This window comes from Phyllobates terribilis, unplaced genomic scaffold (genome assembly GCF_046119375.1).
Source record: "Phyllobates terribilis strain yellow unplaced genomic scaffold, ASM4611937v1 Scaffold_4__5_contigs__length_816908805, whole genome shotgun sequence".
Lineage (NCBI taxonomy): Eukaryota > Metazoa > Chordata > Amphibia > Anura > Dendrobatidae > Phyllobates > Phyllobates terribilis.
In genome coordinates this window covers 792,248,417-792,392,595 of record NW_027362764.1, presented here as the reverse complement: position 1 = coordinate 792,392,595, position 144,179 = coordinate 792,248,417, and the positions used below count along the sequence as shown (strand labels likewise).

Below are 144,179 nucleotides of genomic sequence, written 5' to 3'. Positions count from 1 at the left end.
AGCAGACCGACGGTACTCCCACTTAGAAATGTGCAGGTACGACCGAGTCTGTTCCTGGCTGGAGTGGGAGGGGGGTGGAACATCCCAAGTAGTGTAGGGGCAGATAGGGGGAGCAGCCTGGGTAAAGATAGGAGCTCATTGGGTGCTGGTCACCTGAGCTCACACATAGAGGGTGTATATAAGGTGGGCACCAACTAAGAACAGGGTCAGTTGCAGAGAGAAAGTCAGCGAGCGGAGGAGAAGAGAGACCCAGAGTGAGAGAGGAGAGAGAGAGACCCAGAGGGGGAACCAGAAGAAAAGGACTCCAAGAACCCAACTTAAATCCCCGGGTGAAGAGTCGGCACAGGGTACCGGAACCCAAGCTGGTGGGGGCAAAAACACTCCCCAGCCAGAGACCGGAGACCGTGGGCAGCGTTTGTCACGGTCACCCACCACATCCACCACGAAGGCATACCACGAAGAGGGTCAGGGAACCCCAGGCCAAGGGTCTCCCCACAGAAGGCCCGAGGGAGCTGGACCTGGGTGGATCAATAGTGGGGACGGCCAGAGAAAGGACAGAAGGAGAGCTCAGGGTCACGCTCCGGACTTATTTGGGAGTTGGCTGGATCGAGAACCTGGTGGACGCAGCACGGCTCGGGAGGTCACTCGAAGCTGGAGTGACCAGAACATCAGCAGTGAGTAAACATCCTAAACTGCATAACCCGACTCTGTCTCTGATTGCCGTCTACACTGCATCACCACAACTCCCATCCTCTGCACCTGATCCCCCTGAGGCTATACCCCACCCGTTGGGGGCTATACCATCACAAGCTGCACCTATACCATCAGCCTCAGCGGACCCTGCTGCAGCGGCGGCCATAGTGACCGCAATACAACGGGTGGCGTAGTCGACAATAAAGAACTTATAACATCTGTAGGACTGCCACATACAACTCAGTTTGACACCCTGGGCACGGACCGGGTCACAGCCACTCGGAAGACTACAACCCCCATCTGATCCGGCTCCGGATATTCCCACTAAAGAATATGGCCCAGGGGGCGCGTCAACTTTGGCGTAGTCGGCAGGATTACGTGCCCGCAACACCCGGGTACTGCGTGCCTGAAGAAAAGAACGAGTTTACCTCAAAAAGAAGTCTCCTGCCGGTTCCGGAGGGTCCCCGCCATCGGACCCCATCATCAGTCGATTCCAGCCGGTTGTCCGCCATTAACAGCGTTTTCCCGCCATCTGCAGAGTTTCCCGCCACTGGGAAGCGATTCCCGCCATTTCCGAAGGTTTCCCGCCTTGGAAGAGCGGACGCCATTATGGGCGTGCCAGAGGGTGGTGAGAGGCCGCCTCCCATCGTGGGCCAGGACCGAAAATGGCGCCAAAAGTGGAAACCGCCCCCACCAACAGAGACTGTGATGCTAGAGGTGTCTGTCAGCGTGAAAGAACCGCCCCTGGAGCTGACAATCACCAAGTGGCCCCGGGACCGCCCTCGGGGGGGGGAGGAGACGAAAGGAGAGAACAAAGATGGGTGCCGCCTGGAGCAGTCTAGAGCGAGCGCACCCGGAGGCAAGAAGCCTGGAGAGGAGTAGCAGAGAAGCTCACCCGGAGATGGCCAGAGAGCAGAGCAGCACCGGCCCGTTGGCCAGGAGCCTGCTGGAAGAAGAGCAGAGCAGCACCGACCCGTTGGTCAGGAGCCTGCTGGAAACCACGACCCCACTAGGCCTAGTGGAGGTCCTCGCACAGCTCCCCCGAGACCGGGAGTGTGCACAGACTGCCCTGGAGGGCCTCGCACGGAGGATGGCCCGGGTACAGCGAGAGACATTGGCGGAGTGGAGCCGAGAGATGGCCCAGCAAACCAAGACCCGAAGCACGCCAGCCAAGATGAGGAGACAGACCGCCTCTGAGGATGGCGCGGGAGGACCCAAGGCCGGAGACGGCGCCGAGAAGGGAGCCGAACGCATGGAGGCAGGTAAAGGGGACGTCTATATCCCAAACCGGGACACCGCTTGCCTGCCCCAGCTCCCCGTCGCAGAGCCCGAAAGTCCCCCTGCTGTGCCCGAAAACGCCATGTCACCGACGCAGACTAGGCCCCAACCGGAAGCCGCCGCCGCGACCCCTGTGACGCCATGCGCACCGACCCCGAGCGTGGCAAAACAGGAAGTAACACCAGCCTGGTCGCAGGGCCTAGAATTCCCGGGCGTCGCATCACCAACAGCGCCCACTACCTCCGCGGAGCCTCCGGCCTGGCCGCAAGGCCAGGTAGCCCAGGGCGCCGCTGTCCTGACGGTGCCCTTCACCTTCCAGGTGCCCCAGGCCTGGCCGCAAGGCCTGGGCAACCCGGGCGCCACCACCACCGCGCCCGCACCCGTAAAACCAAGGGTGCCGCGTCTGGGAGAGGACTTGTTTGCCCAGCACACGTGGCCGGACGGGCAGCCTTTCATCTGGCCCCAGAAATATTATGAACTGGAGCACCAGAGGAGAGTTGGGGCCATGTGTGCACCCCTGATTCCGGCTCCGAAGCCCGTGATAAGGATCTCGCCCCCGCTTGAAGAGACCCAATTTGAGTGGGACCCCACCGGAGAAGACCTAATGGGGTTCACTCAAGAAACCAGGGCAGCTGCAGCGGAGCGTGCTGCGTGCTGCCGACAGCAGCTCGAGGAGTTTGCGAGGGAGCGGAGAGAGAGACGGGTCCGGGAACAACAGGCCCAAATAAGGAGCGCCGATCAGAAGAGCCGAACCAGGAGGGACCCCCGTGCAGCGCACAGTCCCCGCACCACCGGGACTGTAATTAAGTTCAACATGCAGCATGGGTGGGGCTTCATCAGAGACCACAACACCCCCGGCGACGTCTTTGTCACGCGCAGAGATGTGGAGTCCCATCTGCCGGAGGGGCACAGAGGTCGTGACCTTTATATCGGGGACGAGGTCACCTTTACCCGGCACAAGTGTGCCAAAGGACCTTACGCCCTCCATGTGCATCGCCTGACAGAGGAGGAGCTGCGATGTGAGGAGGAAGAGCAAGAGGATCCGGACGGGTCTGAAGCTGAGATCCCCAAAGAAGGAGCAGGAGGAAGACGTTGTTGAGTACAGCGGAGTAGGTGCTGTAAATAGTTACCCGATCGGGGTATAAAGAAACTGTTACTGCAAATATAGTCCCCGTTGGGACCAGCTGAGTGAACTGTTTACCCGTTTACCCTTAATCCAACAGGCTGAGGACTGTGAGCAGCCATTCCCTTTCCCTCCTTACCTGGCCGAGGACTGAGAGCGGCCATATCCTTGTATATAGTTGCGCGTCCTAAAGCGCCCCCTACCGGTTTTATAGGAAAACCAGTTTTCCAGAGAGACTGTCGCACTTTACCCGGTCACACGTTGCACAGTGACCGGAGGAGGAGCCAGAGGCGACGAGAATGTTTTATATATATATATAATGTTGTTTTATATGTTTTATGTCGTTTATGAAAAAAATTTTGTATGTTTTGGTGTTTTGTCTTACAGCCCGAGGACGTGCTGTGATTTACCAGGGGGGAATGTAGCACCCTGAGGATTCGGCTGCTGCAGGGGTATTGCACCTCAATCCAGAGGTGTGATATTCCACTCCCGGGTAAGGATGGAGTGTGGATCTGAGCTCGGTAGGTTGCATGCACTACACACATCCCATTTCCGAGGAGCAGACCGACGGTACTCCCACTTAGAAATGTGCAGGTACGACCGAGTCTGTTCCTGGCTGGAGTGGGAGGGGGGTGGAACATCCCAAGTAGTGTAGGGGCAGATAGGGGGAGCAGCCTGGGTAAAGATAGGAGCTCATTGGGTGCTGGTCACCTGAGCTCACACATAGAGGGTGTATATAAGGTGGGCACCAACTAAGAACAGGGTCAGTTGCAGAGAGAAAGTCAGCGAGCGGAGGAGAAGAGAGACCCAGAGTGAGAGAGGAGAGAGAGAGACCCAGAGGGGGAACCAGAAGAAAAGGACTCCAAGAACCCAACTTAAATCCCCGGGTGAAGAGTCGGCACAGGGTACCGGAACCCAAGCTGGTGGGGGCAAAAACACTCCCCAGCCAGAGACCGGAGACCGTGGGCAGCGTTTGTCACGGTCATCCACCACGAAGGCATACCACGAGGAGGGTCAGGGAACCCCAGGCCAAGGGTCTCCCCACAGAAGGCCCGAGGGAGCTGGACCTGGGTGGATCAATAGTGGGGACGGCCAGAGAAAGGACAGAAGGAGAGCTCAGGGTCACGCTCCGGACTTATTTGGGAGTTGGCTGGATCGAGAACCTGGTGGACGCAGCACGGCTCGGGAGGTCACTCGAAGCTGGAGTGACCAGAACATCAGCAGTGAGTAAACATCCTAAACTGCATAACCCGACTCTGTCTCTGATTGCCGTCTACACTGCATCACCACAACTCCCATCCTCTGCACCTGATCCCCCTGAGGCTATACCCCACCCGTTGGGGGCTATACCATCACAAGCTGCACCTATACCATCAGCCTCAGCGGACCCTGCTGCAGCGGCGGCCATAGTGACCGCAATACAACGGGTGGCGTAGTCGACAATAAAGAACTTATAACATCTGTAGGACTGCCACATACAACTCAGTTTGACACCCTGGGCACGGACCGGGTCACAGCCACTCGGAAGACTACAACCCCCATCTGATCCGGCTCCGGATATTCCCACTAAAGAATATGGCCCAGGGGGCGCGTCACATGCTCCTGATGAGGCTGAGTATTGTGTGTGGCCTCCACGTGCCTGTATGACCTCCCTACAACGCCTGGGCATGCTCCTGATGAGGCTGAGTATTGTGCGTGGCCTCCACGTGCCTGTATGACCTCCATACAACGCCTGGGCATGCTCCTGATGAGGCTGAGTATTGTGTGTGGCCTCCACGTGCCTGTATGACCTCTCTACAACGCCTGGGCATGCTCCTGATGAGGCTGAGTATTGTGTGTGGCCTCCACGTGCCTGTATGGCCTCCCTACAACGCCTGGGCATGCTCCTGATGAGGCTGAGTATTGTGTTTGGCCTCCACTTGCCTGTATGACCCCCCTACAACGCCTGGGCATGCTCCTGATGAGGCTCAGTATTGTGCGTGGCCTCCACGTGCCTGTATGACCTCCCTACAACGCCTGGGCATGCTCCTGATGAGGCTGAGTATTGTGTGTGGCCTCCACGTGCCTGGATGTCCTCGCTACATTGCCTGGGCATGCTCCTGATGAGGCTGAGTATTGTGTGTGGCCTCCACGTGCCTGTATGACCTCCCTACAACGCCTGGGAATGCTCCTGATGAGGCCGAGTATTGTGTGTGGCCTCCACGTGCCTGTATGACCTCCCTTCAACGCCTGGGCATGCTCCTGATGAGGCTGAGTATTGTGTGTGGCCTCCACGTGCCTGTATGACCTCCCTACAACGCCTGGGCATGCTCCTGATGAGGCTCAGTATTGTGTGTGGCCTTCACGTGCCTGCATGACCTCCCTACAACGCCTGGGCATGCTCCTGATGAGGCTGAGTATTGTGTGTGGCCTCCACGTGCCTGTATGACCTCCCTACAACGCATGGGCATGCTCCTGATGAGGCTCAGTATTGTGTGTGGCCTCCTCGTGCCTGTATGACCTCCCTACAACGCCTGGGCATGCTCCTGAAGAGGCTGAGCATTGTGTGTGGCCTCCACGTGCCTGTATGACCTCCCTACAACGCCTGGGCATGCTCCTGATGAGGCTGAATATTGTGTGTGGCCTCCACGTGCTGGTATGGCCCCCCTACAACGCCTGGGCATGCTCCTGATGAGGCTGAGTATTGTGTGTGGCCTCCACGTGCCTGTATGACCCCCCTACAACGCCTGGGCATGCTCCTGATGAGGCTGCGTATTGTGTGTGTCCTCCACGTGCCTGTTTGACCTCCCTACAACGCCTGGGCATACTCCTGATGAGGCTGAGTATTGTGTGTGGCCTCCACGTGCCTGTATGACCTTCCTACAACACCTGGGCATGCTCCTGATGAGTCTCAGTATTGTGTGTGGCCTCCACGTGCCTGTATGACCTCCCTACAGCGCCTGGGCATGCTCCTGATGAGGCAGAGTATTGTGTGTGGCCTCCACGTGCCTGCATGACCTCCCTACAACGCCTGGGCATGCTCCTGATGAGGCTGAGTATTGTGTGTGGCCTCCACGTGCCTGTATGACCTCCCTACAACGCATGGGCATGCTCCTGATGAGGCTCAGTATTGTGTGTGGCCTCCTCGTGCCTGTATGACCTCCCTACAACGCCTGGGCATGCTCCTGAAGAGCCTGAGCATTGTGTGTGGCCTCCACGTGCCTGTATGACCTCCCTACAACGCCTGGGCATGCTCCTGATGAGGCTGAATATTGTGTGTGGCCTCCACGTGCTGGTATGGCCCCCCTACACCGCCTGGGCATGCTCCTGATGAGGCTGAGTATTGTGTGTGGCCTCCACGTGCCTGTATGACCCCCCCTACAACGCCTGGGCATGCTCCTGATGAGGTTGCGTATTGTGTGTGGCCTCCACGTGCCTGTTTGACCTCCCTACAACGCCTGGGCATGCTCCTGATGAGGCTGAGTATTGTGTGTGGCCTCCACGTGCCTGTATGACCTCCCTACAACGCCCGGGCATGCTCCTGATGAGGCAGAGTATTTTGTGTGGCCTCCACGTGCCTGTATGACCTCCCTACAACGCCTGAGCATGCTCCTGATGAGGCTGAGTATTGTGTGTGGCCTCCACGTGCCTGTATGACCTCCCTACAACACCTGGGCATGCTCCTGATGAGGCTGAGTAATGTGTGTGGCCTCCACGTGCCTGTATGACCTCCCTACAACGCCTGGGCATGCTCCTGATGAGGCTCAGTATCGTGTGTGGCCTCCACGTGCCTGTATGACCTCCCTACAACGCCTGGGCATGCTCCTGATGAGGCTCAGTATCGTGTGTGGCCTCCACGTGCCTGTATGACCTCCCTACAACGCCTGGGCATGCTCCTGATGAGGCTGAGTATTGTTTGTGGCCTCCACGTGCCTGTATGACCTCCCTACAACGCCTGGGCATGCTCCTGATGAGGCTGAGTAATGTGTGTGGCCTCCACGTGCCTGTATGACCTCCCTACACTGCCTGGGCATGCTCCTGATGAGGCTGAGTATTGTTTGTGGCCTCCACGTGCCTGTATGACCTCCCTACAACGCCTGGGCATGCTCCTGATGAGGCTGAGTAATGTGTGTGGCCTCCACGTGCCTGTATGACCTCCCTACAATGCCTGGGCATGCTCCTGATGAGGCTGAGTATTGTTTGTGGCCTCCACGTGCCTGTATGACCTCCCTACAACGCCTGGGCATGCTCATGATGAGACTGAACATTGTGTGTGGCCTCCATGTGCCTGTATGACCTCCCTACAACTCCTGGGCATGCTCCTGATGAGGCTGAGTATTGTGTGTGACCTCCACGTGCTTGTATGACCTCCCTACATCGCCTGGGCATGCTCCTGATGAGGCTGAGTATTGTGTGTGGCCTCCACGTGCCTGTATGACCTCCCTACAACGCCTGGGCATACTCCTGATGAGGCTGAGTATTGTGCGTGGCCTCCACGTGCCTGTATGACCTCCATACAACGCCTGGGCATGCTCCTGATGAGGCAGAGTATTGTGTGTGGCCTCCACGTGCCTGTATGACCTCCCTACAACGCCTGGGCATGCTCCTGATGAGGCTGAGCATTGTGTGTGGCCTCCACGTGCCTGTATGACCTCCCTACAATGCCTGGGCATGCTCCTGATGAGGCTGAGCATTGTGTGTGGCCTCCACGTGCCTTTATGACCTTCCTACAACGCCTGGGCATGCTCCTGATGAGGCTGAGTATTGTGTGTGGCCTCCACGTGCCTGTATGACCTCCCTACAACACCTGGGCATGCTCCTGATGAGGCTCACTATTGTGTGTGGCCTCCACGTGCCTGTATGACCTCCCTACAATGCCTGGGCATGCTCCTGATGAGGCTGAGTATTGTGTGTGGCCTCCACGTGCCTGTATGACCTCCCTACAACGCATGGGCATGCTCCTGATGAGGCTCAGTATTGTGTGTGGCTTCCACGTGCCTGAATGACCTCCCTACAACGCCTGGGCATGCTCCTGATGAGGCTGAGTATTGTGTGTGGCCTCCCCGTGCCTGTATGACCTCCCTACAACGCCTGGGCATGCTCCTGATGAGGCTGAGTATTGTGTGTGGCCTCCACGTGCCTGTATGACCTCCCTACAACGCCTGGGCATGCTCCTGATGAGGCTGAGTATTGTGTGTGGCCTCCACGTGCCTCTATGACCTCCATACAACGCCTGGGCATGCTCCTGATGAGGCTGAGTATTCTGTGTGGTCTCCACGTGCCTGTATGACCTCCCTACAACGCATGGGCATGCTCCTGATGAGGCTCAGTATTGTGTGTGGCCTCCTCGTGCCTGTATGACCTCCCTACAATGCCTGGGCATGCTCCTGATGAGGCTGAGTATTGTGTGTGGCCTCCACGTGCCTCTATGGCCCCCCTATAACGCCTGGGCATGCTCCTGATGAGGCTGAGTATTGTGTGTGGCCTCCATGTGCCTGTATGACCTCCCTACAATGCCTGGGCATGCTCCTGATGAGAGTCAGTATTGTGTGTGGCCTCCTCGTGCCTGTATGACCTCCCTACAACGCCTGGGCATGCTCCTGATGAGGCTGAGTATTGTGTGTGGCCTCCACTTGCCTGTATGACCTCCCTACAATGCCTGGGCATGCTCCTGATGAGGCTGAGCATTGTGTGTGGCCTCCACGTGCCTGTATGACCTCCCTTCAACGCCTGGGCATGCTCCTGATGAGGCTGAGTATTGTGTGTGGCCTCCACGTGCCTGTATGACCTCCCTACAACGCCTGGGCATGCTCCTGATGAGGCTGAGTATTGTGTGTGGCCTCCACGTGCCTGTATGACCTCCCTACAACGCCTGGGCATGCTCCTGAAGAGGCTGAGCATTTTGTGTGGCCTCCACGTGCCTGTATGACCTCCCTACAACGCCTGGGCATGCTCCTGATGAGGCTGAGTATTGTGTGTGGCCTCCACGTGCCGGTATGGCCCCCCTACACCGCCTGGGCATGCTCCTGATGAGGCTGAGTATTGTGTGTGGCCTCCACGTGCCTGTATGACCTCCCTACAACACCTGGGCATGCTCCTGATGAGGCTGAGTATTGTGTGTGGCCTCCACGTGCCTGTATGACCCCCCTACAACGCCTGGGCATGCTCCTGATGAGGCTGAGTATTGTGTGTGGCCTCCACGTGCCGGTATGGCCCCCCTACACCGCCTGGGCATGCTCCTGATGAGGCTGAGTATTGTGTGTGGCCTCCACGTGCCTGTATGACCTCCCTACAACGCCTGGGCATGCTCCTGATGAGGCTGAGTATTGTGTGTGGCCTCCACGTGCCTCTATGACCTCCCTACAACGCCTGGGCATGCTCCTGATGAGGCTGAGTATTGTGTGTGGCCTCCACGTGCCTGTATGACCTGCCTACAACGCCTGGGCATGCTCCTGATGAGGCTGAGTATTGTGTGTGGCCTCCACGTGCCTGTATGACCTTCCTACAACACCTGGGCATGCTCCTGATGAGGCTCAGTATTGTGTGTGGCCTCCACGTGCCTGTATGACCTCCCTACAACGCCTGGGCATGCTCCTGATGAGGCTGAGTATTGTGTGTAGCCTCCTCGTGTCTGTATGACCTCCCTACAACGCCTGGGCATGCTCCTGATGAGGCTGAGTATTGTGTGTGGCCTCCACGTGCCTGTATGACCTCCCTACAACGCCTGGGCATGCTCCTGATGAGGCTGAGTAATGTGTGTGGCCTCCACGTGCCTGTATGACCTCCCTACAATGCCTGGGCATGCTCCTGATGAGGCTGAGTATTGTGTGTGGCCTCCACGTGCCTGTATGACCTCCCTACAACGCCTGGGCATGCTTCTGATGAGGCTGAGTATTGTGTGTGGCCTCCACGTGCCTGTATGACCTCCCTACAACGCCTGGGCATGCTCCTGATGAGGCTGAGTAATGTGTGTGGCCTCCACGTGCCTGTATGACCTCCCTACAATGCCTGGGCATGCTCCTGATGAGGCTGAGTATTGTGTGTGGCCTCCACGTGCCTGTATGACCTCCCTACAACGCCTGGGCATGCTCCTGATGAGGCTGAGTATTGTGTGTGGCCTCCACGTGCCTGTATGACCTTCCTACAAAACCTGGGCATGCTCCTGATGAGGCTCAGTATTGTGTGTGGCCTCCACGTGCCTGTATGACCTCCCTACAACGTGTGGGCATGCTCCTGATGAGGCTGAGTATTGTGTGTGGTCTCCACGTGCCTGTATGACCTCCCTACAACGCCTGGGCAAGCTCCTGATGAGGCAGAGTATTGTGTGTGGCCTCCACGTGCCTGTATCACCTTCCTACAACACCTGGGCATGCTCATGATGAGGCTCAGTATTGTGTGTGGCCTCCACGTGCCTGTATGACCTCCCTACAACGCCTGGGCATGCTCCTGATGAGGCTCAGTATTGTGTGTGGCCTCCACGTGCCTGTATGACCTCCCTACAACGCCTGGGCACGCTCGTGATGAGGCTGAGTATTGTGTGTGGCCTCCACGTGCCTGTATGACCTCCCTACAACGCCCAGGCATGCTCCTGATGAGGCAGAGTATTGTGCGTGGCCTCCACGTGCCTGTATGACCTCCCTACAACGCCCGGGCATGCTCCTGATGAGGCTGAGTATTGTGTGTGGCCTCCACGTGCCTGTATGACCTTCCTACAACACCTGGGCATGCTCCTGATGAGGCTCAGTATTGTGTGTGGCCTCCACGTGCCTGTATGACCTCCCTACAACGCCTGAGCATGCTCCTGATGAGGCTGAGTATTGTGTGTGGCCTCCACGTGCCTGTATGACCTCCCTACAACGCCGGGCATGCTCCTGATGAGGCTGAGTATTGTGTGTAGCCTCCTCGTGTCTGTATGACCTCCCTACAACGCCTGGGCATGCTCCTGATGAGGCTGAGTATTGTGTGTGGCCTCCACGTGCCTGTATGACCTCCCTACAACGCCTGGGCATGCTCCTGATGAGGCTGAGTAATGTGTGTGGCCTCCACGTGCCTGTATGACCTCCCTACAATGCCTGGGCATGCTCCTGATGAGGCTGAGTATTGTGTGTGGCCTCCACGTGCCTGTATGACCTCCCTACAACGCCTGGGCATGCTTCTGATGAGGCTGAGTATTGTGTGTGGCCTCCACGTGCCTGTATGACCTCCCTACAACGCCTGGGCATGCTCCTGATGAGGCTGAGTATTGTGTGTGGCCTCCACGTGCCTGTATGACCTCCCTACAACGCCTGGGCATGCTCCTGATGAGGCTGAGTATTGTGTGCGGCCTCCACGTGCCTGTATGACCTCCCTACTACGCCTGGGCATGCTCCTGATGAGGCTGAGTATTGTGTGTGGCCTCCACGTGCCTGTATGACCTCCCTACTACGCCTGGGCATGCTCCTGATGAGGCTGAGTATTGTGTGTGGCCTCCACGTGCCTGTATGGCCTCCCTTCAACGCCTGGGCATGCTCCTGATGAGGCTGAGTATTGTGTGTGGCCTCCACGTGCCTTTATGACCTTCCTACAACGCCTGGGCATGCTCCTGATGAGTCTCAGTATTGTGTGTGGCCTCCACGTGCCTGTATGACCTCCCTACAGCGCCTGGGCATGCTCCTGATGAGGCTGAGCATTGTGTGTGGCCTCCACGTGCCTGTATGACCTCCCTACAACGCCTGGGCATGCTCCTGATGAGGCTGAGTAATGTGTGTGGCCTCCACGTGCCTGTGTGACCTCCCTACAACGCCTGGGCATGCTCCTGATGAGGCTGAGTATTGTGTGTGGCCTCCACGTGCCTGTATGACCTCCCTACAGCGCCTGGGCATGCTCCTGATGAGGCTGAGTATTGTGTGTGGCCTCCACGTGCCTGTATGACCTCCCTACAGCGCCTGGGCATGCTCCTGATGAGGCAGAGTATTGTGTGTGGCCTCCACGTGCCTGCATGACCTCCCTACAACGCCTGGGCATGCTCCTGATGAGGCTGAGTATTGTGTGTGGCCTCCACGTGCCTGTATGACCTCCCTACAACGCATGGGCATTCTCCTGATGAGGCTCAGTATTGTGTGTGGCCTCCTCGTGCCTGTATGACCTCCCTACAATGCCTGGGCATGCTCCTGAAGAGGCTGAGCATTGTGTGTGGCCTCCACGTGCCTGTATGACCTCCCTACAACGCCTGGGCATGCTCCTGATGAGGCTGAATATTGTGTGTGGCCTCCACGTGCTGGTATGGCCCCCCTACACCGCCTGGGCATGCTCCTGATGAGGCTGAGTATTGTGTGTGGCCTCCACGTGCCTGTATGACCCACCTACAACGCCTGGGCATGCTCCTGATGAGGCTGCGTATTGTGTGTGGCCTCCACGTGCCTGTTTGACCTCCCTACAACGCCTGGGCATGCTCCTGATGAGGCTGAGTATTGTGTGTGGCCTCCACGTGCCTGTATGACCTCCCTACAACGCCCGGGCATGCTCCTGATGAGGCAGAGTATTGTGTGTGGCCTCCACGTGCCTGTATGACCTCCCTACAACGCCTGAGCATGCTCCTGATGAGGCTGAGTATTGTGTGTGGCCTCCACGTGCCTGTATGACCTCCCTACAACGCCTGGGCATGCTCCTGATGAGGCTGAGTAATGTGTGTGGCCTCCACGTGCCTGTATGACCTCCCTACAACGCCTGGGCATGCTCCTGATGAGGACGAGTAATGTGTGTGGCCTCCACGTGCCTGTATGACCTCCCTACAATGCCTGGGCATGCTCCTGATGAGGCTGAGTATTGTTTGTGGCCTCCACGTGCCTGTATGACCTCCCTACAACGCCTGGGCATGCTCATGATGAGACTGAGCATTGTGTGTGGCCTCCATATGCCTGTATGACCTCCCTACAACGCCTGGGCATGCTCCTGATGAGGCTGAGTATTGTGTGTGACCTCCACGTGCTTGTATGACCTCCCTACATCGCCTGGGCATGCTCCTGATGAGGCTGAGTATTGTGTGTGGCCTCCACGTGCCTGTATGACCTCCCTACAACGCCTGGGCATACTCCTGATGAGGCTGAGTATTGTGCGTGGCCTACACGTGCCTGTATGACCTCCCTACAACGCCTGGGCATGCTCCTGATGAGGCCGAGTATTGTGTGTGTGACGCGCCCCCTGGGACATATTCCTTTTTGAGGGGAATACCCGGCACCGGATCAGATGGGGGGTTGTAGTCTCCGAGCGGCTGTGACCCGGCCCCGTGCCCAGGGCGTCAAGCTCAGTGTTATGTGGCAGTCCTACAGATGTTATTAAGAGTTCTTTTGTGTCGACTACGCCACCCGTTGTGATGCGGTCACTGTGGCCGCCGCTGCAGCAGGGTCCGCTGAGGCTGATGGTGCAGGTGCAGCTTGTGATGATAACCCCCAACGGGAGGGGTATAGCCTCAGGGGGAACAGGTGCAGAGGATGGGGGTTGTGGTGGTGCAGTGCAGACGGCAGTGAAGACAGAGTCGGGTTATGCAGTTAAGGGTGTTTACTTACTGCAGATGTTGTACTGGTCACTCCAGCTCCGAGTGACCACCCGAGCCGTGCTGCGTCCACCAGGTCCTGGATCCAGCCAACCCCCAAACAAGTCCGGAGCGTGGCCCTGAGCTCTCCTTCTGTCCCGTTCTCTGGCCGTCCCCACCAGTGATCCACCTAGGTCCAGCTCCCTCGGGCCTTCTGTTGGGACACCCTTGGCCTTGGGTTCCCTGACCCTTCATGTGGTGTGCCTTCGGGGTGGATGTAGTGGGTGACCGTGGCAAACGCTGCCCACGGTCTCCGGTCTCTGGCTGGGGAATGTTTTTACCCCCACTAGCTTGGGTTCCGGTACCCTGATGCCGACTCTTCACCCGGGGTTTTAATTTGGGATCTTAGAGTCCTGTTCTTCTGTGCCTCTGGGTCTCTCTCTCTCCTCTCTCACTCTGGGTCTTTCCTTCTCCTCTGCTCCTGACTTGTTCTCTGCATCTGACCCTGTTCTTAGTTGGTGCCCACCTTATATACACCCTCTATGTGTGAGCTCAGGTGGCCAGCACCCAATGAGCTCCTATCTTTACTCAGGCTGCTCCCCCTATCTGCCCCTACACTACTTGGGATGCTCCACCCCCCTCCCACTCCAGCCAGGAACAGACTCGGTCGTACCTGCACATTTCTAAGTGGGAGTACCGTCGGTCTGCTCCTCGGAAATGGGATGTGTGTAGTGCATGCAGCCTACCGAGCTCAGATCCACACTCCATCCTTACCCGGGAGTGGAATATCACACCTCTGGGTTGAGGTGCAATACCCCTGTAGCAGCCGAATCCTCAGGGTGCTACATTCCCCCCTGGTAAATCACAGCACGTCCTCGGGCTGTAAGACAAAAACAACACCAAAACATACAAATTTTTTTCCATAAACATATAAAACATATAAAACATTATATATATATAAAACTTTTCATATAACATTCTCGTCGTCTCTTGTTTCTGGTTCCTCCTCCGGACACTGTGCGACGTGTGTCCGGGAAAAGTGCGACAGTCTCTTAGAAAAACTGGTTTTCCTATAAAACCGGTAGGGGGCGCTTTAGGACGCGCAACTATTTACAGGGGATAGTGGCCGCTCTCAGTCCTCGGCCAGTAAAGGAGGGAAAGGGGAATGGCTGCTCACAGTCCTCAGCCTGTGGGATTAAGGGTAAACGGGTAAACAGTTCACTCAGCTGGTCCCAACGGGGACTATATATATGTAGCAACAGTTTCAGTTTCATTATACCCCGATTGGGTAACTTATTTACAGCACCTGCTCTGCCGCACTCAACGGCGTCTTCCTCCTGCTCTTTGCTTATAGCTGGTGGTAACTTCAGACCCGTCCGGGTCCTCTTGCTCCTCCTCCTCGCACCGCAACTCCTCCTCCGTCAGGCGGTGTACGTGGAGGGCGTAAGGTCCTTTGGCACACTTGTGCCGGGTAAAGGTGACCTCGTCCCCGATATAAAGGTCACGACCTCTGTGCCCCTCCGGCAGATGGGACTCAACGTCTCTGCGCGTTACAAAAACGTCGCCGGGGGTGTTGTGGTCTCTGATGAAGCCCCACCCATGCTGCATGTTGAACTTAATCACTGTCCCGATGGTGCGGGGACAATGCGCTGCACGGGGGTCTCTCCTGGCCCGGCTCTTCTGCTCCGCGCTCCTTACTTGAGCTTGCTGTTCCCGGACCCGCCTCTCTCTCCGCTCCCTCTCGAAGTCCTCGAGCTGTTGGCGGCAGCACTCAGCACGCTCCGCTGCAGCTGCCCGAGTCTCTTGAGTGAACCCCATGAGATCTTCTCCGGTGGGGTCCCACTCGAACTGCGCTTCCGCTAGCGGGGGCGAGATCCTCTTTACGGGCTTCGGAGCCGGGATCAGGGGTTCATCCAGGGGTCTCTCTCTCCGGAGTCGGGGATGGTGGAACTCCGGTGGCCATATAAATGGCTGCCCATCCGGGCACGTATGCTGGGCGTACAGGTCCTCTCCCAGATGCGGCACTTTAGGTCTTATGGGCGCGGTGGTGGCGGCGCCCGGGTTGCCCAGGCCTTGCGGCCAGGCCTGGGGCACCTGGAAGGTGAAGGGCACCGTTAATACGGCGGCGCCCTGGGCTACCTGGCCTTGCGGCCAGGCCGGAGGCTCCGCGGAGGTAGGGGGCGCTGTTGGTATTGCGGCGCCCGGGGGTACTAGGCCTTGCGACCAGGCTGGTGGTACTTCCTGCTTGGTCACGCTCGGGGTCGAGGCGTGTGACGTCACAGGGGTCGCGGCGGCGGCTTCCGGTTGGGGCCTAGTCTGCGTCGGTGACATGGCGTTTTCGGGCACAGCAGGGGGACTTTCGGGCTCTGCGACGGGGAGCTGGGGCAGGTAAGCGGTGTCCCGGCTTGGGGTGTAGACGTCCCCTTTACCTGCCTCCATGCGTTCGGCTCCCTTCTCGGCGCCGTCTCCGGCCTTTGGTCCTCCCGCGCCATCCTCAGAGGCAGTCTGTTTCCTCATCTTGGCTGGCGTGCTCCGGGTCTTGGTTTCAGCTTGCTGGGCCATCTCCCGGCTCCATTCTGCCAATATCTCTCGCTGTACCCGGGCCATCCTCCGTGCGAGGCCCTCCAGGGCAGTTTGTGCACACTCCCGGTCTCGGGGGAGCTGTGCAAGGACCTCCACTAGGCCTAGCGGGGTCGTGGTGTCTAGCAGGCTCCTGACCAACGGGTCGGTGCTGCTCTGCTCTTCTTCCAGCAGGCTCCTGGCCAGCGGGCCGGTGCTGCTCTGCTCTCTGGACATCTCCGGGTGAGCTTCTTTGCTGCTCCTCTCCAGGCTTCCTGCCTGCGGGTGTGCTCGCTCCAGACTGCTCCAGGCGACACCCATCTTTGCTCTCTCCTTTCGTCTCCTCCCACTTCGAGGGCGGTCCCGGGGCAACTCGGTGACTGTCAGCTCCAGGGGTAGTTCTTTCACGCTGACAGACACCTCCAGCATCACAGTCTCTGTTGGTGGGGGCGGTTTCCACTTTTGGCGCCATTTTCTGTCCCGGCCCACGATGGGAGGCAGCCTCTTGCCCTCCTTTGGCACGCCCATAATGGCGTCCGCTGCTCTTCCAAGGCGGGAAATCTTCGGATTTGGCGGGAAGCGTCGCCCAGTGGCGGGAAACTCTGCAGATGGCGGGAACAAGCTGGAAATGGCGGACAATCGGCGGGACACGACCTGTGATGGGGTCCGATGGTGTGGACCCTCCGGAACCGGCGGGAGACTTCTTTCTGAGGTAAACTTGCACTTTTCTTCAGGCACGCAGTACCCGGGTGTTGCGGGCACGTAATCCTGCCGACTACGCCAAAGTTGACGCGCCCCCTGGGACATATTCCTTTTTGAGGGGAATACCCGGCACCGGATCAGATGGGGGGTTGTAGTCTCCGAGCGGCTGTGACCCGGCCCCGTGCCCAGGGCGTCAAGCTCAGTGTTATGTGGCAGTCCTACGGATGTTATTAAGAGTTCTTTTGTGTCGACTACGCCACCCGTTGTGATGTGGTCACTGTGGCCGCCGCTGCAGCAGGGTCCGCTGAGGCTGATGATGCAGGTGCAGCTTGTGATGATAACCCCCAACGGGAGGGGTATAGCCTCAGGGGGGACAGGTGCAGAGGATGGGGGTTGTGGTGGTGCAGTGCAGACGGCAGTGAAGACAGAGTCGGGTTATGCAGTTAAGGGTGTTTACTTACTGCAGATGTTGTACTGGTCACTCCAGCTCCGAGTGACCACCCGAGCCGTGCTGCGTCCACCAGGTCCTGGATCCAGCCAACCCCCAAACAAGTCCGGAGCGTGGCCCTGAGCTCTCCTTCTGTCCCGTTCTCTGGCCGTCCCCACCAGTGATCCACCTAGGTCCAGCTCCCTCGGGCCTTCTGTTGGGACACCCTTGGCCTTGGGTTCCCTGACCCTTCATGTGGTGTGCCTTCGGGGTGGATGTAGTGGGTGACTGTGGCAAACGCTGCCCACGGTCTCCGGTCTCTGGCTGGGGAATGTTTTTACCCCCACCAGCTTGGGTTCCGGTACCCTGATGCCGACTCTTCACCCGGGGTTTTAATTTGGGATCTTAGAGTCCTGTTCTTCTGTGCCTCTGGGTCTCTCTCTCTCCTCTCTCACTCTGGGTCTTTCCTTCTCCTCTGCTCCTGACTTGTTCTCTGCATCTGACCCTGTTCTTAGTTGGTGCCCACCTTATATACACCCTCTATGTGTGAGCTCAGGTGGCCAGCACCCAATGAGCTCCTATCTTTACCCAGGCTGCTCCCCCTATCTGCCCCTACACTACTTGGGATGCTCCACCCCCCTCCCACTCCAGCCAGGAACAGACTCGGTCGTACCTGCACATTTCTAAGTGGGAGTACCGTCGGTCTGCTCCTCGGAAATGGGATGTGTGTAGTGCATGCAGCCTACCGAGCTCAGATCCACACTCCATCCTTACCCGGGAGTGGAATATCACACCTCTGGGTTGAGGTGCAATACCCCTGTAGCAGCCGAATCCTCAGGGTGCTACATGTGGCCTCCACGTGCCTGTATGACCTCCCTATAACGCCTGGGCATGCTCCTTATGAGGCTGAGCATTGTGTGTGGCCTCCACGTGCCTGTATGACCTCCCTACAATGCCTGGGCATGCTCCTGATGAGGCTGAGCATTGTGTGTGTGACGCGCCCCCTGGGCCAGTGCTGTTTGGGGATACCCGGAACCGGATCAGATGGGGGTTGTAGTCTCCGAGTGGCGGCGACCCGGTCCGTGCCCAGGGTGTCAAACTCAGTGTGTGGCAGTCTTTACAGATGTTGTTAAATGTTCTTTAGTGTCGACTACGCCACCCGTTGATTTGCGGTCAAAAGGCCGCCGCTGCAGAAGGGTCCGCTGCGGCTGGTGGTATGTGTGCAGCTGTGGTAGTATAACCCCCAACGGGAGGGGTATAGCCTCAGGGGGTCAGATGTAGAGGATGGTGGTTGTGAAGGCGCAGGAGAGCTAAGCAAGAAGACTCAGAGTCGGGCTGTGCAGTTCAGGGGTTTTTACTTACGGGTGTTCTTATGGTCACTCTGGCCTGAAGCGACCACCCGAGCCGTGCTGCGTCCACCAGGTCCTGGACTCGGCCAACCCCCAAGCAATTCTGGAGCGTGGTCCTGAGCTCCTGTCTGACTTTCCCTCTCTTCTGGCCGTTCTCACTAGGGATCCACTTCTGTCCGGCTCCATCGGGTCTCTGGGTGGGTACAACTCTTCTGGGTTCCCTGACCCTATACTTGGTATGCTTTCCTAGTGGATTTAGTGAGGGTCGTGGCAGATCCTGCCCACGACCTCCGGTTCCTGGCTAAGGTGTGCTTTTCTCTCTGCCAGCTTGGGATCCGGTACCCTGGGTGCCAACCCTTCACCCTGCTGTTTGTATTCTGGGGTCTTGGGGTTCCTTCTTCTTCTCTCTGGGTCCTTCTGACTCCTCTCTCTCTCTCAGACTTGGCCTTGGAGCTGGGCCCAGCCGGAACCACAACTCCCTGTCAGCCCTTCTGGCTGAGCCTCTCCGCTCTGCTCCTCTGACTAAACTCTGACAGACTGACCCTGATCTAAGATGGTGCCCACCTTATATACTCCCTCTATGTGTGAGCTCAGGTGACCAGCACCCAATGAGCTCCTAGCCTTACCCAGACTGCTCCCCCTATCTGCCCCTACACTACTGGGATGTTCCACCCCCCTCCCACTCCAGCCAGGGACAGACTCTATCGTACCTGCACATATATTGGTGGGAGTACCGTCGATTTGTCCCCCGGAAATGGGATGTATGTAGTGTACGCAGCTATCTGAGCTCAGTTCCACACTCCATCCTTACCCGGGAGTGGAATACCACACCTCTGGCTTGAGGTGTAATACCCCTGTAGCAGCCGAGTCCTCAGGGTGCTACATTCCCCCCTGGTAAATCACAGCACGTCCTCGGGCTGTAAGAGAACAAAAACATCCACAAACATACATTTTTTTTTCATAAAACATAAACATATAAAACATCATATATTATCAGCATAAACTTTTCATATAAAGCTTTTCATAAATAACACTCTTGTTCCTCCGGCCACGGTGCAACTTGTGACCGGGTAAAGTGCGACAGTCTCTTGTAGTAAAAACAACAGTTTCCTATAAGACCGGTAGGGGGCGCCTTAGAAAGCGCAACTATATACAAGGGAAGGTGGCCGCTCTCAGTCCTCGACCAGTGGGGAAAAGGGATGGCTGCTCACAGTCCTCAGCCTGTGGGGAGATGGGACACACTGGAACAGTTCACACTTGTCCCAACGGGGACCTTATTTTAAGTTAGCAGCATGGCATATACCCTGACGGGTAACTATGTACAGTCTCTTTACCGTACTTTAATGACGGCGTACTCCTGCTCCTCCTTCAGACCCGTCCGGATCCTCTTGCTCCTCTTCACACCGTAGCTCCTCCTCCGTCAGCCGGTGTACATGGAGAGCGTAGGGTCCTTTGGCACACTTGTGCCGGGTGAACGTGACCTCGTCCCCTACATATAGGTCACGACCTCTGTGTCCCTCCGGCAGATGGGACTCCACGTCTCTGCGGGTGACAAAGACGTCGCCGGGGGTGTGATGATCCCTGATGAAACCCCAACCGTGCTGCAGTTGGAATTTAATTACAGTCCCGGTGGCACGGGGACCGTGGGCTGCACGGGGGTTCCTCCTGGTCCGGCTCTTCTGCTCTGCACTCTGTTCCTGCAGCCGCTGCTCTCGGACCCGCCTCTCTCTTCGCTCGCGGTCAAAGACCTCTAACTGCTGCCGGCAGCACTCCGCACGCTCAGCTGCGGCTGTCCGAGTCTCTTGGGTGAATCCCATGAGGTCTCCTCCGGTGGGGTCCCACGCAAACTGCGCTTCCTCCAACGAGAGTGGGGTGATCTTAACGGGCTTCGGAACCGGAATCAGGGGCTCATCTAGGGGTCTTTCTTTCCGGAGTCGGGGATGGTGGAACTCCGGTGGCCACACAAAGGGCTGCCCATCCGGGCACGTGTGCTGGGCAAACAAGTCTTCACCCAGGTGCGGCACGGTAGACGTTGAGGGCGCGGTGGTGGTAGCGGCGCCCGGGTTCACTAGGCCTTGCGACCAGGCTTGGGGCACCCTGAAGGTAAAGGGCACCGTGAAGACGGCGGCGCCCGGGGTTACTTGGCCCAGCGTCCAGGCCGGTGACTCAGCAGAGGTAGAGGGCGCTGTTGGTACTGCGGCGCCCGGGGGTACTAGACCTTGCGACCAGGCCGGTGGTGTTTCCTGCTTTGTCGCGCTCAGGGTTGAGGCGCGTGACGTCACAGGGGTCGCGGCCGCGGCTTCTGCTTGAGGCCTTGTCTGGAGCGGTGACGATGCAGCGAAGGGCACGGCAGGGGGAATTTCGGGCTCTGCGACGGGGAGCTGGGGCAGGCACGCGGTTTCTCGGCTCGGGGTTGTGACGTCCCCTTTACCTGCCTCCATCTGTCCAGCTCCCTTCTCGGCGCCGTCTCCGGCCTTCACTCCTCCTGCACCATCCTCAGAGGCGGTCTGTCTCCTCGTCTCGGGTGGCGTGCTTCGCTGGCGGGTTCCAGCCTGCTGGGCCATCTCTCTGCTCCATGCAGCCAGTACGTCCCGCTGCACTCGGGCCATCCTCTGAGCCAAGCCCTCCAGTGCGGTCTGTGCACGCTCCCGGTCTCGGGGGAGCTGTGCCAGGATCTCTACCAGGCCTTCTGGGGTTGTCGCTTGCAACAGGCTCCTGACCACTGGGTCGGTGCTGCCTGCCTCTCCCTCCATCTCCGGGTACGGCTCCTCCGGAGTCCTCTCCAGACTTCTTGTCTCCGGGTGCGCTCTCTCCAGACTCCTCCAGGCTGCACCCATCTTCGCTCTCTTGTTCTGTCTCCGCCCACATTGAAGGTGGTCCCGGGGCAACTTTGTGATTGTCAGTTCCAGGGGCAGTTCTCTCACGCTGATGGACATCTCCAGCATCACAGTCTCTGTTGGTGGGGGCGGTTTCCGCTTTTGGCGCCATTCCTTGACCTGGCCCACGATGGGAGGTGACCTCTTGCCACCCTCTGGCACGCCCATAATGGCGTCCGCTCTTCCAAGGCGGGAAATCTTCTGGAAATGGCGGGAATCGTTTCCCAGTGGCGGGAAACTCCGTGGATGGCGGGAAAAAGCTGCAGATGGCGGGCAACCGGCGGGAAACGATCCATGATGGCGTCCCATGGCGGGAACCCTCTGGAACCGGCGGGAGACTTCTTCTTAAGGTAAATTTGAACTTCTCTTCAGGCACGCAGTACCCGGTGGTTGTGGGCACGAAATTCTGCCGACTACGCCAAAGTTGACGCGCCCCCTGGGCCAGTGCTGTTTGGGGATACCCGGAACCGGATCAGATGGGGGTTGTAGTCTCCGAGTGGCGGCGACCCGGTCCGTGCCCAGGGTGTCAAACTCAGTGTGTGGCAGTCTTTACAGATGTTGTTAAATGTTCTTTAGTGTCGACTACGCCACCCGTTGATTTGCGGTCAAAAGGCCGCCGCTGCAGAAGGGTCCGCTGAGGCTGGTGGTATGTGTGCAGCTGTGGTAGTATAACCCCCAACGGGAGGGGTATAGCCTCAGGGGGTCAGATGTAGAGGATGGTGGTTGTGAAGGCGCAGGAGAGCTAAGCAAGAAGACTCAGAGTCGGGCTGTGCAGTTCAGGGGTTTTTACTTACGGGTGTTCTTATGGTCACTCTGGCCTGAAGCGACCACCCGAGCCGTGCTGCGTCCACCAGGTCCTGGACTCGGCCAACCCCCAAGCAATTCTGGAGCGTGGTCCTGAGCTCCTGTCTGACTTTCCCTCTCTTCTGGCCGTTCTCACTAGGGATCCACTTATGTCCGGCTCCCTCGGGTCTCTTGGTGGGTACACCTCTTCTGGGTTCCCTGACCCTATACTTGGTATGCTTTCCTAGTGGATTTAGTGAGGGTCGTGGCAGATCCTGCCCACGACCTCCGGTTCCTGGCTAAGGTGTGCTTTTCTCTCTGCCAGCTTGGGATCCGGTACCCTGGGTGCCAACCCTTCACCCTGCTGTTTGTATTCTGGGGTCTTGGGGTTCCTTCTTCTTCTCTCTGGGTCCTTCTGACTCCTCTCTCTCTCTCAGACTTGGCCTTGGAGCTGGGCCCAGCCGGAACCACAACTCCCTGTCAGCCCTTCTGGCTGAGCCTCTCCGCTCTGCTCCTCTGACTAAACTCTGACAGACTGACCCTGATCTAAGATGGTGCCCACCTTATATACTCCCTCTATGTGTGAGCTCAGGTGACCAGCACCCAATGAGCTCCTAGCCTTACCCAGACTGCTCCCCCTATCTGCCCCTACACTACTGGGATGTTCCACCCCCCTCCCACTCCAGCCAGGGACAGACTCTATCGTACCTGCACATATATTGGTGGGAGTACCGTCGATCTGTCCCCCGGAAATGGGATGTATGTAGTGTACGCAGCTATCTGAGCTCAGTTCCACACTCCATCCTTACCCGGGAGTGGAATACCACACCTCTGGCTTGAGGTGTAATACCCCTGTAGCAGCCGAGTCCTCAGGGTGCTACATGTGGCCTCCACGTGCCTTTATGACCTCCCTACAACGCCTGGGCATGCTCCTGATGAGGCTGAGTATTGTGTGTGGCCTCCACGTGCCTGTATGACCTCCCTACAACGCCTGGGCATGCTCCTGATGAGGGTCAGTATTGTGTGTGGCCTCCTCGTGTCTGTATGACCTCCCTACAATGCCTGGGCATGCTCCTGATGAGGCTGAGTATTGTGTGTGGCCTCCACTTGCCTGTATGACCTCCCTACAATGCCTGGGCATGCTCCTGATGAGGCTGAGCATTGTGTGTGGCCTCCACGTGCCTGTATGACCTCCCTTCCACGCCTGGGCATGCTCCTGATGAGGCTGAGTATTGTGTGTGGCCTCCACGTGCCTGTATGACCTCCCTACAAAGCCTGGGCATGCTCCTGATGAGGCTGAGTATTGTGTGTGGCCTCCACGTGCCTGTATGACCTCCCTACAACGCCTGGGCATGCTCCTGAAGAGGCTGAGCATTTTGTGTGGTCTCCACGTGCCTGTATGACCTCCCTACAACGCCTGGGCATGCTCCTGATGAGGCTGAGTATTGTGTGTGGCCTCCACGTGCCGGTATGACCTCCCTACAGCGCCTGGGCATGCTCCTGATGAGGCTGAGTATTGTGTGTGGCCTCCACGTGCCTGTATGACCTCCCTACAACACCTGGGCATGCTCCTGATGAGGCTCAGTATTGTGTGTGGCCTCCACGTGCCTGTATGACCTCCCTACAACGCCTGGGCATGCTCCTGATGAGGCTGAGTATTGTGTGTGGTCTCCACGTGCCTGTATGACCTCCCTACAACGCATGGGCATGCTCCTGATGAGGCTCAGTATTGTGTGTGGCCTCCTCGTGCCTGTATGACCTCCCTACAATGCCTGTGCATGCTCCTGATGAGGCTGAGTATTGTGTGTGGCCTCCACGTGCCTGTATGGCCCCCCTACAACGCCTGGGCATGCTCCTGATGAGGCTGAGTATTGTGTGTGGCCTCCACGTGCCTGTATGACCTCCCTACAACGCCTGGGCATGCTCCTGATGAGGGTCAGTATTGTGTGTGGCCTCCTCGTGTCTGTATGACCTCCCTACAATGCCTGGGCATGCTCCTGATGAGGCTGAGTATTGTGTGTGGCCTCCACTTGCCTGTATGACCTCCCTACAATGCCTGGGCATGCTCCTGATGAGGCTGAGCATTGTGTGTGGCCTCCACGTGCCTGTATGACCTCCCTTCCACGCCTGGGCATGCTCCTGATGAGGCTGAGTATTGTGTGTGGCCTCCACGTGCCTGTATGACCTCCCTACAACGCCTGGGCATGCTCCTGATGAGGCTGAGTATTGTGTGTGGCCTCCACGTGCCTGTATGACCTCCCTACAACGCCTGGGCATGCTCCTGAAGAGGCTGAGCATTTTGTGTGGTCTCCACGTGCCTGTATGACCTCCCTACAACGCCTGGGCATGCTACTGATGAGGCTGAGTATTGTGTGTGGCCTCCACGTGCCGGTATGACCTCCCTACAGCGCCTGGGCATGCTCCTGATGAGGCTGAGTATTGTGTGTGGCCTCCACGTGCCGGTATGGCCCCCCTACACCGCCTGGGCATGCTCCTAATGAGGCTGAGTATTGTGTGTGGCCTCCACGTGCCTGTATGACCTCCCTACAACGCCTGGGCATGCTCCTGATGAGGCTGAGTATTGTGTGTGGCCTCCACGTGCCGGTATGACCCCCCTACAACGCCTGGGCATGCTCCTGATGAGGCTGAGTATTGTGTGTGGCCTCCACGTGCCTGTATGAGCTGCCTACAACGCCTGGGCATGCTCCTGATGAGGCTGAGTATTGTGTGTGGCCTCCACGTGCCTGTATGACCTTCCTACAACACCTGGGCATGCTCCTGATGAGGTTGAGTATTGTGTGTGGCCTCCACGTGCCTGTATGACCTCCCTACAACGCCTGGGCATGCTCCTGATGAGGCTGAGTATTGTTTGTGGCCTCCACGTGCCTGTATGACCTCCCTACAACGCCTGGGCATGCTCCTGATGAGGCTGAGTATTGTGTGTGGCCTCCACGTGCCTGTATGACCTCCCTACAACGCCTGGGCACGCTCCTGATGAGTCTCAGTATTGTGTGTGGCCTCCACGTGCCTGTATGACCTCCCTACAACGCCCAGGCATGCTCCTGATGAGGCAGAGTATTGTGTGTGGCCTCCACGTGCCTGTATGACCTCCCTACAACGCCTGAGCATGCTCCTGATGAGGCTGAGTATTGTGTGTGGCCTCCACGTGCCTGTATGACCTCCCTACAACGCCTGGGCATGCTCCTGATGAGGCTGAGTATTGTGTGTAGCCTCATCGTGTCTGTATGACCTCCCTACAATGCCTGGGCATGCTCCTGATGAGGCTGAGTATTGTGTGTGGCCTCCACGTGCCTGTATGACCTCCCTACAACGCCTGGGCATGCTCCTGATGAGGCTGAGTAATGTTTGTGGCCTCCACGTGCTTGTATGACCTCCCTACAATGCCTGGGCATGCTCCTGATGAGGCTGAGTATTGTGTGTGGCCTCCACGTGCCTGTATGACCTCCCTACAACGCCTGGGCATGCTTCTGATGAGGCTGAGTATTGTGTGTGGCCTCCACGTGCCTGTATGACCTCCCTACAACGCCTGGGCATGCTCCTGATGAGGCTGAGTATTGTGTGTGGCCTCCACGTGCCTGTATGACCTCCCTACAACGTGTGGGCATGCTCCTGATGAGGCTGAGTATTGTGTGTGGTCTCCACGTGCCTGTATGACCTCCCTACAACGCCTGGGCATGCTCCTGATGAGGCAGAGTATTGTGTGTGGCCTCCACGTGCCTGTATGACCTTCCTACAACACCTGGGCATGCTCCTGATGAGGCTCAGTATTGTGTGTGACCTCCACATGCCTGTATGACCTCCCTACAACGCCTGGGCACGCTCCTGATGAGGCTGAGTATTGTGTGTGACCTCCACGTGCCTGTATGACCTCCCTACAACGCCCGGGCATGCTCCTGATGAGTCTCAGTATTGTGTGTGGCCTCCACGTGCCTGTATGACCTCCCTACAACGCCCGGGCATGCTCCTGATAAGGCAGAGTATTGTGTGTGGCCTCCACATGCCTGTATGACCTCCCTACAACGCCTGGGCATGCTCCTGATAAGGCTGAGTAATGTGTGTGGCCTCCACGTGCCTGTATGACCTCCCTACAATGCCTGGGCATGCTCCTGATGAGGCTGAGTATTGTGTGTGGCCTCCACGTGCCTGTATGACCTCCCTACAACGCCTGGGCATGCTCCTGATGAGGCTGAGTATTGTGTGTGGCCTCCACGTGCCTGTATGACCTCCCTACAACTCCTGGGTATGCTCCTGATGAGGCTGAGTATTGTGTGTGGCCTCCACGTGCCTGTATGACCTCCCTACAACGCCTGGGTATGCTCATGATGAGGCTGAGTATTGTGTGTGGCCTCCACGTGCCTGTATGACCTCCCTACAACGCCTGGGCATGCTCCTGATGAGGCTGAGTATTGTGTGTGGCCTCCACGTGCCTGTATGACCTCCCTACAACGCCTGGGCATGCTCCTGTTGAGGCTGAGTATTGTGTGTGGCCTCCACGTGCCTGTATGACCTCCCTACAACGCCTGGGCATGCTCCTGTTGAGGCTGAGTATTGTGTGTGGCCTCCACGTGCCTGTATGACCTCCCTACAACGCCTGGGCATGCTCCTGATGAGGCTGAGTATTGTGTGTGGCCTCCACGTGCCTGTATGACCTCCCTACAACGCCTGGGCATGCTCCTGATGAGGCTGAGTACTGTGTGTGGCCTCCACGTGCCTGTATGACCTCCCTACAACGCCTGGGCATGCTCCTGTTGAGGCTGAGTATTGTGTGTGGCCTCCACGTGCCTGTATGACCTCCCTACAACGCCTGGGCATGCTCCTGATGAGGCTGAGTATTGTGTGTGGCCTCCACGTGCCTGTATGACCTCCCTACAACGCCTGGGCATGCTCCTGATGAGGTTGCGGGTGGTCTCCTGTGGGATCTCCTCCCAGACCTGCACTAAAGCATCCGCCAACTCCTGGACAGTCTGTGATGCAACGTGGATGGAGCGAGACATGAGGTCCCAGATGTGCTCAATCGGATTCAGGTCTGGGAAACGGGCGGGCCAGTCCATAACTTCAATGCCTTCATCTTGCAGGAACTGCTGACACACTCCAGCCACATGAGGTCTGGCATTGTCCTGCATTAGGAGGAACCCAGGGCCAACCGCACCAGCATATGGTCTCACAAGGGGTCTGAGGGTCTCATCTCGGTACCTAATGGCAGTCAGGCTAGCTCTGGTGAGCACATGGAGGGCTGTTCCTCCTTGAACAAAGGCGGAGGTAGCGGTCCTGCTGCTTGTTTGTTGCCCTCCTACGGCTCCCTCCACGTCTCCTGGTATCTGCTCCAAGCTATGACAGACACAGCTACCCTTCTTGCCACAGCTCGCACTGATGCGCCATCCTGGATGAACTGCACTACCTGAGCAACTTCTGTGGGTTGTACTGTAGACACCGCCTCATGCTACTGTACCACTAGGGGTGAGAGCAATGGCAAAATGAAAAAGTGACCAAAACAACAGCCAAAAAGGATGGGAGCAGATAAATGGTCTGTGGTCACCACCTGTAGAACCGCTCCTTTATAGGGGGTATCTTGCTAATCGCCGATCATTTCTACCGGTTGTCTGTTCCATTTGCACAACAGCAGGAGAAATGGATTCACAATCAGTGTCGCTTCATAACTGGACAGGTGGATTTCACATTAGTGTTATTGACTTGGGAGTTACATTGTGTTGTTTAAGTGTTCCCTTTATCTTTTGGAGCAGTGTATAAGGACTGGCGGTCCTCAGCTATGTCTGTGCCCTTGTATACTAACGTCTGCAAGTGTCCAAGTGACGGTCATGAGCGCCTTTGACGCGATGATGTGCAGCAGGCCAGTGAACGTGCTCTTCTTGACACTTCGAGCTGTGTGTCCTGATGGGCAGAGCCAGACTGGTAATGGGTGATCCGTGGAGAAATCGCTAAATAGAAGAACAAAAAGCGTAAACGCCGGACGCGGCACAAAGGGTGACAAGTCCAGGCCATCATCTTAAAGAAAGCTCGACACAGGATGATCTGAAGCAATCCCTTTACTGTAAATAATTCAGAATATAAATTACATTTATACATTCAAAAACATTAGATTTATTTATCCATTAGAGAAGAACTCCACTTCTGAAAATTGTTCCAGGAAATCGGAAGAGATGCATCAAAAGAGGAGCGGTCCCGGAAATCTGAGGAATAGATGAGAGCAGAAGCCCAGGCAATACAACGAGGAAGAGACACCACGAGTAGAAGCCACGAAAAGTGGTGGAGGAAGAGACGAGAAGGAAATCCAAGCTGAAGAGGAAGAGACACCACAAGTAGACGCCGAGAAAAGTGGTGGAGGAAGAGACGAGAAGGAAATCCAAGCTGAAGAGGAAGAGACATCACAAGTAGACGCCGAGAAAAGTGGTGGAGGAAGAGACGAGAAGGAAATCCAAGCTGAAGAGGAAGAAACACCACGAGTAGACGCCGAGAAAAGTGGTGGAGGAAGAGACGAGAAGGAAATCCAAGCTGAAGAGGAAGAGACACCACAAGTAGACGCCGAGAAAAGTGGTGGAGGAAGAGACGAGAAGGAAATCCAAGCTGAAGAGGAAGAGACACCACAAGTAGATGCCGAGAAAAGTGGTGGAGGAAGAGACGAGAAGGAAATCCAAGCTGAAGAGGAAGAAACACCACAAGTAGATGCCGAGAAAAGTGGTGGAGGAAGAGACGAGAAGGAAATCCAAGCTGAAGAGGAAGAGACACCACAAGTAGATGCCGAGAAAAGTGGTGGAGGAAGAGACGAGAAGGAAATCCAAGCTGAAGAGGAAGAGACACCACGAGTAGACGCCGAGGAAAGTGGTGGAGGAAGAGACGAGAAGGAAATCCAAGCTGAAGAGGAAGAAACACCACGAGTAGACGCCGAGAAAAGTGGTGGAGGGAGAGACGAGAAGGAAATCCAAGCTGAAGAGGAAAAGACAAAAGACACCACAAGTAGACGCCGAGAAAAGCGGTGGAGGAAGAGACGAGAAGGAAATCCAAGCTGAAGAGGAAGAGACACCACGAGTAGACACCGAGAAAAGTGGTGGAGGAAGAGACGAGAAGGAAATCCAAGCTGAAGAGGAAAAGACACCACCAGTAGACGCCGAGAAAAGAGTTGGAGGGAGAGACGAGAAGGAAATCCAAGCTGAAGAGGAAGAAACACCACAAGTAGACGCCGAGAAAAGTGGTGGAGGAAGAGACGAGAAGGAAATCCAGGAGGAAAAGACAATACTTCGAGGAGAGGCCTAGGAAACTAGTGGAGGGAGAGAAGAGCTGAAGAAAAAAAGACCCCATCAAGCAGGAAGGTCTAGGAGATGAGTAGTAAAAGACACGGAGGCGAGAGCCCAGCAAAATCGGTGGATAAAGAAACGAGAGGTGAAGTCCAGGAACTTGAAGAGATGCCACCAAGAGAAGAGGCCTCTAATCAGTAGAGGAAGAAATGATCCTGAAAATTGGGGGGGGGGGGGGGGGGGGGATGAGATATACTACTGTGAGGAGAAGACTAGGAAATCGGGGAAGGACGAAATGAGAGGGGAAGTCCCGGAAATCTGAAATGGCAGTCACCACTTAAAGGATAGGTGTGAGAAATCAATGGAGTCAGAGACAATTCTGAGACTAGATTTCTAGGAATTCAGTGAGGAAGAAATGAAAAAGGGAAAGTCTAGGAAATCTGAAAGGTATAAGAAATAGATGGAGGATGAGATGACGACAGTAAGTCGAAGGAAACCTGACGACAAAGAGATGCTACTAGGAGAAGAGGTCCAGAATCCAGTGGAGGAAGAGAGGCCTCGAGGAGATGTCCAGAGATGAGAGGAGACGTCCAAGACACCACCGAGACAAGAGATCTAGGAAAGAAAGAAGAGACATCACGGCAAGGGAAGGTTTAGGAGATCAGAGAGGGGAGAAATACTACAAGAAAAGTCTACAAAAAATGAGGGTAGATTCAGTAAATCAGAGGAATGGAGGCGGCCGTCACAAGGCAGAATCATTGTATCATCTGCGGACAGCGATGACATCCGCAGCATTAAAGGGTCCTCAATCCAGAGGATTAACGACTGATCCACGTCCGATCATCGTCTCACTTTCTCTACATCCTTTTCCTTATGTTTTATCCTACAGTCATCACCAGAGCTGCAGTAAAATCTGGTCTAATGCTCTGGTCACAGCCAGAGCTACAGTAGAATCTGGTCAAATGCTCGGGTCACAGCCAGAGCTGCAGTAAAATCTGGTCTAATGCTCCCGTCACAGCCAGAGCTGCAGTAAAATCTGGTCTAATGCTCCCGTCACAGCCAGAGCTGTAGTAGAATCTGGTCTAATGCTCCGGTCACAGCCAGAGCTGCAGTAGAATCTGGTCTAATGCCCCGGTCACAGCCAGAGCTGCAGTAAAATCTGGTCTAATGCTCCGGTTACAGCCAGAGCTGCAGTAAAATCTGATCTAATGGTCCGGTCACTGCCAGAGCTGCAGTAAAATCTGGTGTAATGCCCCGGTCACAGCCAGAGCTGCAGTAAAATCTGGTGTAATGCTCTGGTCTGAGCTTGTTATAAAATCCTGTGTTGTGTGTCATGCACGCTTCCGCTGCCTTGCTATTAGCTCGCAGGCTGCTGCTCTTACCTCTTTATTAGTGATGAGCGAGCACTAAAATGCTCGGGTGCTTGATGCTCGGGTCGAGCACATTGGAATACTCGGGAGCTCGACCCGAGCAACAAGCCCAATGTAAGTCTATGGGAAACTCCAGCATTTTTCCGGCGGTCTGCAGAGGCCTAAAAATTGCCCAAATCGATGGGAACAGTGCTCAATTAAACGTCAGGCAGGCAGAATATATAGGCAGAGAGGCAGGCAGGGTATATAGCAGTGTGCATGGAAAACATAGCAGAGCACTTGGAACACACTAGTGCCCTCCGATTTTCATGCACCGTCTCTTTAAAAAAGCCGGCCGGCAATTCAGCATCGGTACCCGACAATTTATAACAGAAAGAATAGAGCATCACACATAGATTAGATAGATAGAAACATGTCAGTCACATATATATGAAGTACAGTGATAGTGTTGGTTACTGTACTTGTCATTTAGTATTAAAATAAAGGATTTATTATTAAAAAAATTGGCGTGGGGTTCCCCTTAATTTTAGGCTCTAGCGGAGGTTAAGCAGACAGCTGGGGCAGATGTTTGAAGCCTGGGAAGGGGGTAATACCCACGGAGCTTCCCAGGCTACTAATATCAGCCCCCAGCTGAATACATAGCCTTTACTAGCTATTAAAATGGGGGAACCCCCCAAAAAAAATGACGTGGGGTCCCCCCTATTTTAATAGCTAGCAAAGGCTAGGCAGACAGCTGGGGGCTGATATTAATAGCCCAGGAAGGGAGCCATGAATATTGGCCCCCTCCCAGGCTAGAAACACCAGCCGTCAGCCGCCCCAGAAATGGCGCATTCATAGGATGCGCCAATTCTGGCACTTAGCCTCGCTCTTCCACGTTGCCCTCTAGCGGTGGCAGTGGGGTAATAGGGCTGGGGTTGATGTCAGCTTATAATGCCAGCTGACATCAAGCCCAGGTTAGTAATGGAGAGGCGTCTATAAGACACCCCCATTACTAACCCCATAGTCAAAGTTAAAGAAAAACACAAACACCCAGAATAAAGTCCTTTAATTGAAATAAAGACACAATCCTTTATTGTTCTAAATTAAACCATACTTACCATCACGCCCATTCCAGCTGAAGCCAACGATCTCCTGCAATAAAAGAAAAATAATAAACCAACCTCATCCTTACCTTTCCATGGTTCCCAGGACGGCTCCAGCTCTGCTACATCGAGATGACAGGCTGGACCGCAGCAGAACGCTGCCATCCAGCCTGTCAACCCGCAGACACTGAGAAGCGCAGGCATGCTTGTGCTCCTCAGTGTCTCTGAAAAATGACAAGCTGCATGGCAGTGCTCAGCTGTGATCCAGCCTGTCATCTCAATGCCATCCCAACGTGGGAGAATTCTCCTGCTGAAGCACTGAGTGCAGGAGAATTTTCCCACGCCGTCAGTGACGTGCATGAGGTGAGCGGAGTTCATTGGACATGAACTCGGCTCATCTTTATGCCTTCACAGCGAGACACTGAGGAGCGCAAGCATGCCTGAGCTTCTCAGTTTCTGCGGGGTGACAGGCTGGATGGCAGCGTTCTGCTGCGATCCAGCCTGTCATGTCAATGTAGCAGAGCTGGAGCCGTCCTGGGAACCATGGGAAGGTAAGGATGATGTTGGTTTATTATTTAACTTTTATTGCAGGGGATCGTTGGCTTCAGCTGGAATGGGTGTGATGGTAAGTATGGTTTAATTTACAACAATAAAGAATTGTGTGTTTATTTCAATTAAAGGACTTTATTCTGGGTGTTTGTGTTTTTTGTAACTTTGACTATGGGGTTAGTAATGGGGGTGTCTTATAGACGCCTCTCCATTACTAACATGGGCTTGATGTCAGCTGGCATTATAAGCAGACATCAACCCCAACCTTATTATCCCACTGCCACCGCTACAGGGCAGCGTGGAAGAGCGAGGCTAAGTGCCAGAATTGGCGCATCCTATGGATGCGCCATTTCTGGGGCGGCTGACGACTGGTGTTTCTAGCCTGGGAGGGGGCCAATATTCATGGCACCCTTCCTGGGCTATTAATATCAGCCCCCAGCTGTCTGCCTAGCCTTTGCTAGCTATTAAAATAGGGGGGGCCCCACGTCATTTTTTTGGGGGGGTTCCCCATTTTAATAGCTAGTAAAGGCTAGGTATTCAGCTGGGGGCTGATATTAGTAGCCTGGGAAGCTCCGTGGGTATTACCCCCTTCCCAGGCTTCAAACATCTGCCCCAGCCGTCTGCTTAACCTCCACTAGAGACTAGAATTAAGGGGAACCCCACGTCAATTTTTTTTTTTTTTAATAAATCCTTTATTTAAACACTAAATGACAAGTACAGTAATCAACACTGTCACTGTACTTCTTATATATGTGACTGACATGTTTCTATCTATCTAATCTATGTGTGATGCTCTATTCTTTCTGTTATAAATTGTCGGGTACCAGTGTATGCCGCTGATGAATTGCCGGCCTTTCATGTTTCACTGTTGGCACTGTTCCCATCGATTTGGGAAATCACTGTAATGCCACAACCACCATGGCTGTGACATTACAGTGAGTGGCAGACAATCCCTGCATGATTGGTGCTCTAAATAGCGCCAGACATGTAGGACAGGGACCCGAGCTCCCGCCCGAGCATCGCGCAAGTACTCGGCGAGCTCCGAGCAGTGGCGAGCATGCTCGCTCATCACTATTCTTTATGCTTGGACCCGGTGGATCAATGGTTGCCACATCACAAAAGAAAAGTAAACGGCTGTAGAAGCAGATTTATTGCGGCCGTGGCAGTGAGGTTACACTCCATCCGTGAGATAGAACAGTAGTCAGCTGGGAGGGGGAGGAAGCACTCGCTCCTTCGGTTGGCTTCGCGTTTCTGGGCCAATAAATTAAATGAATGGACCAAACCTGAGTCCGGGGATGTCGACTGCCTGTAGTGTTCCATAGATTGTCTAATGCAGGGGGGATTCACCTTAATCTAGTACTGGGGAGGGGGCGACACCTCGTGTAAACAGGGAAGTATCGAGGCCTTTTCGGTCGAGGGTTATGTTCCAGTCTCTAGGACACTCACTGATTAAACCTCCATCTATAACTAAAGTGGGGTTCCCCTTTAAAAAATATATATATACACAAAAAAAAAATATATGAAGTTTTGTACAATAAAGAACAGGAATCTGAAATACAAGACTATTAATCACAAGTGAGTGGCGCCCCCTGTGGTGGTGAGGAGTTATTGCACCTTTCTGCATAGGTTGCGGATGGCATCTCATTGTCCTTCTCTTCCCTCCCCATCTGTCCATGGTGGTTTCGGCCATGATGAGAGACGCTATCATTAGCGCTATGTGCAGGGGTCTCGGAGCAGTGAGGCACGGCGCGGACCATGCTTGCATATAATGGATGGGCAGCAGCCGGGGACTTTCTAATGATCAGTGGCAGTTCTGACATCTGGGATCACATTTCCTTCCGTTCACATTGCACTGACATCCACCGGATGTGTCCCCTGGACCCTGTGCACACAGGAGAAAAGTAACTATCAGCAAACAAGATGGCGGCTCACAGCGTACACGGTCCGGGGTCATTCATCTTTGGTCTCAGGATGTGATGACCCCGGACAGGAGTCGCACTGTCACCGCTCTGTTTTACCCCCCCCCCACCACCACCTCACAGCAGCCTCTAATTTACCTGTGGCCCCCAGCGAGGGCCCTTAGTGACCCAGCATATCTCAGTCTGACACATGGTACAGCGGATCCAGTCGCAGCCGTCCTTCTTCTGGACGATAATCTCACATGCCGGACAGTACATGGCCTCCCCCGTCTGCACCAGCGTCTGAGGACAGAGCAGATTCACATCACATGTCCGCCGCTCACTGTCGCCCCCTACATTCAGTGTAAGGGCAGGAGAGGGGGGTCACTAACCCCAAAACACACATGTAGACGCCAGCAGACACCGGCACACCTATACAGTCATGGCCGAAAGTGTTAGGGTCGTTTAAATTCTTCCTGAAAATGGTTGCAATTACCCATGTTTTGTGATACACATGTTTATTTCCTTTGTGTTTATTTGAGCATCACAAAAATTGTTGTCACCTTTCCAAAATTGTGGGTAAACAACTTTGTTTCAAGCATGTGACGCTCGTTCACACTCACCTGTAGAATGTAACAGGTGTGGGCAACATGGAAGTCACACCTGAGACCAGATAAATAGGGGAGAAGTTGACTCAGTCTTTGCATTGTGTGTCTGTGTGTGCCACACTAAGCATGAAGAACAGAAAGAGGAGAAGAGAACGGTCTGAGGACTTGAGAACCAAAATTGTTGAACAATATCAACAATCTCAAGGCTACAAGTCCATCTCCAGAGATCTTGATGTTCCTTTGTCCACGGTGCGCAACATAATCAAGAAGTTTACAACCCATAGTGCTGCAGCTAATCTCCCTGGACGTGGACGGCGGAAAGAAACTGATGAAAGGTTGTAACGCAGGATCGTCCGCATGGTGCATAAGCCCCAGTCAAGGTCCAAAGAAATTCCAGCTGTCCTGCAGGCTCAGGGGGCATCAATGTCTGCATAAACTACCCGTCCACATGTGAATGAAATAAAACGCTATGGCAGAAGACCCCGGAGGATCCAACTGCTGACACAGAGACACAAAAAAGCACGACTGCAGTTTGAGAAAAATGTACACGAGTAAGCCAAAATCCATCTGGGAAAGCATCTTGTGGACAGTGCAGACCAAGAGCTTTTTGGTAAAGCACATCATTCTACTGTTTACAGAAAGCGGAATGAGGCCTACAAAGAAAAGAACACAGTACCTACAGTCAAATATGGTGGAGGTTCACAGATGTTTTGGGGTTGTTTTGCTGCCTCTGGCACTGGGTGTCTTGACTGTGTGCAAGGCATCATGAAATCTGAAGATTACCAAAGGATTTTGGGTTGCAATGTAGTGTCCAATGTCAGAAAGCTGGGTGTGCGTCCTAGGTCATGGGTCTTCTAGCTGGACAATGACCCCAAACATACTTCAAGAAGCCCCCAGAAATGGATGGAACCAAAACACTGGAGAGTCCTGAAGTGGCAGCAATGAGTCCGGATGTATATCCCATTGACACCTGTGGAGAGATCTTACAATGTCTGTTGGGAGAAGACGTCTTCACATATGAGACCTGGAGATGATTGTAAGGCTATGTGCCCAAGATGCAGAAATGCTCCGGATTTTTTCCTGAGCGTTTCTGCATCTCCCCTGGCAGAAAAAACGCATGCGGATTGTACGTGCGGATTGCGCATGCGGATTGCACATGCGGATTGTACATGCGGATTGCGCATGCGGATTGTACATGCGGATTGTACATGCGGATTGTACATGCGGATTGCACGTGCGGATTGTACATGCGGATTGTACGTGCGTTTTTCCTGCCAGGGACATGCGGATGTGAAGCGTTCTTCACTTGCATTTCTGCATGCGGGTTATCAAGCGATTTTAGCATCACCTGGAAAGTGCTTGACAACTTGGTCACACTATATAAATCCATGCAACCGGCATATATAGTGTGACCGTAAAGAATGGTAAAAAATATATACTTACCTTCTGATGGCCCCCGGTGTCTTTATCCGATGCGTCCTGGCTTGCCGGCAGCTCGCGGTATACTAAAGGACCTGCCGACGTCAGCGTCGTGTGACCCGTCACATGACTAAATGACATCAGTGCAGGTCCTTCAGTCCACCGCGAGCTGCCGGCAAGCCAGGACGCATCGGATAAAGACACCGGGGGCCATCAGAAGGTAAGTATAATATTTATTTTTTATTTTATGCTTTTTTTTACAGGTTCTACGGTACCCGGGTCCGGAGGAGAGTCTCCTGTCCTCCACACCCGGGTACCATCTGCACATTGAAACGCATGGATTCTGCATGTACAGATGCAGGGATGCGGATTCCATGCGGTCCAATGCAAGTCAATGGCGGCGAAAACGCAAAATAATTGGTAGTGCTGTGGATTTTTCCGCAATGATAATCCGCAGTGGAAGTTTCCGCAGCATGTGCACAGCACAGCGGATTATCATTGGGGGACATGGCAGACCTTCTACCAAGCGATTTATAAGCGTTTCTGCAGCGGAATTGCCGCTGCGGAAAGGCTTAAACGCATCGTGGGCACACCGCCTTAGAAGAGTCCAAGATCCCGGCTGAAGAGTAAGAAGCTGATGGTTATAGGAAGCGACTGATTGCAGATATTTATTCCACGGGGTGGAACAGTTTTCTCCGGCTCATTCTTGGGGTTGTGTGTGAAATTATGTCCAATTTGCCATTTTTTCCTGTTTTTTTTTTTTTGCATTGTTACAATACACACAAAGGACATAAACCTGTGTACAAATACATGTGTGATTGTAATAATTGTGTGGGAGAAATACTTCCTTTTCTGGAACATTTCGAGGATGCCAACATGTTCAGCCATGACTGTATATACAGCAGTAGACACAACCAGCACACACCTGTAGGTGTCGCTATACACATACTATCGCCTTATCCGTCTGTCCAATGTATTCCGGCCTGCTGTGGATTGCCCCTGATGATGCAGGTGGGCCGTCACGCGGTCCTTACCTTCAGCATGTCGCTGGTCTGTCTGGCGGCTGCGTCGTTCTGAGCACGGATGCGGAGGTCGTCCTGGTATTCTTTGCAGTTCATCCCATTGTGTATGGCCTGGAGGATGGAGATAAATCAATGATGGGTCACAGGAAGACCCAATATAAGCCACAGCCGTCCCTCCGAGCACGGGGACATGCTGGACGGCCCCTTACATTAGGACTCCCCGGCCGCACATGCCGATGCTCCCCGGCCGCACATGCCGATGCTCCCCGGCCGCACATGCCGCCCTGTCATCCATGGGCAGTGTACCTTGCAGATCAGGCAGTTCTGAGCCAGACATATAGGACAGATGAACTCATTGACAGAGTCTTCGTAGATGCACCATCCCTTACAGTCCGCCGTCCGACAGTGGTAGCTGTTCCGGCTTCGGCTCTCCGCCACCACCAGCCCGTGATCCAGGAAGCGCGAATACTCGTCCGCTGATACCAACTGCGAGGAGAGAGAAGACGCGCGTACAGGATGGGAGCAAAACGTGGACTGTCTGTAGAGTGGAGTGTGGTGATGGGGAGGAGGAGAGGAAGAGGAGAAAGGAGAGCATAAAAATGAGGGGAAGAGCAGGGGAGGAGAAAGAAAAGAAGAGGAGATCAAGGGGAAAAAATAGAGGGAAGGTAGAAAAGCGAAAAAAGGAAAATAGAAGACTGGAGAAGAAGAGAAAAATAAAGAGGAAGCGCAGGGAACTTACATGGGAAAAGAGGACGGGAAGAGTAGAGGGAGAAGACAGGATGGACGAAGGTGGAAAAAAAAAAAAGAATAGAGGAAGAAATGAGGATAAAGGAGGAGAACAGGTCATAGAGGGAAGACCGACGAAGAGCAGAAAAGCAGATGACGAGGAGAGGAAAAAGACAAGAAGAGATGAAGAACAGGACATGATGACAGCGGAAAAGGAGAACAGAGCAGAGGAAGACAGCAGGGGAAAAGGAAGAAGAGGAAAAGGAATGCAGAGAGGTAAAAGAAGAAAATATATAAAGAACAAGGGAGACAATAAGAGGAGAAAGAAAGTTAAAGAGGACATACAAGATGAGAAGTGAGGAAGGTAGAGAGCAAATAGAGGGTAATGGTGATAAGAAGGAAGAGCGCCCAGGAGGAAGAGCAGGGTGTGGAGAGTGCAGCACGAATGACTGCTCTCCGCAGGCTTCCTGAGCGCCCCTCTTTTCCTCAGTGTTACCAATGACCCCTAGTGTGGCAGATATGGGGGTACCAGAGGCAGGAGGGGCACATTTCTCATTGGGTTTGATCCCATCTCTTGAGGGAGACTTTGTGATGAATCTCCCATCCCCCCACAGCTGTGCTTGTCAGGACTGTCATCCCAGCTGGGGACGGGTGCGTGGACTACTCACCGCTCGGACCTCCCTCTGCTGCAGCTTCCGGTCACAGGCGTACATATCATCCCGATAAGGACAGGACACCTCAGGGTCCTCGCAGCAGTTCACGACTTGCCTCAGGCATTCCCTGCGGAGGAGACAACACAAAACCTGAGCACCGCAGCTCTCGTCACAGGAGCTCACAATCTAAGGGCGATGGGGGATAAGCAACTCAAAGCAGAAGATTCTGCACACTGAGCATGGGCCAGGTCCACACGGAGGCTGTGACGGGACGGTGACGGGGTACTGCAGGATGAGGAGTGTAATAGTACAACCATATATACCAAGCAGCCAAAACGCTGACATAACACCGATCACCTGATGACAATGGCACCTGGCGGGGGATATATACGCGACAAACTAAAAATTGATGTGGGACAGAATGTGACATCTCTCGAGGGACGTTGCTGGAACGCGGCGGCTCTCGAGGGACGTTGCTGGAACGTGGCAGCTCTCAAAGGGGCGGGGGGTGTTGCTGGAACGCGGCGGCTCTCGAGGGACGTTGCCGGAACGCGGCGGCCCTCGTGAGCTGGTTCCAGTATACTACAGGTCTCATGGGTTGGTGCCGAGCAGTGGTGGGTTTTGATGGGTGTTTTCGGTGTACGGCAGGCCTTGTGGGTGGTTCCCAGCATATGGTGGGTCTTGCGGCGGGGCTCCCAGTATGACGATAGAAAGTTATGAAAAGAGTTCTAGGAATTCGGAGACAAGTCATCGCCCCGATCTCCATCTGATCCATCATCTGGAGCTAGAAAATTAAGTCCTATTCCCAGAGGCTGCACCGAGAAACCGATCTGCTGCCAGCTACCACCGGACCCTGGCAGCAAAAGAACGGAGTCCAGACCTCGCCGGGCCGGGGAAGAGGCGCTATATCAGGCAGGTGGTTGTAACGTTACGGCCGATCGGTGATTGCTGTGCCGCCACCTACCTACAAAAGCTATGCAGACACTCCCGCAGCAGGACCCCGGCCCCTGCAGGGACCTCCATGTAGCAGATCCGGCACTCAATAAGCTCCTGGTTGGGGATCAGAACCTCGTTGTCCAGTTCCAGAAGATGCTTAAAGTTCTGCTGCCGCTCCTTCTCCAAAGCCTGGAAAGAGAAGGACGGACCATGACGTGTGAGGAGCAGCGGCGGCGGGGCAGACGCAGCGGCGGCGGGGCAGACGCAGCGGCGGCGGGGCAGACGCAGCGGCGGCGGGGCAGACGCAGCGGCGGCGGGGCAGACGCAGCGGCGGCGGGGCAGACGCACCGGCGGCTTCACATTTCTTACAATTTTATTGCTCCAAATGAAATAAAAAAAAATAGAAAGTGAAGCAAATTTGCTAAGAGTCAATCAAACCATCTCCGGATTTGTGTTTTCAGCTCCGCTGCAGACTTATGTCCTACAGACTTATAGCCTACAGATAAGATTCCACAGTAACATTACTGCAAATGAAGCATCTGTGACTGCAGCTCTGGGTGTGACAGGAGTAACACAGAAAAAAAAAAAGCCAAGGATTTAGTTACTGCACCTCAATGATGCAGCTCCGGATGTGACTGGAACATAAAATAAAATCAGAAGAAAAAAAGATTTAAGCTACTTGGCATCATAATGATAACATGTAGACTTTCGAATGCAGCTTTGGATGTGACTAGAGCATATTAATACTTTGACCTGTCCGTTGCCATAATTATGTCTTTCTTTTGCTCCGGCGCCGCTCCGTTCCCGAGATACGGCCTCCTCTTCCTGGTGTAGAATTCAAATTTTTTTTCTAAGCCAAGTAGGAGTGGCCCTCACAAAGGCACACAGAAAAGATCTGACCACACCCACTTGGCTATAGAAGAAAAAAAAAGAAAAAAGACTAGGCTGATATATAGGGAAGAAGAGACCATAACTCAGGAAGGGAGAGGAGCAGAAACTAAAGAAAAGCATCACCGGATTCAGGAGAAGAGCGGCGTTCACACCAGGGGAAAATTACATACAGCAAGTGACAGGTCCCCGAAACAATGAACACAGGAGCATAAGATGAAAGAATTTACAGCTGCTCTAAATCATAGGGGTCATTTACTGACTTATACAGCTGCACTAAGGGACTGGAGTATAAAGTAACTCCTAAACAGAAAAATAAAAGGTGTTGCAGCTCTGAATGTGACTGGAGTAAAATAGGACTCCAAATCAAACCAAAAGATGAAAAGAACGGATAATGAATTCTAACAACTAATGCAGCTCTGGGTGTGACTAGAGTTGATCGACAACATAACATCATTAATTGACTTAATGCAGCTCTGGGTGTGACTAGAGCATAATGTAAAAATCAATATAGGAAAAAAAATAATAATAATATGCAACCAACGCTTTATGTATACTACTGACTTTTAGTGCAGCTCTGGGTGTGACAGGAGCCTGGGGTAAGTCATAAATCACACAAGAGCAAAATGAAAGGATTTCATAAGTCCCTGAAGTGGACAGGGCAAGGAGCGGCGCTCAGTGTCAGGCAGCCACCATGAAAGCCAGAGTAACGGTGAAAAGAAAGATAGCGAGATTGTGGGGACAGACGCCGTGCAGGACAGGAAGACGGACACAGGCGACATCCTGCAGGCGGCATCTTGTGGCCGCACAATTCTCAGAAAGACAAGACGAGGAAGAGTCAAAAGTAAAGAGGCAAAGAAGAGAGAAGAAAGGAGGAGGGGGGGTCGGGGGCGAGACAAGAAGAAAGGAGGAGGAGGAGGGGGGGTAGGGGGCGAGACAAGAAGAAAGGAGGAGGGGGGGTCGGGGGCGAGACAAGAAGAAAGGAGGAGGGGGGGTCGGGGGCGAGACAAGAAGAAAGGAGGAGGAGGAGGGGGGGTAGGGGGCGAGACAAGAAGAAAGGAGGAGGAGGGGGTCGGGGGCGAGACAAGAAGAAAGGAGGAGGGGGGGTCGGGGGCGAGACAAGAAGAAAGGAGGAGGAGGGGGTCGGGGGCGAGACAAGAAGAAAGGAGGAGGAGGAGGGGGGGTAGGGGGCGAGACAAGAAGAAAGGAGGAGGGGGGGTCGGGGGCGAGACAAGAAGAAAGGAGGAGGAGGAGGGGGGGTCGGGGGCGAGACAAGAAGAAAGGAAGAGGGGGGGTCGGGGGCGAGACAAGAAGAAAGGAGGAGGGGGGGTCGGGGGCGAGACAAGAAGAAAGGAAGAGGGGGGGTCGGGGGCGAGACAAGAAGAAAGGAAGAGGGGGGGTCGGGGGCGAGACAAGAAGAAAGGAAGAGGGGGGGTCGGGGGCGAGACAAGAAGAAAGGAGGAGGGGGGGTCGGGGGCGAGACAAGAAGAAAGGAAGAGGGGGGGTCGGGGGCGAGACAAGAAGAAAGGAGGAGGGGGGGTCGGGGGCGAGACAAGAAGAAAGGAGGAGGGGGGGGTCGGGGGCGAGACAAGAAGAAAGGAGGAGGGGGGGGGGTCGGGGGCGAGACAAGAAGAAAGGAGGAGGGGGGGGTCGGGGGCGAGACAAGAAGAAAGGAGGAGGGGGGGGTCGGGGGCGAGACAAGAAGAAAGGAGGAGGAGGAGGGGGGGTCGGGGGCGAGACAAGAAGAAAGGAAGAGGGGGGGTCGGGGGCGAGACAAGAAGAAAGGAGGAGGGGGGGTCGGGGGCGAGACAAGAAGAAAGGAAGAGGGGGGGTCGGGGGCGAGACAAGAAGAAAGGAAGAGGGGGGGTCGGGGGCGAGACAAGAAGAAAGGAAGAGGGGGGGTCGGGGGCGAGACAAGAAGAAAGGAGGAGGGGGGGTCGGGGGCGAGACAAGAAGAAAGGAAGAGGGGGGGTCGGGGGCGAGACAAGAAGAAAGGAAGAGGGGGGGTCGGGGGCGAGACAAGAAGAAAGGAGGAGGGGGGGTCGGGGGCGAGACAAGAAGAAAGGAAGAGGGGGGGTCGGGGGCGAGACAAGAAGAAAGGAGGAGGGGGGGGTCGGGGGCGAGACAAGAAGAAAGGAAGAGGGGGGGGTCGGGGGCGAGACAAGAAGAAAGGAAGAGGGGGCGTCGGGGGCGAGACAAGAAGAAAGGAGGAGGGGGGGGTCGGGGGCGAGACAAGAAGAAAGGAAGAGGGGGGGTAGGGGGCGAGACAAGAAGAAAGGAGGAGGGGGGGGTCGGGGGCGAGACAAGAAGAAAGGAAGAGGGGGCGTCGGGGGCGAGACAAGAAGAAAGGAAGAACGGGGGTCGGGGGCGAGACAAGAAGAAAGGAGGAGGGGGGGGTCGGGGGCGAGACAAGAAGAAAGGAAGAGGGGGGGTCGGGGGCGAGACAAGAAGAAAGGAGGAGGGGGGGGTCGGGGGCGAGACAAGAAGAAAGGAAGAACGGGGGTCGGGGGCGAGACAAGAAGAAAGGAGGAGGGGGGGGTCGGGGGCGAGACAAGAAGAAAGGAAGAGGGGGGGTCGGGGGCGAGACAAGAAGAAAGGAAGAGGGGGGGGTCGGGGGCGAGACAAGAAGAAAGGAAGAGGGGGGGTCGGGGGCGAGACAAGAAGAAAGGAGGAGGGGGGGGTCGGGGGCGAGACAAGAAGAAAGGAGGAGGGGGGGGTCGGGGGCGAGACAAGAAGAAAGGAGGGGGGGTCGGGGGCGAGACAAGAAGAAGAAAGGAGGGGGGGGTCGGGGGCGAGACAAGAAGAAAAAAGGAGGGGGGGTCGGGGGCGAGACAAGAAGAAGAAAGGAGGGGGGGGTCGGGGGCGAGACAAGAAGAAAGGAGGAGGGGGGGGTCGGGGGCGAGACAAGAAGAAAAAAGGAGGGGGGGTCGGGGGCGAGACAAGAAGAAGAAAGGAGGGGGGGGTCGGGGGCGAGACAAGAAGAAAGGAGGAGGGGGGGTCGGGGGCGAGACAAGAAGAAAAAAGGAGGGGGGGTCGGGGGCGAGACAAGAAGAAGAAAGGAGGGGGGGTCGGGGGCGAGAAGAAGAAAGGAGGAGGGGGGGTCGGGGGCGAGACAAGAAGAAAGGAGGAGGGGGGGTCGGGGGCGAGACAAGAAGAAGAAAGGAGGGGGGGTCGGGGGCGAGAAGAAGAAAGGAGGAGGGGGGGTCGGAGGCGAGACAAGAAGAAAGGAGGAGGGGGGGGGTCGGGGGCGAGACAAGAAGAAGAAAGGAGGGGGGGGTCGGGGGCGAGACAAGAAGAAGAAAGGAGGGGGGGTCGGGGGCGAGACAAGAAGAAGAAAGGAGGGGGGGGTCGGGGGCGAGACAAGAAGAAGAAAGGAGGGGGGGGTCGGGGGCGAGACAAGAAGAAGAAAGGAGGGGGGGGTCGGGGGCGAGACAAGAAGAAGAAAGGAGGGGGGGTCGGGGGCGAGACAAGAAGAAGAAAGGAGGGGGGGCGAGAAAGGAGGGGGGGCGAGAAAGGAGGGGGGGCGAGAAAGGAGGGGGGGGCGAGAAAGGAGGGGGGGGCGAGAAAGGAGGGGGGGGCGAGAAAGGAGGGGGGGCGAGAAAGGAGGGGGGGCGAGAAAGGAGGGGGGGCGAGAAAGGAGGGGGGGCGAGAAAGGAGGGGGGGCGAGAAAGGAGGGGGGGGCGAGAAAGGAGGGGGGGGCGAGAAAGGAGGGGGGGGCGAGAAAGGAGGGGGGGCGAGAAAGGAGGGGGGGGCGAGAAAGGAGGGGGGGGCGAGAAAGGAGGGGGGGCGAGAAAGGAGGGGGGGGCGAGAAAGGAGGGGGGGGCGAGAAAGGAGGGGGGGGCGAGAAAGGAGGGGGGGGCGAGAAAGGAGGGGGGGCGAGAAAGGAGGGGGGGGCGAGAAAGGAGGGGGGGGCGAGAAAGGAGGGGGGGGCGAGAAAGGAGGGGGGGGCGAGAAAGGAGGGGGGGGCGAGAAAGGAGGGGGGGGCGAGAAAGGAGGGGGGGGCGAGAAAGGAGGGGGGGCGAGAAAGGAGGGGGGGACGAGAAAGGAGGGGGGGACGAGAAAGGAGGGGGGGGACGAGAAAGGAGGGGGGCGAGAAAAGAGGGGGGCGAGAAAAGAGGGGGGCGAGAAAAGGGGGGGGCGAGAAAAGGGGGGGGCGAGAAAAGGGGGGGGCGAGAAAAGGGGGGGGCGAGAAAAGGGGGGGGCGAGAAAAGGGGGGGGCGAGAAAAGGGGGGGGCGAGAAAAGGGGGGGGCGAGAAAAGGGGGGGGCGAGAAAAGAGGGGGGCGAGAAAAGAGGGGGGGCGAGAAAAGAGGGGGGGCGAGAAAAGAGGGGGGGCGAGAAAAGAGGGGGGGCGAGAAAAGAGGGGGGGCGAGAAAAGAGGGGGGGCGAGAAAAGAGGGGGGGCGAGAAAAGAGGGGGGGCGAGAAAAGAGGAGGGGCGAGAAAAGAGGGGGGGCGAGAAAAGAGGGGGGGCGAGAAAAGAGGGGGGCGCGAGAAAAGAGGGGGGGCGAGAAAAGAGGGGGGGCGAGGGCGAGAGAAGAAGAAAGGAGGGGGGGGGCAAGAAGAGAGAAGAAAGGAGGAGGGGGAGGGTAAGAAGAGAAGAAAGGGGGGGGGCGAGAAGAAAAGAAGGGAAGCGGGGAAAGGGGGCAAGAAGAGAGAAGTGGGGAAAGGGGGCGAGAAGAGAGAAGTGGGGAAAGGGGGCGAGAAGAGAGAAGTGGGGAAAGGGGGCGAGAAGAGAGAAGCGTAGGGGGTGAGAAGAAGAGAAGAGGGGAGGGGGGGGGCAGAGCAGAAACTATAGATCCTAAAATACAATATGCTGCGCGCACACAGAGCTCCACATCGCGCCGCACTCTCAGCTCCACATCTCACTGCACTCAGCTCCACATGACGCCGCACACACAGCTCCACATCTCGCTGCACTCTCAGCTCCACATGACGCCGCACACACAGCTCCACATCTCACTGCACTCTCAGCTCCACATGACGCCGCACACACAGCTCCACATCTCGCTGCACTCTCAGCTCCACATGACGCCGCACACACAGCTCCACATCGCACTGCACTCTCAGCTCCACATGACGCCGCACACACAGCTCCACATCGCACTGCACTCTCAGCTCCACATGACGCCGCACACACAGCTCCACATCGCACTGCACTCAGCTCCACATGACGCCGCACACACAGCTCCACAGCACGTCCCTGGCTGGATTCTCCATCAGCTCTTACACACAGCGGCCGATCCCCAGGACAGTGTCATCCACTACCCCTCCTCCTCCTCCTCTCCATGGCGGGCGTGTGTGTGCCTGCAGAGAACGCCTGTGTGCCTGCAGAGAACGCCTGTGTGCCTGCAGAGAACGCCTGTGTGCCTGCAGAGAACGCCTGTGTGCCTGCAGAGAACGCCTGTGTGCCTGCAGTACTGGACTGAGTCAATGAGCAGAACACCGTCAGCAGAAACCGCTTTATTCAATGATGCAGATAATACCTGAGAGTCGCCTCCATCTGCAGAGACGAAGCGTCACCGCACCCCCGGACACAGACATGTAAAGTGCATGAAGCCTGGAGCAGCCGCCGCCTCCTATCAGTGTTCATCCTCTTAGTATATTGCAGCCATCATGTTATGGAGCTGCAGTCACTATTCTGCGGTTACATCGTGTCTTATCCTCCAGTCACCTCCAGAGCTGCACTCACTATTCTGCTGTTACATCATGTCCTATCCTCCAGTCACCTCCAGAGCTGCAGTCACTATTCTGCTGTTCCATCGTGTCTTATCCTCCAGTCACCTCCAGAGCTGCAGTCACTATTCTGCTGTTACATCATGTCTTATCCTCCAGAGCTGCACTCACTATTCTGCTGTTCCATCGTCTTATCCTCCAGTCCCCTCCAGAGCTGCAGTCACTATTCTGCTGTTACATCGTGTCTCATCCTCCAGTCCCCTCCAGAGCTGCAGTCGCTATTCTGCTGTTAGTGTCTTATCCTCCAGTCACCTCCAGAGCTGCAGTCACTATTCTGCTGTTACATTGTGTCTTATCCTCCAGTCCCCTCCAGAGCTGCAGGCACTATTCTGCTGTTACATCGTGTCTTATCCTCCAGAGCTGTAGTCGCTATTCTGCTGTTAGTGTCTTATCCTCCAGTCACCTCCAGAGCTGCAGTCACTATTCTGCTGTTGCATAGTGTCTTATCCTCCAGAGCTGCAGTCACTATTCTGCTGTTACATTGTCTTATCCTCCAGTCTCCTCCAGAGCTGCAGTCACTATTCTGCTCTTTCATCATATCTTATCCTCCAGTCACCTCCAGAGCTGCAGTCACTATTCTGCTGTTACATTGCGTCTTATCCTTCAGTCACCTCCAGAGCTGCACTCACTATTCTGCCATACCATCATGTCTTATCCTTCAGTCCCCTCCAGAGCTGCAGTCACTATTCTGCTGTTACATCATGTCTTATCCTCCAGAGCTGTACTCATTCTGCTGTACCATCATGTCTTATCCTCCTGTCACATCTAGAGCTGCACTCACTATTCTGCTGTTGTACTCTAGTCACCTACAGAGCAGATCATCAGGCAGCAGTGCATTGTGGGACTTCAGATAGCACATCAGACAAAACTTTATATTAGTCTGTTTCCAATGAAGACCAGCAGAACTGTGAATGCTGCTCTGGATGTGTATAAAGCATACAGATTGAGAAATGTTGGTAACTTTGGGGTCGCACTTTAATAGCAATGACAGGTAGGGTGAATAGTACGGACCCCGGGCCCAGGAAAAGCCTGATTAATATGGCCGCTGAGTCGTGGACCCTCGTAGCCGCCTGCGGAGCGGCTCTGCAGCCTCCGTAGCCTTATTAAGTAGAATTTTAGGTGGAGTGTTCCTTTAAAACATATCAGAACACGTCTTTACCTAACTCCACAGAGCCGGCTTCATCGCGTCCTACGCTCTAGTCGTATCCAATGCTGCATTCACAATACTGCTGCCCCTTTAGGTACTGTACTCCGGTCGCACCTTACAACCGAACGTCGAGTGCAGCTCTGGAAGGTACTGGAGTATAATCATTAGGTGACGGTAGTTCTGTCAGTAGCAGCTTCGGTTGTGACTAGAGGTTGAATCTCATGATTTGACCTGAATATTGGAGCTCTGAGCCGACACCATAATGCAGGAGTCCGGGCGAGCGGTGAGGGGATAGCCGGCAGCAAAGGCCGCCATCGTATACTCCCCGTGACCCCGCCCCCTGTGACCCCGCCCCCTGCGCTAACAACAACCGCTAAAAAGGGTTAAAAAAATAACGAATCTGGAAACAGTGATGGAAACAGTTATCTTGTGACTGCGCCGTCCTCCTATGGACCAGCCGCTACGTGGCCACGGGCATGAGGGGAACTGTACCTACCCCGCCCCCCCCCTTCATTCATGCCCCGGGGTAAATGGCGACATCCTGCCAGCACCAATAGAGTCCAGAAATGTAGCATCGCAGCACGAGGGATGGATTCAGCACCCCCTATTGCATTGCCCCTTTAAGAGATGGAGCAGGTGACAGCAGCCAATCCTCCGCGGGCGCCGGCAGCCAATCTTCCGCGGGCGCCTCAACCTTCTGATCATCAATCCAATTAAAAACAAGACGCTAATTAATAATCCGATTGATTGTTGCTTTGCCCTCGTGGCAGCCATGATAGATGACGACACCATTAAAGGGGCGAGGAACATGCCGGTCCTGGACGCCGGCGCGGCTCCTCCCCCCGCGGCCATCACTGTAACAGGGTAAAATCGTCCAGGGAGTCGCCGGCCGGCGTCTGCTGGGGAGGGGGCGCCGCTTCTCTTCTTCCTTTTTCCTGGAGAAAGAAAGAAGAGAAGGTTTCCGTCATAAAAGGGGTCACTGCCCGGACAGTAAAGGGGTCTCCCTGTCTCAGCGCATGCAGAAGTATATAGCGAAGCTTTTATTATACCAAGCAAAGCAAATAATGGGTTTCAACATCTCCGCTTACTGTCACAGCTGCAGAGCTCGTTACAGTCTCACCCCAAGAACAGAACAACATCACAGCCCGCAGATCCGCGCAGCCGCGGAGGGAGAAGGAGAGGAGCCCGCGGATCGCCGCAGCCCAGGAGGGAGAAGGAGAGGAGCCCGCGGATCGGCGCAGCCCAGGAGGGAGAGGGAGAGGAGCCCGCGGATCGCCGCAGCCCAGGAGGGAGAGGGAGAGGAGCCCGCGGATCCCCGCAGCCCAGGAGGGAGAGGGAGAGGAGCCCGCGGATCGCCGCAGCCCAGGAGGGAGAGGGAGAGGAGCCCGCGGATCGCCGCAGCCCAGGAGGGAGAAGGAGAGGAGCCCGCGGATCGCCGCAGCCCAGGAGGGAGAAGGAGAGGAGCCCGCGGATCGCCGCAGCCCAGGAGGGAGAAGGAGAGGAGCCCGCGGATCGCCGCAGCCCAGGAGGGAGAAGGAGAGGAGCCCGCGGATCGCCGCAGCCCAGGAGGGAGAAGGAGAGGAGCCCGCGGATCGCCGCAGCCCAGGAGGGAGAAGGAGAGGAGCCCGCGGATCCCCGCAGCATAGGAGGGAGAAGGAGAGGAGCCCGCGGATCCCCGCAGCCCAGGAGGGAGAAGGAGAGGAGCCCGCGGATCCCCGCAGTCCAGGAGGGAGAAGGAGAGGAGCCCGCGGATCCCCGCAGCCCCGGAGGGAGAAGGAGAGGAGCCCGCGGATCCCCGCAGCCCCGGAGGGAGAAGGAGAGGAGCCCGCGGATCCCCGCAGCCCCGGAGGGAGAAGGAGAGGAGCCCGCGGATCCCCGCAGCCCCGGAGGGAGAAGGAGAGGAGCCCGCGGATCCCCGCAGCCCCGGAGGGAGAAGGAGAGGAGCCCGCGGATCCCCGCAGCCCCGGAGGGAGAAGGAGAGGAGCCCGCGGATCCCCGCAGCCCCGGAGGGAGAAGGAGAGGAGCCCGCGGATCCCCGCAGCCCCGGAGGGAGAAGGAGAGGAGCCCGCGGATCCCCGCAGCCCCGGAGGGAGAAGGAGAGGAGCCCGCGGATCCCCGCAGCCCAGGAAGGAGAAGGAGAGGAGCCCGCGGATCCCCGCAGCCCAGGAGGGAGAAGGAGAGGAGCCCGCGGATCCCCGCAGCCCAGGAGGGAGGAGAGGAGCCCGCGGATCCCCGCAGCCCAGGAGGGAGAAGGAGAGGAGCCCGCGGATCCCCGCAGCCCAGGAGAGGATCAGCCATTCACTGAGAATGCATGTATACGGAAAAGTCAGGAGGAGCAATGTCCCATCTACTGCACGCTCACAATATATGGTATGGGGGGTTGGGAGAGGATGGAGATGGAGCTGCATTTATTATTCCAACGCCCCCAGTCACCCCCGGACCTGCATTTTCTATTCCAATGCCTCGATCACCCCCGAAGCTGCATTTACTATTCCAATGTTCCAGTCACCCCCGAAGCTGCATTTACTATTCCAATGCTCCAGTCACCCCCGAAGCTGCATTTTCTATTCCAATGCCCCGATCACCCCTGAAGCTGCATTTACTATTCCAATGCTCCAGTCACCCTTGGAGCTGCATTTACTATTCCAATGCTCCAGTCACCCCCGGAGCTGCATTTACTATTCCAATGCCCCAATCACCCCCAAAGCTGCATTTACTATTCCAATGCTCCAGTCATCCCCGGAGCAGCATTTACTATTCCAATGCTCCAGGTCCCCTCCTTTACCTTTTTGTACTGCTGGTAGCTGTCCTTCTCCAGCTGCAGCCTTCGCCGCTCCGTCTCGTCTGGTTTGTATTCCTCCGGCACGACGTAGTCGGTGGGGCGAGCGGCGCTGCACATCTCACAGCCGGGACGGGTAGGTTTATTGATGTAGGTGCACTGGGGACACGACCAGCCGGGCTGCAGAAGGCAAAACAGAGCATGAGAGGGCAGCGCAGCAAGGGGGCGCTCTGCGGAGAATGGCCAGTGCCTGCCATCGCCTCTGACCGACACAGCTGCTGTGCTTGCTACAATGTGTCAGAGCTTTCAGCCGAGATTCCCTCACAGCAGAGAGAGCGGAGCTGCTGCTGGGTAAAGGGTTAATCATCAACTTTACAAAAGTCCGGACGCCCTTTCTGCTGTCGTCGCCATCATCATCATCATCATCATCATCATCATCATCATCCCACCGCACCCAATATTTGTTATTACACTTTGATTTTTTCCTGGTGGGAAAAGACAGTAGCCACGGGGGTCTATATCAAACCAACTGGCTCCCCACAATCCCCCCACAGACTGAAAAGGTGACCTGAAGGTGGAAGGGGTTAAGGCTGGGACCTACCTGTGCGGGGGATGGGGGCGCAGCAGGGACCTGGTGCTTGTGCATTAGGTTTAAGGACTTGAAGTCCAGGTGTAAGTTGTGCGGCGCCGGTGGCTGCTCCATTTTCTCCGGCCGAAGATTGTGTGAAACTAGAAGAAAAAACCCTGACGTCAGTAACAGAAGAAACCTTAGAAATATGGCCGCTCCCTGATGTGGAATTATATACTTACCAAAAAAGTGTGAAACAACTGAAAATATGTCTTATATTCTAGGGTCTTCACAGTAGCCACCTTTTGCTTTGATGACTGCTTTGCACACTCTTGGCATTCTCTTGATGAGCTTCAAGAGGTAGTCACCGGAAATGGTCTTCACTTCACAGGTGTGCCCTGTCAGGTTTAATAAGTGGGATTTCTTGCCTTATAAATGGGGTTGGGACCATCAGTTGTGTTGTGCAGAAGTCTGGTGGATACACAGCTGATAGTCCTACTGAATAGACTGTTAGAATTTGTATTATGGCAAGAAAAAAGCAGCTAAGTAAAGAAAAACGAGTGGCCATCATTACTTCAAGAAATGAAGGTCAGTCAGTCCGAAAAATTGGGAAAACTTTGCAAGTGTCCCCAAGTGCAGTTGCAAAAACCATCAAGAGCTACAAAGAAACTGGCTCACATGAGGACCGCCCCAGGAAAGGAAGACCAAGAGTCACCTCTGCTTCTGAGGATAAGTTTATCCGAGTGACCAGCCTCAGAAATCGCAGGTTAACAGCAGCTCAGATTAGAGACCAGGTCAATGCCACACAGAGTTCTAGCAGCAGACACATCTCTACAACAACTGTTAAGAGGAGACTTTGTGCAGCAGGCCTTCATGGTAAAATAGCTGCTAGGAAACCACTGCTAAGGACAGGCAACAAGCAGAAGAGACTTGTTTGGGCTAAAGAACACAAGGAATGGACATTAGACCAGTGGAAATCTGTGCTTTGGTCTGATGAGTCCAAATTTGAGATCTTTGTTTCCAACCACCGTGTCTTTGTGCGACGCAGAAAAGGTGAACGGATAGACTCTACATGCCTGGTCCCCACCGTGAAGCATGGAGGAGGTGTGATGGTGTGGGGGGGCTTTGCTGGTGACACTGTTGGGGATTTATTCAAAATTGAAGGCATACTGAACCAGCATGGCTACCACAGCATCTTGCAGCGGCATGCTATCCCATCCGGTTTGCGTTTAGTTGGACCATCATTTATTTTTCAACAGGACAATGACCCCAAACACACCTCCAGGCTGTGTAAGGGCTATTTGACCAAGAAGGAGAGTGATGGGGGGCTACGCCAGATGACCTGGCCTCCACAGTCACCAGACCTGAACCCAATCGAGATGGTTTGGGGTGAGCTGGACCGCAGAGTGAAGGCAAAAGGGCCAACAAGTGCTAAGCATCTCTGGGAACTCCTTCAAGATTGTTGGAAGACCATTTCCGGTGACTACCTCTTGAAGCTCATCAAGAGAATGCCAAGAGTGTGCAAAGCAGTCATCAAAGCAAAAGGTGGCTACTGTGAAGAACCTAGAATATAAGACATATTTTCAGTTGTTTCACACTTTTTTGTTAAGTATATAATTCCACATGTGGTAATTCATAGTTTTGATGCCTTCAGTGTGAATGTACAATTTTCATAGTCAAGAAAATACAGAAAAATCTTTAAATGAGAAGGTGTGTCCAAACTTTTGGTCTGTACTGTAATTATATATAAACTGCTCAAAAAAATAAAGGGAACACTTAAACAACAGAATATAACTCCAAGTGAGTCAAACTTCTGTGAAATCAAACTGTCCACTTGGAAGCAACACTGATTGACAATCAATCTCACATGCTGTTGTGCAAATGGAATAGACAATAGATGGAAATTATTGGCAATTATCAAGACACCCTCAATAAAGGAGTGGTTCTGCAGGTGGGGACCACAGACCACATCTCAGTACCAATGCTTTCTGGGTGATGTTTTGGTCACTTTTGAATGTTGGTTGTGCTTTCACACTCACGGTAGCATGAGATAGACTCTACAACCCACAGAAGTTGCTCAGGTAGTGCAGCTCATCCAGGATGGCACATCAATGTGAGCTGTGGCAAGAAGGTTTGCTATGTCTGTCAGCGTAGTGTCAGAGGCTGGAGGCGCTACCAGGAGACAGGCCAGTACACCAGGAGACGTGGAGGGAGCCGTAGGAGGGCAACAACCCAGCAGCAGGACCGCTACCTCCACCTTTGTGCAAGGAGGAACAGGAGGAGCACTGCCAGAGCCCTGCAAAATGACCTCCAGCAGGCCACAAATGTGCATGCGTCTGCAAACGGTTAGAAACCGACTCCATGAGGGTGGTATGAGGGCCCGACGTCCACAGATGGGGGTTGTGCTCACAGCCCAACACCGTGCAGGACTCTTGGCATTTGCCACAGAACACCAGGATTGGCAAAGTCACCATTGACGCCCCGTGCTCTTCACAGATGAAAGCAGGTTCACACTGAGCACATGTGACAGACGTGACAGAGTCTGGAGACGCCGTGGAGAGCGATCTGCTGCCTGCAACATCCTTTAGCATGACCGGTTTGGCAGTGGGTCAGTAATGGTGTGGGGTGGCATTTCTTTGGAGGGCCGCACAGCCCTCCATGTGCTCGCCAGAGGTAGCCTGACTGCCATTAGGTACCGAGATGAGACCCTCAGACCCCTTGTGAGACCATATGCTGGTGCGGTTGGCCCTGGGTTCCTCCTAATGCAGGACAATGCCAGACCTCATGTGGCTGGAGTGTGTCAGCAGTTCCTGCAAGATGAAGGCATTGAAGCCATGGACTGGCCGCCCGTTCCCCAGACCTAAATCCGATTGAGCACATCTGGGACATCATGTCTCGCTCCATCCACCAATGTCACGTTGCACCACAGACTGTCCAGGAGTTGGCAGATGCTTTAGTCCAGGTCTGGGAGGAGATCCCACAGGAGACCAACCGCAACCTCAACCTCATCAGGAGCATGCCCAGGCGTTGTAGGGAGGTCATACAGGCACGTGGAGGCCACACACAATACTCAGCCTCATCAGGAGCATGCCCAGGCGCTGTAGGGAGGTCATACAGGCACGTGGAGGCCACACACAATACTCAGCCTCATCAGGAGCATGCCCAGGCGTTGTAGGGAGGTCATACAGGCACGTGGAGGCCACACACAATACTCAGCCTCATCAGGAGCATGCCCAGACGTTGTAGGGAGGTCATACAGGCACGTGGAGGCCACACACAATACTCAGCCTCATCAGGAGCATGCCCAGGCGTTGTAGGGAGGTCATACAGGCACGTGGAGGCCACACACAATACTCAGCCTCATCAGGAGCATGCCCAGGCGCTGTAGGGAGGTCATACAGGCACGTGGAGGCCACACACAATACTCAGCCTCATCAGGAGCATTCCCATGCGTTGTAGGGAGGTCATACAGGCACGTGGAGGCCACACACAATACTCAGCCTCATCAGGAGCATGCCCAGGCGTTGTATGGAGGTCATACAGGCACGTGGAGGCCACACACAATACTCAGCCTCATCAGGAGCATGCCCAGGCGCTGTAGGGAGGTCATACAGGCACGTGGAGGCCACACACAATACTCAGCCTCATCAATAGCATGCCCAGGCGTTGTAGGGAGGTCATACAGGCACGTGGAGCCCACACACAATGCTCAGCCTCATCAGGAGCATGCCCAGGCGTTGTAGGGAGGTCATACAGGCACATGGAGGCCACACACAATACTCAGCCTCATCAGGAGCATGCCCAGGCGTTGTAGGGAGGTCATACAGGCACGTGGAGGCCACACACAATACTCAGCCTCATCAATAGCATGCCCAGGCGTTGTAGGGAGGTCATACAGGCACGTGGAGCCCACACACAATGCTCAGCCTCATCAGGAGCATGCCCAGGCGTTGTAGGGAGGTCATACAGGCACGTGGAGCCCACACACAATACTCAGCCTCATCAGGAGCATGCCCAGGCGTTGTAGGGAGGTCATACAGGCACGTGGAGGCCACACACGATACTCAGCCTCATCAGGAGCATGCCCAGGCATTGTAGGGAGGTCATACAGGCACGTGGAGGCCACACACAATACTCAGCCTCATCAGGAGCATGCCCAGGCGCTGTAGGGAGGTCATACAGGCACGTGGAGGCCACACACAATACTCAGCCTCATCAGGAGCATGCCCAGGCGTTGTACGGAGGTCATACAGGCACGTGGAGGCCACACACAATACTCAGCCTCATCAGGAGCATGCCCAGGCGTTGTAGGGAGGTCATACAGGCACGTGGAGGCCACACACGATACTCAGCCTCATCAGGAGCATGCCCAGGCGTTGTAGGGAGGCCATACAGGCACGTGGAGGCCACACACAATACTCAGCCTCATCAGGAGCATGCCCAGGCGTTGTAGGGAGGTCATACAGGCACGTGGAGACCACACACAATACTCAGCCTCATCAGGAGCATGCCCAGGCGTTGTAGGGAGGTCATACAGGCACGTGGAGCCCACACACAATGCTCAGCCTCATCAGGAGCATGCCCAGGCGTTGTAGGGAGGTCATACAGGCACGTGGAGGCCACACACAATACTCAGCCTCATCAGGAGCATGCCCAGGCGTTGTAGGGAGGTCATACAGGCACGTGGAGGCCACACACAATACTCAGCCTCATCAGGAGCATGCCCAGGCGTTGTAGGGAGGTCATACAGGCACGTGGAGGCCACACACAATACTCAGCCTCATCAGGAGCATGCCCAGGCGTTGTAGGGAGGTCATACAGGCACGTGGAGGCCACACACAATACTCCCCCTCATCAGGAGCATGCCCAGGCGTTGTAGGGAGGTCATACAGGCACGTGGAGGCCACACACAATACTCAGCCTCATCAGGAGCATGCCCAGGCGTTGTAGGGAGGTCATACAGGCACGTGGAGGCCACACACAATACTCAGCCTCATCAGGAGCATGCCCAGACGTTGTAGGGAGGTCATACAGGCACGTGGAGGCCACACACAATACTCAGCCTCATCAGGAGCATGCCCAGGCGTTGTAGGGAGGTCATACAGGCACGTGGAGGCCACACACAATACTCAGCCTCATCAGGAGCATGCCCAGGCGCTGTAGGGAGGTCATACAGGCACGTGGAGGCCACACACAATACTCAGCCTCATCAGGAGCATTCCCATGCGTTGTAGGGAGGTCATACAGGCACGTGGAGGCCACACACAATACTCAGCCTCATCAGGAGCATGCCCAGGCGTTGTAGGGAGGTCATACAGGCACGTGGAGGCCACACACAATACTCAGCCTCATCAGGAGCATGCCCAGGCGTTGTAGGGAGGTCATACAGGCACGTGGAGACCACACACAATACTCAGCCTCATCAGGAGCATGCCCAGGCGTTGTATGGAGGTCATACAGGCACGTGGAGGCCACACACAATACTCAGCCTCATCAGGAGCATGCCCAGGCGCTGTAGGGAGGTCATACAGGCACGTGGAGGCCACACACAATACTCAGCCTCATCAATAGCATGCCCAGGCGTTGTAGGGAGGTCATACAGGCACGTGGAGCCCACACACAATGCTCAGCCTCATCAGGAGCATGCCCAGGCGTTGTAGGGAGGTCATACAGGCACATGGAGGCCACACACAATACTCAGCCTCATCAGGAGCATGCCCAGGCGTTGTAGGGAGGTCATACAGGCACGTGGAGGCCACACACAATACTCAGCCTCATCAATAGCATGCCCAGGCGTTGTAGGGAGGTCATACAGGCAAGTGGAGCCCACACACAATACTCAGCCTCATCAGGAGCATGCCCAGGCGTTGTAGGGAGGTCATACAGGCACGTGGAGGCCACACACAATACTCAGCCTCATCAGGAGCATGCCCAGGCGTTGTAGGGAGGTCATACAGGCACGTGGAGGCCACACACGATACTCAGCCTCATCAGGAGCATGCCCAGGCGTTGTAGGGAGGTCATACAGGCACGTGGAGGCCACACACAATACTCAGCCTCATCAGGAGCATGCCCAGGCGCTGTAGGGAGGTCATACAGGCACGTGGAGGCCACACACAATACTCAGCCTCATCAGGAGCATGCCCAGGCGTTGTAGGGAGGTCATACAGGCACGTGGAGGCCACACACAATACTCAGCCTCATCAGGAGCATGCCCAGGCGTTGTAGGGAGGTCATACAGGCACGTGGAGGCCACACACGATACTCAGCCTCATCAGGAGCATGCCCAGGCGTTGTAGGGAGGCCATACAGGCACGTGGAGGCCACACACAATACTCAGCCTCATCAGGAGCATGCCCAGGCGTTGTAGGGAGGTCATACAGGCACGTGGAGACCACACACAATACTCAGCCTCATCAGGAGCATGCCCAGGCGTTGTAGGGAGGTCATACAGGCACGTGGAGCCCACACACAATGCTCAGCCTCATCAGGAGCATGCCCAGGCGTTGTAGGGAGGTCATACAGGCACGTGGAGGCCACACACAATACTCAGCCTCATCAGGAGCATGCCCAGGCGTTGTAGGGAGGTCATACAGGCACGTGGAGGCCACACACAATACTCAGCCTCATCAGGAGCATGCCCAGGCGTTGTAGGGAGGTCATACAGGCACGTGGAGGCCACACACAATACTCAGCCTCATCAGGAGCATGCCCAGGCGTTGTAGGGAGGTCATACAGGCACGTGGAGGCCACACACAATACTCAGCCTCATCAGGAGCATGCCCAGGCGTTGTAGGGAGGTCATACAGGCACGTGGAGGCCACACACAATACTCCCCCTCATCAGGAGCATGCCCAGGCGTTGTAGGGAGGTCATACAGGCACGTGGAGACCACACACAATACTCAGCCTCATCAGGAGCATGCCCAGGTGTTGTAGGGAGGTCATACAGGCACGTGGAGGCCACACACAATACTCAGCCTCATCAGGAGCATGCCCAGGCGTTGTAGGGAGGTCATACAGGCACGTGGAGGCCACACACAATACTCAGACTCATCAGGAGGATGCCCAGGCGTTGTAGGGAGGTCATACAGGCACGTGGAGGCCACACACACAATACTCTGCCTCATCAGGAGCATGCCCAGGCGTTGTAGGGAGGTCATACAGGCACGTGGAGGCCACACACAATACTCAGCCTCATCAGGAGCATGCCCAGGCATTGTAGGGAGGTCATACAGGCACGTGGAGGCCACACACAATACTCAGCCTCATTGTGACTTGTTTTAAGGACATTACATCACAGTTGGATCAGCCTGTAGTGGGTTTTTCCACTTTAATTTTGGGGGTGACTCCACATCCAGGCCTCCATTGGTTAATAAATGTGATTTCCATTGATGATTTTTGTGTGATTTTGTTGTCAGCACATTCAGCTTTCTACAGAACAAAGTATTCAATGAGAAGATTTCATTCATTCAGATCTAGGAGGGGGGATTTCAGTGCTCCCTTTATTTTTTTGAGCAGTGTATATATTATACACACACATATATGATTCGATGTTAAGAGATTATATAAATTAACCCAATTTCACTATTCCGAAAATAAAAAAATTAAATGAGCACAGCCTCCACCTTATCTACAGCGTATAAAGTTCCTAAACTGAGCACAGCCTCCACCTTATCTACAGCGTATAAAGTTACTAAACTGAGCACAGCCTCCACCTTATCTACAGCGTATAAAGTTCCTAAACTAAGCACAGCCTCCACCTTATCTACAGAGTATAAAGTTACTAAACTGAGCACCGCCTCCACCTTATCTACAGCGTATAAAGTTCTTAAACTGAGCACAGCCTCCACCTTATCTACAGAGTATAAAGTTACTAAACTGAGCACAGCCTCCTCCGTATCTACAGCGTATGAAGATAGCACAACTGCCAGAGGGATAACTTAATCAGACATGCTCAGAATCGTGCGGCAACTCACCACCATTTTTTGTACTGGATCTGGTTGGCACGGTGTTGAACTTGTTGCGCTCATCCCAGCCAGAGGCGGGCAGCAGGGGGAAGGGCTGGTAGATGTTGCTTGTGTATGGATCTTGCGTATTCAGTTTCGCCTGTTTCGCCCCCAGCAGGTAGAGGAAAGCGGTGTCTCCATCTTTCCTGATCCCATAAGAGGCGACGGTGCGGTCGTCCGAGCAGAGACACTGGCCGATAATCCAGCGCTGGATATTGGGGAGGAACTGATACTCGTTGAAAATCTGTGGAGTAAATGTCCATGGATTCCTTTAGTCACATCCAAAGCTGCAAGAAACGTCATGCAGCCTGGGAGCTAACAAGAAAGGTACAGAAACGAGGCTGCAGCTCTGACTGTGACTGGAGCTTATGACTAGAAGATGTTATAGGGGCCAAATAGCCGTCCACACGACAGTCCACATCCTCAGTGCTGCACTCACCTGCTGCTTCAGAGCTGCGATCGTAGTGTGAGCGCTCACGTGCATGGAGATGTTAACAGACGCCGTGGCGTCCTCCACACCGACCTTCATGCTGCGGAGGGAAAGAGTCGTCAGTCCGGGCCCCGATCACACAGCGAAACGGTCAGCGAGCGGCCGACACTCACCAGATCTCACTCTTAGGATAACACACTGGATTCAGCTGGATCTGGAGAGGAATCTTCTGCCGAGCGAGATCCGTGGCGTATAGAGCCGCCATCTTCTGATCTCCGGCCTCTATGGATCTGCTGAGCCGCACCGCCAAGTCCTCTGTAATAAGAGACCCCGGGTCATCGGTGGTCTTACATGGGACTGCAGGTGACATCTACTACATTATCAGTACTCAGAGAGTTATCACTGTGTTATCGGTGGTGTTACATAGGACTGCAGGTGACATTATCTACCCCCTCGGACACCGCTCACCTTTTGTGCACAGGTTCGTCAGCGGCTCGCCCTCTGCAGACGGTGATTTAGCGGCAGCCGTGTCCGGGGGGTTTCGGGGCTTTAACCCCGTGCCTTCTGCCTTTGACAGCGCAACTAAATAGAAAGAAGGTTAAGTTGCGGTGCAGCCGCTGGCCGTGGGGCGGCTCCCTGGGAGCGGTCTGCCGATCATCACTCCACCATAACTGGACTCGGCTACACTTATCTCTACCCCATCCACAAACTGCCAAGAGAGCCGTGACTGACGGACAAGGGGGAGGAGCATCACCAGATCCCGGCCAATCACTGCCGGCTATGGCTCACCTCTCCGGGCCTCTCGCAGCGAGCTGCTCACCACCGTCCACCATCGCTGCGCCTCCTGCTCATCATCAAACTGGAAGGTGAGGACGCGGCCGGGCATCTCCAGGGTGGAGAGCTCGTGGCACCGCGACGTCTTCATATCGTACGAGACGTCTCTGAGCTGAAAGTCCCCGAGGATCTGGGGTACAGAGGAGACATCAGTCATGGGGGGCAATGACACAACGGAGGAGTGGGTAAGAAAGGGGGCCGGCGACGAGAGGCGGTTGAGAAAGGGGGCCGGCGACGAGAGGCGGTTGAGAAAGGGGGCCGGCGACGAGAGGCGGTTGAGAAAGGGGGCCGGCGACGAGAGGCGGTTGAGAAAGGGGGCCGGCGACGAGAGGCGGTTGAGAAAGGGGGTGTTAGAACCTTGCTGTTAGGTTTTTTTTTTCCTTTGCTGGTCACATGACCTTGTTGGCCTATTTAATCCTGCTCCGCCCTTCTGGCTTTGCTAGACTTCATTGTATATCTACTTTCTAGCTAGCCTGTGCTCTGTATCTAACTCTGTTAGTTTGCTTGGTCTACTGACCTCTATGTTCTATATATTTTGTTTGTTCGTCTGTCTGCTACTATTTCTGTTAGGAGGTGTCCCATATTCCTCCCAGTCCTTAGTACTTGTAGGGATTCCCTCCCCACATCTATAGGTCTCCGTACAGACTAGCTTAGGACTTTAGCAGGTCTGATCGCAGGATCAGGTCCCCTGTTACATCGTAGGGATTAAGCTGAGTTCTATCGTAGGGACAGATCTCCTCTCTTTCCTTAGCTCTGGTAGCAGAACATAACAGTAAGTCCAGCCAGCAAATTCTCTAAGGAAAGATTTTTCTGTTCCATCATGGTGTCGGTTCAGGATTTGGTTCATCGCCTGCAGGGACTCTCTCTGGAGGTGGCCGAGCTCCGTCAGCACGTGAGTAACTGTCCTGGAGCACATTTCTTGGAGCCTAAGGTATGTTTGCCGGATTTATTTTTTGGTGAACACCGAGAATTTTTTTCATTTAAAAAATGCTTGCTTATTGTATTTTCGTTTGAGACCTAAGTCCTCTGGGGATGAATCCCAGCGCGTAGGGTTCATAATGTCACTTTTGCGCAAAGAGCCTCAGGAGTGGGCCTTTTCTTTGCAACCTAGTGATTCATGCTTCAGATCAGTGGATAGTTTTTTTTCTGCTTTGGGACTATTATATGATGATCCTGACCGTGTCGCATCAGCTGAGACCGAGTTGAGACGTTTAAAGCAAGGATCAGGTAATGTGGAAAAATATTGTACTCATTTTCGTCGTTGGTCGACTCAAACAGGGTGGAACGATTCTGCTCTGAAAAGTCTATTTCTTGCTGGGCTCAGTGAAAGGGTTAAAGACCTGCTAATTGCTTATCCTACACCTGAGGATTTGCAACAGGCTATGCAATTAGCTATACGGGTGGATAGAAGACTGCGTGCTAGGGTTAATGAGAGCAAATCCTCTGCTATGTCAGTTTCTGGTTATGATAATGTGTGTACCAACAGTAGTGAACCGATGGAGATTGGATCGGTGGCACCTCGCTCTCAAGAAAAAGACCGTCGTTTTTCGGAAGGCTTGTGTTTCTATTGCGGAAAATCTGGTCATTTGATTAAAGGCTGTGAGCTTCGTATGAAGAAAGAAAAAAAAATGGTCAGTCACGCCCGTATTGCCTGTTTAAATTCCAAGGGTATATTTTTAGCTGCTTCCACGATTGCTCAGGAAAAATTAATGGAATTTCGGGTGTTTGTTGATTGCGGGTCTACTCTGAATGTAATTGATGGGGGATTCGTGGAAAAACTCAATTTAAAACCTGAACCTTTATCATCCCCCATTGCTGTGGTTTCTGTGGATGGTTCCCCTTTGAAGAATATTACTCTCAAGGTCAGTGAATTTCCTCTCACTATTAATGGTGTTCACCATGAGAAATTGGATTTGGTAGTGTTGAATAACTTGCCTTCTCCAGTAATATTGGGTTTGCCCTGGTTAAAATTTCACAATCCTGTACTGGATTGGTCTACCAGTGAAATTAAATCCTGGAGCCATAAATGTTATGACAAGTGTTGTAACGGGCGTATTGCAGCTTTGGATAGGGGAGAATTGCCTGTTCCTATTCAGGATTTTTGGAGAGTTTTTTTCTGAGAAGGAATCGCAGGTTTTGCCTCCCCATAGAGACTATGATTGTTCTATTGAATTTGTCCCTGGAGCGATTCTTCCTAAAAGTCGTTTATTTAACCTTACTATTCCTGAGAGGAAGGCTTTGGAGGAATACATACAGACAAGCTTGGCCGCCGGTCACATTAGGCCCTCAGTCTCCTGTGGCGGTTGGATTATTTTTTGTAAAAAAAAAGGACGGCGGTTTACGTCCTTGTCTGGATTTTCGTGAGATTAACAAAATTACGGTACGCAATCCTTACCCACTGCCATTGATTCCTGATCTGTTTAACCAGTTATTGGGGGCCAAGTGGTTCTCTAAAATTGATCTCTGGGGGGCATACAATCTGTTGCGCATGAAGGAGGGTGATGAATGGAAGACTGCTTTTAACACTCCTGTGGGTCATTTTGAGAATCTGGTGATGCCTTTTGGTCTTACTAATGCTCCTGCATTTTTTCAGAATCTGATTAATGACATCCTTAGACCTTTGATCGGTAAAAATGTGGTTGTGTATTTGGATGACATTTTGATTTATTCGCCAGATCTGGAGTCTCATTGGCGGAGCGTGCATGAGGTATTACAGTTATTAATGGACAATTCGCTTTTTGCTAAGCTGGAGAAATGTGAGTTCGCTGTACAGAGAATTAGTTTTTTGGGCTACATTATCTCCAGTGAAGGTTTTGAGATGGATCCGGTTAAGGTTCAGGCTGTGCAGGAATGGCCTAGGCCTATTGGTTTGAAATCGATACAGAGGTTTTTGGGTTTCGCCAATTACTATAGAAAATTCATAAAAAATTTTTCTAGTATTGTCAAACCTCTGACTGATCTCACCAGGAAAGGTGCTGATGCGGTTCAGTGGTCTTCTGAGGCCATTGAAGCTTTTGTGTATCTCAAGGAGAGGTTCACCTCTGCTCCCATCCTTATGCAGCCTGATGTGACTAGGCCGTTTTTGGTTGAGGTTGATGCTTCCTCTGTGGGGGTTGGCGCAGTATTGTCTCAGGATAACGGGGATGGATTACATCCCTGTGCCTTTTTTTCAAAAAAATTTTCGGAGACTGAATTGAATTACGATATTGGTAATCGGGAATTATTGGCTATTAAACTCGCATTTGAACACTGGCGCCACTTCTTGGAAGGTGCGGAATTTCCCGTTCAGGTTCTTACGGATCATAAAAATCTGATATATCTTGATGCTGCCAAGCGCCTGAATGCCCGTCAGGCTAGGTGGGCACTGTTTTTCTCGCGGTTTAATTTCTCCGTTACTTACATCCCTGGTACTAAGAATGTTAAGGCGGATGCCTTGTCTCGCAGTTTTTCTCCCATAGTCGGTGCTGAGAAAGAGGAAAACATTTTACAAGAAGGTGTTGTGATAGCTGCTTTAGACTCCGTTTTGGAAGATGAGATTCTTAAAGCTCAGGAGAATGCCCCATCTAACACTCCTCATGGGAGGTTGTTTGTGCCTGGGACCTTTAGGAGAGATTTGTTTGTTGAGTGTCACGAGTCTCGGTTGGCAGGTCATCCCGGAATCTCTGAGACCAAGAGACTGGTGGGTCGCAGTTTTTGGTGGCCTGGATGGCAGAAGGAAGTCATTAAGTGGGTGCGTCAATGTACTATATGTGCTAGATCTAAGTCCTCACATACTCCTGCTGCGGGGTTGCTTTGTCCTTTGGAGGTCCCCAGTGCTCCTTGGACACATTTGGCTATGGACTTTATAACTGACCTTCCCCCCTCTGAGGGTTTTACTGTCATCTGGGTGGTCGTGGACCGTTTTAGCAAGATGTGTCACTTGGTTCCCTTCGTCAAACTGCCCTGCGCTAAAACTCTCGCTAAGGCCTTTGTCAAGGAAATTGTCAGACTTCATGGCGTTCCTACTGACATTGTTTCTGATAGGGGTCCTCAGTTCGTGGCTCGTTTTTGGCGTGCCTTTTGTGACAGGTTGGGAATTCATTTGTCGTTTTCGTCCGGATATCATCCTGAATCTAATGGCCAGACAGAAAGGAAAAACCAGGATGTTGAGCAGTTCTTGCGTTGTTTTGTGGCAGACAATCAAGAGGGGTGGTCTGAGTTTCTGCCACTTGCTGAATTTGCTCTGAACAATCATGCATCTTCTTCTGCTGGTTGTTCGCCTTTTTTTTGTTGTTCTGGGAGACATCCGTCGTTTGGGTCGTTCTCCAAGTTGGGATCTGCCGTGCCTGAGGAGGAGAATTTTTCCGGTGATTTGGAGAGAGTTTGGACGGATGTGCGTGGTAATCTTCAGGAGGCCAACAGAAAATCTAAAGACTACTTTGATAGGAAACGACAGGAGGTTTTGTTCGCTGTTGGTGACATGGTTTGGTTGTCCTCTAGGAATCTGCGGTTGAGGATTCCTTCTAAGAAATTGGGTCCCAAGTTTGTAGGACCCTTTAAGGTGCTTCAGGTTGTCAACCAATCTGCTGTTAGGTTGGAGGTTCCTACCTCCTGGAGAATTAATCCGGTATTTCATGTCTCTCTGTTAAAAAAAGCTGTTGTGTCGGATGGTGACGCCTCTGCCTCTGTTCCTCCGGTGGTGGAGGACGGGGAATATGAAATTTCTCGCATCCTTGACTCTAGACGGTATAGAGGTAGTTTGCAGTATCTTGTGGCCTGGAAAGGTTTCGGACCCGAGGATAACTCTTGGGTGAGGTCAGATGATGTTTCCGCGTCCAGACTTATCAGAGCGTTTCACAGGAGATTTCCTGATAAGCCTGGTCCTAGGGGATCCGGAGGATCCTCTTAGAAGGGGGGGTACTGTTAGAACCTTGCTGTTAGGTTTTTTCCTTTGCTGGTCACATGACCTTGTTGGCCTATTTAATCCTGCTCCGCCCTTCTGGCTTTGCTGGACTTCATTGTATATCTACTTTCTAGCTAGCCTGTGCTCTGTATCTAACTCTGTTAGTTTGCTTGGTCTACTGACCTCTATGTTCTATATATTTTGTTTGTTCGTCTGTCTGCTACTATTTCTGTTAGGAGATGTCCCATATTCCTCCCAGTCCTTAGTACTTGTAGGGATTCCCTCCCCACATCTATAGGTCTCCGTACAGACTAGCTTAGGACTTTAGCAGGTCTGATCGCAGGATCAGGTCCCCTGTTACATCGTAGGGATTCAGCTGAGTTCTATCGTAGGGACAGATCTCCTCTCTTTCCTTAGCTCTGGTAGCAGAACATAACAGGGGGCCGGCGACGAGAGGCGGTTGAGAAAGGGGGCTGGCGACGAGAGGCGGTTGAGAAAGGGGGCCGGCGACGAGAGGCGGTTGAGAAAGGGGGCCGGCGACGAGAGGCGGTTGAGAAAGGGGGCCGGCGACGAGAGGCGGTGGAGGGGAGCAAGGAAGGGGGCCGGCGACGAGAGGCGGTGGAGGGGAGCAAGGAAGGGGGCCGGCGCCAAGAGACTGTGAGGGGGGCAAGGAAGGGGACCGGCGACTAGAGGCGGTGGAGGGGAGCAAGGAAGGGGCCCGGCGCCAAGAGACTGTGAGGGGGGCAAGGAAGGGGGCCGGCGACGAGAGGCGGTGGAGGGGGGCAAGGAAGGGGACCGGCAGCAGAAAGGGGTAAGGAAGGGGGCCGGCGACGAGAGGCAGCGGAGGGGGGAGGGGGGTGAGGAAGGGGGCTGGCGACGAGAGGTGGTTAAGAAAGGGGGCCGGCGGCAGAGAGAGGGGGCCGGCGGCAGAGAGAGGGGGCCGGCGACGAGACTCAGAGACAAAAACGTTAAATGGTGAGTGCAGCTCTGGATGTGACCTTAAGGGCTCCTACTCATTTGTGAGAAAAACGGACGAGTGCAGTCTGATAAAACATTGGATTGCACTTGGACCAAAGTTATTTTATGAGTGACGTCTCATCTGCGATTTTTTTCTCAGCTGACATCGTACTGGGAAACAAGTCGCAGTGTGCCGTGTATATTGGATGAGACTTGGCAACGGGTGATAGAAAAAAAAAACGGACAGCACTCAGACCACCCGTATGCCATCCGATGTTTAAGGATACATTAACATTCTGCAGCACAGAACACTGTAAATGATTGCAGAATAAGGCTGCGTGCTCACTATGCGTTTTTTAAGCGTTTTTGCCGTGGAATTTCCGCAGCGAAAACGCTTAAAAAACGCTTGGTAATCCGCGCCCCATGGTCCCCAGTGATAATCCGCTGTGCTGTGCACATGCTGCGGAAATTTCCGCTGCGGATTATCATTGCGGAAAAAAATGCAGCATGTCCATTATTTTTGTGGACACGCGGCGTAACTGCCGCCATTCACTTGCATTGAATCACTACATGTGCAGAAGCGGATATTAAGCGACTCAATGTGCGGATGGCACCCGGGTGTGGAGGACAGGAGACTCTCTGCCGGACCCGGGTACCATAGAACCTATAAAAATAAAAAAAAAAAGAATAAAATAAAAAATAAATATATACTCACCTTCTGATGGCCCCGACGTCGGAGGTCGCGTGACCCATCACATGACTAAATGATGTCATGGAAGGTCCTTTTACACCACCGCGAGCTGTACAACAGACCGGACGCACGGGAGAGAAGACCGGGGGCCATCAGAAGGTAAGTGTATATTTATTTTTTACCATTCTCTCGGGTCACACTATATATGCCGGTTGCCGGTTACATGGATTTATATAGTGTGACCAAGTTGTCAAACACTTTCCAGGTGATGCTAAATCGCTTGTCAACCCGCATGCGGAAATGCAAGTGAAGAACGCTTCACATCCGCATGTCCCTGGCAGGAAAAACGCACGCGCAATCCGCATGTACAATCCGCATGTACAATCCGCATGTACAATCCGCATGCGTTTTTTCTGCCACGGAGATGCAGAAACGCTCAGGAGACATCCGTAGCATTTCTGCATCGTGGGCACATAGCCTTAGAGTTGCAGAGGAAAAAAACGCATTGCATATGGATACTAGCATAGCACGCGGCCGTTTTTTGGGGGCAGAAATCGGACCATTTTTTCCCTCACATATGGGTATGAGTCGTACAGAGCAGATCGGGCTCAGCCAGGAGGACACACTGAGGGGCTTAACTTACAACTTTATGTGTCAGGTGACCGCTGGTTACATCACGGTGCAGATGTGTCAGAGCACGTCGGAAGGACCGGGGGGTCGCGCTGCGGGAGGTGACCGGGGGGTCGCGCTGGGAGGTGACCGGGGGGTCGCGCTGGGAGGTGACCGGGGGGTCGCGCTGCGGGAGGTGACCGGGGGTCGCGCTGCGGGAGGTGACCGGGGGTCGCGCTGCGGGAGGTGACCGGGGGGTCGCGCTGCGGGAGGTGACCGGGGGGTCGCGCTGCGGGAGGTGACCGGGGGTCGCGCTGCGGGCGGTGACCGGGGGGGTCGCGCTGCGGGAGGTGACCGGGGGGGTCGCGCTGCGGGAGGTGACCGGGGGGGTCGCGCTGCGGGAGGTGACCGGGGGGGTCGCGCTGCGGGAGGTGACCGGGGGTCGCGCTGCGGGCGGTGACCGGGGGGGTCGCGCTGCGGGCGGTGACCGGGGGGGTCGCGCTGCGGGAGGTGACCGGGGGGGTCGCGCTGCGGGCGGTGACCGGGGGGGTCGCGCTGCGGGAGGTGACCGGGGGTCGCGCTGCGGGCGGTGACCGGGGGGGTCGCGCTGCGGGAGGTGACCGGGGGGGTCGCGCTGCGGGAGGTGACCGGGGGGGTCGCGCTGCGGGAGGTGACCGGGGGGGTCGCGCTGCGGGAGGTGACCGGGGGTCGCGCTGCGGGCGGTGACCGGGGGGGTCGCGCTGCGGGCGGTGACCGGGGGGGTCGCGCTGCGGGAGGTGACCGGGGGGGTCGCGCTGCGGGAGGTGACCGGGGGGGTCGCGCTGCGGGAGGTGACTGGGGGGGTCGCGCTGCGGGAGGTGACCGGGGGTCGCGCTGCGGGCGGGGACCGGGGGGGTCGCGCTGCGGGCGGTGACCGGGGGGGTCGCGCTGCGGGAGGTGACCGGGGGGGTCGCGCTGCGGGAGGTGACTGGGGGGGTCGCGCTGCGGGCGGTGACCGGGGGGGTCGCGCTGCGGGCGGTGACCGGGGGGGTCGCGCTGCGGGCGGTGACCGGGGGGGTCGCGCTGCGGGCGGTGACCGGGGGGGTCGCGCTGCGGGCGGTGACCGGGGGGGTCGCGCTGCGGGCGGTGACCGGGGGGGTCGCGCTGCGGGCGGTGACCGGGGGTCGCGCTGCGGGCGGTGACCGGGGAGCTGCCGGTCTCTTCTCACCGTTCCTGCCGGACCCTGGGCCGCCGCTTGGCTCCTCCGCACTGACAGGCGGAAATCCCCGGCTCTCTCCGGCTCCACGCTCAGCTGTAGGTGCACCGTGTTCCGGCCGCTCCCCGCTTCCTCCAGCCATGCCCGGGCCGACACCAGCACTGTGGGCAGCGGCTGTGAGGGGACGGGACCCCCGCACGCCATGTCTCCCGGCCGGAGGCCGCTCCGAGCTCTGACTTCCTGGTGCTGACACCCTCTGCTGGCGGTGAACGGAAATGCAGCCTGTCACCTCGAGCGGTCGTGACCATGACTACCTCTGCTGGTGGTGACTGGCACTGCATCCAATCCGGGGCGGAGCTGAGGCGACACCGGAACTGTAACGGGTAAGTCCGCGGAGCTGACAGGAAGAGCAACGGAGGAGCCAACCGGGAGAAGAGCTGTGCGGGGCTGACAGGAATGGTGAGATTGAGGAGCTGAGAGTGGAAGCTACAAGTGTCAGCCATGTACACGCCCTGTGTGCAGTATATCTATAGGGGCTACAGACACCTTCACCTCTGCCCTCGTCTCCCCCCTCGGCCCTCGGTTACCGCCCTGGTCTCCCCCCTCGGCCCTCGGTTACCGCCCTGGTCTCCCCCCTCGGCCCTCGGTTGCCGCCCTGGTCTCCCCCCTCGGCCCTCGGTTACCGCCCTGGTCTCCCCCCTCGACCCTCGGTTACCGCCCTGGTCTCCCCCCTCGGCCCTCGGTTGCCGCCCTGGTCTCCCCCCTCGGCCCTCGGTTGCCGCCCTGGTCTCCCCCCTCGGCCCTCGGTTGCCGCCCTGGTCTCCCCCCTCGGCTGCCGCCCTGGTCTCCCCCCTCGGCCCTCGGTTGCCGCCCTGGTCTCCCCCCTCGGCCCTCGGTTGCCGCCCTGGTCTCCCCCCTCGGCCCTCGGTTGCCGCCCTGGTCTCCCCCCTCGGCCCTCGGTTGCCGCCCTGGTCTCCCCCCTCGGCCCTCGGTTGCCGCCCTGGTCTCCCCCCTCGGCCCTCGGTTGCCGCCCTGGTCTCCCCCCTCGGCTGCCGCCCTGGTCTCCCCCCTCGGCCCTCGGTTGCCGCCCTGGTCTCCCCCCTCGGCCCTCGGTTGCCGCCCTGGTCTCCCCCCTCGGCCCTCGGTTGCCGCCCTGGTCTCCCCCCCTCGGCCCTCGGTTGCCGCCCTGGTCTCCCCCCTCGGCCCTCGGTTGCCGCCCTGGTCTCCCCCCTCGGCCCTCGGTTGCCGCCCTGGTCTCCCCCCTCGGCCCTCGGTTGCCGCCCTGGTCTCCCCCCTCGGCCCTCGGTTGCCGCCCTGGTCTCCCCCCTCGGCCCTCGGTTGCCGCCCTGGTCTCCCCCCTCGGCCCTCGGTTGCCGCCCTGGTCTCCCCCCTCGGCCCTCGGTTGCCGCCCTGGTCTCCCCCCTCGGCCCTCGGTTGCCGCCCTGGTCTCCCCCCTCGGCCCTCGGTTGCCGCCCTGGTCTCCCCCCTCGGCCCTCGGTTGCCGCCCTGGTCTCCCCCCTCGGCCCTCGGTTGCCGCCCTGGTCTCCCCCCTCGGCCCTCGGTTGCCGCCCTCGTCTCCCCCCTCGGCCCTCGGTTGCCGCCCTCGTCTCCCCCCTCGGCCCTCGGTTGCCGCCCTCGTCTCCCCCCTCGGTTGCCGCCCTCGTCTCCCCCCTCGTCTCCCCCCTCGGTTGCCGCCCTCGTCTCCCCCCTCGGCCCTCGGTTGCCGCCCTCGTCTCCCCCCTCGGCCCTCGGTTGCCGCCCTCGTCTCCCCCCTCGGCCCTCGGTTGCCGCCCTCGTCTCCCCCCTCGGCCCTCGGTTGCCGCCCTCGTCTCCCCCCTCGGCCCTCGGTTGCCGCCCTCGTCTCCCCCCTCGGCCCTCGGTTGCCGCCCTCGTCTCCCCCCTCGGCCCTCGGTTGCCGCCCTCGTCTCCCCCCTCGGCCCTCGGTTGCCGCCCTCGTCTCCCCCCTCGGCCCTCGGTTGCCGCCCTCGTCTCCCCCCTCGGCCCTCGGTTGCCGCCCTCGTCTCCCCCCTCGGTTGCCGCCCTCGTCTCCCCCCTCGGTTGCCGCCCTCGTCTCCCCCCTCGGTTGCCGCCCTCGTCTCCCCCCTCGGTTGCCGCCCTCGTCTCCCCCCTCGGTTGCCGCCCTCGTCTCCCCCCTCGGTTGCCGCCCTCGTCTCCCCCCTCGGTTGCCGCCCTCGTCTCCCCCCTCGGTTGCCGCCCTCGTCTCCCCCCTCGGTTGCCGCCCTCGTCTCCCCCCTCGGTTGCCGCCCTCGTCTCCCCCCTCGGTTGCCGCCCTCGTCTCCCCCCTCGGTTGCCGCCCTCGTCTCCCCCCTCGGTTACCGCCCTCGTCTCCCCCCTCGGTTACCGCCCTCGTCTCCCCCCTCGGTTACCGCCCTCGTCTCCCCCCTCGGTTACCGCCCTCGTCTCCCCCCTCGGTTACCGCCCTCGTCTCCCCCCTCGGTTACCGCCCTCGTCTCCCCCCTCGGTTACCGCCCTCGTCTCCCCCCTCGGTTACCGCCCTCGTCTCCCCCCTCGGTTACCGCCCTCGTCTCCCCCCTCGGCCCTCGGTTACCGCCCTCGTCTCCCCCCTCGGCCCTCGGTTACCGCCCTCGTCTCCCCCCTCGGCCCTCGGTTACCGCCCTCGTCTCCCCCCTCGGCCCTCGGTTACCGCCCTCGTCTCCCCCCTCGGCCCTCGGTTACCGCCCTCGTCTCCCCCCTCGGCCCTCGGTTACCGCCCTCGTCTCCCCCCTCGGCCCTCGGTTACCGCCCTCGTCTCCCCCCTCGGTTACCGCCCTCGTCTCCCCCCTCGGTTACCGCCCTCGTCTCCCCCCTCGGTTACCGCCCTCGTCTCCCCCCTCGGTTACCGCCCTCGTCTCCCCCCTCGGTTACCGCCCTCGTCTCCCCCCTCGGTTACCGCCCTCGTCTCCCCCCTCGGTTACCGCCCTCGTCTCCCCCATCGGTTACCGCCCTCGTCTCCCCCCTCGGTTACCGCCCTCGTCTCCCCCCTCGGTTACCGCCCTCGTCTCCCCCCTCGGTTACCGCCCTCGTCTCCCCCCTCGGTTACCGCCCTCGTCTCCCCCCTCGGCCCTCGGTTACCGCCCTCGTCTCCCCCCTCGGTTACCGCCCTCGTCTCGGCCCTCGGTTACCGCCCTCGTCTCGGCCCTCGGTTACCGCCCTCGTCTCGGCCCTCGGTTACCGCCCTCGTCTCGGCCCTCGGTTACCGCCCTCGTCTCGGCCCTCGGTTACCGCCCTCGTCTCGGCCCTCGGTTACCGCCCTCGTCTCGGCCCTCGGTTACCGCCCTCGTCTCGGCCCTCGGTTACCGCCCTCGTCTCGGCCCTCGGTTACCGCCCTCGTCTCGGCCCTCGGTTACCGCCCTCGTCTCGGCCCTCGGTTACCGCCCTCGTCTCGGCCCTCGGTTACCGCCCTCGTCTCGGCCCTCGGTTACCGCCCTCGTCTCGGCCCTCGGTTACCGCCCTCGTCTCGGCCCTCGGTTACCGCCCTCGTCTCGGCCCTCGGTTACCGCCCTCGTCTCGGCCCTCGGTTACCGCCCTCGTCTCCCCCCTCGGCCCTCGGTTACCGCCCTCGTCTCCCCCCTCGGCCCTCGGTTACCGCCCTCGTCTCGGCCCTCGGTTACCGCCCTCGTCTCGGCCCTCGGTTACCGCCCTCGTCTCGGCCCTCGGTTACCGCCCTCGTCTCGGCCCTCGGTTACCGCCCTCGTCTCGGCCCTCGGTTACCGCCCTCGTCTCCCCCCTCGGCCCTCGGTTACCGCCCTCGTCTCCCCCCTCGGCCCTCGGTTACCGCCCTCGTCTCCCCCCTCGGCCCTCGGTTACCGCCCTCGTCTCCCCCCTCGGCCCTCGGTTACCGCCCTCGTCTCCCCCCTCGGTTACCGCCCTCGTCTCCCCCCTCGGTTACCGCCCTCGTCTCGGCCCTCGGTTACCGCCCTCGTCTCGGCCCTCGGTTACCGCCCTCGTCTCGGCCCTCGGTTACCGCCCTCGTCTCGGCCCTCGGTTACCGCCCTCGTCTCGGCCCTCGGTTACCGCCCTCGTCTCGGCCCTCGGTTACCGCCCTCGTCTCGGCCCTCGGTTACCGCCCTCGTCTCGGCCCTCGGTTACCGCCCTCGTCTCGGCCCTCGGTTACCGCCCTCGTCTCGGCCCTCGGTTACCGCCCTCGTCTCGGCCCTCGGTTACCGCCCTCGTCTCGGCCCTCGGTTACCGCCCTCGTCTCGGCCCTCGGTTACCGCCCTCGTCTCGGCCCTCGGTTACCGCCCTCGTCTCGGCCCTCGGTTACCGCCCTCGTCTCGGCCCTCGGTTACCGCCCTCGTCTCCCCCCTCGGTTACCGCCCTCGTCTCCCCCCTCGGTTACCGCCCTCGTCTCCCCCCTCGGTTACCGCCCTCGTCTCCCCCCTCGGTTACCGCCCTCGTCTCCCCCCTCGGTTACCGCCCTCGTCTCCCCCCTCGGTTACCGCCCTCGTCTCCCCCCTCGGTTACCGCCCTCGTCTCCCCCCTCGGTTACCGCCCTCGTCTCCCCCCTCGGTTACCGCCCTCGTCTCCCCCCTCGGTTACCGCCCTCGTCTCCCCCCTCGGTTACCGCCCTCGTCTCCCCCCTCGGTTACCGCCCTCGTCTCCCCCCTCGGTTACCGCCCTCGTCTCCCCCCTCGGTTACCGCCCTCGTCTCCCCCCTCGGTTACCGCCCTCGTCTCCCCCCTCGGTTACCGCCCTCGTCTCCCCCCTCGGTTACCGCCCTCGTCTCCCCCCTCGGTTACCGCCCTCGTCTCCCCCCTCGGTTACCGCCCTCGTCTCCCCCCTCGGTTACCGCCCTCGTCTCCCCCCTCGGTTACCGCCCTCGTCTCCCCCCTCGGTTACCGCCCTCGTCTCCCCCCTCGGTTACCGCCCTCGTCTCCCCCCTCGGTTACCGCCCTCGTCTCCCCCCTCGGTTACCGCCCTCGTCTCCCCCCTCGGTTACCGCCCTCGTCTCCCCCCTCGGTTACCGCCCTCGTCTCCCCCCTCGGTTACCGCCCTCGTCTCCCCCCTCGGTTACCGCCCTCGTCTCCCCCCTCGGTTACCGCCCTCGTCTCCCCCCTCGGTTACCGCCCTCGTCTCCCCCCTCGGTTACCGCCCTCGTCTCCCCCCTCGGTTACCGCCCTCGTCTCCCCCCTCGGTTACCGCCCTCGTCTCCCCCCTCGGTTACCGCCCTCGTCTCCCCCCTCGGTTACCGCCCTCGTCTCCCCCCTCGGTTACCGCCCTCGTCTCCCCCCTCGGTTACCGCCCTCGTCTCCCCCCTCGGTTACCGCCCTCGTCTCCCCCCTCGGTTACCGCCCTCGTCTCCCCCCTCGGTTACCGCCCTCGTCTCCCCCCTCGGTTACCGCCCTCGTCTCCCCCCTCGGTTACCGCCCTCGTCTCCCCCCTCGGTTACCGCCCTCGTCTCCCCCCTCGGTTACCGCCCTCGTCTCCCCCCTCGGTTACCGCCCTCGTCTCCCCCCTCGGTTACCGCCCTCGTCTCCCCCCTCGGTTACCGCCCTCGTCTCCCCCCTCGGTTACCGCCCTCGTCTCCCCCCTCGGTTACCGCCCTCGTCTCCCCCCTCGGTTACCGCCCTCGTCTCCCCCCTCGGTTACCGCCCTCGTCTCCCCCCTCGGTTACCGCCCTCGTCTCCCCCCTCGGTTACCGCCCTCGTCTCCCCCCTCGGTTACCGCCCTCGTCTCCCCCCTCGGTTACCGCCCTCGTCTCCCCCCTCGGTTACCGCCCTCGTCTCCCCCCTCGGTTACCGCCCTCGTCTCCCCCCTCGGTTACCGCCCTCGTCTCCCCCCTCGGTTACCGCCCTCGTCTCCCCCCTCGGTTACCGCCCTCGTCTCCCCCCTCGGTTACCGCCCTCGTCTCCCCCCTCGGTTACCGCCCTCGTCTCCCCCCTCGGTTACCGCCCTCGTCTCCCCCCTCGGTTACCGCCCTCGTCTCCCCCCTCGGTTACCGCCCTCGTCTCCCCCCTCGGTTACCGCCCTCGTCTCCCCCCTCGGTTACCGCCCTCGTCTCCCCCCTCGGTTACCGCCCTCGTCTCCCCCCTCGGTTACCGCCCTCGTCTCCCCCCTCGGTTACCGCCCTCGTCTCCCCCCTCGGTTACCGCCCTCGTCTCCCCCCTCGGTTACCGCCCTCGTCTCCCCCCTCGGTTACCGCCCTCGTCTCCCCCCTCGGTTACCGCCCTCGTCTCCCCCCTCGGTTACCGCCCTCGTCTCCCCCCTCGGTTACCGCCCTCGTCTCCCCCCTCGGTTACCGCCCTCGTCTCCCCCCTCGGTTACCGCCCTCGTCTCCCCCCTCGGTTACCGCCCTCGTCTCCCCCCTCGGTTACCGCCCTCGTCTCCCCCCTCGGTTACCGCCCTCGTCTCCCCCCTCGGTTACCGCCCTCGTCTCCCCCCTCGGTTACCGCCCTCGTCTCCCCCCTCGGCCCTCGGTTACCGCCCTCGTCTCCCCCCTCGGCCCTCGGTTACCGCCCTCGTCTCCCCCCTCGGCCCTCGGTTACCGCCCTCGTCTCCCCCCTCGGCCCTCGGTTACCGCCCTCGTCTCCCCCCTCGGCCCTCGGTTACCGCCCTCGTCTCCCCCCTCGGCCCTCGGTTACCGCCCTCGTCTCCCCCCTCGGCCCTCGGTTACCGCCCTCGTCTCCCCCCTCGGCCCTCGGTTACCGCCCTCGTCTCCCCCCTCGGCCCTCGGTTACCGCCCTCGTCTCCCCCCTCGGCCCTCGGTTACCGCCCTCGTCTCCCCCCTCGGCCCTCGGTTACCGCCCTCGTCTCCCCCCTCGGCCCTCGGTTACCGCCCTCGTCTCCCCCCTCGGCCCTCGGTTACCGCCCTCGTCTCCCCCCTCGGCCCTCGGTTACCGCCCTCGTCTCCCCCCTCGGCCCTCGGTTACCGCCCTCGTCTCCCCCCTCGGCCCTCGGTTACCGCCCTCGTCTCCCCCCTCGGCCCTCGGTTACCGCCCTCGTCTCCCCCCTCGGCCCTCGGTTACCGCCCTCGTCCCCCCCCTCGGCCCTCCGTTACCGCCCTCTTCTCCCCCCTCCGTTACCGCCCTCATCTCACCCCCTCGCCCTCCGTTACCGCCGTCGTCTCACCCCCTCGCCCTCCTTTACCGCCCCCACTTATTGGCCCTGATCTCCAGTCACACCCGCTCTTGCTTCCGCCGCCCGTCCTGTTTCCTGCTGTCGGGGCTGATTTTCCTGTGGCCTCCTCCTGTCCAGGTGATGTCCCCGCCGGGCGGCCACCATGTTGTCCTTGGTGTTTATCTGCAGTCGGAGGTTGGTGTCGGACCACAGCTCCCTGCGCCGTGCGCTGCCCCTCGTCCCGGAGGAGCTGTACCCGGTGCTGTTCAGAGCCGCGTTCCTGGATAAGAAGACGCTGGTGCTGCAGGATTTGGTGCAGAGATGGCCTTTCTCTGTACTGAGTCTTCAGAGGCTGCTGGAAGGTGATGAGCGTCACAATCCCGTCCAGATGTACGAGAAGGGCAACAAGCTGTGCGTGCAGACCGTCATCCTGGGCGTCATGGCGTACCTGAGGGAGGAGCTGGCCGGGCAGAAAGAAGGGCGACTGCCAAGGTGAGGGTCTCATATAAAGGTGTTGGGGGGTGACCACTGAGGTGAGTGTCTGCTATAGAGGGGTGTGAGGGATGACCTTTGAGGTGAGGGTCTGCCATATAGGAGTGGGAGGGTAACCGTACAGGTGAGGGTCTGCTGTAGAAGATTGTTGGGGGAGTGACCGTTGAGGTGAGGGTCTGCTATATAGGGGTGTGGGGGAGTGACCTCAGAGGTGAGAGTCTGATATAAAGGTGTGGGGGCGACTGTTGAGGTGAGGGTCTGCTATAGAGGGGTGTAGGGGGTGAACATTGAGGTGAGCGTCTGCTATAGAGAGGTGTAGGGGGTGACTTCAGAGGTGAGCATCTGCTATATAGGGAGGTGGGAGTTGACCGTTGAGGTGACAGTCTGCCATAGAGGAGTGGGGGGCAACCACAGAGGTGAGGGTCTGCTATATAGGGGTGTGACCGCAGAGGTAGGGGGGTGACCGTTGAGGTGAGGGTCTGCTATATAGGGATGTGGGGGCGACCGATGAGGTGAGGGAGTGCCATAGAGGGTTGTGGGGAGCTCTGAGGTGGCTGTGAGGGGCCGGGTGACCACCGTGTGGGGAGCTCTGAGGTGGCTGGGCGGGGCAGGGTGACCACCGTGTGGGGAGCTCTGAGGTGGCTGTGAGGGGCCGGGTGACCACCGTGTGGGGAGCTCTGAGGTGGCTGTGAGGGGCCGGGTGACCACTGTGTGGGGAGTTCTGAGGTGGCTGTGAGGGGCTGGGTGACCACCTTGTAGGGACCTCTGAGGTGGCTGTGAGGGGCCGGGTGACCACCGTGTGGGGAGCTCTGAGGTCGCTGAGAGGGGTCGGGTGACCACCGTGTGGGGAGCTCTGAGGTGGCTGTGAGGGGCCGGGTGACCACCTTGTAGGGACCTCTGAGGTGGCTGTGAGGGGCCGGGTGACCACCGTGTGGGGAGCTCTGAGGTCGCTGAGAGGGGTCGGGTGACCACCGTGTGGGGAGCTCTGAGGTGGCTGTGAGGGGCCGGGTGACCACCGTGTAGGGACCTCTGAGGTGGCTGTGAGGGGCCAGGTGACCACCGTGTAGGGACCTCTGAGGTGGCTGTGAGGGGCCAGGTGACCACCGTGTGGGGAGCTCTGAGGTGGTTGTGAGGGGCCGGGTGACCACCGTGTGGGGACCTCTGAGGTGGTTGTGAGGGGCCGGGTGACCACCGTGTAGGGACCTCTGAGGTGGCTGTGAGGGGCCGGGTGACCACCGTGTAGGGACCTCTGAGGTGGCTGTGAGGGGCCAGGTGACCACCGTGTAGGGACCTCTGAGGTGGCTGTGAGGGGCCAGGTGACCACCGTGTGGGGAGCTCTGAGGTGGTTGTGAGGGGCCGGGTGACCACCGTGTGGGGACCTCTGAGGTGGTTGTGAGGGGCCGGGTGACCACCGTGTGGGGAGCTTTGAGGTGGCTGTGAGGGGCCGGGTGACCACCGTGTGGGGAGCTCTGAGGTGGCTGTGAGGGGCCGGGTGACCACCGTGTGGGGAGCTCTGAGGTGGCTGTGAGGGGCCGGGTGACCACCGTGTGGGGAGCTCTGAGGTGGCTGTGAGGGGCCGGGTGACCACCGTGTGGGGAGCTCTGAGGTGGCTGTGAGGGGCCGGGTGACCACCGTGTGGGGAGCTCTGAGGTGGTTGTGAGGGGCCGGGTGACCACCGTGTGGGGAGCTTTGAGGTGGCTGTGAGGGGCCGGGTGACCACCGTGTGGGGACCTCTGAGGTGGTTGTGAGGGGCCGGGTGACCACCGTGTGGGGAGCTCTGAGGTGGCTGTGAGGGGCCGGGTGACCACCATAACTCCACATTCTTTTCCACGCCTCACGCTGTCATGTTCCACCTGCAGGAAGCAGCGCCTGCGGCTCCTGGACATGATTGGGACACATGACGACGGTCTGCAGCAGGGTCCTGACACCATGAGTCTCTGGTCCCGCACCGTTGCCTTGGCAAAGTCATGCATCGATATCGCCAGAAGACAACGGGAAGAAAGGATTCAAGCCTTGAAACGCAGGAGAGGGCCCGAGGACACGGCGGCCTCCTCCGCTTACAGCGCCGTGTGTGTGGATGTGCGTGTGGATATGTTTGTGAACAGCACTTCCTACGCTGTCCTGAGGGAGGCGCTGATGCTTGGCTCCCACGGCCCCTTGCGTTTGCAGTGCAGGGACATCCGGGCGGAGGAGCTGTCTCTGCGGAGCACTGTGATTCTGCTGGAGTTGCTGAACCCTGACTGCCTCCGACAGATAGATCTGAGATTCAATAACCTGGGTCTGCTGGGCCTGAACGCTCTGCTGCCGTCCATGAGGCGCTTCACCCACCTCCTGAGTCTGAAGTTACCCTACAGCAATATAGACGTGGTGCGCCTGGCACCCGCCGCCGAGGAAGCTCTGCAGGACTTCACCTCCCAGATCTGCCAGCTGCCTGCACTCCGGGAGCTCAACCTCGGATCCTCACGTCTCTCCGGACGATTATCACAACTTCTCGGGTAATAATGGTATAAAGAGCCGTGAAGTCATATAGAAGTAACCTACATAGGAGGCCCCATACATGACAGTCACTGTGTACATACATTTCTGATCCTGAGTTACATCCTGTATTATACCCCAGAGCTGCACTCACTATTCTGCTGGTGCAGTCACTGTGTACATACATTACATTACTGATCCTGAGTTCCATCCTGTATTATACTCAACAGCTGCACTCACTATTCTGCTGGTGCAGTCACTGTGTACATACATTACATTACTGATCCTGAGTTACATCCTGTATTATACTCCAGAGCTGCACTCACTATTCTGCTGGTGCAGTCACTGTGTACATACATTACATTACTGATCCTGAGTTACCTCCTGTATTATACTCCAGAGCTGCACTCACTATTCTGCTGGTGCAGTCCCTGTGTACATACATTACATTACTGATCCTGAGTTACATCCTGCATTATACCCCAGAGCTGCACTCACTATCCTGCTGGTGCACTCACTGTGTACATACATTTCATTACTGATCCTGAGTTACATCCTGTATTATACTCCAGAGCTGCACTCACTATTCTGCTGGTGCAGTCACTGTGTACATACATTACATTACTGATCCTGAGGTATATCCTGTATTATACTCCAGAGCTGCACTCACTATTCTGCTGGTGCAGTCACTGTGTACATACATTACATTACTGATCCTGAGTTACATCCTGTATTATACCCCAGAGCTGCACTCACTATCCTGCTGGTGCACTCACTGTGTACATACATTTCATTACTGATCCTGAGTTACATCCTGTATTATACTCCAGAGCTGCACTCACTATTCTGCTGGTGCAGTCACTGTGTACATACATTACATTACTGATCCTGAGTTATATCCTGTATTATACTCCAGAGCTGCACTCACTATTCTGCTGGTGCAGTCACTCTGTACACACATTACATTACTGATCCTGAGTTACCTCCTGTATTATACTCCAGAGCTGCACTCACTATCCTGCTGGTGCACTCACTGTGTACATACATTACATTACTGATCCTGAGTTATATCCTGTATTATACTCCAGAGCTGCACTCACTGTTCTGCTGGTGCAGTCACTGTGTACATACATTACATTACTGATCCTGAGTTACATCCTGTATTATCCTCCAGAGCTGCACTCACTATTCTGCTGGTGCAGTCACTGTGTACATACATTACTGATCCTGAGTTACATCCTGTATTATACTCAAGAGCTGCACTCACTATTCTGCTGGTGCAGTCACTGTGTACATACATTACATTACTGATCCTGAGTTACCTCCTGTATTATACTCCAGAGCTGCACTCACTATCCTGCTGGTGCACTCACTGTGTACATACATTACATTACTGATCCTGAGTTACCTCCTGTATTATACTCCAGAGCTGCACTCACTATCCTGCTGGTGCACTCACTGTGTACATACATTACATTACTGATCCTGAGTTACCTCCTGTATTATACTCCAGAGCTGCACTCACTATTCTGCTGGTGCAGTCACTGTGTACATACATTACATTACTGATCCTGAGTTATATCCTGTATTATACTCCAGAGCTGCACTCACTATTCTGCTGGTGCAGTCACTCTGTACACACATTACATTACTGATCCTGAGTTACCTCCTGTATTATACTCCAGAGCTGCGCTCACTATTCTGCTGGTGCAGTCACTGTGTACATACATTACATTACTGATCCTGAGTTACCTCCTGTATTATACTCCAGAGCTGCTCTCACTATTCTGCTGGTGCAGTCACTGTGTACATACATTACATTACTGATCCTAAGTTACATCCTGTATTATACTCCAGAGCTGCACTCACTATTCTGCTGGTGCAGTCACTGTGTACATACATTACATTACTGATCCTGAGTTACATCCTGTATTATACTCCAGAGCTGCACTCACTGTTCTGCTGGTGCAGTCACTGTGTACATACATTACATTACTGATCCTGAGTTACATCCTGTATTATCCTCCAGAGCTGCACTCACTATTCTGCTGGTGCAGTCACTGTGTACATACATTACTGATCCTGAGTTACATCCTGTATTATACTCAAGAGCTGCACTCACTATTCTGCTGGTGCAGTCACTGTGTACATACATTACATTACTGATCCTGAGTTACCTCCTGTATTATACTCCAGAGCTGCACTCACTATTCTGCTGGTGCAGTCACTGTGTACATACATTACATTACTGATCCTGAGTTACCTCCTGTATTATACTCCAGAGCTGCACTCACTATTCTGCTGGTGCAGTCACTGTGTACATACATTACATTACTGATCCTGAGTTACATCCTGTATTATACTCAAGAGCTGCACTCACTATTCTGCTTGTGTAGTCACTGTGTACATACATTACATTACTGATCCTGAGTTACCACCTGTATTATACCCCAGAGCTGCACTCACTATCCTGCTGGTGCACTCACTGTGTACATACATTACATTACTGATCCTGAGTTACATCCTGTATTATACTCCAGAGCTGCACTCACTATTCTGCTGGTGCAGTCACTGTGTACATACATTACATTACTGATCCTGAGTTACCTCCTGTATTATACCCCAGAGCTGCACTCACTTTTCCGCTGGTGCAGTCACTGTGTACATACATTACATTACTGATTCTGAGTTACATCCTGTATTATACTCCAGAGCTGCACTCACTATTCTGCTGGTGCAGTCACTGTGTACATACATTACATTACTGATCCTGAGTTACATCCTGTATTATACCCCAGAGCTGCACTCACTTTTCCGCTGGTGCAGTCACTGTGTACATACATTACATTACTGATTCTGAGTTACATCCTGTATTATACTCCAGAGCTGCACTCACTATTCTGCTGGTGCAGTCACTCTGTACATACATTACTGATCCTGAGTTACATCCTGTATTATACCCCAGAGCTGCACTCACTATTCTGCTGGTGCAGTCACTGTGTACATACATTACATTACTGATCCTGAGTTACCTCCTGTATTATACTCCAGAGCTGCACTCACTATTCTGCTGGTGGCACTCACTGTGTACATACATTACATTACTGATCCTGAGTTACATCCTGTATTATACTCCAGAGCTGCACTCACTATTCTGCTGGTGCAGTCACTGTGTACATACATTACATTACTGATCCTGAGTTACCTCCTGTATTATACCCCAGAGCTGCACTCACTTTTCCGCTGGTGCAGTCACTGTGTACATACATTACATTACTGATTCTGAGTTACATCCTGTATTATACTCCAGAGCTGCACTCACTATTCTGCTGGTGCAGTCACTCTGTACATACATTACATTACTGATCCTGAGTTACATCCTGTATTATACCCCAGAGCTGCACTCACTATTCTACTGGTGCAGTCACTGTGTACATACATTACATTACTGATCCTGAGTTACATCCTGTATTATACTCCAGAGCTGCACTCACTATTCTGCTGGTGCAGTCACTGTGTACATACATTACATTACTGATCCTGAGTTACCTCCTGTATTATACTCCAGAGCTGCACTCACTATTCTGCTGGTGCAGTCCCTGTGTACATACATTACATTACTGATCCTGAGTTACATCCTGCATTATACCCCAGAGCTGCACTCACTATCCTGCTGGTGCACTCACTGTGTACATACATTTCATTACTGATCCTGAGTTACATCCTGTATTATACTCCAGAGCTGCACTCACTATTCTGCTGGTGCAGTCACTGTGTACATACATTACATTACTGATCCTGAGGTATATCCTGTATTATACTCCAGAGCTGCACTCACTATTCTGCTGGTGCAGTCACTGTGTACATACATTACATTACTGATCCTGAGTTACCTCCTGTATTATACTCCAGAGCTGCACTCACTATTCTGCTGGTGCAGTCCCTGTGTACATACATTACATTACTGATCCTGAGTTACATCCTGCATTATACCCCAGAGCTGCACTCACTAGTCTGCTGGTGCAGTCCCTGTGTACATACATTACATTACTGATCCTGAGTTACATCCTGCATTATACCCCAGAGCTGCACTCACTATTCTGCTGGTGCAGTCACTGTGTACATACATTACATTACTGATCCTGAGTTACATCCTGTATTCTACTCCAGAGCTGCACTCACTATTCTGCTGGTGCAGTCACTGTGTACATACATTACGTTACTGATCCTGAGTTACATCCTGTATTCTACTCCAGAGCTGCACTCACTATTCTGCTGGTGCAGTCACTGTGTACATACATTACATTACTGATCCTGAGTTACATCCTGTATTATACTCCAGAGCTGCACTCACTATTCTGCTGGTGCAGTCACTCTGTACATACATTACATTACTGATCCTGAGTTACCTCCTGTATTATACTCCAGAGCTGCGCTCACTATTCTGCTGGTGCAGTCACTGTGTACATACATTACATTACTGATCCTGAGTTACCTCCTGTATTATACTCCAGAGCTGCGCTCACTATTCTGCTGGTGCAGTCACTGTGTACATACATTACTGATCCTGAGTTACATCCTGTATTATACTCAAGAGCTGCACTCACTATTCTGCTGGTGCAGTCACTGTGTACATACATTACATTACTGATCCTGAGTTACATCCTGTATTATACCCCAGAGCTGCACTCACTATCCTGCTGGTGCACTCACTGTGTACATACATTACATTACTGATCCTGAGTTACATCCTGTATTATACTCCAGAGCTGCACTCACTATTCTGCTGGTGCAGTCACTGTGTACATACATTACATTACTGATCCTGAGTTACCTCCTGTATTATACTCCAGAGCTGCACTCACTATTCTGCTGGTGCAGTCACTGTGTACATACATTATATTACTGATCCTGAGTTACCTCCTGTATTATACTCCAGAGCTGCACTCACTATTCTGCTGGTGCAGTCACTGTGAACATACATTACATTACTGATCCTGAGTTACATCCTGTATTATCCTCCAGAGCTGCACTCACTATTCTGCTGGTGCAGTCACCGTGTACATACATTACATTACTGATCCTGAGTTACATCCTGTATTATCCTCCAGAGCTGCACTCACTATTCTGCTGGTGCAGTCACTGTGTACATACATTACTGATCCTGAGTTACATCCTGTATTATCCTCCAGAGCTGCACTCACTATTCTGCTGGTGCAGTCACTGTGTACATACATTACATTACTGATCCTGAGTTACCTCCTGTATTATACCCCAGAGCTGCACTCACTATTCTGCTGGTTCAGTCATTGTGTACATACATTACATTACTGATTCTGAGTTACCTCCTGTATTATACTCTAGAGCTGCACTCACTATTCTGCTGGTGCAGTCACTGTGTACATACATTACATTACTGATTCTGAGTTACATCCTGTATTATACTCCAGAGCTGCACTCACTATTCTGCTGGTGCAGTCACTGTGTACATACATTACATTACTGATCCTGAGTTACATCCTGTATTATACTCCAGAGCTGCACTCACTATTCTGCTGGTGCAGTCACTGTGTACATACATTACATTACTGATCCTGAGTTACATCCTGTATTATACTCCAGAGCTGCACTCACTATTCTGCTGGTGCAGTCACTGTGTACATACATTACATTACTGATCCTGAGTTACCTCCTGTATTATACCCCAGAGCTGCACTCACTATTCTGCTGGTTCAGTCATTGTGTACATACATTACATTACTGATTCTGAGTTACCTCCTGTATTATACTCTAGAGCTGCACTCACTATTCTGCTGGTGCAGTCACTGTGTACATACATTACATTACTGATTCTGAGTTACATCCTGTATTATCCTCCAGAGCTGCACTCACTATTCTGCTGGTGCAGTCACTGTGTACATACATTACATTACTGATCCTGAGTTACCCTCCTGTATTATACCCCAGAGCTGCACTCACTATTCTGCTGGTTCAGTCATTGTGTACATACATTACATTACTGATCCTGAGTTACATCCTGTATTATACTCCAGAGCTGCACTCACTATTCTGCTGGTGCAGTCACTGTGTACATACATTACATTACTGATCCTGAGTTACATCCTGTATTATACTCCAGAGCTGCACTCACTATTCTGCTGGTGCAGTCACTGTGCACATACATTACATTACTGGTCCTGAGTTACATCCTGTATTATACCCCAGAGCTGCAATCACTATTCTGCTGGTGCAGTCACTGTGTACATACATAACATTACTGATCCTGAGTTACATCCTGTATTATACTCCAGAGCTGCACTCACTATTCTGCTGGTGCAGTCACTGTGTACATACATTACATTACTGATCCTGAGTTACCTCCTGTATTATACTCCAGAGCTGCACTCACTATTCTGCTGGTGCAGTCACTGTGTACATACATTACATTACTGATCCTGAGTTACCTCCTGTATTATACTCCAGAGCTGCACTCACTATTCTGCTGGTGCAGTCACTGTGTACATACATTACATTACTGATCCTGAGTTACATCCTGTATTATACTCCAGAGCTGCACTCACTGTTCTGCTAGTGCAGTCACTGTGTACATACATTACATTACTGATCCTGAGTTACATCCTGTATTATCCTCCAGAGCTGCACTCACTATTCTGCTGGTGCAGTCACTGTGTACATACATTACTGATCCTGAGTTACATCCTGTATTATACTCCAGAGCTGCACTCACTATTCTGCTGGTGCAGTCACTGTGTACATACATTACATTACTGATTCTGAGTTACATCCTGTATTATACTCCAGAGCTGCACTCACTATTCTGCTGGTGCAGTCACTGTGTACATACATTACATTACTGATCCTGAGTTACATCCTGTATTCTACTCCAGAGCTGCACTCACTATTCTGCTGGTGCAGTCACTGTGTACATACATTACATTACTGATCCTGAGTTACATCCTGTATTCTACTCCAGAGCTGCACTCACTATTCTGCTGGTGCAGTCACTGTGTACATACATTACATTACTGATCCTGAGTTACCTCCTGTATTATACTCCAGAGCTGCACTCACTATCCTGCTGGTGGCACTCACTGTGTACATACATTACATTACTGATCCTGAGTTACATCCTGTATTATACTCCAGAGCTGCACTCACTATTCTGCTGGTGCAGTCACTGTGTACATACATTACATTACTGATCCTGAGTTACCTCCTGTATTATACCCCAGAGCTGCACTCACTTTTCCGCTGGTGCAGTCACTGTGTACATACATTACATTACTGATTCTGAGTTACATCCTGTATTATACTCCAGAGCTGCACTCACTATTCTGCTGGTGCAGTCACTCTGTACATACATTACATTACTGATCCTGAGTTACATCCTGTATTATACCCCAGAGCTGCACTCACTATTCTGCTGGTGCAGTCACTCTGTACATACATTACATTACTGATCCTGAGTTACATCCTGTATTATACTCCAGAGCTGCACTCACTATTCTGCTGGTGCAGTCACTGTGTACATACATTACATTACTGATCCTGAGTTACCTCCTGTATTATACTCCAGAGCTGCACTCACTATTCTGCTGGTGCAGTCACTGTGTACATACATTACATTACTGATCCTGAGTTACCTCCTGTATTATACTCCAGAGCTGCACTCACTATTCTGCTGGTGCAGTCACTGTGTACATACATTACATTACTGATCCTGAGTTACCTCCTGTATTATACCCCAGAGCTGCACTCACTTTTCCGCTGGTGCAGTCACTGTGTACACACATTACATTACTGATTCTGAGTTACATCCTGTATTATACTCCAGAGCTGCACTCACTATTCTGCTGGTGCAGTCCCTGTGTACATACATTACATTACTGATCCTGAGTTACATCCTGCATTATACCCCAGAGCTGCACTCACTATCCTGCTGGTGCACTCACTGTGTACATACATTTCATTACTGATCCTGAGTTACATCCTGTATTATACTCCAGAGCTGCACTCACTATTCTGCTGGTGCAGTCACTGTGTACATACATTACATTACTGATCCTGAGGTATATCCTGTATTATACTCCAGAGCTGCACTCACTATTCTGCTGGTGCAGTCACTGTGTACATACATTACATTACTGATCCTGAGTTACCTCCTGTATTATACTCCAGACCTGCACTCACTATTCTGCTGGTGCAGTCCCTGTGTACATACATTACATTACTGATCCTGAGTTACATCCTGCATTATACCCCAGAGCTGCACTCACTATTCTGCTGGTGCAGTCACTGTGTACATACATTACATTACTGATCCTGAGTTACATCCTGCATTATACCCCAGAGCTGCACTCACTATTCTGCTGGTGCAGTCACTGTGTACATACATTACATTACTGATCCTGAGTTACATCCTGTATTCTACTCCAGAGCTGCACTCACTATTCTGCTGGTGCAGTCACTGTGTACATACATTACGTTACTGATCCTGAGTTACATCCTGTATTCTACTCCAGAGCTGCACTCACTATTCTGCTGGTGCAGTCACTGTGTACATACATTACATTACTGATCCTGAGTTACATCCTGTATTATACTCCAGAGCTGCACTCACTGTTCTGCTGGTGCAGTCACTGTGTACACACATTACATTACTGATCCTGAGTTACATCCTGTATTATCCTCCAGAGCTGCACTCACTGTTCTGCTGGTGCAGTCACTGTGTACATACATTACATTACTGATCCTGAGTTACATCCTGTATTATCCTCCAGAGCTGCACTCACTATTCTGCTGGTGCAGTCACTGTGTACATACATTACTGATCCTGAGTTACATCCTGTATTATACTCAAGAGCTGCACTCACTATTCTGCTGGTGCAGTTACTGTGTACATACATTACATTACTGATCCTGAGTTACATCCTGTATTATACTCCAGAGCTGCACTCACTATTCTGCTGGTGCAGTCACTGTGTACATACATTACATTACTGATCCTGAGTTACCTCCTGTATTATACCCCAGAGCTGCACTCACTATCCTGCTGGTGCACTCACTGTGTACATACATTACATTACTGATCCTGAGTTACATCCTGCATTATACTCCAGAGCTGCACTCACTATTCTGCTGGTGCAGTCACTGTGTACATACATTACATTACTGATCCTGAGTTACCTCCTGTATTATACTCCAGAGCTGCACTCACTATTCTGCTGGTGCAGTCACTGTGTACATACATTACATTACTGATCCTGAGTTACCTCCTGTATTATACCCCAGAGCTGCACTCACTATCCTGCTGGTGCACTCACTGTGTACATACATTACATTACTGATCCTGAGTTACATCCTGTATTATACTCCAGAGCTGCACTCACTATTCTGCTGGTGCAGTCACTGTGTACATACATTACATTACTGATCCTGAGTTACATCCTGTATTATACTCCAGAGCTGCACTCACTATTCTGCTGGTGCAGTCACTGTGTACATACATTACATTACTGATCCTGAGTTACCTCCTGTATTATACCCCAGAGCTGCACTCACTTTTCCGCTGGTGCAGTCACTGTGTACATACATTACATTACTGATTCTGAGTTACATCCTGTATTATACTCCAGAGCTGCACTCACTATTCTGCTGGTGCAGTCACTCTGTACATACATTACATTACTGATCCTGAGTTACATCCTGTATTATACCCCAGAGCTGCACTCACTATTCTGCTGGTGCAGTCACTGTGTACATACATTACATTACTGATCCTGAGTTACATCCTGTATTATACTCCAGAGCTGCACTCACTATTCTGCTGGTGCAGTCACTCTGTATATACATTACATTACTGATCCTGAGTTACATCCTGTATTATACCCCAGAGCTGCACTCAATATTCTGCTGGTGCAGTCACTGTGTACATACATTACATTACTGATCCTGAGTTACATCCTGTATTATCCTCCAGAGCTGCACTCACTATTCTGCTGGTGCAGTCACTGTGTACATACATTACTGATCCTGAGTTACATCCTGTATTATACTCAAGAGCTGCACTCACTATTCTGCTGGTGCAGTCACTGTGTACATACATTACATTACTGATCCTGAGTTACCTCCTGTATTATACTCCAGAGCTGCACTCACTATTCTGCTGGTGTAGTCACTGTGTACACACATTACATTACTGATCCTGAGTTACATCCTGCATTATACCCCGGAGCTGCACTCACTATCCTCCTGGTGCACTCACTGTGTACATACATTACATTACTGATCCTGAGTTACATCCTGTATTATACTCCAGAGCTGCACTCACTATTCTGCTGGTGCAGTCACTGTGTACATACATTACATTACTGATCCTGAGGTATATCCTGCATTATACCCCAGAGCTGCACTCACTATTCTGCTGGTGCAGTCACTGTGTACATACATTACATTACTGATCCTGAGTTACCTCCTGTATTATACTCCAGAGCTGCACTCACTATTCTGCTGGTGCAGTCCCTGTGTACATACATTACATTACTGATCCTGAGTTACATCCTGTATTATACTCCAGAGCTGCACTCACTATTCTGCTGGTGCAGTCACTGTGTACATACATTACATTACTGATCCTGAGTTACATCCTGTATTCTACTCCAGAGCTGCACTCACTATTCTGCTGGTGCAGTCACTGTGTACATACATTACATTACTGATCCTGAGTTACATCCTGTATTATACTCCAGAGCTGCACTCACTATTCTGCTGGTGCAGTCACTCTGTACATACATTACATTACTGATCCTGAGTTACATCCTGTATTATCCTCCAGAGCTGCACTCACTATTCTGCTGGTGCAGTCACTGTGTACATACATTACTGATCCTGAGTTACATCCTGTATTATACTCCAGAGCTGCACTCACTATTCTGCTGGTGCAGTCACTGTGTACATACATTACATTACTGATTCTGAGTTACATCCTGTATTATACCCCAGAGCTGCACTCACTATTCTGCTGGTTCAGTCATTGTGTACATACATTACATTACTGATCCTGAGTTACATCCTGTATTATACTCCAGAGCTGCACTCACTATTCTGCTGGTGCAGTCACTGTGTACATACATTACATTACTGATCCTGAGTTACCCTCCTGTATTATACCCCAGAGCTGCACTCACTATTCTGCTGGTTCAGTCATTGTGTACATACATTACATTACTGATTCTGAGTTACCTCCTGTATTATACTCTAGAGCTGCACTCACTATTCTGCTGGTGCAGTCACTGTGTACATACATTACATTACTGATTCTGAGTTACATCCTGTATTATACTCTAGAGCTGCACTCACTATTCTGCTGGTGCAGTCACTGTGTACATACATTACATTACTGATCCTGAGTTACATCCTGTATTATACTCCAGAGCTGCACTCACTATTCTGCTGGTGCAGTCACTGTGTACATACATTACATTACTGATCCTGAGTTACATCCTGTATTCTACTCCAGAGCTGCACTCACTATTCTGCTGGTGCAGTCACTGTGTACATACATTACATTACTGATCCTGAGTTACATCCTGTATTATACTCCAGAGCTGCACTCACTATTCTTCTGGTGCAGTCACTGTGTACATACATTACATTACTGATTCTGAGTTACCTCCTGTATTATACTCCAGAGCTGCACTCACTATTCTGCTGGTGCAGTCACTGTGTACATACATTACATTACTGATCCTGAGTTACCTCCTGTATTATACTCCAGAGCTGCACTCACTATTCTGCTGGTGCAGTCACTGTGTACATACATTACATTACTGATCCTGAGTTACCTCCTGTATTATACTCCAGAGCTGCACTCACTATTCTGCTGGTGCAGTCACTGTGTACATACATTACATTACTGATCCTGAGTTACATCCTGTATTATACTCCAGAGCTGCACTCACTATTCTGCTGGTGCAGTCACTGTGTACATACATTACATTACTGATCCTGAGTTACCTCCTGTATTATACTCCAGAGCTGCACTCACTATTCTGCTGGTGCAGTCACTGTGTATATACATTACATTACTGATCCTGAGTTACATCCTGTATTATCCTCCAGAGCTGCACTCACTATTCTGCTGGTGCAGTCACCGTGTACATACATTACATTACTGATTCTGAGTTACCTCCTGTATTATACTCTAGAGCTGCACTCACTATTCTGCTGGTGCAGTCACTGTGTACATACATTACATTACTGATTCTGAGTTACATCCTGTATTATACTCCAGAGCTGCACTCACTATTCTGCTGGTGCAGTCACTGTGTACATACATTACATTACTGATCCTGAGTTACATCCTGTATTATACTCCAGAGCTGCACTCACTATTCTGCTGGTGCAGTCACTGTGTACATACATTACATTACTGATCCTGAGTTACATCCTGTATTATACTCCAGAGCTGCACTCACTATTCTGCTGGTGCAGTCACTGTGTACATACATAACATTACTGATCCTGAGTTACATCCTGTATTATACTCCAGAGCTGCACTCACTATTCTGCTGGTGCAGTCACTGTGTACATACATTACATTACTGATTCTGAGTTACATCCTGTATTATCCTTCAGAGCTGCACTCACTATTCTGCTGGTGCAGTCACTGTGTACATACATTACATTACTGATCCTGAGTTACATCCTGTATTATACTCCAGAGCTGCACTCACTATTCTGCTGGTGCAGTCACTGTGTACATACATTGCATTACTGATTCTGAGTTACATCCTGTATTATCCTCCAGAGCTGCACTCACTATTCTGCTGGTGCAGTCACTGTGTACATACATTACATTACTGATCCTGAGTTACATCCTGTATTATACTCCAGAGCTGCACTCAATATTCTGCTGGTGCAGTCACTGTGTACATACATTACATTACTGATCCTGAGTTACCCTCCTGTATTATACCCCAGAGCTGCACTCACTATTCTGCTGGTTCAGTCATTGTGTACATACATTACATTACTGATTCTGAGTTACCTCCTGTATTATACCCCAGAGCTGCACTCACTATTCTGCTGGTGCAGTCACTGTGTACATACATTACATTACTAATCCTGAGTTACATCCTGTATTATACTCTAGAGCTGCACTCACTATTCTGCTGGTGCAGTCACTGTGTACATACATTGCATTACTGATTCTGAGTTACCTCCTGTATTATACTCTAGAGCTGCACTCACTATTCTGCTGGTGCAGTCACTGTGTACATACATTACATTACTGATTCTGAGTTACATCCTGTATTATACTCTAGAGCTGCACTCACTATTCTGCTGGTGCAGTCACTGTGTACATACATTACATTACTGATCCTGAGTTACATCCTGTATTATACCCCAGAGCTGCACTCACTATTCTGCTGGTGCAGTCACTGTGTACATACATTACATTACTGATTCTGAGTTACCTCCTGTATTATACTCCAGAGCTGCACTCACTATTCTGCTGGTGCAGTCACTGTGTACATACATTATATTACTGATCCTGAGTTACCTCCTGTATTATACTCCAGAGCTGCACTCACTATTCTGCTGGTGCAGTCACTGTGAACATACATTACATTACTGATCCTGAGTTACATCCTGTATTATACTCCAGAGCTGCGCTCACTATTCCGCTGGTGCAGTCACTGTGTACATACATTACATTACTGATCCTGAGTTACATCCTGTATTATACTCCAGAGCTGCACTCACTATTCTGCTGGTGCAGTCACTGTGTACATACATTACATTACTGATCCTGAGTTACATCCTGTATTATACTCCAGAGCTGCACTCACTATTCTGCTGGTGCAGTCACTGTGCACATACATTACATTACTGGTCCTGAGTTACATCCTGTATTATACCCCAGAGCTGCAATCACTATTCTGCTGGTGCAGTCACTGTGTACATACATAACATTACTGATCCTGAGTTACATCCTGTATTATACTCCAGAGCTGCACTCACTATTCTGCTGGTGCAGTCACTGTGTACATACATTACATTACTGATCCTGAGTTACCTCCTGTATTATACTCCAGAGCTGCACTCACTATTCTGCTGGTGCAGTCACTGTGTACATACATTACATTACTGATCCTGAGTTACCTCCTGTATTATACTCAAGAGCTGCACTCACTATTCTGCTGGTGCAGTCACTGTGTACATACATTACATTACTGATCCTGAGTTACCTCCTGTATTATATTCCAGAGCTGCACTCACTATTCTGCTGGTGCAGTCACTGTGTACATACATTACATTACTGATCCTGAGTTACATCCTGTATTATACCCCAGAGCTGCAATCACTATTCTGCTGGTGCAGTCACTGTGTACATACATAACATTACTGATCCTGAGTTACCTCCTGTATTATACTCCAGAGCTGCACTCACTATTCTGCTGGTGCAGTCACTGTGTACATACATAACATTACTGATCCTGAGTTACATCCTGTATTATACTCCAGAGCTGCACTCACTATTCTGCTGGTGCAGTCACTGTGTACATACATTACATTACTGATCCTGAGTTACATCCTGTATTATACCCCAGAGCTGCACTCACTATTCTGCTGGTGCAGTCACTGTGTACATACATTACATTACTGATCCTGAGTTACATCCTGTATTATACTCCAGAGCTGCACTCACTATTCTGCTGGTGCAGTCACTGTGTACATACATTACTGATCCTGAGTTACCTCCTGTATTATACTCCAGAGCTGCACTCACTATTCTGCTGGTGCAGTCACTGTGTACATACATTACATTACTGATCCTGAGTTACATCCTGTATTATACTCCAGAGCTGCACTCACTATTCTGCTGGTGCAGTCACTGTGTACATACATTACATTACTGATCCTGAGCTACATCCTGTATTATCCTCCAGAGCTGCACTCCCTATACTGCTGGTGCAGTCACTGTGTACATACATTACATTACTGATTCTGATTTACCTCCTGTATTATACTCCAGAGCTGCACTCACTATTCTGCTGGTGCAGTCACTGTATACATACATTACATTACTGATCCTGAGCTACATCCTGTATTATCCTCCAGAGCTGCACTCACTATTCTGCTGGTGCAGTCACTGTGTACATACATTACATTACTGATCCTGAGTTACCTCCTGTATTATACTCCAGAGCTGCACTCACTATTCTGCTGGTGCAGTCACTGTGTACATACATTACATTACTGATCCTGAGTTACATGCTGTATTATACTCCAGAGCTGCACTCACTATTCTGCTGGTGCAGTCACTGTGTACATACATTACATTACTGATCCTGAGTTACATCCTGTATTATCCTCCAGAGCTGCACTCACTATTCTGCTGGTGCAGTCACTGTGTACATACATTACATTACTGATTCTGAGTTACATCCTGTATTATACCCCAGAGCTGCACTCACTATTCTGCTGGTGCAGTCACTGTGTACATACATTACATTACTGATCCTGAGCTACATCCTGTATTATCCTCCAGAGCTGCACTCACTATTCTGCTGGTGCAGTCACTGTGTACATACATTACATTACTGATCCTGAGTTACATCCTGTATTATACTCCAGAGCTGCACTCACTATTCTGCTGGTGCAGTCACTGTGTACATACATTACATTACTGATTCTGAGTTACATCCTGTATTATACTCCAGAGCTGCACTCACTATTCTGCTGGTGCAGTCACTATGTACATACATTACATTACTGATCCTGAGCTACATCCTGTATTATCCTCCAGAGCTGCACTCACTATTCTGCTGGTGCAGTCACTGTGTACATACATTACATTACTGATTCTGAGTTACCTCCTGTATTATTCTCCAGAGCTGCACTCACTATTCTGCTGGTGCAGTCACTGTATACATACATTACATTACTGATCCTGAGCTACATCCTGTATTATCCTCCAGAGCTGCACTCACTATTCTGCTGGTGCAGTCACTGTTTACATACATTACATTACTGATCTTGAGTTACATCCTGTATTATACCCCAGAGCTGCACTCACTATTCTGCTGGTGCAGTCACTGTGTACATACATTACATTACTGATCCTGAGTTACATCCTGTATTATACTCCAGAGCTGCACTCACTATTCTGCTGGTGCAGTCACTGTGTACATACATTACATTACTGATCCTGAGTTACATCCTGTATTATACTCCAGAGCTGCACTCACTATTCTGCTGGTGCAGTCACTGTGTACATACATTGCATTACTGATCCTGAGTTACATCCTGTATTATACTCCAGAGCTGCACTCAATATTCTGCTGGTGCAGTCACTGTGTACATACATTACATTACTGATCCTGAGTTACCCTCCTGTATTATACCCCAGAGCTGCACTCACTATTCTGCTGGTTCAGTCATTGTGTACATACATTACATTACTGATTCTGAGTTACCTCCTGTATTATACCCCAGAGCTGCACTCACTATTCTGCTGGTGCAGTCACTGTGTACATACATTACATTACTGATTCTGAGTTACATCCTGTATTATACCCCAGAGCTGCACTCACTATTCTGCTGGTTCAGTCATTGTGTACATACATTACATTACTGATCCTGAGTTACATCCTGTATTATACTCCAGAGCTGCACTCACTATTCTCCTGGTGCAGTCACTGTGTACATACATTACATTACTGATCCTGAGTTACCCTCCTGTATTATACCCCAGAGCTGCACTCACTATTCTGCTGGTTCAGTCATTGTGTACATACATTACATTACTGATTCTGAGTTACCTCCTGTATTATACTCTAGAGCTGCACTCACTATTCTGCTGGTGCAGTCACTGTGTACATACATTACATTACTGATTCTGAGTTACATCCTGTATTATACTCTAGAGCTGCACTCACTATTCTGCTGGTGCAGTCACTGTGTACATACATTACATTACTGATCCTGAGTTACATCCTGTATTATACTCCAGAGCTGCACTCACTATTCTGCTGGTGCAGTCACTGTGAACATACATTACATTACTGATCCTGAGTTACATCCTGTATTCTACTCCAGAGCTGCACTCACTATTCTGCTGGTGCAGTCACTGTGTACATACATTACATTACTGATCCTGAGTTACATCCTGTATTATACTCCAGAGCTGCACTCACTATTCTTCTGGTGCAGTCACTGTGTACATACATTACATTACTGATTCTGAGTTACCTCCTGTATTATACTCCAGAGCTGCACTCACTATTCTGCTGGTGCAGTCACTGTGTACATACATTACATTACTGATCCTGAGTTACCTCCTGTATTATACTCCAGAGCTGCACTCACTATTCTGCTGGTGCAGTCACTGTGTACATACATTACATTACTGATCCTGAGTTACCTCCTGTATTATACTCCAGAGCTGCACTCACTATTCTGCTGGTGCAGTCACTGTGTACATACATTACATTACTGATCCTGAGTTACATCCTGTATTATACTCCAGAGCTGCACTCACTATTCTGCTGGTGCAGTCACTGTGTACATACATTACATTACTGATCCTGAGTTACCTCCTGTATTATACTCCAGAGCTGCACTCACTATTCTGCTGGTGCAGTCACTGTGTATATACATTACATTACTGATCCTGAGTTGCATCCTGTATTATCCTCCAGAGCTGCACTCACTATTCTGCTGGTGCAGTCACCGTGTACATACATTACATTACTGATTCTGAGTTACCTCCTGTATTATACTCTAGAGCTGCACTCACTATTCTGCTGGTGCAGTCACTGTGTACATACATTACATTACTGATTCTGAGTTACATCCTGTATTATACTCCAGAGCTGCACTCACTATTCTGCTGGTGCAGTCACTGTGTACATACATTACATTACTGATCCTGAGTTACATCCTGTATTATACTCCAGAGCTGCACTCACTATTCTGCTGGTGCAGTCACTGTGTACATACATTACATTACTGATCCTGAGTTACATCCTGTATTATACTCCAGAGCTGCACTCACTATTCTGCTGGTGCAGTCACTGTGTACATACATAACATTACTGATCCTGAGTTACATCCTGTATTATACTCCAGAGCTGCACTCACTATTCTGCTGGTGCAGTCACTGTGTACATACATTACATTACTGATTCTGAGTTACATCCTGTATTATCCTTCAGAGCTGCACTCACTATTCTGCTGGTGCAGTCACTGTGTACATACATTACATTACTGATCCTGAGTTACATCCTGTATTATACTCCAGAGCTGCACTCACTATTCTGCTGGTGCAGTCACTGTGTACATACATTGCATTACTGATTCTGAGTTACATCCTGTATTATCCTCCAGAGCTGCACTCACTATTCTGCTGGTGCAGTCACTGTGTACATACATTACATTACTGATCCTGAGTTACATCCTGTATTATACTCCAGAGCTGCACTCAATATTCTGCTGGTGCAGTCACTGTGTACATACATTACATTACTGATCCTGAGTTACCCTCCTGTATTATACCCCAGAGCTGCACTCACTATTCTGCTGGTTCAGTCATTGTGTACATACATTACATTACTGATTCTGAGTTACCTCCTGTATTATACCCCAGAGCTGCACTCACTATTCTGCTGGTGCAGTCACTGTGTACATACATTACATTACTAATCCTGAGTTACATCCTGTATTATACTCTAGAGCTGCACTCACTATTCTGCTGGTGCAGTCACTGTGTACATACATTGCATTACTGATTCTGAGTTACATCCTGTATTATCCTCCAGAGCTGCACTCACTATTCTGCTGGTGCAGTCACTGTGTACATACATTACATTACTGATCCTGAGTTACCCTCCTGTATTATACCCCAGAGCTGCACTCACTATTCTGCTGGTTCAGTCATTGTGTACATACATTACATTACTGATTCTGAGTTACATCCTGTATTATACTCCAGAGCTGCACTCACTATTCTGCTGGTGCAGTCACTGTGTACATACATTACATTACTGATTCTGAGTTACATCCTGTATTATACTCTAGAGCTGCACTCACTATTCTGCTGGTGCAGTCACTGTGTACATACATTACATTACTGATCCTGAGTTACATCCTGTATTATACCCCAGAGCTGCACTCACTATTCTGCTGGTGCAGTCACTGTGTACATACATTACATTACTGATTCTGAGTTACCTCCTGTATTATACTCCAGAGCTGCACTCACTATTCTGCTGGTGCAGTCACTGTGTACATACATTATATTACTGATCCTGAGTTACCTCCTGTATTATACTCCAGAGCTGCACTCACTATTCTGCTGGTGCAGTCACTGTGTACATACATTACATTACTAATCCTGAGTTACATCCTGTATTATACTCTAGAGCTGCACTCACTATTCTGCTGGTGCAGTCACTGTGTACATACATTGCATTACTGATTCTGAGTTACATCCTGTATTATCCTCCAGAGCTGCACTCACTATTCTGCTGGTGCAGTCACTGTGTACATACATAACATTACTGATCCTGAGTTACATCCTGTATTATACTCCAGAGCTGCACTCACTATTCTGCTGGTGCAGTCACTGTGTACATACATAACATTACTGATCCTGAGTTACATCCTGTATTATACTCCAGAGCTGCACTCACTATTCTGCTGGTGCAGTCACTGTGTACATACATTACATTACTGATCCTGAGTTACATCCTGTATTATACCCCAGAGCTGCACTCACTATTCTGCTGGTGCAGTCACTGTGTACATACATTACATTACTGATCCTGAGTTACATCCTGTATTATACTCCAGAGCTGCACTCACTATTCTGCTGGTGCAGTCACTGTGTACATACATTACTGATCCTGAGTTACCTCCTGTATTATACTCCAGAGCTGCACTCACTATTCTGCTGGTGCAGTCACTGTGTACATACATTACATTACTGATCCTGAGTTACATCCTGTATTATACTCCAGAGCTGCACTCACTATTCTGCTGGTGCAGTCACTGTGTACATACATTACATTACTGATCCTGAGCTACATCCTGTATTATCCTTCAGAGCTGCACTCACTATTCTGCTGGTGCAGTCACTGTGTACATACATTACATTACTGATCCTGAGCTACATCCTGTATTATCCTCCAGAGCTGCACTCCCTATACTGCTGGTGCAGTCACTGTGTACATACATTACATTACTGATTCTGATTTACCTCCTGTATTATACTCCAGAGCTGCACTCACTATTCTGCTGGTGCAGTCACTGTATACATACATTACATTACTGATCCTGAGCTACATCCTGTATTATCCTCCAGAGCTGCACTCACTATTCTGCTGGTGCAGTCACTGTGTACATACATTACATTACTGATCCTGAGTTACATGCTGTATTATACTCCAGAGCTGCACTCACTATTCTGCTGGTGCAGTCACTGTGTACATACATTACATTACTGATCCTGAGTTACATGCTGTATTATACTCCAGAGCTGCACTCACTATTCTGCTGGTGCAGTCACTGTGTACATACATTACATTACTGATCCTGAGTTACATCCTGTATTATCCTCCAGAGCTGCACTCACTATTCTGCTGGTGCAGTCACTGTGTACATACATTACATTACTGATTCTGAGTTACATCCTGTATTATACCCCAGAGCTGCACTCACTATTCTGCTGGTGCAGTCACTGTGTACATACATTACATTACTGATCCTGAGCTACATCCTGTATTATCCTCCAGAGCTGCACTCACTATTCTGCTGGTGCAGTCACTGTGTACATACATTACATTACTGATCCTGAGTTACATCCTGTATTATACTCCAGAGCTGCACTCACTATTCTGCTGGTGCAGTCACTGTGTACATACATTACATTACTGATTCTGAGTTACATCCTGTATTATACTCCAGAGCTGCACTCACTATTCTGCTGGTGCAGTCACTATGTACATACATTACATTACTGATCCTGAGCTACATCCTGTATTATCCTCCAGAGCTGCACTCACTATTCTGCTGGTGCAGTCACTGTGTACATACATTACATTACTGATTCTGAGTTACCTCCTGTATTATTCTCCAGAGCTGCACTCACTATTCTGCTGGTGCAGTCACTGTATACATACATTACATTACTGATCCTGAGCTACATCCTGTATTATCCTCCAGAGCTGCACTCACTATTCTGCTGGTGCAGTCACTGTTTACATACATTACATTACTGATCTTGAGTTACATCCTGTATTATACCCCAGAGCTGCACTCACTATTCTGCTGGTGCAGTCACTGTGTATATACATTACATTACTGATCCTGAGTTACATCCTGTATTATACTCCAGAGCTGCACTCACTATTCTGCTGGTGCAGTCACTGTGTACATACATTACATTACTGATCCTGAGTTACATCCTGTATTATACTCCAGAGCTGCACTCACTATTCTGCTGGTGCAGTCACTGTGTACATACATTGCATTACTGATTCTGAGTTACATCCTGTATTATCCTCCAGAGCTGCACTCACTATTCTGCTGGTGCAGTCACTGTGTACATACATTACATTACTGATCCTGAGTTACATCCTGTATTATACTCCAGAGCTGCACTCAATATTCTGCTGGTGCAGTCACTGTGTACATACATTACATTACTGATCCTGAGTTACCCTCCTGTATTATACCCCAGAGCTGCACTCACTATTCTGCTGGTTCAGTCATTGTGTACATACATTACATTACTGATTCTGAGTTACCTCCTGTATTATACCCCAGAGCTGCACTCACTATTCTGCTGGTGCAGTCACTGTGTACATACATTACATTACTGATCCTGAGTTACATCCTGTATTATACTCCAGAGCTGCACTCACTATTCTGCTGGTGCAGTCACTGTGTACATACATTACATTACTGATCCTGAGTTACATGCTGTATTATACTCCAGAGCTGCACTCACTATTCTGCTGGTGCAGTCACTGTGTACATACATTACATTACTGATCCTGAGTTACATGCTGTATTATACTCCAGAGCTGCACTCACTATTCTGCTGGTGCAGTCACTGTGTACATACATTACATTACTGATCCTGAGTTACATCCTGTATTATACTCCAGAGCTGCACTCACTATTCTGCTGGTGCAGTCACTGTGTACATACATTACATTACTGATCCTGAGTTACATCCTGTATTATACTCTAGAGCTGCACTCACTATTCTGCTGGTGCAGTCACTGTGTACATACATTACATTACTAATCCTGAGGTACATCCTGTATTATACTCCAGAGCTGCACTCACTATTCTGCTGGTGCAGTCACTGTGTACATACATTACATTATTGATCCTGAGGTACATCCTGTATTATACTCCAGAGCTGCACTCACTATTCTGCTGGTGCAGTCACTGTGTATATACATTACATTACTGATCCTGAGTTACATCCTGTATTATACTCTAGAGCTGCACTCACTATTCTGCTGGTGCAGTCACTGTGTACATACATTGCATTACTGATTCTGAGTTACATCCTGTATTATCCTCCAGAGCTGCACTCACTATTCTGCTGGTGCAGTCACTGTGTACATACATTACATTACTGATCCTGAGTTACATCCTGTATTATACTCCAGAGCTGCACTCAATATTCTGCTGGTGCAGTCACTGTGTACATACATTACATTACTGATCCTGAGTTACCCTCCTGTATTATACCCCAGAGCTGCACTCACTATTCTGCTGGTTCAGTCATTGTGTACATACATTACATTACTGATTCTGAGTTACCTCCTGTATTATACTCCAGAGCTGCACTCACTATTCTGCTGGTGCAGTCACTGTGTACATACATTACATTACTGATCCTGAGTTACATCCTGTATTATACTCTAGAGCTGCACTCACTATTCTGCTGGTGCAGTCACTGTGTACATACATTACATTACTGATCCTGAGTTACATCCTGTATTATACTCCAGAGCTGCACTCAATATTCTGCTGGTGCAGTCACTGTGTACATACATTACATTACTGATCCTGAGTTACCCTCCTGTATTATACCCCAGAGCTGCACTCACTATTCTGCTGGTTCAGTCATTGTGTACATACATTACATTACTGATTCTGAGTTACCTCCTGTATTATACTCCAGAGCTGCACTCACTATTCTGCTGGTGCAGTCACTGTGTACATACATTACATTACTGATCCTGAGTTACATCCTGTATTATACTCTAGAGCTGCACTCACTATTCTGCTGGTGCAGTCACTGTGTACATACATTACATTACTGATCCTGAGTTACATCCTGTATTATACTCTAGAGCTGCACTCACTATTCTGCTGGTGCAGTCACTGTGTATATACATTACATTACTGATCCTGAGTTACATCCTGTATTATACTCTAGAGCTGCACTCACTATTCTGCTGGTGCAGTCACTGTGTACATACATTGCATTACTGATTCTGAGTTACATCCTGTATTATTCTGCTGGTGCAGTCACTGTGTACATACATTACATTACTGATCCTGAGTTACATCCTGTATTATACTCTAGAGCTGCACTCACTATTCTGCTGGTGCAGTCACTGTGTACATACATTACATTACTGATTCTGAGTTACATCCTGTATTATACTCTAGAGCTGCACTCACTATTCTGCTGGTGCAGTCACTGTGTACATACATTACATTACTGATTCTGAGTTACATCATGTATTATACCCCAGAGCTGCACTCACTATTCTGCTGGTGCAGTCACTGTGAACATACATTACATTACTGATCCTGAGTTACATCCTGTATTATACTCCAGAGCTGCGCTCACTATTCCGCTGGTGCAGTCACTGTGTACATACATTACATTACTGATCCTGAGTTACATCCTGTATTATACTCCAGAGCTGCACTCACTATTCTGCTGGTGCAGTCACTGTGTACATACATTACATTACTGATCCTGAGTTACATCCTGTATTATACTCCAGAGCTGCACTCACTATTCTGCTGGTGCAGTCACTGTGCACATACATTACATTACTGGTCCTGAGTTACATCCTGTATTATACCCCAGAGCTGCAATCACTATTCTGCTGGTGCAGTCACTGTGTACATACATAACATTACTGATCCTGAGTTACATCCTGTATTATACTCCAGAGCTGCACTCACTATTCTGCTGGTGCAGTCACTGTGTATATACATTACATTACTGATCCTGAGTTACATCCTGTATTATACTCCAGAGCTGCACTCACTATTCTGCTGGTGCAGTCACTATGTACATACATTACATTACTGATCCTGAGTTACCTCCTGTATTATACTCCAGAGCTGCACTCACTATTCTGCTGGTGCAGTCACTGTGTACATACATTACATTACTGATCCTGAGTTACCTCCTGTATTATACTCCAGAGCTGCACTCACTATTCTGCTGGTGCAGTCACTGTGTACATACATTACATTACTGATCCTGAATTACATCCTGTATTATACACCAGAGCTGCACTCACTATTCTGCTGGTGCAGTCACTGTGTACATACAATACATTACTGATCCTGAGTTACATCCTGTATTATACCCCAGAGCTGCAATCACTATTCTGCTGGTGCAGTCGCTGTGTACATACATTACATTACTGATCCTGAGTTACATCCTGTATTATACTCCAGAGCTGCACTCACTATTCTGCTGGTGCAGTCACTGTGTACATACATAACATTACTGATCCTGAGTTACATCCTGTATTATACTCCAGAGCTGCACTCACTATTCTGCTGGTGCAGTCACTGTGTACATACATAACATTACTGATCCTGAGTTACATCCTGTATTCTACTCCAGAGCTGCACTCACTATTCTGCTGGTGCAGTCACTGTGTACATACATTACATTACTGATTCTGAGTTACATCCTGTATTATACTCCAGAGCTGCACTCACTATTCTGCTGGTGCAGTCACTGTGTACATACATTACATTACTGATCCTGAGCTACATCCTGTATTATCCTTCAGAGCTGCACTCACTATTCTGCTGGTGCAGTCACTGTTTACATACATTACATTACTGATCCTGAGCTACATCCTGTATTATCCTCCAGAGCTGCACTCCCTATACTGCTGGTGCAGTCACTGTGTACATACATTACATTACTGATTCTGAGTTACCTCCTGTATTATACTCCAGAGCTGCACTCACTATTCTGCTGGTGCAGTCACTGTATACATACATTACATTACTGATCCTGAGCTACATCCTGTATTATCCTCCAGAGCTGCACTCACTATTCTGCTGGTGCAGTCACTGTGTATATACATTACATTACTGATCCTGAGTTACATCCTGTATTATACTCCAGAGCTGCACTCACTATTCTGCTGGTGCAGTCACTGTGTACATACATTACATTACTGATCTTGAGTTACATCCTGTATTATACCCCAGAGCTGCACTCACTATTCTGCTGGTGCAGTCACTGTGTATATACATTACATTACTGATTCTGAGTTACCTCCTGTATTATACTCCAGAGCTGCACTCACTATTCTGCTGGTGCAGTCACTGTATACATACATTACATTACTGATCCTGAGCTACATCCTGTATTATCCTCCAGAGCTGCACTCACTATTCTGCTGGTGCAGTCACTGTGTACATACATTACATTACTGATCTTGAGTTACATCCTGTATTATACCCCAGAGCTGCACTCACTATTCTGCTGTTGCAGTCACTGTGTATATACATTACATTACTGATCCTGAGTTACATCCTGTATTATACTCCAGAGCTGCACTCACTATTCTGCTGGTGCAGTCACTGTGTACATACATTACATTACTGATCCTGAGTTACATCCTGTATTATACTCCAGAGCTGCACTCAATATTCTGCTGGTGCAGTCACTGTGTACATACATTACATTACTGATCCTGAGTTACCCTCCTGTATTATACCCCAGAGCTGCACTCACTATTCTGCTGGTTCAGTCATTGTGTACATACATTACATTACTGATTCTGAGTTACCTCCTGTATTATACCCCAGAGCTGCACTCACTATTCTGCTGGTGCAGTCACTGTGTACATACATTGCATTACTGATTCTGAGTTACATCCTGTATTATCCTCCAGAGCTGCACTCACTATTCTGCTGGTGCAGTCACTGTGTACATACATTACATTACTGATCCTGAGTTACATCCTGTATTATACTCCAGAGCTGCACTCAATATTCTGCTGGTGCAGTCACTGTGTACATACATTACATTACTGATCCTGAGTTACCCTCCTGTATTATACTCCAGAGCTGCACTCAATATTCTGCTGGTGCAGTCACTGTGTACATACATTACATTACTGATTCTGAGTTACCTCCTGTATTCTACCCCAGAGCTGCACTCACTATTCTGCTGGTGCAGTCACTGTGTACATACATTACATTACTAATCCTGAGTTACATCCTGTATTATACTCTAGAGCTGCACTCACTATTCTGCTGGTGCAGTCACTGTGTACATACATTACATTACTGATTCTGAGTTACATCCTGTATTATACTCTAGAGCTGCACTCACTATTCTGCTGGTGCAGTCACTGTGTACATACATTACATTACTGATTCTGAGTTACATCCTGTATTATACCCCAGAGCTGCACTCACTATTCTGCTGGTGCAGTCACTGTGTACATACATTACATTACTGATCCTGAGTTACCTCCTGTATTATACTCCAGAGCTGCACTCACTATTCTGCTGGTGCAGTCACTGTGCACATACATTACATTACTGGTCCTGAGTTACATCCTGTATTATACCCCAGAGCTGCAATCACTATTCTACTGGTGCAGTCACTGTGTACATACATAACATTACTGATCCTGAGTTACATCCTGTATTATACTCCAGAGCTGCACTCACTATTCTGCTGGTGCAGTCACTGTGTATATACATTACATTACTGATCCTGAGTTACATCCTGTATTATACTCCAGAGCTGCACTCACTATTCTGCTGGTGCAGTCACTATGTACATACATTACATTACTGATCCTGAGTTACCTCCTTTATTATACTCCAGAGCTGCACTCACTATTCTGCTGGTGCAGTCACTGTGTACATACATTACATTACTGATCCTGAGTTACCTCCTGTATTATACTCCAGAGCTGCACTCACTATTCTGCTGGTGCAGTCACTGTGTACATACATTACATTACTGATCCTGAGTTACCTCCTGTATTATATTCCAGAGCTGCACTCACTATTCTGCTGGTGCAGTCACTGTGTACATACATTACATTACTGATCCTGAGTTACATCCTGTATTATACCCCAGAGCTGCAATCACTATTCTGCTGGTGCAGTCACTGTGTACATACATTACATTACTGATCCTGAGTTACATCCTGTATTATACTCCAGAGCTGCACTCACTATTCTGCTGGTGCAGTCACTGTGTACATACATAACATTACTGATCCTGAGTTACATCCTGTATTATACTCCAGAGCTGCACTCACTATTCTGCTGGTGCAGTCACTGTGTACATACATAACATTACTGATCCTGAGTTACATCCTGTATTATACTCCAGAGCTGCACTCACTATTCTGCTGGTGCAGTCACTGTGTACATACATTACATTACTGATCCTGAGTTACATCCTGTATTATACTCCAGAGCTGCACTCACTATTCTGCTGGTGCAGTCACTGTGTACATACATTACATTACTGATCCTGAGTTACATGCTGTATTATACTCCAGAGCTGCACTCACTATTCTGCTGGTGCAGTCACTGTGTACATACATTACATTACTGATCCTGAGTTACATCCTGTATTATACTCCAGAGCTGCACTCACTATTCTGCTGGTGCAGTCACTGTGTACATACATTACATTACTGATCCTGAGCTACATCCTGTATTATCCTCCAGAGCTGCACTCACTATTCTGCTGGTGCAGTCACTGTGTACATACATTACATTACTGATTCTGAGTTACATCCTGTATTATACCCCAGAGCTGCACTCACTATTCTGCTGGTGCAGTCACTGTGTACATACATTACATTACTGATCCTGAGCTACATCCTGTATTATCCTCCAGAGCTGCACTCACTATTCTGCTGGTGCAGTCACTGTGTACATACATTACATTACTGATCCTGAGTTACATCCTGTATTATACTCCAGAGCTGCACTCACTATTCTGCTGGTGCAGTCACTGTGTACATACATTACATTACTGATTCTGAGTTACATCCTGTATTATACTCCAGAGCTGCACTCACTATTCTGCTGGTGCAGTCACTGTGTACATACATTACATTACTGATCCTGAGTTACATCCTGTATTATACTCCAGAGCTGCACTCACTATTCTGCTGGTGCAGTCACTGTGTACATACATTACATTACTGATCCTGAGGTACATCCTGTATTATACTCCAGAGCTGCACTCACTATTCTGCTGGTGCAGTCACTGTGTACATACATTACATTACTGATCCTGAGTTACATCCTGTATTATACTCCAGAGCTGCACTCACTATTCTGCTGGTGCAGTCACTGTGTACATACATTACATTACTGATCCTGAGGTACATCCTGTATTATACTCCAGAGCTGCACTCACTATTCTGCTGGTGCAGTCACTGTGTACATACATTACATTACTGATCCTGAGTTACATCCTGTATTATACTCCAGAGCTGCACTCAATATTCTGCTGGTGCAGTCACTGTGTACATACATTACATTACTGATCCTGAGTTACCCTCCTGTATTATACCCCAGAGCTGCACTCACTATTCTGCTGGTTCAGTCATTGTGTACATACATTACATTACTGATTCTGAGTTACCTCCTGTATTATACCCCAGAGCTGCACTCACTATTCTGCTGGTGCAGTCACTGTGTACATACATTACATTACTAATCCTGAGTTACATCCTGTATTATACTCTAGAGCTGCACTCACTATTCTGCTGGTGCAGTCACTGTGTACATACATTACATTACTGATTCTGAGTTACATCCTGTATTATACTCTAGAGCTGCACTCACTATTCTGCTGGTGCAGTCACTGTGTACATACATTACATTACTGATTCTGAGTTACATCCTGTATTATACCCCAGAGCTGCACTCACTATTCTGCTGGTGCAGTCACTGTGTACATACATTATATTACTGATCCTGAGTTACCTCCTGTATTATACTCCAGAGCTGCACTCACTATTCTGCTGGTGCAGTCACTGTGAACATACATTACATTACTGATCCTGAGTTACATCCTGTATTATACTCCAGAGCTGCGCTCACTATTCCGCTGGTGCAGTCACTGTGTACATACATTACTGATCCTGAGTTACATCCTGTATTATACTCCAGAGCTGCACTCACTATTCTGCTGGTGCAGTCACTGTGTACATACATTACATTACTGATCCTGAGTTACATCCTGTATTATACTCCAGAGCTGCACTCACTATTCTGCTGGTGCAGTCACTGTGCACATACATTACATTACTGGTCCTGAGTTACATCCTGTATTATACCCCAGAGCTGCAATCACTATTCTACTGGTGCAGTCACTGTGTACATACATAACATTACTGATCCTGAGTTACATCCTGTATTATACTCCAGAGCTGCACTCACTATTCTGCTGGTGCAGTCACTGTGTATATACATTACATTACTGATCCTGAGTTACATCCTGTATTATACTCCAGAGCTGCACTCACTATTCTGCTGGTGCAGTCACTATGTACATACATTACATTACTGATCCTGAGTTACCTCCTTTATTATACTCCAGAGCTGCACTCACTATTCTGCTGGTGCAGTCACTGTGTACATACATTACATTACTGATCCTGAGTTACCTCCTGTATTATACTCCAGAGCTGCACTCACTATTCTGCTGGTGCAGTCACTGTGTACATACATTACATTACTGATCCTGAGTTACCTCCTGTATTATATTCCAGAGCTGCACTCACTATTCTGCTGGTGCAGTCACTGTGTACATACATTACATTACTGATTCTGAGTTACATCCTGTATTATACCCCAGAGCTGCACTCACTATTCTGCTGGTGCAGTCACTGGGTACATACATTACATTACTGATCCTGAGCTACATCCTGTATTATCCTCCAGAGCTGCACTCACTATTCTGCTGGTGCAGTCACTGTGTACATACATTACATTACTGATTCTGAGTTACATCCTGTATTATACCCCAGAGCTGCACTCACTATTCTGCTGGTGCAGTCACTGTGTACATACATTACATTACTGATCCTGAGCTACATCCTGTATTATCCTCCAGAGCTGCACTCACTATTCTGCTGGTGCAGTCACTGTGTACATACATTACATTACTGATCCTGAGTTACATCCTGTATTATACTCCAGAGCTGCACTCACTATTCTGCTGGTGCAGTCACTGTGTACATACATTACATTACTGATTCTGAGTTACATCCTGTATTGTACTCCAGAGCTGCACTCACTATTCTGCTGGTGCAGTCACTGTGTACATACATTACATTACTGATCCTGAGTTACATCCTGTATTATACTCCAGAGCTGCACTCACTATTCTGCTGGTGCAGTCACTGTGTACATACATTACATTACTGATCCTGAGGTACATCCTGTATTATACTCCAGAGCTGCACTCACTATTCTGCTGGTGCAGTCACTGTGTACATACATTACATTACTGATCCTGAGTTACATCTTGTATTATACTCCAGAGCTGCACTCACTATTCTGCTGGTGCAGTCACTGTGTACATACATTACATTACTGATCCTGAGTTACATCCTGTATTATACCCCAGAGCTGCACTCACTATTCTGCTGGTACAGTCACTGTGTACATACATTACATTACTGATTCTGAGTTACATCCTGTATTATACCCCAGAGCTGCACTCACTATTCTGCTGGTGCAGTCACTGTGTACATACATTACATTACTGATCCTGAGCTACATCCTGTATTATCCTCCAGAGCTGCACTCACTATTCTGCTGGTGCAGTCACTGTGTACATACATTACATTACTGATTCTGAGTTACCTCCTGTATTATACTCCAGAGCTGCACTCACTATTCTGCTGGTGCAGTCACTGTGTACATACATTACATTACTGATCCTGAGTTACATCCTGTATTATACCCCAGAGCTGCACTCACTATTCTGCTGGTACAGTCACTGTGTACATACATTACATTACTGATTCTGAGTTACATCCTGTATTATACCCCAGAGCTGCACTCACTATTCTGCTGGTGCAGTCACTGTGTACATACATAACATTAGTGATCCTGAGTTACATCCTGTATTATACTCCAGAGCTGCACTCACTATTCTGCTGGTGCAGTCACTGTGTACATACATTGCATTACTGATTCTGAATTACATCCTGTATTATACTCCAGAGCTGCACTCACTATTCTGCTGGTGCAGTCACTGTGTACATACATTACATTACTGATCCTGAGTTACATCCTGTATTATACTCCAGAGCTGCACTCAATATTCTGCTGGTGCAGTCACTGTGTACATACATTACATTACTGATCCTGAGTTACCCTCCTGTATTATACCCCAGAGCTGCACTCACTATTCTGCTGGTTCAGTCATTGTGTACATACATTACATTACTGATTCTGAGTTACCTCCTGTATTATACCCCAGAGCTGCACTCACTATTCTGCTGGTGCAGTCACTGTGTACATACATTACATTACTAATCCTGAGTTACCTCCTGTATTATACTCCAGAGCTGCACTCACTATTCTGCTGGTGCAGTCACTGTGCACATACATTACATTACTGATTCTGAGTTACATCCTGTATTATACTCTAGAGCTGCACTCACTATTCTGCTGGTGCAGTCACTGTGTACATACATTACATTACTGATTCTGAGTTACATCCTGTATTATACCCCAGAGCTGCACTCACTATTCTGCTGGTGCAGTCACTGTGTACATACATTATATTACTGATCCTGAGTTACCTCCTGTATTATACTCCAGAGCTGCACTCACTATTCTGCTGGTGCAGTCACTGTGAACATACATTACATTACTGATCCTGAGTTACATCCTGTATTATACTCCAGAGCTGCGCTCACTATTCCGCTGGTGCAGTCACTGTGTACATATATTACATTACTGATCCTGAGTTACATCCTGTATTATACTCCAGAGCTGCACTCACTATTCTGCTGGTGCAGTCACTATGTACATACATTACATTACTGATCCTGAGTTGCATCCTGTATTATACTCCAGAGCTGCGCTCACTATTCTGCTGGTGCAGTCACTGTGTACATACATTACATTACTGATCCTGAGTTACATCCTGTATTATACTCCAGAGCTGCACTCACTATTCTGCTGGTGCAGTCACTGTGTACATACATTACATTACTGATCCTGAGTTACCTCCTGTATTATACTCCAGAGCTGTACTCACTATTCTGCTGGTGCAGTCACTATGTACATACATTACATTACTGATCCTGAGTTACATCCTGTATTATACTCCAGAGCTGCACTCACTATTCTGCTGGTGTAGTCACTGTGTACATACATTACATTACTGATCCTGAGTTACATCCTGTATTATACTCCAGAGCTGCACTCACTATTCTGCTGGTGCAGTCACTGTGTACATACATTACATTACTGATTCTGAGTTACATCCTGTATTATACCCCAGAGCTGCACTCACTATTCTGCTGGTGCAGTCACTGTGTATATACATTACATTACTGATCCTGAGCTACATCCTGTATTATCCTCCAGAGCTGCACTCACTATTCTGCTGGTGCAGTCACTGTGTACATACATTACATTACTGATTCTGAGTTACATCCTGTATTATACCCCAGAGCTGCACTCACTATTCTGCTGGTGCAGTCACTGTGTACATACATTACATTACTGATCCTGAGCTACATCCTGTATTATCCTCCAGAGCTGCACTCACTATTCTGCTGGTGCAGTCACTGTGTACATACATTACATTACTGATCCTGAGTTACCTCCTGTATTATACTCCAGAGCTGCACTCACTATTCTGCTGGTGGAGTCACTGTGTACATACATTACATTACTGATCCTGAGTTACATCGTGTATTATCCTCCAGAGCTGCACTCACTATTCTGCTGGTGCAGTCACTGTGTACATACATTACATTACTGATCCTGAGTTACCCTCCTGTATTATACTCCAGAGCTGCACTCACTATTCTGCTGGTGGAGTCACTGTGTACATACATTACATTACTGATCCTGAGTTACATCGTGTATTATCCTCCAGAGCTGCACTCTCTATTCTGCTGGTCCAGCCGCTCCCTCTCCCCTCACACACATATTATACATATATACACAATAATAACTACCTACACTGTGACATCTGAACCCACCTCCCCTCTTTTCCCACCACCCAACCTAACACCTCCACCCAAACCCATATATACAATATATACAGAAACAAACAATACAATAACCACAACTGACAAAGCCCAAGTTCGGCGCCTGCAGCCCTACATCACTGTCTACTGATCAATAAAACAAAAATCTATGGTGTCAGCAGCAGCCCACCACCAGGAGAGGAGATGACCAGACTAGGGCACACTAAAAGAAAAGCCCCTCCAGAGGAGAGCGGCCCTCCGTGTACCCAGTCTCTCATACTCCAGAGAACGCACCTTCACCAGGTCACCGAGTATGGTCCTAAACACATCGTCCACTGGGAGGATTTTCCGCTGCGTCGATACTAAGCACCGTGCGTTCCACGTGTGATACCTAACCACTGCGCTAACTAGGTCCCCGAATGCTCCATAGGCCCATTCCGCATAAGAGAGACCGACCAGCCGGGGCCAGCCAATGGAGGCGCCCACCCTGTTGTACACCTCTGTGTTAAAGGGACAATGAAGCAGGAAGTGGTCCATGCTTTCAAGCATGGTACCACAATGCTCCCGAGGACAGTTCCTGTCCTCAGAGCTCCTACACTTCAGATTGTCCCTCACACACAGTTTCCCATGGAAGCAGCGCCAAGCCAAGTCCCAAACCTTCAAGGGGATCCTGATAGAATTCAAAAGACACAGATCCACCCCAAGATCCCGACTTGGGCAATCCCTGAGCGCCAGAGGCCTCTGAAAATGGGTCAACAGAACCCTTTTGTCAAGGAGCTTCCTTGGCAGAGTCCTGACCTCCCACATTCCCAGACCCCACCGGCGAATTACCTTCAGAACCACGGTAGCGTAAGCCGGGAGATGTCCATGCGGTGTGCGGAGATCCTTCACTTGCCCTCCTGTCTCCCATTCCTGGAAGAAAGGCTGAAACCATCCCTGACAGGAGAATACCCACGGAGGAGCCCTCTCTTTCCAGAGGTTTGCAATATTGATCTTAATGAAGGCATTCACAAGGAATACCACAGGGTTGACCATACCCAACCCTCCTAGTCTCCTCGTACGGTAAGTAACCTCCCTCTTGACCAGGTTCAGTCTATTCCCCCATAACAGTTGGAAGAACAAACTGTAGACCCGAGTCCAGAGAGGCTCTGGCAAGATGCACACACTGCCCAGATAGATCAGCAAAGGGAGCAGGTAAGTTTTGATCAGGTTTACCCTTTCCCTTAGGGTCAAAGACCAACCCTTCCATTGGTTCACCTTCTGAGTGGCGATCTCTAGCCTGCTGTCCCAATTTTGTTTGGGGTAATCCCCCTGGCCAAATTCGATGCCAAGAACTTTTGCAGAGACTTTGGGTCCTGGAAGGGTGTCCGGGAGATCAAAACCAGGATCTCCTCCTCTCAGCCAGAGACTCTCACACTTATCCCGGTTGATCTTAGACCCGGATGCCTCAGAGTAGCGATTTACCTCTGACATCAGCCATTCTGTCTCCCCATCAGAGGAAACAAAAACGGTGACGTCATCGGCATACGCCACCACTCTCAGAGTGGCTTCCGGTGCTGCCCGGTCCATCCCGATCCTAGCCAACGGTCCACGCTCCACCCTCCTAAGAAGTGGGTCAATCGCAAACACGTACAGTAGCGGGCTCAAGGGACAACCCTGGCGAACACCACACCCAACCTCAAAAGAGCTGCCAATCCAACCCTTCACAAGCGGGAAACTCTCTGCCCCAGCGTACAAGGTCTTAAGCCAATCAACAAACCCCCCCCGGCAGGCCATACCTCAGAAGGACAGACCAGAGGTACTCATGATTAACCCGATCAAACGCTTTTGCCTGGTCCAATGACAGCATGTACCCCTTCCAGTGACCAGCCCTACCCTGCTCCACCGCCTCTCGGACACAGAGTACAGCACTAATTGTACTGCGGCCCGGAACAGAGCAATGCTGGGCCCCCGAAAGGAGCTGGGGTGCAAATTTCACCAGCCGATTAAACAGCACCTTTGCCAAAACCTTCCTGTCTGCATTGAGAAGCGCTATGGAACGCCAGTTCTCAATGCAAGATGGGTCCTTACCCTTTGACAAGATGATCAGGGCAGACCTCCTCACTGACTTTGGCAGAGTGCCCGAGGAAAGACACTCATTGAATACCTCAGTCAAGAGGGGAACCAAGGCGTCCTTAAAGGTCTTATAGAATTCAGATGTTAAGCCATCTGGACCGGGAGATTTCTTTAGGGCAAGCCCTTCAATCGCCAACTTAACTTCCTCTTCCCTGATCATCTCTGTCAATCGCCAAGAGAGGGGTCTACCCCTGGTTCGGGGACGGCTTCTGCCAGAAAAGCCGACATCTCATCCCATTCCAGATCCCTCTTTCCCAAGAGGTGCGAGTAGAAGGATCTGACGACTTCCAGGATCCCTGATCTGGATCTTTTCAGGGACCCCGCAGTGTCAACCAGTCCTGTAACAACTTGACTATTCACTGACATCTTGCAGTTTCTGTAAGGGTCGGGCGAGCGGTACTTCCCGTAATCCCTCTCAAAAACCAAAGATGCGTGTCTATCATACTGACACCTCATTAGCAAAGATTTCACTCTGGAGATCTCCTCTCGGCTACCTCCAGTTGAGACAAGATGCTCGAGTTTCCTCCTCAGGCCCTGATACAGGCGGTACCTGTCCAGGCTCCTGAGGCTCGAGAGCGGGCGGAAGAATCTCGCCACCCTTTTCTTAAACATCTCCCACCACTCTGACTTACTACTACAAAGATCCAGTAAGGGTACCTGGCTCTGAAGAAAATCCTCAAAGGACTGTCTTATCTCCGCTTCTTCCAAGAGAGACGAATTGAGCCTCCAAAAGCCTCTTCCCATCCGGGGGGTCTCTGTAACATTCAGGGAAAACAAAATCAAACAGTGATCGGAGAACTCCACCTCAACAACAGATACTGCTGAAGAGACGGCTTCCTCCTTTAAATAAAACCTGTCTATCCTGGACCTACAGTTACCTCTATGATAGGTGAACCCCTCGTGGCCTGCGGTGTGCCGGATGTGGACATCCACCAGGCGAGCCTCACTAGCTATACTATTAAGGGCGACGCTATCATAAGTCAGCTTGTCTCTGGAACCTCCTCTATCCCGGGGCCTCGTGACAGTGTTGAAGTCCCCTCCAAAGATGACCTGCCGACTCGTAAAAAGGTAGGGCTTGATCCTCATAAAGAGACACTTCCGGTCCCACTTAGATTGGGGACCATAGATGTTAATGAGCCGAAGCTCCTGACCCTTCATGAGGACATCTAATATCAGGCACCTCCCCATTTCTAACTCAATAACCCGTCGGCATTCTACCGGTGCGGTAAAAAGGACCGCCACTCCGCTATACGGCTCGGCCGCAAGAGACCAATTGGAGGGCCCGAGTCTCCACTCCCTCTTAGCTATAAACACCTCTGCCATATTTGGCAGCCTGGTCTCTTGCAAAAAGAAAATGTCAGCTTCAACCCGGCTGAGAAAATCAAAGGCCGCAAATCTAGCCATATTTGACTTAATGCTGGCGACATTAATGGACGCCAGCGTCAACGGAGTGGGTACCACCATCATTGGTGATTAAGTTAGACGGCATTCCTCTTCCCACTCCCCTTATCCTCTGCCTCAGACGAGGAATCCTTCCCCCTCTTTAATGACATAGAGGTGTCCATTCCAGCATTTTTCCTTCTTTTCTCGTCCTCGTCTCCGGACTCTGGGCCAGTCCCTCCCCCCAAGGACCTTGCATCCCCAGGAGAAGGAGACTCGGCACCACCTGTAAGCTCCGCTGAAGCCGGAACCTCAGCCTCCTCCTCAGAGGAAGAGATGTTATCAAGGGCTTGGAACCGGTTCGAAAGACCAACCAGAGGGGAGTAGGTTTTACCTTCCTTGGTCAGAGCGGGAGAAGATGTTTTATCTCCCTTCTTTCTCTTCTTTTTGGTGCCGAGCTTACGCTTGTTCTCTAGCCACCGCTTATTATCCTCATCCATACTTTCATAATGGGAGGATTCTGAGGCAGAGGCAGTTTCCTCCCTGTGGATCCTCCTGACCTCCTCATCCAACTCACCATCCCTCGGGGCCTCAGCAGCAAGACTGGCATCCAGGACAGGGGCTGCCCCGGTAGTCTGGGGCTCGCCCCGCTCCCTCTCCTGTCTGCGCTTGTCTAGACGCCTCAGCTGGGCAGGCGTCTTTTTATTGCTTTTCTTCCCTGGCCCCTCAGCTCCCCCACCCCTGCTAGTCCCCTCCCCAGCAGAATCGGCCTCACGGCTTACTCCCACCGGGGTCTCGACTGCATTAGCAAAGGAGCGAGGACAACGGCTGAATGGGTGACCTAATGCACCACACAGGTGGCACCTACTCTCCACACAAGAGGCGGCAAGATGGCCGACACCCCCACACAATGCGCATTTCTGCACAGTGCAGTTTGCACTGAAGTGTGTGGGGTCGCCGCACCTGTGACAGAGCTTCGGTTGCCCCTGGTAGAAGACCAGGATACGATCCCTACCCAGGAAGGCAGACGATGGAATGTGGGCAACCGTACCACCTGAACGCTTAAGTTTTACCATAAACGTCCAGGCTCCTGACCAGATACCAAACTCGTCGCGGTTTTTCTTTGGCATCTCCACCACCTCTCCATACCGACCAAGCCACGTCATGATGTCATAGCAAGAAAGCGACTCGTTACGAGTCATCACGGTCACTTTCTTGATCTGGTTTTGGCGAGACACTGCCTGAACGGCAAAGTCTCGCCAACCGGGCTCATTTTTTGCCAACTCATAATTCGCCCAGAAGAGCTCAAGCCCCTCCGGCCGAACAAAGCTGACATCAAACTCAGGCGTGGAATAGGGATGTATCAAGGCGTAGATGTTAATCGCCTTGAAGCCCATCCTCAGCAAGAGCTCCACAACTTTAGACCTTGGAGGACATGCATCACTGCCCCTCCACCGAAGACGGACCACATTCCTACGCACACTGCCTGGCCCGGCTGTTGGGAGGGACCACACTGTATCCCCCCCTTTTTGCTCTCGGAAGGCCCCGAGGCCATGCCTCTCTATCCAGAAGGATAGATCAACCTCTCGACCCTCTACCATTAGTGATCTCTCCCCCTTCTTTAGAGCCTCCAGAAGGCGCCGTTGCAACATGCCATCCCCAAAGCCCGGAGACGAGGAGGATGCCCTATTTGCCCCGGAGGTGACACTGGCATAACTCTGGACAGGTGTTGCCACCCCCGGGGGGGCAACCGGACCAGTGACCACATCAGCCCCAACAGTATCACCATTACCCACCTCCATCTCACCCTCCACCAAACCAGCAACCACACCACTAGACAATGAATTAGCCTCATTCACCCCCACCACCACATTCATTCCTGCTGGACCAGTAACAATGGCGGATGACATTTTGACCTCCGCATCAGGCACAAGGGGCTCAGTCACCTCCATAGAACTGGAGACGACCTCACCCCCGGTCTTATGTGTGCCCTCCACATCATTGGTCGGTAATTTCCGCTGTTTGGCATTCGGTATAATGTGCCGCTGATCTTTAGCTGCTGTTAGGCGCCGCTGATCTTTAGCATCAGGATCTTCCGGACCAGCGACGCCAACATAAAATAGCACTTTGGTGGGAGGACCGGAACGCTCAGCCCCGACAGCCCCCTCACACTGCCGCCTCTTCTCAACTAAGTGATCAGTGGCAACAGCATTTAGAGGTGCCGAGGCTACCGGAGCTGCCCCCGACACCGGGCCGCTCCCCCCTCCCACTGAGGAGCACACCACAGCATCGTGGCCTGATGGAACGCCCGCCACCGGGCCGCCCTCACTGTCCAGCCTCTCGGCTGATGCACCTCCTGCTGCGTCCCCGCTACTACAAGCAGAGACGGAGCTCTGCGCCTCACTACCGCGCTCTGTAATCTCCCCGCGCCTTTGCACCGGATCCACAGCAGAACCCGGGCTGGGCTGGGCAACGGGGCTTATACAGCGAGCTGAGCCTGCCGCCGACTCAGGGGGTACAGGGAGGGGGGCATATACGTATCTTACCGCTTCCTGCAGCTTTGGCTTGGTCTTCTTTGCCTTTTTGTGGCCCCCAGGTGCCTCTTCTGGTAGATCGTCACCAAGATGGAAGTTTTGGAGGCACACTGGGGACTCCAGGAGCTTAATCTCCGCCATTAGCGCCCCTCCCTGGCCGCTGCTGTCACTGTCCTCCCCAGAGCCGGCAGAACTGCGACCGGATGTCACTATCGCCTGTCCTGCAGGGAGCTCGCTGCACGTGGCCTGCGGGTGACTTTGCAGGCTGCCAGGTGGGGCTTCCTGCTGGTCATCATCACTCTCATCATCCACCTGACTCTCAGGCTGCAGCCCCATCTGCCTTTGCTCTCTGGTATCAGCCATTTCTCTGTAGCGGTCTTCATTTATTAGTTTTTCTTTGAATGGACCACTCTGCTCTCTGATGGTGGCTTTCCTTATTTCCAGCAGGTGAATCTCGCTGGTCAGCCTCTTTACTTCAGCCTGGAGCTTGGCCTTCCTTGGTTTGGAGGCCCCTGCAGCTTTTGCGCTTGTGCAGCGCAGCTCCTCCCGGAGCCTCCTGATGAGCTTACTGGCATCTTCATACGGAGGTGGATCTTGACCCGGGAGGCATAGGTGGACACAGACTCCCGGGGTCCCTGCAGCGCCCAACCCCCCTCAGGGAGGTCGGACTCAGCTTTCCTCCGGAAGGAGCGCCATCATGCACGCCGCTGTCAGGCTTTTCCTCCATGCTGGAAGCCTTGCAGCTTCTCTGGGTCTCCACAATCCCGGGGGGAGTAGGAGCCACATTGCTGCGACTCCTGGTGCAGCGTCTCACCCCCGAGTCCTCTGATGTGCAGGCCGGTTGCTGGTTTCTTCTGCCCCCCGCCGGCCTGGTTCGGGAAGCAGAAGCCTGGGACTTGGCTCCTTCACTCATCCCAGAAACCCGCTCTCTCTCTGGGAAAGAGAGAGAGCAGGTCCCCAGGTGGAGAGGTGTTGGTTTCTCAGAGATCAGGAGCTCACAGCAGGATCTGCAGCCACCACACCCGCAATCACCACACTGACTAGCAGCTGATCAGAGCTGCACCCAGTATGCTGCTGGTGGAGTCACTGTGTACATACATTACATTACTGATCCTGAGTTACATCCTGTATTATACTCCAGAGCTGCACTCACTATTCTGCTGGTGCAGTCACTGTGTACATACATTGCATTACTGATCCTGAGTTACATCCTGTATTATACTCCAGAGCTGCACTCACTATTCTGCTGGTGCAGTCACTATGTACATATATTACATTACTGATCCTGAGTTACATCCTGTATTCTACTCCAGAGCTGCACTCACTATACTGCTGGTGCAGTCACTGTGTACATACATTACATTACTGATCCTGAGTTACATCCTGTATTATACTCCAGAGCTGCACTCACTATTCTGCTGGTGCAGTCACTGTGTACATACATTACATTACTGATCCTGAGTTACCTCCTGTATTATACTCCAGAGCTGCACTCACTATTCTGCTGGTGCAGTCACTGTGTACATACATTACATTACTGATCCTGAGTTACATCCTGTATTATACTCCAGAGCTGCACTCACTATTCTGCTGGTGCAGTCACTGTGTACATACGTTACATTACTGATCCTGAGTTACATCCTGTATTATACTCCAGAGCTACACTCACTATTCTGCTGGTGCAGTCACTGTGTACATACATTACATTACTGATCCTGAGTTACATCCTGTATTATACTCCAGAGCTGCACTCACTATTCTGCTGGTGCAGTCACTGTGTATATACATTACATTACTGATCCTGAGTTACATCCTGTATTATACTCCAGAGCTGCACTCACTATTCTGCTGGTGCAGTCACTGTGTATATACATTACATTACTGATCCTGAGTTACCTCCTGTATTATCCTCCAGAGCTGCACTCACTATTCATAGAATCATAGAATGGTAGAGTTGGAAGGGACCTCCTGGGTCATCTGGTCCAACCCCCTGCTCAAAGCAGGATTCACTAAATCATCTCAGACAGATGTCTGTCCAGCCTCTGTTTGAAGACGTCCATTGAAGGGGAACTCACCACCTCTCGTGGCAGCCTGTTCCACTCATTAATCACCCTAACTGTCAAAAAGTTTTTTCTAATATCTAATCTGTGTCTCCTCCCATTTAGTTTCATCCCATTGCTTCTAGTCTTTCCTTGTGCAAATGAGAATAAAGATGATCCTTCTACAATGTGACAGCCCTTGACATATTTGTAGACAGCTATTAAGTCTCCTCTCAGTCTTCTTTTTTGCAAGCTAAACATTCCCAAATCCTGCAACCGTTCCTCATAGGACATGGTTTGCAGACCAGTCACCATTCTGGTCGCTCTTCTCTGAACTTGCTCCAGTTTGTCTATGTCTTTTTTAAAATGTGGTGCCCAAAACTGTACACAGTATTCCAGATGAGGTCTGACCAAAGAGGAGTAAAGACCGATAATGACTCCACGTGATCTAGACTGTATGCTTCTGTTAATACATCCCAGAATTGTATTTGACTTTTTTGCTGCTGCATCACACTGTTGACTCATGTTCAGTTTATGATCTATTAGTATACCTAAGTCTTTTTCACATGTACTGTTGCTTAGCTCTATTCCTCCCATTCTGTATATGCTTTTTTCATTTTTATTGCCCAGATGTAGTACTTTGCATTTTTCCCTGTTAAAAACCATTCTGTTGGTTGCTGCCCACTGCTCCAGTTTATTTAGGTCTTTTTGAATCCTCTCTCTCTCTTCTCTAGTATTAGCTATCCCTCCTAGCTTTGTGTCATCAGCAAATTTAATCAGTTTACCCTCAATTCCTTCATCTAAATCATTGATAAAGATGTTGAACAATACAGGTCCCAGGACGGAGCCCTGTGGTACACCACTTGAGACATTCATCCAGCTGGATGTGAAGCCATTTACAACCACCCTTTGAGTCCGATCACTAAGCCAGTTATGAATCCACCTAACAGTTGCCTGGTCCATTGCATACTTGGTCATTTTTTCAATAAGGATGGTGTGAGATACTTTGTCAAATGCTTTGCTGAAGTCAAGATATACTATATCTACAGCATTTCCCTGATCCACCTAGTCAGTGATTCTGTCATAGAAGGAAATTAAGTTAGTCTGACATGACTTGTTAGTTACAAACCCATGCTGACTCTGGTTAATCACTTCATTCTTATCTATGTACTTACATACATGTTGTTTAATAATTTGTTCAAAGATCTTTCCTGGTATAGAAGTCAGACTCACCGGCCTATAGTTCCCTGGGTCCACCTTCTTCCCCTTTTTGAAGATAGGAACAACATTTGCTCTTCTCCAGTCTTCTGGGACTTCTCCTGTTCTCCAAGAATTTTCAAAGATTATGGAGAGTGGTTCTAAAATTTCTTCTATGATCTCCTTCAGTACTCTGGGGTGTAATTCATCTGGACCTGGAGACTTGAACTCATTTATGTTAGCTAAATATTCCCTCACAATCTTTCTGTTTACAGATAACTTGGATTCCTCTATTCCTCTAAAAGGACAGTGAAGATCAGTTGATGTTACATTTTCTTTCTGAGAGAAAACAGATGCAAAATAGGAATTAAAAAGTTCGGCCTTCTCAACATCCTCTCTTACCATTTCTCCATTTTCATCCTGTAAAAATCCTATAGCATCTTTGACTTTTCTTTTACTTTTGACATACCCCCAAAATCCTTTTTTATTGCTTTTGACATCTCTTGCAAGCCTTAATTCATTGTCAGCTTTAGCTAACCTGATACGTGCCCTGCAGGATCTGCAGACTGCATTATAATCTTCTTTAGATATGCCTCCCTCTTTCCATTTAATAAACATTTCTTTCTTTCTTTTTAGCACGTGTTTAAGTTCTGTGTTCATCAATCCTGGTTTCCTTAAATGCTTCCCATTCTTCCTACTTTTCGGGATTGTTAACGATTGTGCTTTGAGAATCTCATTTTTAAAAATTTCCCATCCTTCCTGGACATTTTTGTCCTTAAGGACATCCAGCCATTGGATCCCTCCTATTCTCTTTCTGAGTCTCTTAAAATCTGCCTTTCTAAAATCTAACCTTGAAGTTTGAGTCTTCACATGTCTTCCTCCTCTAGTTATCCAAAATTCTATAATAGCATGATCGCTGCCTCCTAGGGTCCCAGCCACCTTTACCTCCTCAACCATTTCCTCCCTGTTTATAAGGATTAGATCCAAAGTAGCAGATCCCCTTGTTTTCTCCCCTACCTTTTGGAAGATAAAGTTGTCAGCAAGAGAGGATAAGAATTTGCTTGACCTGTTAGTTTTACTTGAGAGAGATTCCCAACAAATGTCTGGATAGTTGAAATCTCCCATGACCACTACGTCATATTTTTTGGAGAACTTGGTCATTTGATACATAAAGAGTTCATCCATATCCTCAGCTTGCCCAGGTGGCCTGTAGTAAATGCCTACAATGGTGTCCTTTCCGTTGTTCTCTCCTTGTATTCTTACCCAAACAGTTTCCACAGAACTCCCAGTCTCTGAAGCTTCAATCTCTGTGCAGATATACGCTTTTCTAACATACAATGCGACACCTCCTCCTCGTTTATCAAGTCTGTTTCTTGCAAATAAGTTGTATCCTTTTAGCCTTTTATTCCCATCATGTGTATCGTCCCACCAAGTTTCAGTGATTCCAATGACATCATATTCCTTTTCCTGAATTAGTAGTTCCAGTTCTCCTTGTTTGTTGCCCATGCTTTGTGCATTTGTATAAAAACATTTTAGTTTGTGATTGGTTTCTCTTCCTCCCATATTTTTATTATTTAAATTGTTTTGTCTTTGTTCTTCCTTTCCACTTCCAGTAGCAGAGATCTCAATAGTATTTGTCAGCTGTATGGCTTTTTCTGGCCTTTTGCTTCCCTTCCCACATTGTTCTAGTTTAAAGCTCTTCTGATGAGTGTAGCAAGGCGACTTCCAAATACATGTTTTCCAGTCTTCGTAAGGTGCACCCCATCTCTAGCAAGTAGTCCATCGTATAGGTAATTCATTCCGTGATCCAGAAATCCAAATCCTTGTTGACGGCACCATCGACGTAGCCAGTTGTTCACCTGTAGAATCTTATTCCACCTCATTGTTCCATGGCCATCCACTGGGAGGATGGATGAGAAGACCACCTGCCAATTCTTTCACTTTCTTGCCTAAGTCTTCAAAGTCACTGCAGATGGTTTCCAGGTCCTTTCTTGCGGTGTCATTTGTCCCCACATGTATTAGCAGGAATGGGTAGTGATCTGTAGGTCTGAAGAGTCTTGATATCCTGTCAGACACATCTTTAATTTTTGCTCCTGGAAGACAGCACATTTCTCTTGAGGTTATGTCTGGTCTGCAGATAGCGGCCTCTGTTCCTCTTAACAGGGAATCCCCCATGACCACCACTCTCCGTTTTTTCTTCACAACATTCTTCTTTCTCCATCCAGGAGGATTCTGAGGGCTTACAAGGTTATTCATTGCTGGCAAAGTCTTATTTTGCTGTATTTCTTCATGGTGCTCCTGCGTGAGAGCCTGTACTGGTTCCTGAGCAGTATGGGTGCTGACTGCCTCTCGATCCTCCTGCTTCTGTGGGTCACAGGCTTCCATTCCTCTGTTTCCTCAGGTGCAGTTCGAATTTCTTCTCTTTCTGAATCATGAAGAGATAATTCTGCTCTGTCTAAGAACTCTTCACCTTCCTTAATGATTTTCAAGGTAGTTAACCTCTCTTCTAGATTTCGCAACTTTTCCTCCAACAGGGACACAAGCTTGCATTTCTGGCATGTGAAGTTTGGCTTTTCCATTGGCAAGTCTGTGAACATGTAGCAGGATATGCAGCTCACCAAATGGCTCCTGGACTCTTCCATGTTCTTACTGTTAATGTTCTGAAAACAGTGAAAAAAGCTTAAAAAAAAAAAAAAAAAAGCTTCAAAATGCTGCCGGCGCGCGGTTTACCGATGTCCTCTTTTCAGCTCCAACAGCCAAAATCCAGTGTTCTTTGAGCTCGCGGAGACTCTTCACTTACCCCAAAATGCAGAGGGAATATGTAAATTATCTCCTCAGGACTCCTCCCCTGGTTTACCGATGTCCTCTTTTCAGCTCCAACAGCCAAAATCCAGTGTTCTTTGAGCTCGCGGAGACTCTTCACTTACCCCAAAATGCAGTGGGAATATGCAAATTATCTCCTCAGGACTCCTCCCCTGGTTTACCGATGTCCTCTTTTCAGCTCCAACAGCCAAAATCCAGTGTTCTTTGAGCTCGCGGAGACTCTTCACTTACCCCAAAATGCAGAGGGAATATGCAAATTATCTCCTCAGGACTCCTCCCCTGGTTTACCGATGTCCTCTTTTCAGCTCCAACAGCCAAAATCCAGTGTTCTTTGAGCTCGCGGAGACTCTTCACTTACCCCAAAATGCAGAGGGAATATGCAAATTATCTCCTCAGGACTCCTCCCCTGGTTTACCGATGTCCTCTTTTCAGCTCCAACAGCCAAAATCCAGTGTTCTTTGAGCTCGCGGAGACTCTTCACTTACCCCAAAATGCAGTGGGAATATGCAAATTATCTCCTCAGGACTCCTCCCCTGGTTTACCGATGTCCTCTTTTCAGCTCCAACAGCCAAAATCCAGTGTTCTTTGAGCTCGCGGAGACTCTTCACTTACCCCAAAATGCAGTGGGAATATGCAAATTATCTCCTCAGGACTCCTCCCCTGGTATTCTGCTGGTGCAGTCACTGTGTACATACATTACATTACTGATCCTGAGTTATATCCTGTATTATACTCCAGAGCTGCACTCACTATTCTGCTGGTGCAGTCACTGTGTACATACATTACATTACTGATCCTGAGTTACATCCTGTATTATACTCCAGAGCTGCACTCACTATTCTGCTGGTGCAGTCACTGTGTACATACATTACATTACTGATCCTGAGTTATATCCTGTATTATACTCCAGAGCTGCAGTCACTGTGTACATACATTACATTACTGATCCTGAGTTATATCCTGTATTATACTCCAGAGCTGCACTCACTATTCTGCTGGTGCAGTCACTGTGTACATACATTGCATTACTGATCCTGAGTTACCTCCTGTATTATACTCCAGAGCTGCACTCACTATTCTGCTGGTGCAGTTGTGGGGGTCGTGATGACATTCCACTCGTCCTCCAGTCACTCCAAATTCAAACTATGAGCATGGGTCAACCATTCAAAGAATGAGTCAGACAACAAGCTGGTTCAAGCTCAGAGCATGCTCAGAAGGCTACTACAGACAACGTCCTCAGCAATGTTCTGAATTTATTTTTTACATGCACAAATCTAAATACACTACATAATGGGGAGGGGATAGGGGTTGTCCGGGGCGGGGTAAGCCATGAAAGTCCAGTGTCTGGCCACTCCTGATTGGTCCACATCTCCTTATCTCAGTCTCTGGGCAGATATTGCAGCCGTCAGCTTATAATCTTGTTTCGTTTCTCTGGAATGAGTCTTGGCAACACTGGAAATGTCTTAGTTTAAGTTTCGATTTGAGTATTACGTAGCAAGGAAAGCTTATTGTTATATGATACAAAATGGTGGTTAGTACATTAGCAAAAAAGCGTATAAAAGTTACAAAAGTATAAAAGTTACAAATATATATATTCTCTTTTACCCCGACATTCCCCCCTAAACACTAAGCTTTCCCTTGCTTCGGGGCCTTTGAGACTGTCCATGTGTGGGGAGAGGGGAGGTGGATTTCTTCACCCAATCATCTTAGAAGCTGCCCCCTTATGGGACGCCCCCAAACAATTGAGCCCTACCCTAAATGACACATGGAGTTCTCCCAACTGATCCTAAACTGAATCTTTCAATTGAACTTTATCATGAGGGGGTCTGGTCAGGCTTGTTCAAAGGAGTATATTTCTCTATATAAGGGGACTATGCAGCACAGGACCACCAGGCCCAATACTAATAGACCTCCCATTACTAGACAAACTTGTTGGAAGAATCCCTTGAGCCCTCCCAACCAACTTGAGAAAAAGGAGGTATCTACCGCTGTGTGGTAGCTGTCCACCCTGGGACAGACAGTAAGCATATGGAAAGGATATAGAAGAAGGTAGTCATCTTTTATAGACTCGTTCTGTCTCTCTTGCAGTGGGAGGCGTGAATCCAGGTGCTCTTGCCCTCAAGCTTCAGAGCCGTCGGGGTGGTGAGAAGCACAGTGTACGGTCCCTCGAACCGCGGCTGGAGGCTGTCTTTCCGGACAAACTTCTTCACATACACTAGATCGCCTGGGATGAAATCATGTACTGCATCACCTGTAGATTCTGGGAGAGAAACAGATACTGGAGAGCGGGTGTTAGTCAATTCTCTAGACAAAACAATCACAAATTTTACCACTCTATCATGTGTTTCAGACAACTCTTGGGGCCTAATCTCTCCTATCTTGGGTGGGGTCCCAAACAAAATTTTATAGGGAGTCAGCCCATGTTTGGCCTGAGGAGTGTGTGTGATATGATACAATACTATGGGGAGTGGGTCGGGCCAGGGGAGGGGATGATCTTAGGTCATTTTCAAGAGCTGGGTCTTGAGTGTGGAATTCATTCTCTCCACTTTGCCTGAACTGGCAGGATGGTATGGAGTGTGGAGGCCCAAATCTGTTCCCAACATGTTCCAGAGTTCTTCGTAGATATTTGCTGTGAAAGCTGGTCCTTGATCCGATTCTATGACTTGGGGAACTCCAAATCTGCAGGCAATTTCGGTGATCAGTTTCTTGGCTGTGACTTTAGCAGTCATGTTGACAACCGGGTAGGCCTCGGGCCAGGCTGAGAACATATCCACGGCTACCAAAACGTACTCCTATTTTCTTGCTTTAGACATTTGGATATGGTCGACTTGTATTCTCTGCCAAGGGTAGTCTGGTTTAGCCAGATGTTGAAGAGGGACCCGTGCCATACACGTTGGGTTGCAGGTAGCGCAGACAGAGCAGGATTTTGAGTATACAGTCACAGTGGAAGAGATTCCAGGTGCAAAGTACAGTTTCTTGATACATGCCAAAGCTTGATTTTTTCCTCTGTGTGTAGGCCCGTGAGCCCATGCTGCCACAGCTGAGTACATGCGTCTAGGCAAGCAAGGCTTCCCATCCACTTGGTAAAAAGTCGAGTTGACCTTTGAATCTTTGCGACCTGCCAGCACGGCTCCTGCCGCTTTCCATTGCTTGACTTCTTCAGTGGGGGTTTTCCTTTGTTCCTCACACAATTTTTCTTCAGGCATCCTGACCCCCCTGGATTTCACCCGTGTCTCCGCTGGACTTGTATGGTCTTCCGCCGGCTGTTCCTTGGCTCTTGCTCTAGTGAGCGCCACAGCTACGGTTTGCAGAGTCTCTCCCATCTCTTCTTCCTTTTCCTGCCACTTTGATGACACATTCTCCACTGCTGCAGTCTTGGCTGCTTGGTCAGCTAGGTGATTGCCCCTGGCTTCTCTGGATTCTAGTCTTCCATGAGCCTTGACCTTGATAACAGCAACCTGAATGGATAGTTCCAGGGCCTTCATTAGGGCCTTAATCCATGAGACATGTTTCACTGGTGTACCTGCAGCTGTGATGAATCCTCTAGACTTCCACAAGAGTCCAGAATCATTGCAAATTCCATGTCCATACCTGGAATCGGTATATACATATTCGCCTTTGTTCCTGCTGCCAGGTGGCAGGCCTCTGTGAGAGCCACAAGTTCAGCTTCTTGTGCAGACATGTATGGTGGTAGAGCTTCAGCCTTGAGGACTGTTAGGTCTGTTGTGACAGCATATCCCGTGTGGAACCTCCCTTGAGGGTCTGCGAAACGGGATCCATCAGTCCATAGGTGCAAGACAGGGTCTGCGAGCGGATGTGCCACCATATTCTCTGGAGCAGAAGTCTCTTCCTGGAAAATTTTTATACAATCATGAGGTTCCACCAATGGATCTTCACCCTCTTCACCTTCCCCCCTAGAAGGTGGAAGCAAAGTGGCAGGATTGATAGTCAGACATCTGGTCAGCTGACTTGTCAAAGAGGATGTGAGCAGCGTGGACCGCCTTAAGGCACGTGGAGGCAGTTCGGGCGACAGGGTCCAGGCGGGCTGAGTAGTAGCCCAAAGGCCGATACTTATGATCATAGCGTTGTGCTAGAACTCCAGAGGCATGACCTTCCGATTTCGAGACAAAAAAGTGAAATGGCTGAGTATAGTCTGGTAAGCCCAAGGCCGGGGCAGAGACAACAGCCTGTTTAAGACGGTCAAAACATAGTCTGTGTTGATGAGAAACACGTGGATCTTCAGCATGAAGCCAAACTGAGCCTTCATCCTTGAGACAGTCGTACAGAGGTTGCATGAGCTTTGAGGCATCAGGGATCCATTGCCTGCAGTAAGTGATGAGGCCAAGGAAAGTCTGCATAGCGGAATAGGTGGTTGGGAAAGTGATATCCATGATGGCTTGTTTTCTTTCTTCAGTCAGATGTCTAGTACCTTGTGATATACAATGTCCGAGGAAAATGACCTTGGGCAGACACCATTGGATTTTGCCTTTCGAGACTTTACAGTTAGCTGAGTGAAGAAACCAGAGAAGGGATGCTGACATCTCTGGCAAATTTTCTTCAGTGCTACAGAGTAAAAGATCATCCACATACTGTAGAAGGGTGACCTGAGGGTTCTCTTGAACCCATAGCTCCAGAATAGACTTCATAGAATGAGTGAATTGGTTAGGAGAGTTCTGGGCTCTTTGCGGAGTCCTGGTCCATATAAGCTGTGCTCCTTGAAAGGTGAAGGCAGAAAGAAACCACGAATCTTCATGTAAGGGTATACTGAAGAAGGCGTTGGCCAGATCTAACACCGTAAACAAGGTGGCCGTTGGAGGCACCTGAGACAAAAGGGTGTTTGGGTTGGGTACCACTGGAGTTTCTAAAATGGTAGCTGCATTGACGGCTCTGAGATCCTGAACCAACCGGTATCTTGGAGGCTCTCCCGGAGCGGTTTTCTTTTTTACAGAAAAAAGGGGTGTATTGCATGGAGATACACATCTGACAAGGACTCCTGATTCCAGGAGGGAAGCGACTTGGGTACTCAAGCTTTGTTCTTGTGCAGCCTTGAGGGGGTATTGTGGCAACCGTGGGTACCTGTGTCCAGGCTTTAGGTGTACTCGGACCGGGGGAACCTGCAGGAGGCCGACGTCCTCTGGCCCACTGGACCACAGAGAGTGAGGTTGTATGGTCATCATCATGAGAGGGAAGGCTTTAAGAACACAGCGGTCTTCAGTCCCTTGTTCGGAATGAGGGTCCCGCAAAAGAAGCTCCATACCATGGTTTCCGAAGGTAATTGTTGCCTTCATCCGCTCTAAGAGATCGGCTCCCAACAGATTGACAGGGCAAGTTTCAGAGACCAAGAATCTTGTGAGCACTCCGGTGAACGGTCCTGCAGACACAGGGACTGTGAGTGGAGAGGAAATATGTTGGCCTTCCACCCCAACACAGGTGAGGGTATCTGGTGATAGGGATATAGAAGGAGGGAGCTGTGCAGAGGAAATGACAGATGTGGCCGCCCCAGTGTCCACCAGGAACTCCAGTGGTTGATGGTCCACCTGTAAAGTGACAGTCTCTGAGGATGTGGTCAAGGCTACCACACTCCCAACATAACATTCATCCTTCAGAATCACGAGATTGTCTTCTGTTTCTAGATGATCCCTTGTCATCTCTTCTGTCTTGTTTTCTATATGTGGGAGGAGTATCATCACCTGTGCCTTTAACCATTACCCACTTGATTCCATGTTGGTTGCCAGGGGGTGGGTAGCTTTCTTGAGCTTGATATACCATGGCAGGAGCGGCTTTCTTCTTTGGCTTAGTATCCTTTTCCATTTTTAGCATTGATTTTTGGAAAGCTTTAACGATATCCACCGCGTCGTTGAAAGAAGAAGAACGAATCTCGGGCCGTACTCTCAGGACTTCATCTCTGAGAGCGTCTTGTAGGCCATCTACTAGGGCCTGAACCAACAGAGCGGCCTGCGTCTTGACGTGAAAACTGTATCCGAGATCCTCAAAATGCATGCTGAGTTTTGCAGCATATCTTTCCACAGATTTAACAGGGTCTTGTTGAACATCTTGTACAGACCCAGCTTGATCTGACAAACGATTCTGAGCCCAGGCTTTTAACTGTTTCATGTATTCTAGGCCGGATTCATACGTACTAAGGGGTCCTGCTTTTGTGGAAACCATGGCCTTTTGAAAGCTCTCCGTTTTCGGCTAAGTGAGCCTGGCATTCTGCAGCCAGAGTAGAACCAACAGCAAGGGAAATTTTGCGAGCCAATCCTCCAACATGGCTCATACAGGTGTTTGCAGGGTTGACTATGGCCCCCACCCGATGTGTAAGGATGTCACCATAGCCTATTGACAGAGTGACAGGGCGTCCTGATGGGTCTACTAGATTACGGGAGCGGCAGGGGTCCCAGACTTCTGAGGGGCTGAGGGGTGGTGCTCTTTCAGCAGTTGCTTGGAGCAAGGGCCGGAGTACGGGTAATGGATATGGGGTGGAGGATGCCATAGGAGACGTATGGGGTAAAGGAGGGGGGGGGCTGGAGTATCTTGAGCCCATCCCTCATCTGGCTCCGTATCGTCTTGAGTAACAGTATGTTGGCGGAGGGAGAGCAGTCTGGCCTGAAATTCTGGGGAGTTGAGGAGGATATCCCCAGGGTTGTGGGTGACTCCCATAGGAAACAGGGGAAGCGTCTCAGCATCGTGGACTGGAGCAGAGGGTGTCACATTAGTTTCAGATGGGTGCTCTGGGACTGCGGGCTTTTCCACCTGTGCTGGTGGCTGGTAATATGCACCGGACGGATCTAGTAGTGGATATAGGCTGGATTGGGGCTTTCCGGGCCTCCCACAACAAGTAAGAGGTGTAGCAAGATGGCTGTGGGAGGGAGGAGTTGGAATGGAAATGGGATAGTTCTTGGAAGCAGGAAAAGGTGTAGTAAGATGGCCGTTGGAGGGAGGAGGGGGGAGTGGGGGTGGGATTGTTCTTGGGGGCAGGCTGGGCATCGTGCCATGGGCGGCCCCCCCCCCACAGACACAGCAGAACTTCGGGTTCTGCTGTCAGCACATACGACACATCCATCCTTCCGATGATTTAGCGTCGGCGCCATTATAGGGTGGTGGCTGAGGGCTCGGTGTAGTGACAGACATCAACGGGGTTACGGCCAATTTAGGGTCACATAACAAATCACATTCTGCAGCTTTCATGTATCCGAGCAAAGGCTCGGCATTCTCTGTTCCCCCCTGCACCATCTACTCTAAGATGTGCTTGCAGAAATCCTCACCCAACTTTCCCAACTTGTGTGTAACACATTCTTTCTAAACTGAAGACTAAAGCCTGCCTGTACTGGATAAGCTTATCATATTCTACAAATTCCTAACATTCTTCTTGCCTTCCCGTAACTCCACTAATTGGCTTAACTCCCACAGCAGCATTCCACAACTTACGAGATCTTTCAAATTTGAATATACTCAACATTTTCTTATAGAATGCAATGATCTGTCGCGACTCAGATCACTGGTGCAGTCCACAGGTCGCCATTCCTCAGTGTAGAGCACACCTCAATACACTGATGAGATAGAGAGACACCTCAATCTAACTCCTTTCCTAGCCTTGAATGGCGACTTTACAGTGCGACTCACCACGGCACCCTGACTACAGGTCACCACCCGTCAGTGTAGAGACACCTCGATACACTGATGAGATAGAGAGACACCTCAATCTATCTCCTTTCCTACCACGGTACCACCCGACAGTGTAGAGACACCTCGATACACTGTTTAGATAGAGAGACACCTCAATACACTGTTTCCTAACCTTGACTTTACAGCAGTCTCTGTGTTAGACGAAGAGCACACCTCAATTCGTCACAGATTCTTTCTCCCTTACACTACAATTCAGGAATGCTTTGTAACCTTGACTATCAGTTACGGGAGGCAGCTATCTAAGAAAAGTACAGTGACCGGGGGAGGAGGAGGTGGTGTGCACACGAGCACGCGCAGGCATGCGACGTCACTCGTTTTAACACTTGCTGGTTCAGGACGTGGTACGGGACGCCCAAGGTCTCACCACTCGACCGGTCACCCACCCAGATCCAACCTGACAACCCAACAGGAACTGCTGCGGCTGACACACAGGCAAGTGAGACATATAAAATACATCTCAACTTACCGTGTTCGATGGAGGTTGATCAGGCCTCAAATTCAGCCACCGCGGTCACCACCAGGGAAATCAGCAATATGGGTCCGGGAGGGCGGCGTACCGCTAGCCACGCCCCACGTTGGGCGCCATTTGTGGGGGTCGTGATGACATTCCACTCGTCCTCCAGTCACTCCAAATTCAAACTATGAGCATGGGTCAACCATTCAAAGAATGAGTCAGACAACAAGCTGGTTCAAGCTCAGAGCATGCTCAGAAGGCTACTACAGACAACGTCCTCAGCAATGTTCTGAATTTATTTTTTACATGCACAAATCTAAATACACTACATAATGGGGAGGGGATAGGGGTTGTCCGGGGCGGGGTAAGCCATGAAAGTCCAGTGTCTGGCCACTCCTGATTGGTCCACATCTCCTTATCTCAGTCTCTGGGCAGATATTGCAGCCGTCAGCTTATAATCTTGTTTCGTTTCTCTGGAATGAGTCTTGGCAACACTGGAAATGTCTTAGTTTAAGTTTCGATTTGAGTATTACGTAGCAAGGAAAGCTTATTGTTATATGATACAAAATGGTGGTTAGTACATTAGCAAAAAAGCGTATAAAAGTTACAAAAGTATAAAAGTTACAAATATATATATTCTCTTTTACCCCGACACAGTCACTGTGTACATACATTACATTACTGAACCTGAGTTACATCCTGTATTATACTCCAGAGCTGCACTCACTATTCTGCTGGTGCAGTCACTGTAAATAAGGCAAGATTCATATAGCACAGAATCATAATTCAGGTAAAGGACTAGAGTTTAATGTTCTACCACACAGTAAATTAATACCGCAATATGAAGCGGTGGAGGACTCCAGACACAATGAGCAGAAAAGGAAACATGGAGTAGTCATAAACCACCAATACATAAATTATGTTTCAATAAATGATGAATTTTTATTTTAAAATGATCACCATCAGAATATACAGTTGTGCTAAAAAGTTTACATACCCCGGCAGAATTTTTCCTTTCTTGGTCTTGTTTCAGAGAATATGAATGATATCAAAAAACCTTTTCCTCCACTCATGGTTGTTGGTTGGGTGAAGCCATTTATTGTCAAACTACTGTGTTTTCTCTTTTTAAATCTTAATGACAACCAAAAACATCCAAATGACCCTGATCAGAAGTTCACATACCCCAGTTCTTAAAACCATGTATTGCCCCCTCTAACATCAATGACAGCTTGAAGTCTTTTGTGGTAGTTGTGGATGAGGTTCTTTATTTTCTCAGATGGTAAAGCCGCCCATTCTTCTTGGCAAAAAGCCTCCAGCGCCTGTAAATTCCTGGGCTGTCTAGCATGAACTGCGCGCTTGAGATCTCTCCAGAGTGGCTCAATGATATTGAGGTCAGGAGACTGAGATGGCCACTCCAGAACCTTCACTTTGTTCTGCTGTAGCCAAAGACAAGTCGACTTGGCCTTGTGTTACGGATCGTTGTCATGTTGGAACGTCCAATATGTCCCATGTGCAGCTTCCGGGCTGATGAGTGCACATTTGCCTCCAGTATTTGCTGATAACGTGCTGCATTCATCTTTCCTTCAACTTTTACCAAGTTTTCTGTTTCCTTGTAGCTCACACATCCCCAAAATATCAACGACCCACCTCCATGCTTTACTGTAGGAATGGTGTTCCTTTCATGATAGGCCTTGTTGACCCATCTCCAAATGTAACGTTTATGATTGTGGCCAAAAAGTTTAATTTTGGTCTCATCATTCCAAATTACCTTGTTCCAGAAGTTTTGAGGCTTGTCTCTCTGCTGTTTGGCGTATTGTAGGCGAGATACTTTGTGGCATTTGCACAGTAATGGCTTTCTTCTGGCGACTCAACCATGCAGCCCATTTTTCTTCAAGTGCCTCCTTATTGTGCATCTTGAAACAGCCACACCTCTAGTTTTCAGCTGAATTTCAGCTGATGTTATTTGTGGGTTTGTCGTTGCATCCCGAACAATATTCTTGGCAGTTGTGGCCAAAATCTTTCTTGGTCTACCTGACCGTGGTTTGGTTTTTACAGAGCCCTTGATTTTCCATTTTTTAATCACAGTTTGAACGCTGCTGACTGGCATTATCAATTCCTTGGATATCTTTATGTATCCCTTTCCTGTGTTACATAGTTCAACTACCTTTTTCCGTAGATCCGTTGACAATTCTTTTGCTTTCCCCATGACTCACAATCCAGAAACGTCAGTGGCTAGATGAAAGATGCAAGAGTCTGTCTGGATCCCAGAAACTCACTCAGCTTTTATGCACACACACTGATTACAAGCAAACAGGTCACAGATGAGGATGTTACCTTTAGTAGCCATTCAAACCAATTTGTGTCAAATTCTGTGCATGTTATCAGGCCAAAATCACCAGGGTATGTGAACTTTTGATCAGGGTCATTTGGATGTTTTTTGTTGTCATTAAGATTTAAAAAGAGAAAACACAGTAGTTTGACAATAAATGGCTTCACCCAACCAATAACCAGGAGGGGAGAAAAAGTTTTTTTTATCATTCATATTCTCTGAAACAAGGCCAAGAATGGAAAAATTCTGCCGGGGTACGTAAACTTTTGAGAACAACTGTACATATGCCAAATAAGGAGGAAAAAACTGTGGAGAGCAAGTAGATCCAACATTGCAAACTGCACTTAAATGTGCAATACACCTACACAGTCAGTCTCAGCATGACATATAAAGTAGAAGGCAGAATAGCCATAGGCATAAAGTGAGACAGAAGGAGTAGGTTATAGATAAAGTTGCTTACTCATAAAGAGGGAGGATCAATATTGGGCCCGCCAGCACTACCCCGACGCGCGTTTTGCGTGTAGCTTTCTCAAGGGGAGATGTCAAAATGGTAGTGTCCTATCATGTATTTATACTAGGTCCGCAGGTGCCAGTAAACTGGCGGTGTTACCTTCCTACTTTTGTCCTCACAGGGAAGTGCGGACACCGCTGGAGAGCCTGGAGCTAGCATTCTGTTACCTCCTCCCTGCAGACCTGCACTATCTCTCCCGAAGTATTCACATCTCGTTTCTCAAGAAATTGGACTTGAGTGGGAACAACCTGAGTACCGTTCTCCTCCAGCCGTTCCTGCAGCTCCTTCACTCTGTGTCCACCTCCCTCCTCCACCTGGATGTGATGGAGTGTAGGTTGAGTGACTCCACCATGGCGGAGCTGACCCCTGTAATCTGCTGCTGTCGCCGCCTGCGCTTCCTCGGACTGTTCTGTAACCAAGTGTCTTGTCAGGGCATTAAGACACTGCTGCTGCGTTCCCTGCACATGGCCGACCTGCAGCTAGTCATCTACACCATCCCGTTTGATTGTTACCTGGACTCTCAGCCTCCCGATGACGTGAGAGAGCTTATTGTGGATAAAGTTGTTGGTTTTGAGGAAGAAGTGCAGGAGACGCTGATCCGTGCGCAGAGAACGGACATGGTGTGGACTTACAGACCTGGCGATGCACCGTCCCCCGAGTATCTGAGCTCTTATAGAGATTTCTAACAGTCTTTCCAGTGTAGGTGCACAGATGCATCAAGACCCTGCCTCGCACCAGAGCCAAAATTGTGCCAAAAGAAATGACTTCTACACAAGCTCTTGTCCGTGAGTCATTTTGTCTTGTGATTCTTCCAGGTGTTGAAGGGATTTTGTACAATTAAGAAAGACCTGCGAAGTCTGTGACACAAAGCCGTAAATGTTTCCAAATGTTTGATTTACTGTTGCTGGTCGCACCCGACTCATTTCCCGTCGACAACACTGCGAGTTGCCTGCGGCTTTGACTCGTCTGCAAAATCGCAGCTCTAAAATTGTCTCACAACAGCGAGACGCGCATCGGGGCCACAGATGGTCTCGGTTGTCTGAGAACTGCTGTGGACACGTAGCCAGTCTTAAAACGTTGTATGCGCTCCCATTATGGTGTCACCACTGCAGCTCATAGACAGTCACTGCAACGGGCAGGATTGGAGCCGGAGCGCTAAGTAAAGCTCTGTGGGGAAGACATGGGAATCATTAAAAACCTGTAAAAGGGATCTGTCCTGGAGCCCGATCCAGACGATAATTACTAGGTTCTCTTGTTCTCTTGTTGATATAAATCATATTATACCTTTTATAGGGATGATCATAAAGATTCAGACTAGCCTTGTACAGCATCCTGCATTGTGGCAGTGTTCTCTTCTGCACGTGCAGTCCTCCACCATGCCGGACCAAGGGAGTGTGACTATTTTGTGGCTCGCTTTATCATTAAATGCAGCAGAGCAGGGAGGCAGATGTGTAAGAAGTGTCATGGCCATTCCATGTGGGCGCTGCTATCAGTCCAGATGCACACAGCCCGATGTCTATCCAGTAATGAAGCTTTATTATAAGACGTATTTTTGGAGTCGTTGTGACTTCTCTGTTAGAGGAAACACCCTGAACTTGCTTAACACTTATAATGAATAGGGGTGAGCAAACCCGAACTATAAAGTTTGGGGTTTGTACTGCCGATGCCGAACACAGGCTTTTTTTCTGTAAGTTTGTTTTACTGTTCGACTTTGTTGTCGAATAACGTTTGTTGAAAGTCTGCAGCGCAGCCATGCTCTAACATCCTCGTGCAGAGTACCCGTAATACGGCCTAGTGCACAGTGACCTAATACCGTCTGTTCCAGAGTATCCGTATTAAAATAATTTACTAGCTACTTCAACAGCTTTAGTTTCATTCAAGTCAAGTTCTTGGTTTTTTGCCATCTTGTTCTGTTTCTCATCTCACTTGATGGAAATGAGTGTTCCTTCTGATCACCTGCAGGAGCATCTCACTAAATCAGAATATCATCAAAAAGTACAATTATTTCAGGTCTTCAATACAAAAAGTGACACTCCTATATTATATAGAGTCATTACACACAGAGGGATCTATTATATAGAGTCATTACACGCAGAGGGATCTATTATATAGAGTCATTACACGCAGAGGGATCTATTATATAGAGTCATTACACGCAGAGGGATCTATTATATAGAGACATTACACGCAGAGGGATCTATTATATAGAGTCATTACACGCAGAGGGATCTATTATATAGAGTCATTACACGCAGAGGGATCTATTATATAGAGCCATTACACGCAGAGGGATCTATTATATAGAGCCATTACACGCAGAGGGATCTATTATATAGTCATTACACGCATAGTGATCTATTATATAGAGTCATTACACGCAGAGCGATCTATTATATAGAGTCATTACACGCAGAGAGATCTATTATATAGAGTCATTACACGCAGAGGGATCTATTATATAGAGTCATTACACGCAGAGCGATCTGTTATACAGAGTCATTACACGCAGAGGGATCTGTTATACAGAGTCATTACACGCAGAGGGATCTATTATATAGAGTCATTACACGCAGAGGGATCTATTATATAGAGTCATTACACGCAGAGGGATCTATTATATAGTCATTACACGCAGAGGGATCTATTATATAGAGTCATTACACGCAGAGGGATCTATTATATAGAGTCATTACACGCAGAGGGATCTATTATATAGAGTCATTACACGCAGAGAGATCTATTATACAGAGTCATTACACGCAGAGGGATCTATTATATAGTCATTACACACATAGTGATCTATTATAGCATCATTACACGCAGAGGGATCTATTATATAGTCATTACACGCAGAGGGATCTATTATATAGAGTCATTACACGCAGAGCGATCTATTATATAGAGTCATTACACGCAGAGCGATCTATTATATAGAGTCATTACACGCAGAGGGATCTATTATATAGAGTCATTACACGCAGAGGGATCTATTATATAGAGTCATTACACGCAGAGGGATCTATTATATAGAGTCATTACACGCAGAGGGATCTATTATATAGTCATTACACGCAGAGCGATCTATTATATAGAGTCATTACACGCAGAGGGATCTATTATATAGAGTCATTACACGCAGAGCGATCTATTATATAGAGTCATTACACGCAGAGGGATCTATTATATAGAGTCATTACACGCAGAGCGATCTATTATAGAGTCATTACACGCAGAGGGATCTATTATACAGAGTCATTACACGCAGAGGGATCTATTATATAGAGTCATTACACGCAGAGCGATCTATTATATAGACTCATTACACGCAGAGGGATCTATTATATAAACTCATTACACAGGGATCTATTCTATAGAGTCATTACACACAGAGGAATCTATTATATAGAGTCATTACACACAGAGCGATCTATTATATAGAGTCATTACACGCAGAGGGATCTATTATATAGAGTCATTACACGCAGAGGGATCTATTATATAGAGTCATTACACGCAGAGGGATCTATTATATAGAGTCATTACACACAGAGGGATCTATTATATAGTCATTACACACAGAGCGATCTATTATATAGAGTCATTACACAGAGCGATCTATTATATAGAGTCATTACACACAGGGATCTATTATATAGAGTCATTACACACAGAGGGATCTATTATATAGAGTCATTACAGACAGAGGGATCTATTATATAGAGTCATTACACACAGAGGGATCTATTTCACGTGATTATTTCTATTAATGTTGATGATTATGGCTTACAGCCAATAAAAACACAAAAGTCATTATCTCAGTAAATTAGAATACTTTATAACAACAGCTTGAAAAATGATTTTAAAACCAAAATGTCTGAAATGTCTGTTCAGTAAATGCCCTCAATACTCTTGCCTCGGCTCTTTGTGCATCAATTACTGCATCAATGCGCAATGTGGCATGGAGGGATCAGCCTGTGGCTGCTGAGGGGTTATGGAAGCCCAGGTGGCTTTGATAGCCGCCTTCAGCTCGTCTACATTGTTGGGTCTGTGGTCTCTCATCTTCCTCTTGACAATACCCCATAGATTCTCTATAATAGATCCTCTATTGGGGTTAAGGTCAGGCGAGTTTGCTGCCAATCAAGCCCAGTGATACTGTTGTGTGTAAACCAGGTATTGGTACTTTTGGCCGTGTGGACAGGGGCCAAGTCCTGCTGGAGAAGGACATTTTCCATCTCCATAAAGCTTGTCGGCAGAGGGAAGCATGAAGGGCTGTAAAATGTCCTGGTAGACGGCTGCGCTCACTTTGGTCTTGATAAAACACAGTGGACCTACACCAGCAGATGACATGGCTCCCCAAACCATCACTGATTGTGGAGACTTCACACTAGACCTCCAGCAGCTTGGATTGTGGCCTCTCCGCTCTTCCTCCAGACTCTGAGACCTTGTGGAGTGTGTCAATGAGGGCCTCATCTTTCAAACTTTTTCCAGTCAAATCCAGTTCACAATCTTTTTAAAATATTTTTCTGAGACCAAGTCAAGTTCTTGCTTTGTCCCATTTTGTTGTATTTCTCGTCAAATGTCAGTATTATCTGATGAAAATGAGTAGAGATGAGCAAACCTGAACTGTAAAGTTTGGGATTTGTACCAGACACTGTGTCCCATGCCGAACTCCGAACACGGACATTTCCGGAAGTCTGGTGTACTGTTCAAGTTTGGATGTCGTATAAAGCTTGTTGAAAGACTGCAGCGCAGCCAATCAACAAACTTTTAGGCTGTGGGCACTTCCGGAGCCATCACAGCATTGCCAAATATTGTCATGGCTGTGATTGTCTGGCACACCACGTAACCTGACCTGTACAACTGCCGAATCATGGGTGGCACCACCGTTCTGCTCTGATTAGCGCAGCTCGAGTGAGGGACAATGTTGGCTTGTGTGTGTGTGTGTGTAGTCTGCACCCATCTCTGTGGGAGTACCCTGCGAAAAAGCCTGTGTGGGTGTACTCTGCAAAACAACCTAGTTTTTTTTATGGCTTGGTGCAGCTGGTATACTTCTCTATTCAGCCAAAGGTACGGATCCTGTGGGATCCTCGCCTTTTTAATTTTAATGAACATTAGCTTGCCCGTGTTGGCTGTGGACAGGTAGATGCTTCTGACTGTGATCATACCTCCTGCCATGCTAAACATACATTCCAACAGTACATTTGCTGCAGGGCCGTCCAGCACCTCCAAGGCGTAAAGGGCAAGTTCAGGACGTGTGCCAGTTTGGTGACCCAGAAGTTAAATAGGGAAAACTCATCACTAAGTACAAGGAGACATGTGGACACATACTCTTCCACCATGTTGTTGAAACGCTGCCTCCTGCTAATACGGACTGTATCAGATGGTGGTGCTAGATTATGTCCCGTGCCACATTTTGGCCAGGCTAACCCACCTTTCCGAGATGATGCTGTTACCCAAGCTGCACTGGCGACTTCCTCCTCTTCTGCCTCGAGCTTCCACTGAGCCCCCGCTGTCAGGTGGGAATGCCGTCAGTAGTGCGTCTACCAGCGTGGGCTTGTATTACCGCATTTTTCGATCACGCTCCAGTGACGGAAGTAAGGATGGCACATACTCTTTATAGCGGGGATCTAGCAGGTTAGCCACCCAGTAATAAGCACTGGTAACAATCCGGGCAACTCGGTGGTCGTTGCGCAGGCACCGCAGTATGTATTTGCTCGTGTGCCAGGCTGCCCAGAAGCAAGGACAAGTTGTCCTTGCTGGGAGGTGTAATGTGTGTCCTCTGTATTTTCCCCAGCCACACTCCAGTAGTGCCCATGACCTGCTTTGAGTGCCACCCTGCTGTGAACCTGGTTCCTCCTCCTCCAAAACAGTCCCCTGGCTGGACAGTTGTATACTTGGCTGCTGTTGGTCTAGGAACCCACCCTCCGAGCCATGTTTGGACAACTGGCCTGAAAATGGTGTGAATGGTGCCTGTTCCTCTTCCTCCTGTCCTACCACCTCATTCATCATCTCCTGAAGCGTTATTACAAGGAGACATAGAAATGGGATAGTAACACACAGTCTCTCCAGCATATGCAAGGTAGTGCATAGTGCTACATTGTTGGTACGTTGCATATGAGGCAGTAAGCAGGAAGGCATAAGTGATGCTGCAGCGCAGACAGGTGAGCAGCAGCAGGGTGAGATTGCCGAAAGCACGCACAGACGGCATGCACTTTCAGCAGGAGCTATGACATCTCGGGGTAATTTTTCAGGAAGCTCTGCACCACCAAATTTTGCACATGCGCCAGGCAAGGGGTGTGCGTCAAACCATCCCGGTCCAGAGCTGCTATGAGATTTCACCTGTTATCGCACACCACCAGGCCGGGCTAGAGATTCAGCGGCACCAACCATTCATCGGTCTGTTGTTTGATCCCCTTCCACAGCTCCTGCACGGTGTGGGATTTTTCCCCCAAACAGATGAGCTTCAGAACAGCCTGCTGTCGTTTCTCCCTGGCTGTGCTGAAGTTGGTGGTGGAGATGTTATGCTGACCAGATGAGGAGGCGGTGGAGAAAGCGGAGGAGAAGGAGGCAGCATGGACAGAGAAACATCCAAAAAACAACCATCACTCCCTAGTGGGGGTAGAACATGCACCAAAACACTTTCTGTCTTAGGCCCAGTCGCTGCCACATTTACCCAGTGGGCAGTTGGAGAGATATAACGTCCCTGCCCGTGCTTACAGATTCATGTATGGGTGGTCATGTGGACCTTGACACTGATGGTGTTGCGCAATGCACACCTGATTTTGTCCGCATCATGTTCGTGTAGGACAAGGATGGCCCGCCTGGAAAAGTAGTGGCAGCTGGGAACCATGTACTGTGGTTCCTGTGATTCCAACTCATTGTTACACCTTTATAAAGCACTTGTGAGCAGGAGGAAGAGGCGGAGACCGCAGCAGAAGAGGGAGCAGGAGGAGGCTCAGACCTTTCCTGGTTGTTTTGGTGTGTACTCCACGGCAGCTCCTACTTTGCATTCAGATGCCTCGTCATGCAGGTGGTGCTCAGGTTAAGAACATTTGTGCCATGCTTCCGTCTCTGATGGCACAGCGTGCAAACCACCCGTGTCTTGTCAGGAAGCTCCTTTGAGCTGGCTTTGGTGTGCTCAGTTCGTTGGTGCGGTGGGCAGTAGCAGCCAGCGTACTGGCTAGAGGCAGGCCACTGTGCTTTTGCACCCTGCTGCCTTTTTTCCTCTGCAGCTAGGGAAGCGTGACCACCACCCCTTCCTCCGAACAGCCCACTTCACTCGGATGACCTTGACTCCATGTGGGGTCTAGAACATCATCATTGCACTTTTCCAGTCTATCCTTAACTCTGCTGCCCATCTAATCCATCTTGCTACTCCTCTGCTTCTACCCTCTGCAAATCCCTTCATTGGCTCCCAATTCCACAATGTATTTACTTCAAGCTCCTAGCACTGACCTACAAAGCCATAATATCCGGTCCTCCCAAGACCTCCTTCTCTGCCCCACAATCGTACATTCCTCATTCAATCGCCTGCAAGACTTCTCCCGAATATCCCCCATTCTCTGGAATTCTGTGCCCCAACACGTCCGATTATCCTCTACATACGGAACATTCAAGCAAAACTTGAAAACCAATTTCTTTGGAACAGCTTACAGACCCTGCTGCGACCTCATGACTACCAGAGCTGCTGCTTCATCAACACCGGAGCTGCTGCAACCCCTGAACCTACTGTCTCCTGCCCCATTATCCCGTAGAAAGTAAGGCCGCAAAGGTAGGGTCCTCTCCCCTTTGTACTTGTCTGCCACTATTAGTTTGTTCATTGTACTTTCTATTTGTGTTTTGTATGTAACCTCTCCTCATGTACAGCACTAGGGTTGAGCGAGTATGTTCTGTTCCGAGTATGCTCGGGCCGAGCTCCGAGTATTTATAGCTGCTCGGTGATATGGTTGAATCGCTCCCGTGTGCATGATTTCCAACTGTTTGACAGCTTTATTACATGTGAGGAATGTGTAAGAAATAGACAATGACATTTCTCCCATGTAATAAAGCTGTCAAACAGTCACAAATCATGCACACGGAAGCGATTCAACCATATCACCGAGCAGCTGTAAATACTCGGAGCTCGGCCCGAGCATACTCGGCGAAAGGGTTAATAGAACATACTCGCTCAACACTTTACAGCACCATGGAATCAATGGTTCTCTAAAAATAAATAATAATGATCCCCTGCATGATCTTCCACCCAGTCCTCACCTCTGACCTCCTTGCCGGTCTGCACACAGCGGTTTGCACCGGTGTTTCTTCATCATCAGAGATGTGCTGCGGTGGTCCACTGACCGTGTGCACTACCCCTCCCACGTACTCAACCTCAAGCAAAACAAGTTGTTGGGCATCAGTGCACTCAATCTCTTTCACTTGTGTGGCAGGTCCAGGTGGATGGCCCATGGAACAACAGCCAGCAGAATCATCAAAAATAAGAGGTGACTGCTGCATGACTTGGGGCTCAGACTGCTTGCCTGATTTGCAAGGGGGTGAGGTGGAAGACAGATGCACATGGGCCGCAAGTGCAATCTCTGCGCTTTCAGCAGGGACTGGGTGGAAGACAAAGCGAAGAAACTGGAAGGCCTTTCAGCCATTCAATCTAGAACCACCTCTACTTGCTCTGACCTCACCATTAGTCCAGCGGTTCTCGAGCCCACAAAATTACACAGAACGTTCTGTCACCTGCATGAACCACAGGAAAGTGTTTTCATTTGGGGGCGTAGCAGGCACAAATCGACCACATCCTTTCTTTCCCTGCAGCAGCTACACCACCACCAGCAGTACCATGGCCATGTCCCCTATTTGATCCTCTCCTCATTCTTTGCACCTTTAAAAAAGAGCAGAGTATTACACGACCTATATACAGAAAGAGAGTGGCCAGCAGATTATTACACTGCCTGCAGAGCTCCCCCACAAAACCTGTTTTCAGAGTACTCCACAAAAAAATAAAAAA

The 144,179-nt window shown here is 51.4% G+C and overlaps 2 protein-coding genes across 4 annotated transcripts; one reads left to right on the top strand and one right to left on the bottom strand.

Annotated features, from left to right (window-relative positions):
- Positions 1-33,686: 33,686 nt before the first annotated feature.
- LOC141266080 (ranBP-type and C3HC4-type zinc finger-containing protein 1-like) lies at positions 33,687-68,819 on the bottom strand. 2 transcript variants are annotated; one of them, XM_073679972.1, is made up of 14 exons: positions 68,546-68,819; positions 60,155-60,329; positions 59,834-59,947; positions 59,539-59,680; positions 59,375-59,465; positions 58,906-59,179; positions 50,961-51,088; positions 50,366-50,539; positions 39,842-40,002; positions 38,893-39,004; positions 37,805-37,984; positions 37,511-37,609; positions 34,609-34,752; positions 33,687-34,433 (listed from the first exon to the last, which is right to left on the bottom strand). In XM_073679972.1, the coding sequence occupies exons 1-14, from the start codon at positions 68,735-68,737 to the stop codon at positions 34,353-34,355; spliced, it is 2,067 nt and encodes a 688-aa protein (XP_073536073.1). In that variant the 5' UTR covers positions 68,738-68,819; the 3' UTR covers positions 33,687-34,352. The 2 variants fall into 2 exon arrangements, with proteins under 2 accessions (XP_073536073.1, XP_073536074.1); XM_073679973.1 differs by lacking the exon at positions 60,155-60,329.
- Positions 68,801-136,065, top strand: LOC141266081 (leucine-rich repeat-containing protein 14-like). 2 transcript variants are annotated; one of them, XM_073679975.1, is made up of 4 exons: positions 68,801-68,916; positions 75,749-76,102; positions 77,962-78,597; positions 135,306-136,065. In XM_073679975.1, the coding sequence occupies exons 2-4, from the start codon at positions 75,774-75,776 to the stop codon at positions 135,868-135,870; spliced, it is 1,530 nt and encodes a 509-aa protein (XP_073536076.1). In that variant the 5' UTR covers positions 68,801-68,916; positions 75,749-75,773; the 3' UTR covers positions 135,871-136,065. The 2 variants fall into 2 exon arrangements, with proteins under 2 accessions (XP_073536076.1, XP_073536075.1); XM_073679974.1 differs by having other exon boundaries at positions 68,842-68,992.
- The last annotated feature ends 8,114 nt before the right edge of the window (positions 136,066-144,179 follow it).

Bases quoted from the DNA above. Each gene is read 5' to 3' on its own strand.
- LOC141266080 (XM_073679972.1), bottom strand. From the start codon at position 68,737: ATGGCGTGCGGGGGTCCCGTCCCCTCACAGCCGCTGCCCACAGTGCTG. The intron at 37,610-37,804 runs GTACACTGCCCA...TCCATCCTCCAG, and splicing joins AGAACTGCCTGATCTGCAAG to GCCATACACAATGGGATGAA. The intron at 34,434-34,608 runs GTAAATTAGAGG...CTGTGTGCACAG, and splicing joins GCCCTCGCTGGGGGCCACAG to GGTCCAGGGGACACATCCGG.
- LOC141266081 (XM_073679975.1), top strand. From the start codon at position 75,774: ATGTTGTCCTTGGTGTTTATCTGCAGTCGGAGGTTGGTGTCGGACCAC. The intron at 76,103-77,961 runs GTGAGGGTCTCA...TTCCACCTGCAG, and splicing joins AAAGAAGGGCGACTGCCAAG to GAAGCAGCGCCTGCGGCTCC. The intron at 78,598-135,305 runs GTAATAATGGTA...TTGTCCTCACAG, and splicing joins CGATTATCACAACTTCTCGG to GGAAGTGCGGACACCGCTGG.